The 109,462-nt window shown below is 40.5% G+C and overlaps 1 protein-coding gene across 3 annotated transcripts; it reads right to left on the reverse strand.

The window, feature by feature from the left end:
* Positions 1-2,874: 2,874 nt before the first annotated feature.
* Positions 2,875-107,029, reverse strand: apbb1ip (amyloid beta (A4) precursor protein-binding, family B, member 1 interacting protein). Of its 3 annotated transcripts, none has more exons than XM_052016203.1 (14): positions 106,906-107,029; positions 65,055-65,138; positions 61,813-61,903; positions 52,889-53,202; positions 47,392-47,469; positions 45,137-45,296; positions 30,818-30,939; positions 26,715-26,786; positions 17,539-17,682; positions 17,077-17,187; positions 14,245-14,343; positions 13,038-13,152; positions 9,546-9,622; positions 2,875-4,751 (listed from the first exon to the last, which is right to left on the reverse strand). In XM_052016203.1, exons 2-14 carry the CDS (start codon positions 65,136-65,138, stop codon positions 4,401-4,403), a joined length of 1,818 nt encoding a protein of 605 aa, XP_051872163.1. In that variant the 5' UTR covers positions 106,906-107,029; the 3' UTR covers positions 2,875-4,400. The 3 variants fall into 3 exon arrangements, with proteins under 3 accessions (XP_051872163.1, XP_051872162.1, XP_051872164.1); XM_052016202.1 differs by lacking the exon at positions 106,906-107,029 and adding an exon at positions 79,566-79,850; XM_052016204.1 differs by lacking the exon at positions 106,906-107,029 and adding an exon at positions 68,338-68,480.
* Positions 107,030-109,462: the final 2,433 nt, after the last annotated feature.

Genomic DNA, 109,462 nt, shown 5'->3' on the forward strand with positions numbered 1-109,462 from the left:
GAGTGTTCACAAGCAATCTCTAGCCTTTCATTTTCTGTTAAGACACAGTATAAAGGGAAATTCATCTATAGTCACCAGTTCTATGTGCATAGGAGAGTATTGACTATTGGACATTTTACCTTACCTTCAATGGAACTAAATCTGCAGAAGTACAGCCAATAGCAACTCTTGCATGTAATTATTGTTGGCAACCAAAGTTGAATTATATCCATTCTATGTATTAAACTGCTTGTGCTCACTTTAGAGTCCTACATAAAGAAGCATGATCAAGTATGTTAATTGTTCTCTCTCTAATTACTTATCATTTTTTCCATACTTACATACAAACATTTAATATAATTTCTCACACCCACATACACCATGCAGGTAAAGGGCAGACTTTTCAGTTTTAAGGTGAAGCCTATATGTTGGCTCTCTCTTTGCCCCAGTTGCAACATGGTTCTATTCCCATATTAGGATGCCTTTAAAATATTAGTATTATAATTTAGTAATACTGTAGTATTTAGCTCCAAATAAATTTACATTGGCCTTCTTCTGAATTCCCGACATAAGCCCTGATGGGAGTCCACTGCAGGACCCTGACAATTCTCAGACTATCATTTGGCTTTGTGTGTGGTCCAAGCTCTGTCCAACCCTCATAACTTAATGACCTCAGTCATAACCTTAGTGCTCAGTGGGATCTTTCTCTGCTGACTAGTTCTGCTGAGACCCTTACTGGAGGTCAGTAAGCTGGGCAAGATGATCAGTGGTGGCATCCAAACAGGTGCAATTGGAGAAAATGGAAAAGCCCCATTTATGGGTAAGTGGCTTGAACTAGCTAAAGATGCATACAGTATATAAAGAGATGGATCTGTGACCTTACTCAGGGGACCTTGGGTAGGAAGGATGAATGAAGAGAGCATTACAGTGCTTTCAATGGCAGGCATGGGAGATGCTCCCATATTGATTTGGTGGCTTATGGGCTTCATGTGAAGGTGTCCATCACTAATCATACATACTCTTGTTAGGAGTCAGAGCTGCAGGAGCTGTGGATTTTCAGGAATGTCTTTTCCTTGCAAAATAAAATTGGCTGTACAAGGCACAGATATCATGAGAAACAAAGGATTGCAGATACTGGAATCTAGATGAAAAATACTATGATGCTGGAGGAACTCAGCAGGCCAGGCAGCATCCGCGGAGAAAAGCAGGCGGTCAATGTTTTGGGTAAGGACCCTGTTGGATTCGACTGTTTTAATTAGTTTTTTAACATGTATAGTGTTTAATACACCTCAAGTTGCTGCACAAGGAATGGCCGCTTACTAGCTTATTGGTTCGTACATCAGGTGAATATGTGTTGTTTCATTGGTTGGTTTTGGCCACAAGTATCTAATGGGTTTCCTGATTGGACTATTGTTAGCTAAGGAGTACCTCTTATCTCAGGTATAAAAGGTGTCGCTTTTTGTTAATCACTCTCTTGCTCTCCTCCCCCCTGGCCTGAGCTCATCTTTTGTTCCTTTGTCTTGGCTCATCACAGCTAGTGTCATGTGCTCTGTGACTGTTTCTTTGTTTTAAACTTTCCAATAAAAATTTGTGAAGCACCAAGTTGTTTTCAACTCATTCCTGGAGTCCTGAAAGAACCTTCGGATTTGAAAATAACCGGATCCGGCAATCCTTCTTCAGGACTGAAGATAGGAAAAGGGGAAGCAGGACATCTGTGATGTCCAACTTCTTTTCTAACCAGGGCTTCCCCCTGACTGTGGTCGAGAGAGCTCGCACCCATATCTCTGCCATTTTCCGCACCTCCGTTCTCACCCCCACCCCTCCCAGACCCAACAGGGATAGGGTCCCCTTTGTCCTCACATTTCATCCCACTGGCCTACATATCCAACACATCATTCTCCGCCAATTCCGCCATCTCTAACGGGACCCCGCTACCAAGCATATCTTCCCCTTCCCACCCCTTTCTGCCTTTTGCAGGGACCGCTCTCTCTGCGACTCCCTAGTTCACTCCTCCCCTCCCCACCCCATCCCGCTCCCTCCCCAGGAACTTTCTACTGCCCCCACCATATGTGCAACATCTGCCTCTACACCACCTTCATCACCTCCATCCAGTGACCCAAACAGTCCTTTCAGGTGAGACAGAGATTCACCTGCACCTCCCTTAATATCATCTACTGCATTCGGTGCTGCAAGTGGGGCCTCCTCTACATTGGTGAGACCAAAAGCAGACTAGGTGACCATTTCGCTGAAGACCTGCACTCTGTCCATACCGCGATCCACATCTCCCCATTGCCAGTCACTTCAACTCCCCCTCTTGCACTATCACTGTATGTCAGCCCTCAGCCTCCTCCACTGCTGGGAGAATTCCAAGCGCAAACTGGAGGAACAGCACCTCATTTTCCATCTTGCAACCTTGCAGCCTAACGGCATTAACATTGAATTCTCCCACTTTAAGTAATCCCCACATCCCTTCCACACAACCTCCTCTTCCCCCCCCATGCTTCTTCTCTTCTTCCCTCTCTAGACTATCTCTATTTTTTCTAACCCTCCATCCCCTTTTTTTCCCTTTCTCTCCTTACCTTTGACCCATCCCCAGTGGATCTGCTCTCCCCTCCTCCCCCACACCTGCCTATCACTATCTCTTACCTGCATCTGCCTATCACCACCTTGTGTCCACCCCACCTCCCCTCTTTTGTCCACCTATCACTGCTCTGCTTTTCCTTCCTATATATTGGGCTTCCCCCTTTTCCTACCTTTAGTCCTGAAGAAGGGCCCTGACCCGAAACGTTGACCGCCCTGCTTTTCTCCACGGATGCTGCCTGGCCTGCTGAGTTCCTCCAGCATCATGGTGTTTTTCGTGCAGATTTCATCCAGCATCCCTGATTACACTGAGATGCTAATTTTGATAGGGTATTGTGGAATCCCCAATAGAATATAACATAGCACCATTTTGATTCCAGTCATAAAGGCCCTGTTCATAAAAATACCCATGTCCCAAGGCCATGTATTCTGACATTGGAATGAAGAGTGTGCTAGAAGTATTGCAGCATCAACTTGTCAGGAAAACATGCAAGATTTACCATTAAGAAACTTTTCATACATAAACATATTGTAATGTCATAAATATTATCCTTGGTTAGGCATATCCCTCATTTCAATAGCAACTGCAACATGTGAAGAAATCAGACTCTGGGAGTTGGGAAATCATTCTTAAAAATAGAAGAAAGGAGAATTCAGGATCATCTCTGAGGTGTGCAGCACATTAGACAGCCATATTATAATTTTTTATATGATTTTAATAACAATACATAAAAAGGTATTCATTATATAGCACTTTGTTTTTTTTTTAAAAAGAGCTGCATCATGTCACGTTTATAGCCAACACTGTTGTAAATAGAAATTCACAATGAAGAAGACTGTATGCACAATAATCACAAAAAAATTATGGGACTAATTGTGCTTCTCATAAGTAGGATGTTAGTTAAATTCAAAACTGCAGTCTATGGTTTAACATTCACAATAATATGTTGGGCAATGGTGAAACAGTGAAGCCCTAAACTCAGCACATGGGTGTCAACCAGTTCTGAATGTCGCTTGATATCTCTGTGCCTCAAGTATCATAGTTCAGTGTTACAAACACAAACTTCTGACTTTCAATGGACCTTTATGTTAACTAGAAAGGAGTGAAATCGAGGAAGTTTGAAATCCATGGTCTGTAGCCATTTTCACCAAGTTAATCAACTTCTTTATTCTTCTATATTGAAAATGAAGAAAAATGTATTTGATGGGTTTGAGGTCCATTTAATAACTGTTGCAATTCTTCATGTATGGGCCGAGATGTGGTTTGTGAGCAGTTTGGCCACAAATAGTAGCATAAGTAAGCAGTGACCATTTGATCTCTATGCAGACCCAAATTATATCCCTTAGAAGTGCAAGTCTTTCCTGTGTCACATCCTTCTGAACTGGAGATCATATAGCAACAGCAACTTCAATCATACAACACGCTTCGACATTGGAATTCAGCTAAATCAACAAGAGGAAGTGAAAAGGGAACCTTACCATACCACATTTACCATCTGATAGAATTTCAGTTCCCTTTCTTAAAGTAACATGTAAAACATTTTAGTAAATAGTTTAGTATGGACACAAAACTTTGATTTGAAACTGATTGTACTTATTCATTCTGTGCAGCTCTTTTTTTCTGTAGGACTTTCATGAGATCTGACATAAGGTCTGGCTTGTCCGATGCAGGAGGAGGTCTAGGATTGGAGCTCAGTGTGCTATTCCTCGCTCCTCTTTGGCACGACTATTTTTGGGGCATTGTTGGTTGGAGCTGGTGGAGGTGGAGGAGGAGGAGGAGGAGGGGGTGGTACCTCCACCTGAAGTGCTGTTGAAGCAAGGAGGGAGGCGGTGGCAGAAAATCAGGAGGCGGCTCTGGAAAATTCTCTGGATCCGGTGGAGGTGGGGGTAAATCCGCAAAGAGAACATTTGGTTCGGTTGATTTCTCGTACCTGAATTTTTTCCGCTTCAGTAAGGTTGGAGGCGGTGCGCTGATGGTGGAAGATGTCGGACAGGTGTTGAGGAGGTCCTGACAAGACCTTTGGCTTAGCTGGCTCTGCTGCAGGGGGAGGAGCTTGGAAAGGTGGAGGAGGTGGTTCAAAGGATGGAGGAGGAGGTGGGAGCTCCTCATCTTCGAAATTGGTTGGCCCTTGATACATCATTTGAGCAGGTGGTGGAGGGAGGAAGGAATCAATATCTTTGGTTGTCTTCTCCTTAAAATTGAAAATAAATGTTATTTTCTGAGCCACTCACAGAGCAAACATTGAACCGTAGTTGTTTTCCTAATGGAGTAAACTGCTCTGCCCGAGGCCACAAGAAACTGCAGATAGTTGTGGACACAGTTCAGCACATCACAAAAACCAGCCTCCCCTCCACGGACTCTGTCTATACTTCATTGTCGACACTGCTTAAAGCAGCCAACATAATCAAAGACCCCTCCACCCTGGATATTTTCTCTTCTCCTCCCTCCCATCAGGCAGAAGATTACAAAAGCCTGAGAGCATGTACCACCAGGCACAAGGATAGTGTCTATCCTGCTGTTATAAGACTATTGAATGGACTCTTGAGCTCACAATCTACCTCATCATGGCTTTGCACTTTATTGTCTGCCTGCACTGCACTTTCTCTGTAACTGTAACACTTTTATTCTGCATTATCTTTTAATTTTCCCTTGTACTACCTCAATGTACTGATTTGATGAAATGATCTGCATGGATGGCATGCAAAACAAAGTTTTTCACTACACCCCTGGACCATGTGACAATAATAAACCAATTTACCAATGTCATTATTTAGCATTCCATCAGTTAGCTCCATTTCCTGATTTAGATAAGATTTTAGTTTGTCTTTACTTCCTATAACGCAGTGCATTTCATCCTGGGACTTGGTTTGTTATCTGGATTATCTACATCTTTGTCTCGGTAGGTGATGGAAGCTGGATCATTAGAAGTATTTAAAGTGGAAGTGGATAAATATTTGATAGATTGAGGAATAGAAGGAAATGGAGAAATGACACAGAAGAGGGGTTGAGGTCAGCTTAGATCAGCCATGATCATATTGAATGGTGGGGCAGGTCTACTCCTGCTCCTATTTTCTTGTGTTCTTGTTTCCTTGTGTACAGGTAAGTAACCAGAGCACACAGAGTTGAGATAATGTACAGAAGGAGTAGGGGAAGATGAGAAGTAACCTTTTTTTCTCTCTAGTGAGTTTCTCTGATCAGGAACATGCTGCAAGGAAGCAGATTCAACAGTACCTATCAGAAAGAAACTAGGTGCTTGCTTGATAAGGAAACATTTTCAGGGCAAAGGGGAAGTAATAGAATAGGATTCTAATTGAGTAGCTGTTTTGAGGAGCTGGCATAGAACTACTGGGCAAAATGTTGTCTTTTGTGCTGGAAAATTCTGTGGTTCTTAGAGGTACTTGTGCTCTCAATTTTATCTGCACACGATCTGTAATACAAGTGTGAAGCAGAGGCGTAAAATACAGATCTCTGATACTTGCAAACATGCACTAACCAGGTAACAAAGATTCTCATCTTCTTCTGGTCCTTTTGTGGGTTATCTTAACTCTGTATCTTCTGGTTACTGACCTACCTGCCAATGGGGTTGCCAAATCTGCTTGAGAGGTTTTATCACATGACACTTTGCCTCAGATATAATTAAATCTGACCTAATACTTCATTTGATGAAACTGTGTTAATGATTTGTCTTCAATCAATAGTCAAACGTGTCTGCAGATCTTAATCATGCAGCACATTGAGAAATCCTAATATTCAAAAGAAGTTTAATGAAAGTCTAATTAGGGACAGTCAGCATGGCTTTGTGTGGGGCAGGTCACGTCTGGCTAATCTGACTGAGTTTTTTGAGGAGGTGATGAAGGTGATTGATGAAGGTAGAGCAGTGGATGTTGTATACATGGACTCTAGTAAGGCATTCGACAAGGTCCCACATGTAGCTCATTCAGAAATTTAGGATGCATGGGTTCCACAGTCACTTGGCTGATTGGATTCAAAATTGGCTTGCCATAGAGGGATGGGTCCTATTCTGAATGGAGATCTGTGACTAGTGGTGTTCCACAGGGATCTGTACTGAGGCCTCTGTTTGACATACGCATAAATGATTTGGATGAACATATGGTAGGGTGGGTGAGTAAGTTTTCAGTTGACACAAAGATTGGTGGCATTGTGGATTGCATAGCAGATTACCAAAGGATACAGCAGGATATAGATCAGTTGCTGATGTGGGCAGAGAAGTGGCAGATGGAGTTTAATCTGGTCAAATGTGAGGTGCTGCACTTTGGAAGATCCAAAAAGGGAGAGTACACATTCTTAACAGCGTTGATGAACAGTAGGATCTTGGGGTCCAGGTACATGACTCCCTAAAAGTGGCCGCACAGGTTGATAGGGTGGTTAAGAAGGCATATGGCATGCTTGCCTTTATTAGTGGAGGCATTGAGTTAAAGAGCCAGGAAGTTATGTTACAGCTTTACAGAATTTGGCAAGGCCACATGTAGAGTATTGCGTTCATTTCTGGTCACCTCATTATAAGAGGGATCCGGAGGCTTTGGAGAGGGTGCAGAGGAGGTTTACCACGATGCTGCTTGGTTTGGAGGACATGTGTGCTACGAGGAGAGGTTGGACAAGCTGGGGCTGTTTTCTCTAGAGTGGTGGAGGCTGAGGGGAGATTTGATAGAAGTTTATAAAATTATGTGAGGCATAGATAGATTAGACAACCGGTATCTTTCTCTCAGGATTGAAGTGTCTAGTACAAGAGGGCATGTATTAAGGTGAGAGGGGGAAAGTACAAAGGAGATGTGCGAGGTAAGTTTTTTTTTCACACAGAGAGTGGTGGGGGCCTGGAATGACTGCCGGGGTGGTGGTGGAGGCAGATAGCATGGAAGTGTTAAGATACTCTTAGACAGGCACATGAATATGCTGAGTAGGTAGGGATACTGTCATTGGGCAGGGAAGAGGGATTAGATTAATTAGGAATCATTGGTTTAATTCATTCGGCACAACATCATGGTCTGAAGGGCCTTTTTTGTGCTGTACTGTTCTATGTTCTATGAAAGGATGCAAACACCTTAGAAAGGCAATTTATTTCATGAAAGAAAACTAGAATTTGGAATAAAATCACCAGGACGTTAATCATTTACCAGCAGTTAAAATGGTAATAAACCTTTAAGAAGGCTTGATTAGGCTAAAACCAAGAATGCAATGTACTATATTATTTAAAAAAAGGGTTCAAACTGTGGATGCAGCCTCATTTTAAATTGTGAAATTTAGTGTAATAAATAATTTTAATAAATATACTGTTTTAAAGAGACTCAACCATGCTATATTGATCATGTTATAAAATATGACTTCATGTTCTTGATTTTATGCCTCGAGCCTACAATGAGGTGAGGGTCGAATCTTGCAAAATTTACCCATGTGCATTTGCTTGTAAGGTGCAACTGAATTTCAGATCAGTTACCAGTAAAAATTGGCATGTTTTATGTGAAAAATGATTGTGTTCAGAAATTAAACAGATTCAGTCTGTGTATTCCCAATGAGATAAAGCAAGGTAATTCTTTTATGGATGACATCCCTGTGCCATTGATATATTATGCTCAAATTAATTAGTTGTGAAGTCAGGTTTTGAGAAACCTTTAGACCCTTCACTGGACTTCATTGTGGTCAACACAGCCCATTAAAGGAAGATTTTAATAATTCAATTGTGGAGCTCAGTGGGCTAAAAAAAGATTAATATTTGCTGACAGTTTAGAGGAGAACTGTTGGCAAGGTCCTCTTCACAGATCGACGTGCGACATGCTCCTGACTTCTGTGCCTTTCTGTGGAGGTCACAAACTTGTTGGTGGTCAGATGCTAATGCATAATACCTGCCCAGGTGCTGGCAGGGGTTGGATGCATTTTGTATCTGACCCCTTAGCTTATATCAGCCATGGCTACATTTATTTGAACTTGTGTGGGGAAGGTAAGTGGTTTGCTTTCTTTTTTACTTTTGTTCTAATTACTATTAAAGATTAACTAACTTACATCAGCATGAGCTTTAATTCTTAGAATTATTTAAAAATATTTAAACTGTTCTTCAATGTCTTTCATTGGAGGCATTTAGAGACTGTTGAAAAAGCCTTTCTTCATCATAAGCTGGCAGGGTGGTCTAAGGCTGGGGATTCAGGTCTGAGGCTTGGTCACACTCATGGACCACCCTGTGGGATGGTTTTAAATGGGAATACCATGCTAGAGGACGAATGTCAGATGTGGGCTAGATTTTAACTTGTTGGTCAGTAGTTTAGAGAAAGAAAAAGCGATTGCTACAAGTAATCATCGCCTCTGGTAAATTACATCATGGTCCTCTCTGCATATGACACATTATATACACAGGTTTTGGGCCTGAAAGAGTGTGGTTAGTGAACTTGCAATGCACAATTGACCTCATGATGTTACATGTAATGCTATTAGTGACACTGCCAGTGAAGCAAGTTCTGGGATCCTCACAGATCTTCCCAATGACTTTCATCTCACTGGTATGGCTTTCTTTTTTTATGGAGGATGAAAGGTGGGGGAGGATTATGGTCAAACACTGCTCATTTTCAGGGTACCCACATTCAACAGCATGGTCTCATCTGTTGCCGGAAGCTTGTACTCCCACCACCCATTCGAAGCAAAAATTAACCCAAATTGGTTGCTTTAATTGAAGTAGCACTATGGTGGAAGATCAAGCTTTACTCTTTGTGCTTCTTGAACAACTTTGGAGCTAACCTGCAGGTTCTGTGCAATAGTTACATGCACCAAATCTCCACCCCCATCTCTACCCATGCAAACTCAAATGATACCTCTGCAAGTCCCCTGTGCAGCACCATCTTAGCCTTTGTTTTCCAAGCCAATGTTTGTACGATTGATAGCAATGCAATCAAAGTCTTAGGGAAAATCTACACACTCACTGTCACCAAAGAGTTCACAAGAATAATTCCCTCATCTCTCCCTAGATTTTGACTTTGCTTACCTCTTCGTTATACGGGGCTCCAGGTGTGTTCAGTGATTGCTGGGCTCGTCCTGCGTGTCCATTTGCTTGAAGAGGAGCTGAATGACAATATGGGAAAATTGCTTATTAGTCAAAGTCGAGTTTATTGTCATAAACAAGGACATTGTTGCTAAGAATAATTGCAACATAATTAGCTCAAACACCTTTCTTTTACATAAACATACAAAGCACAGTGAAACAGAAAGATTATGCTTTATTTATCTTAGTTTTAAAATGTCATTAAAATAGAGCACACACAGATCTAATATGCCTCTTTGCTAAATTCCCTATCTCAATCATTAAGGAGATAGAGGGATTGTAAAAGAGGTAAGAAAATTTGGATCAAGATTTCCAGTAGTGTCTTCATGGACATCTCCTGATGTCCGGCCTTTGAAAGGCATTGAGAACATCCTGACAGTAGCCCAGTTACCCTGATTTCTGAGAAAGAAAAGCCTTTGCCTAGATGGGATGAGGGAGGGGTAGAGAGAAAAAAATTAATGTAATGTCCTTAGAAAGAGGACATTACCTCATATGGTCTCTGAAATTATTAATTTTGTTGAATATTTGCTGCAATATCTGTTCACTGATAAATTCTTCCATGCTGAAAATGTTCCCCCTGACTTTTGCTACAACTAAGTTTAATTTTTCACTGCATTCCTTGCTATCCTAACCCTGTACCACTGTGAATAATTTCCTTGGTCAACTTTGTGACTTTTAATTCATAATGCACTCAGTTTTCATTCTCAACAAATCAGTTTTAATGATTGATGTGGTTGGGGACGTGTGTTTCTGCACCTGCCTGGACTACAATACGAAGCAGGGGGATGGAAAGCTCTTTTAACAACAACCTTTTTAATTGATGCCTCTAACAAGGAGCAGCAAGAAAGCTCTAGTTAGAAAGATTTATGTACTAATTTTTGAATATCATTAAATTTTAGTGTTTACCTCATTAGCTGCAATAGTATGACATTAACAATTCTTTAATCAATGGTACCTATACAAAGCTAGACACACACAAAATGTGGAAAGAAACATTGACCCATCATTGTGTTGTATCTGAAGTTTCTTTCAAGAAGATCAGACAATATTTTTTGCTTATGTTCTGCCTTTTATTCTCTCATTCTGGCCTTTTCCTAATAGCCAATAATCATTTCAGAAAATGCATTCTTTCAATTTTGACCTTGAAAGCCAAAAATCCAAATTGGGAATGTTACTGATTTGAGATCTGATCAATATTTTCTTCTTTGTTAAAGAGGTGAATAGGTCATAGTTTTCAAGATTATTAATTAGAAATGACAAAGTTGACCAGGGCAAATATCCACTCAGGCAAAGGGTTAGGATACCAATAGATGCAGAGAAAAATTAAACTAAGTTGTAACAAAAGTAAGTGGGAATATTTTCACCACAGAAGAATTTATCAGGAAATAGTGATTGCAGCAAGTATTAAAAATAGGTTCAAAAGATAATTAGTTGTCAATGCTAGCTAAACACTGATTTTATTTATTTAATTGCTTTTTAATTTCCAGAATTTGTGGGTTCATGTCTTACTCCAAGATTCTAAGCTGGCCCCTTACTGGGAGGTGCTTTGGTTGAGATGTAGGACTGAGACCAAAGTTGCTTATATATAATTTTAAATGTTAAAAATTCCATGATATCATATTCTCTTACACAGCACCACTATTCAAAAACACACCTTCTGATGGGCAGTTAAGAACAGCTGTTGGAAAGGATTCTTAGGGATAGGATCTATGGGCATTTAGAGAATCATGGTCTGATCAGGGACAGCCAGCATGGCTTTGTGAAGGGCAAAACATGTCTCACAAGCCTGATACGGTTCTTTGAGGAGGTGACCAGACAGATTAATGAGGGTAGTGCAGTAGATGTGGTCTATATGGATTTTAGTAAGGCATTTGACAAGGTTCCACGTGGTAGGCTTCTTCAGAAGGTCAGAGGGCATAGGATCCAGGGAAGCTTGGTTGTGTGGATTCAGAATTGGCTTGCCTGTAGAAAGCAGAGGGTTGTGGTGGAGGGAGTGCATTCAGATTGGAGGGCTGTGACTAGCGGTGTTCCACAGGGATCAGTTCTGGGACCTCTGATTTTCATGATTTTTATTAATGACTTGGATGAAGGGGTAGAAGGGTGGGTTGGCAAGTTTGCAGACGACACAAAGGTTGGTGGTGTTGTGGATAGTGTAGGGGATTGTCAAAGATTGCAGAGGGATACTGATAGGATGCAGAGCTGGGCTGAGAAGTGGCAGATGGAGTTCAATCTGGAGAAGTGCAAGGTGGTACACTTTGGAAGGACAAACTCCAAGGCAGAGTACAAAGATAATGGCAGGATTCTGGGTGGTGTGGAGGAGCAGAAGGATCTGGGGGTTCATATCCACAGATCCCTGAAAGTTGCCTCACGGGTGGATAGGGTAGTTAAGAAAGCTTATGGGACGTTAGCTTTCATAAGTCGTAGGATCGAGTTTAGGAGCCACGAGCTAATGATGCAGCTCTACAAAACTCTGGTTAGACCACACTTAGAGTACTGTGTCCAGTTCTGGTCGCCTCATTATAGGAAGCATGTGGAAGCGTTGGAAAGGGTGCAGGGGAGATTTACCAGGATGCTGCCTGGTTTAGAGAGTATGCATTATGAGGAGAGACTAAGGGAGCTAGGGCTTAACTCTTTGCAGGGAAGGAGGATGAGAGGAGACATGATAGAGGTGTACAAAATATTAAGAGGAATACATAGAGTAGACAGCCAGCGCCTCTTTCTCAGGGCACCAATGCTCAATACAAGAGGGCATGGCTTTAAAGTAATGGGTGGGAAGTTCAAGGGAGATATCAGAGGAAGGTTTTTTACACAGAGAGTGGTTGGGGCATGGAATGGGCTACCTGGGGTGGTGGTGGAGGCAGGTACATTGGTCAAGTTCAAGAGATTGCTAGATAAGTATATGGAGGAATTTGAAATAGAGGGATATGGGGGAGGTAGAGGTTAGATAGCCTTAGGCAAGGTTTAAAGGTCGGCACAACGTTGTGGGCTGAAGGGCCTGTATTGTGCTGTATTGTTCTATGATTCTATGAACAGGCAATAAATGCTGGGCTTGCTGGTTGTGATTAGATCCTGAGAATTTGCTTTTGTTGGAGTTTTTTTAGATATTTAACTGTCTAGTCATGATATGTGTAGTGCAATGCTTTACTTATTAAATACAGTTCTTGGATTGCAAAAGAAACCATTGACAGTGAGTTATTTAAGGACGTACAAAGGATGTAACAAGAAGCTATACATATGCAAGCTGCAGCTAGCAAGAACAGAGAAATGTTTCATGTATTTGATGGTTGTAAATCTGATGATGAAAAAGAGACAAGAAACCGTTCTGTGTCCCCTAAAATTAACCAAACTGCCAAATGAGACCATACGTTGCTGTTTTCTTCAATAATAATGCATGGATATTAGAAGTCTGGAAGCTAAATAAAAACACTTGTATACCTGGAATGGCGCTAGTGGTATTGACAGACTCCGCTGTTGATAAATTTGTCCATCGTGATGCCAGTCCAGCCCTTTGTAATGCCACCTTGTAATTGTCGTACAATGTCTTACTGTACTAAAAACAGAAAAGGGAACTCGTTATCCTCCATGACCTTGCTAGCAAAAGATGCATTCTGAAGCATTGCTATGTTTGATATTGTATCCACTTTTAAAACATTGTGTATCTCTATTTTAAGAACCGTGTATAGAGTGGAGTATGTGCAGTGGCCAGTTCAATGCCACAATGGAACAGAATGAAGTCTTCACTTACTGAGCAGCAATCTATGTTTAGTTACTAATATAGGAGCTAAGTTAGCAGAATTTACTCCTTCCCCCAGTAAGCTGTCAGTCTTAGTAAATCAACATTAATCTTTGATAGGAGGTGTGCCCATTTTCTTTTATAAGTAAAGTTAGTTAAGGCAGATGGATCTGAGCTGAGCCATTTCTATTAATTTTTTATTCTATGGTTAGATTTTACTGGTCTACAAGTAAGGCTGACAGATTCATATGGTTAAAATAGAAGACTATTAAAAAAGATTAAAAAAAGTACTAAATATAAAGTGCTCAGTTATCAAGTGCAGGGAAAAGGAACTCAGAAAGAAATGTTGAGGCCATGCATCAAATTAGCCAAAACCTTACTTAATGGTGGAGCAGCCTCAAGGCACAGTATGGCGTACTTGGAGTTTTATTTGTTATGTTCTAAGGTGGGATTGATTTTTCCAATGTTTGGTCTGATTCACCCAAAATTTGATGTCAGGAAAGACACCGACAACTTGGAACTGAGGGTATGGTTCAATAAATTAAATTAAACACATTCATACCTCTTGCGTATTTAAATAAAGTTTTATGTGTTATTTAAATATTAGGATATCTGCAGTGTAAATATTAGCTCAAGCAGGGTTTACAGCTGCTTGGCAGGTCTCAGCCATGTTTTTAGTGAGAGAATTGGGTGAAATGTAGAAACCAATAGAGAGGAAAACTAAATCTTCAAAGTAAGGTTACAAACAAAAAAGCAAGAAAAAAGTGTTTGGAAGATGTTTCATGGTGGTCGCTGACTGATTAACGATCTCATTATTGCAGCAAAATACAGACTGCTGGAGGGAATCTTGTGCCTCTGTTTCCATTACTACATTTTATTAACAGTTTCAACATTTTCATTTTCACTCACCTTTCCTATTCGTATCCCAGTTACCCACTGTTGTAGAGTCCAAGCATTATCACAGCACAGGTACTTGATGTATTGTGACTCCTTCTGAATCTGGGGGTGCTAGCAAATTATATTGATCATCAAAACCAGAGCTAATTTCAGATCTTTGAAAAATAAAATACAATAAACTGTAAGAACTTACATATAAATATTTGGGTTTCTGTTTGGGTGTGAGGGCAATCTGATATAAATGCAAGATATTGATGCTTCCTCTTGTGAAGAAATCCAGAACTAGGAGTCGTTGTTTAAAAATAAGTGGTCCCCTATTTAAGACCATGGAGGCGATATTTTTCCTCTGAGGGGTGTGAATCTTTGAACTTCCCTTCTACAAATGGTGTTGGAAGCAGGGGTGGGCAAAAGTGTGGAGGGGGACATGTGGGAGGAAGGGGTTAGATAGTCTTAGGTGTGGTTTAAAGGTCAGCACAACATGGTGGGCCGAAGGGCCTGTATTGTGCTGTACTGTTCTATGATTCTATGATTCTATATTTATTATCCCTTGTGCATATTTTACGTTAGCAAAGCCCCGCCAAATTTGGCAAAATTAAAGACAAAAGCAAGGTGGAAAATGAAACTTTTTCAGCTGGTAAAGGAAAGGTGTTGGATGAAGATGAGATTTGCTCAGTTGTAATTTAGAATTCAGCTACTCAGTTTTGCAGACTTTTATTTGGGGTAAGGGACACACATCTTTAAAATTAATTTACTGCATGGGACAACACTATCAAAGCCAGCGTTTATTTGCCATCACTAAATGTGCTTCAGAAGTTGATGGCGAACTAACTTCTTGAAGTGCTGCTGTCCTTCTGGTGAAAGTACTCCCACAGTGTTATTGGGTTTGGTATATATTTATTTCAATTGATTTTTCTATTAAGTGTGGTCAATGGTGTTTGTTTCATATTCCTTTAAACAGATCCATGGCATTAATCCAAATATTTGAGCTATCAGATTCCTACTTGGTCAACAATAATATCTCTCACACTGCCATTGGGGATATCAGAATTTAGATGCAGCAATGATGAAGAAATTTCATCAGGAATATTTCCAAATCAGGATAGTGTTCAATTGGGAGGGAGCCTGCAAGTGGTGCTCCCATGCACCTACTGCACTTTTCCTTCTATGTGCTAGTGGTTGCAGGTTTGGGAGGTAGTATTGATAACCTAGGCAAATAAATGCAGTGCGTTTTGAAGACAGTGCACACTACACTCACTGTATGCCAGTGGTTCAGGGAATGAAAGTTTAGGATGGTGGATAGAGTGCCAATCAAGTCAGCCTTGGATGGCAATGAGCATCTTGGGTATTGTTAGAACTGGACTCATCCAGGTGAGCTGAGAATTCCATCACCCTCCTGAATATAATGGGATTCAAGTAATAATCAGAGTACATTACTTTTTATAGTGTTCATAGAATTCATAGAGTTGTACAGCACGGAAGCAGGCCCTTCGGCTCAACTGGTCCATGCTGACCAAGATGCCCCATCCAAGTTAGTCCCATTTGCCAGCATTTGGCCCATAACCTTCTAAACCTTTCCAATCCATGTACCTGTCCAAGTGTCTTTTAAAAGTTGTTATTGTGCCTATCTCAACCCCTTCCTCTGGCAGCTCATTCCACATACATACTACCATACGTGTAAAAAAAAGTTGCCTCTCAAGTTCCTATTAAATATTTCCCCTCTCACCTTAAACCTATGCCCTCTAGTGCTTGGTTCCCCAACCCTGGGAAAAGGACTGAGTGCATTCACCCTAGCTATGCCCCTCATGATTTTATACACCTATATAAGATTACCTCTCAGTCTCCTATGCTCCAAGGAATGTCCTATCCTGCCCAACCTCTCCCTATATCTCAATCCCTCAGATAGATGCCCTTATATCTTTTAGCTTTGGAAATTGATTTGGGAATATTGATTTTACTCCTTCCTCATAATTTGGATACATTGATTCAGAACAAAATCCTTTCTGGATTACATAATGTTATGATATTTCTTCTGTAATGAACAAGGTAGCAGATTTAATATCTCTGTAGACTTTTGCAACAAAAAAGCCTTCACATCAAGCAAGTAAATAATTCACTCTCCTACATCCTGATGACATCATCACTGAATAACAAAGTCGCCTCACAGTGACTACTACGATAGCTGGTACAAAGATTTTTTCAGTTTGTTGTGAAAGTGAAGTAGGATGTGACACTTTAAGTGCCAGGATTGATGATATGGGTCTTTTTAAGGGATTGCAATTCAAATGTCTTGGCCTTAAAAGATAAAGGAATTGAAATAAATATGTAGTTGAGCCAACAACCAGAAGATCAATCACTGCTGTTGCTTTACTCACTGCATTCCAGATGATATAGCATAGGAACTTAAAATGCAATAATGAAACCTTGGAATATTCCAGTATGGGATTGCTGCTTGTGACTGGTAAGGGTACAGGATATCTGGAGCTTTCTGAATACACATGCAGCAATTTGGTTTAATTGAATAATAATAATATTATTATTCAATTAAACTAAATTGCTGCATTTTTATTTAGATTTTGAATCTGAAACAATGCCATTCATTATTTCTGAATTGTGTCATTTAGAGATGAAAAATGCTGGAGAACGGAACACTCTTCCAAATTCCAATCAAGGAATATTTAGTCAGAAATATTACAATAATGGTATGAATATGAGATGATTCTATATACTCTATCCTAAGTTAAAAGCACAGTTGAAAGCATATTGAGTTTGCAATTTCATACTTAATTCTTAACAAAATGAAAACTAAAAGCATCTAATATGTTAAATATTGTTGGAATGGTTTACCTTTAGGACAAAGCAATGGTCAGTCGGTGCTTTGTATTTTGCTTTGTAATTCATTCCGTAGTAAATGTTGACATTCTCAAATTGGATGAAACAAACCAGATCACAAGACGTCTGTTGGAAAATTCAAATCTTTTAGAATATATTTGCAAAGTCATGGAAATACTGAAGAGAGGAACTTATTATCAACACATTTTCCTTGAATTCCCTTGGTGGGTTAATAGATAAATTTGGCTGGCTACTTGATACGTTACTGCCACTAGAGGGGAGTGTAAACACCTCTAACACTCTATCAATAGGACTACTGGAGCCCTTTCATGCCACGGGAGTTCTCACTGGGAATCTTATCCTGTTTTACAATTTGCCTGAAGGAATTTGCTGAAGCATGGGTTCAGAGATTTGATTACCTGACTTTAATGCTCAAGAATTCTCATTTAGTAAAAGTAGATTTTTACATTTCCTGACCTTAGTTTTTCCTTTAGGAACATAATAAATCCCAGAAGCACGGAGGAGAAAGTACCGACGCTTCCACGACTTTTTTCCATCTTCTTTTACAAAGAGGGCTCCTTCCAGCTCTGGTATAATGACAGATGTTCCACAAAAACATTCCTGTGTGTTAATATATAAATTTAGTTAAAGTGATAGAAAAATTAAACATTTTAAGCAGTTTGTTTTGATTAAAAATGTTTTATAATAGAGCTAATAAACATGACTTGCAATCAGGTCAGATGCAGAAAGTGGGATTGTTTAAAGCAATATAAATCTCAAGGAAAATTGAAAAACTAAAGATGGTGGAAATCTGAAATGAAAACAGAAAATGCTGGAATCACACAGTAGGTCAGGCAGCTTCCATGGAAGGAGAAACATATATTGTTCCGGGTTCAGGATGCTTCATCACTTTTTCCACTGAATCACAGACATTCCCTCTCCCTTCTCTGAAAGTCTAAACACACCTGTTTTATAAAGTTGCCCAGTTCTGACCTGAAATATCAACTCTGTTTTCCTCTCTCTATAAATGGCGTCTGGCTTGTTGAATACTTTTGCCATTTTCTATTTTTATTTCAGATTTCCAGCATCCATAGTATTTTGCTTTCAGTGTTTCAAGACACATTTAATGAAAGAGCTGAAGGAGACAGAAGAGACTGCAGGTGCTGGAACCTGGAGCATAAAACAAACTGCTGGATGAACTCAGCAGGTCAGGCAGCATCTGTGGAGGCAAAGGGATAGTTGACGTTTCAGGTAGAGACCCTGCATCATGACAAATAAATTTTTAAAAATGATCATTTCATTGGTTAGCTTCTTCATAAATTAAATTTTTGACTTGAAAATACTGCAGTTGCTCATACACTTAAGAAAATGAACAATCTGAACCAGTGTGGTTAGTGGAATCTCCCGGTTTTGGTCTATGATGGGACTAATTTTGTTGTCAAATTAGAACATAGAACAATACAGCACAGAACAGGCCCTTTAGCCTACAATGTTGTGCCGACATAACTAATTCCTCCTACTTGCAGAATGCCCATATACCTCCATTTTCCTCTCATTCATGTGTCCATCCAAACCCCTTTTAAAAGCCCCCATTAATATAATTGAATTAGTATAAAAGACTGCAGAAAATACAAACATGAGTGACTTGTGCCTAACTCACATTTAAGTTGCGAAAGTGGTGAAAAAGGTGTATGACATGCTTGACTTCCTCAGTCAAGTCATTGAGTACATGAGTTGGGACATCGTGTTGCAATTGTACAAGTCGTTGGTGAGACCACACTTAGAGTATTGTGTGCAGTTCTGGTTGCCCAGCTATAGGGAGGATGTCATTCAGCTGAAAAGGGTGCAGAAAAGATTCACAAGGATGTTGCCAGGACTGGAGGGTTTGAGTCATAAGGAAAGGCTGGATAGGCTGGGACATTCTTCCCTGTAGCATAGTGGGCTAAAGGATGACCTACAGAGGTTAGTGAAATCATAAGGAGCATAGAAAAAGTGGATGGTCACAGTCTTTCCCAGGGTCAAAGAGTCCAAAACTAGAGGACATAGGTTTAAGATGAGAGGGGAAAGATTTAAAATGCACCTAAGGGGCAACTTTTTCACACCAAGGGTGGTGGGTATATGGAATGAGCTGCCAGAGGAATCTGTAAAGGTGGGTACAATTACAACAGCTAAAAGATATTAGGTCAACTACATGGGTAGGAAAGGTTGAGAGGGATATGGGCCAAACACAGGCAAATGGGACTAGCTTAGATAGATATATTGGTCGGCATGGACGAGTTGGGCCGAAGGGCTGTTTCCGTGCTGTATAATTCTCTGACTTTATGACTCTAAGTTCCCTAATATTTTGCGCTGATTCAGCCAATTCCTCCCATACTCTGTAAAAGGAAGCAGAAATTCTGTGCCAATATACGTGAATACTAATTGTGTGTATGTTGCGTGATATTTAATGGTAGTTTTAAAAATTATGGAAATGATAATTGTACTTTATTTTGAATGGATTAGAATAGAGCCCCATCCTGTACTCATTCACTAAGCATAAAAGAGATGGCCAGTAGTGATACAAAGCCTAAAATTTGATGGAATATTTGGAACTGTCTCACCCTAATATGCAGAAGCAACTGTATCAATCCTATAGTGGAGGCCAACTGATTCAGAACAAATTACAGATTGAATTTGGAACTTGGTCTGCATGGATCAGTCCTGCACCAGACATCATTTTTACTGTGATTCCTGGTACAATGCTGTACAGTACTAACATGGTTGTAGCCTTGGCTCACATCACTGTACTTATGGATCCAGCTAGCCTGAAACTCCTTGGCTTCATCTTCCTGCTTTCAAGTGGACAGCTATTTAACCAGAATTAATTACATTATATGTGAGCTGGAAATTTGACAATAAAATTGATTTTCCCCAAGAGTATCCTTACACAAACTGATTTTCCATACTGAAAATATAGGTTCTTGTCATGAGGAAATTGATCATATGGATTATTCTAATTGAAGTAATATTCTCTTCAAAATCTAATAATATGCTATGGAATGATATAACAAATTGAAAACTTTTATGCACTGTGGCATTGCAATGAACTATTAATCAAAATGAGCTAAGGCAGTGTAAAAGGAATATACTTATGAATAAAATGCCATTACGTCATGTGAATAATTATTTACTTACTAGGATTTATTTTCCTTGCGTTGCAAAATGAAATCTTTTAATAATGATAAGCTTTTCCTTGAGAATATTCATAGAAAACCTAGGTGTTTAATTTTCTAGTAGTTCAAAAAAAGCTTTTAGCCTTTTACACAATTTGTGTATTATACTTAATCCATATTACACAAATTAGACATTCTGAAAATGTAATGATACTAAATAATAACTATAAATAAATTGATTTCAATGTTTTGAGAATGGTGGCTTTTCATATCTCATATTTTAAAAATTGGACATTTGGGATATCTTAGAACTTTGTCAATTTAGTCTGTTCTTCCATAAATCAGCCTTACATTAGAACTTAAAAGATAAGAGTAGGAGTAAGTGTTGTAGTCTCACAAGCCAGCTATGCTACTCAATTGATTATAGCTGATTAGATCTTGATCTCAGCTTCCCTTTCCTATCTGTTCCTCCATAGTCCAAAATTCTATCTTTCTCAGCCTTGAGTATATTTAATACTCCTGCTGGACCTTGTGCTATTAATATCAGATCCACCTGTTAAGCAATATTCAGTACATCTATTTGTTGCATGCAAGGCGAGATCTGACATAATTAAATTGAGTCAGAATGTTCGGAAAATTGAACATTAAAAGTCTGCTGTTCATTCTGAATTGTGCAGTGTTGTCTGTTGCATTGAGTCTGGCTGAATAAACCTGTCATCTTCCCTTAAGAATGAGGGTTACTTGAACAGTGAGAATCGATGAGATCTCGGGAGGATTCTCAACTGTCTGAGTAGATTAAGGGAACAGTGAAATCCATTAACATATACTTTCTCAGTAAGGATAAACTTGGTACTTGTGGCAAGTTTCAGAATCTTCAACCAATACTGGGATTTAGAGAAAGGGGTTAATTGATCTAATAGAAACTGGGTTGTCAGAACTACCTATTGAATGTTCATTGACCTGAAATGTTAACTCTGCTTCTCCCTATACATATGCTGTCTGACCTTCTGAGTCTTTCCAGCATACTCTGTTTTTATTTCAGGTTTCCAGCAATTGTAGTACTTTGCTTTTATAGTGTGCGAAATACCTGTCACTTAATTTCCCAACTTTGTTACAGCTTAAAAACTAATCTTATTTCAACGATCACAGTAACGGATTTGTTATAAGCTGCCACTACAAGAAAAGTCCTCTTCAACCTTGTGACTGGCTAAGTTTTTATTGCACAAACCAACGATAGTAAGATTAGGGAATTGTGGTTAACAGAAGATGTTGAAGGTTTCATCAGTCAAAAGAAGGAAGTGCATGTCAGGTAAAGGTAATTGATATCAGATAAGATAAGATCTTTATTAGTCACATGTACATCGAAACACACAGTGAAATACATCTTTTGCGTAGTGATTTTTGGGGGGCAGCCTGCAAGTGTCGCCACGCTTCCGGCACCAACATAGCATGCCCATAACTTCCTAACCTGTACATCTTTTGGAATGTGGGAGGAAACCGGAGCACCCAGAGGAAGCCCACACAGACACAGGGAGAATGTACAAACTCCTTACAGACAGCGGCCGGATTTGAACCCGGGTCGCTGGCGCTGTAAAGCATCGTGCTAACGACTATGCTACCGTGCCGTCAACTGAGTCCTTCAGGGTTTATAGGGGATATAGGAGAGAATTTAACAAAGAAAAAAAAGGGCCCTGAAATAACCTTGGCAACTAAGATTATGGAGAATCCTAAGACCTTTTGTTAGTAGATTTGAAGCAAAAGGTAGCTAAGGAAAGAGCTGGTCCCCCTCAGGACCAGACAGGTAATCTATGTGTGGAGCCAGGGGATACGAGTGGTGTCCTAAATTAATACTTCTCATTGATATTCACCAGGGAGAGGGACGTAGAGGCTGGAGAGTTAGGGAGGGGTACACTGATATTCTGGAGCACATCTGTGTCAGGAGGGAGGAAGTATTAGAAATGTTGGAGCACAGTAGGGTGGATAAATCCTCAGGCCCTGACAGGATCTATCCCTGGATGTTATGGGAAACAAGGGAAGAGATTGCTGGGGCTCACAGAGATTTTTGCAAGTTTTGTAAGCCATGGGTGAGGTACCAGAAGACCTGGAGGATAGCCAATGATGTCCCCTTTTTCAAAAGGGGTAGTAGGCCTTACATCAGTGGTAGGGAAGTTGTTGGAGAAGATTCTGAAGGACAGGATTTGCATTCACTTGGAAAGGCAGGGATTGATAGGAGGAGCCAGCAAAATCTTGTGCAGGGGAGATCATGTCTCACAAATCTAATTAAGTTTTTTGTGGGGATATCTAAGAAAATTGATGAAGGTAGAGCACAGATGTAGTTTACATGGATCCGGATTTCAATAAGACCTTTGACAAGGTCCCCTTTAGGCTGGTACAGAAGGTTAAGCCACAAGGGATTCGAGGTACGTTGGCAAACTGGATACAAAATTGGCTTGGTGATAGGAGGCAGGAGGTAGCAGTGGAAGGATGCTTTTCTCACTGGATGTCTGGAACAAGTGGTGTACTGCAGGAATTGGTGCTGGGACCTTTGTTCTTTGTATTATATATATCTAAAGGTAGTATAGTGGTTAGCATAATGCTATTACAGCGCTAGCGACCCGGGTACAATTCTGGCTGCTGTCTGTAAGGAGTTTGTATGTTCCCCCCATGTCTGTGTGGGTTTCCTCTGGGTGCTCCGGTTTCCTCCCACGTTCCAAAGATGTACGGGTTAGGAAGTTGTGGCATGTTCTGCTGGCACTGGAAGCGTGGCAATACTTGCGGGCTGCCCCCAGAACACAGTTCGCAAAAGATGCAGTTCACTGCGTGTTTCGATGTACATGTGACTAATAAAAATATCCTATCTTGTCTTAAATGACTTGAATGAGATTGTAGGTGGTAGGAATAATAAGTTTGCAGACAGTACAAAAATTGGTAGAGTTGTAGAAAGTGAAGAAAGTTGTCTAAAGATACAGTGGTGCATAGATGAGCTGGAAAGTTGGGTGAAGCAGTGGCAAGTGGAATTTAATCTAGATAGTGTGAGGTAATGCACTTTGGGAAGTCACATTCTGGTAGGACATATAGAGGAGGGCAGGGACCTTAGGAGTATTGATCTACAATGGGGTGCAAGTCCATAGCTCGCTGAAAGTGGCAACACAGGTGGATAGACTAGCAAAGAAGGCATTTGGTTTGCTTGCCTTCATAAGTCAAGGCATTGAGCGTAAGAGTTGGGATGTCATATTTGCTGTGGTGCAAAACATTGGTTAGGTAACACTTGGAATATTGTGGACAGTTCTGGTTGGTGCACTATGGGAAGGATGTGATAGCAATAAAGAGAATGCAGAAGAGATCTTCCAAGATGTTGCCAGGAATGGAGGGCTGTAGTTATAAGGAGAGATTGGATAGGCTGGGTTAATTCTCACTGGAACATAGGAGGCTGAGGGGTGACTTTATAGAGGTTTATAAAATTATGAGGGGCATTGATAGTCTTTTCCCCAGGGTAGGGGAGTCTAAAACTAGAGGGCACAGGTTTAAGGTGAGAGGGGAATAATCTAAAGGAGATCTGAGGGGTGAGTTTTTCACATGAAGTGTCATGGTTATCTGGAACAAGATGCCTGAAGATCTGGTGGAGGCAGGTACAATAACAATGTTTAAAAGGCATTTAGACAGGTAGGAAAGGCATAGAGGGATATGGGCCTAATGCAGGCAAATGGAATTAGCCTAGATAGGCATCAAGATTGGCAGGGACGAAGTTGGACAAAAGGCCCAGTTTCTGTGCTGTATGATTCTATGATTCAAAGCAATTCACTTTTCATTCAGAATTCAGAACTGGCTTGCCTGTAGAAAGCAGAGCGTTGTGGTGGAGGGAGTGCATTCAGATTGGAGGGCTGTGACTAGCAGTGTCCCACAAGGATCGGTCCTGGGACCTCTGCTTTTTGTGATTTTTATTAATGACTTGGATGAGGGGGTAGAAGGGTGGGTTGGCAAATTTGCAGATGACACAAAGGTTGGTAGTGTTGTGGATAGCGTGGAGGATTGTCGAAGATTGCAGAGGGATATTGATAGGATGCAGAGCTGGGCTGAGAAGTGGTAGATGGAGTTGAATCCAGAGAAGTGTGAGGTGGTACACTTTGGAAGGACAAACTCCAAGGCAGAGTATAAAGTTAATGGCAGGATTCTGGGTGGTGTGGAGGAGCAGAGGGATCTGGGGGTCCATATCCACATTTCCCTGAAAGTTGCCTCACAGGTGGATAGGATAGTTAAGAAAGCTTATGGGATGTTCACTTTCATAAGTTGAGGGATCGAGTTTAAGAGCCACGAGGTAATGATGCAGCTCTATAAAACTCGGGTTAGACCACACTTAGAGTACTGTGTCCATTTCTGGTTGCCTCATTATAGGAAAGATGTGGAAGTGTTGGAAAGGGTGCAGAGGAGATTTACCAGGATGCTGCCTGGTTTAGAGAGTATGCATTATGAGGAGAGACTAAGGGAGCTAGGGCTTTACTCTCGAGAGAAGGAGGATGAGAGGAGACATGATAGAGGTGTACAAAATATTAAGAGGAATAGATAGAGTGGACAGCCAGTGCCTCTTTCCCAGGGCACCAATGCTCAATACAAGAGGGCATGGCTTTAAAGTAATGGGTGGGAAGTTCAAGGGAGATATCAGAGGAAGGTTTTTTACCCAGAGAGTGGTTGGGGCATGGAATGCGCTGTCTGGGGTGGTGGTGGAGGCAGGTACATCGGTCAAATTCAAGAGATTACTAGATAAGCATATGGAGGAATTTAAAATAGAGGGATATGTGGGAGGAAGGGGTTAGATAGTCTTAGGCGAGGTTTAAATGTTGGCACAATATTGTGGGCTGAAGGGCCTGTATTGTGCTGTACTGTTCTATGTTCTAAATATATTAAAATGTCTACAGAATTCAGAAAGTTGTGGCAAGGAGACAAAGGCTTGTTGGCTGATATTACAAATACCAGAACCTAATTGCAATTATGGTAAAAGTGAAGATAAGTGACTGTAAGTATGTAGAAAAAACAGTTGTTTTCTTGGAAGGTATAAATGGCATTTAGCAAGGTTGAAGAGGACTGTAAGTGGTGTGTCTCCATTATAAGTGTATTTTTATTGCTTAGATCACCACTACTTGTACATTATTACAATCCATCACACATCACTTACATTGCGTACGTTATTTGGAAGTATGAAAACAATAAATTATTTGGAAGGTAATTGATGAAAGCAGTGCAATCTTCTCATGACAATCACTCAAAAGAGATCTCTTCACTTGAGGACTGCCTGTGGTTTGACTGCCAATTAATCTACATTCTGTTTAATGGTTCAAATTATACAGTATCTTATACAGAGTTCAACAGTATGTCAATATTTCCATACAAGCCTGTGCTTCTGCTGGTTACTTTTCTGACTGTTATCCATCTTCCTATTCCTCAACCATTATGAGTCTATGAACAGGTGGTATTGAAGCTAGGTTTACCAGGGTTGACAAAGACAAGAGTGACAATTTTAAAAAGCCCAAATCTGAAAGTGCTAGAAACACGTAATAGATTTGTCAACATCTAAAAAGGTGAATGATAGGTTGATGCTTTGTTTCTATGCCTGAAATATTGCTCTATTCATTACTGACAGCATCTGAATCCCCAAACAGTGTCATCTCTACTAATATTCAACCTGTTTGTGAGGAAATTCTAGGGTATTTTGAACATCAACACACTGGAAGCTTGAGCTCTATATCTCGTGACTGCTGTGAAGCAACATGTTTGTACTCCTCTGTGTTATGCTGCTCCTTTTTTTCATTTTAGTGTGGTCATGTTGATTTCTCAACAGGGTAATAAAAATAGTGAGGAGAGAAAATATTTATTCTAATTGCATTTCTGAATATTTTTCTCACTGTGAAAACATCCCTTTGGTCTAATATGAAATGGACCCAGCAGCATTTGAATCAAACAGATAGCAGAGGTTTTTCCTTGCTCGGTCTTTGCTTATCACTGATATGGTGTTCAGGGCTTTATCGTTGTTGAGGGCTTCTGTGTTCTATTATTACTTGACTGCAGTCATATCTTTAAACTAATCTTTAAATTGCAAACAGTTGTTTTTGTCCCAATGCTAAAAATTGTGATAGATATTGCAGCTTGAAAAAACTGATCCCTCTGCATTGTTATCAAAATTATATCATAAAATCAAACAGCATAGAAAGAGCCATCCAATCATCCTGTTCCTCTTGTTTTTCCTTATAGTCCTTTTTTTTAAAATTCCTTTTCAATATTTAATCAATTCCTTCTTCAAAGTTACTTCTGAATGTGCATCCAAAGCTCTTGCAGGCAGTGCATTCTAGATTAAACAAATACATTTTCAATTGTGCTTGGGCTTCATAGCTATTAACAATTAATCTTTGTTTCTCTCACTGATGCAAATACTTGGTTTGATGCCCTGTAGTATCAATCGAAATGCACAACCAAATTAATGGTTGCTACAGAGGTTAGATATTTACTCACCTCCAGTAAAGCCTCCTTATTTTTCTCCTTCATATTCTTCCCTTCTGTTTTTTTCTTTGCAATGTAGAAATCCTGGACACAAAATACAAAGAAAACATTGTTTTTGAAATGTAAAGGGAAACAATTTATTTTTGAAGGATAAGACTATTATGACCTATGTTTTGAATGTTGACTGCAAAGCTGACTATCAAAGTTATGTTAGGTGACAATTCGTGTCAATATTTTGCTCGGTCATTGCCAGGACCCAATGGCCTGCACCCAAGGGGTTTAGAGTCATAGAGTTATACAGCATAGAAACAGGTCCTTTGGCACAACCTATCCATGCTGACCAAGTAGCCAACCTGAGCTGATCCCATTTGCCTGCATTTGGCCCACATCCCTCTAAACCTTTCCTGTCCATGTAACTGTCTAAATGTTTTGTAAATGTTGTAATTGTACCGGCCTCTACCACTTCCTTTGTCACTCGTTCCACATACCCACCATCCTCTATGTAGGTCTGAAGGAAGTGGTTGCAGGGATAGTGGACTTATTGGTTCAAAGCTTGCTCATTCCTTGGAGAGTATCAGAAGATTGGAAGACAGCCAATGTGACTCCCTTGTCCAAAAAGAGAGGAAGGCAGAAGGTGAGGAACCACAAGTCAAGATACTAGAGGCAATAATTAAAGCAGAAACAACTAATCATTTCAGAAAGCTGAATATAATCAAACCTATTAAACATGATTTTATGAAAGGTAAATCATGTTTGACAAATTTACTTGAATTCTTTGAGGATGTGCCAGGGAGAGTTGATAGAGGGGAACCTGTAAATGTAATATATTTAGATTTCCAAAAGACATTTGACAAGGTGCCACAGAAGAGAGCCCGTGGTATTGGAAGAATATGTTAGCATGGATTGAAAACTGGCTGTAACATAGAAAACAAAGAGTTGGAATAAATGGGTACCTTTCAGGTTGGAGGGATATAACCAGTGGAGTAGCCCAGAGATCAGATCTCGGCCCTCAATGTTTTACTATTTACATTAGTGACCTGGAGGAGGGAACAAAATGTAAAGTTTCCAAGTTTGCCAATAATATGAAAATAAGTGGAAGGGATGGTTGTGATGAGGAATTGTGAGTGTGCAACGCGATATATATAGATTGAGTGATTGGGCAAAAACCTGGCAAATGGAATTTAATGTGAACCCAGAGCTGCCCTCACATTCCAGCTCACAATCTCATACAATGCCACCCAGAACAGTAGAGTCTTAATTCCATTAGTCCAACTGGCGCTACATGTTCCAAACCAGTCTAACACTCTCATATAGTGTCAGGAGGAAAGTTACATTATGTATCAATAGTACAATATTTGCTTAAAAGGTCATGTTCTAATGTATATTAGAACAGAGACAGAGTAGTAGGACATTCTTCCCTTTTACAGAGGTGTCAAAAACTGGAAGATGTGGATTTAGAAGAAGGAGTAAGAGGTTTGAGGCATACCGAGGGAGCATTTTTCCACACAGAAGGTGCTTGGAACCTGAACCACACTGCCTGAGTGGATGGTGGAAGCAGGCAGTCTCACAACACTTAAGAATTATCCAGATGAACAGCAGAATTGCCAAGGCATAGAAAGCTATGAATCAAGTGTTGGTCAATGGAATTGGTGTAGAATGACAAGTGATGGTCTGCACTTACACGGTTGGCTGAAACACCTGTTACTATGCTGCATGACTCTATAACAATGTGATAATGACCAGGTACTCCATTACATTGGTATTTAATGTGGGTTAAATATTGGCCAGGACACCAGGCATAATCTGCTTTTGAGGAGTAAAGCTTTGGCATGTTTCACATCCATGTGAGAGAACAGGCAATCATCAGTTCAATGTTTCATTTGAAAAATGAGCTGTGGTCTGACTGTGCAACACTCCCTTGGTCCTATACTAGACCATCAGCCTAGGTATTGTGCTTAAATCTCTGGAGTGGTTTTTGGACCTGGAACCATCTAACCCAGAAGGCTGTCAAATGAGATGGAAAATAAGGCTCTGCATAAATGAACTTCTCCAAATTGTGATCAAAATTTTAAAGACACTATATGTGTGTGTGTGTGTGTGTGTGTGTGTGTGTGTGTGTGTGTGTGTGTGTGTGTGAATTCTATCCATCTGGGGTTGATGCAAACTTCAACCAAATGGAAGGAGAGTCTATAAAGCAAGCAAGTAAGTCAGTACATCAAGATGGGAGTGCCGTGTAGATTTCAAATCCTACAAAGTTTACATTGGCCACGATAGACACTTCAGAATTTTGACAGACAACAAAATCCTTTCTCCAGGAGTTACATGTTCCTTCAAGCTCTAAGATTATTAGGCCAATTATACCATAGCATTTTATCTGTCAGTGCTTTAGGCACAGTGCTTTAGCCCTCTAATATATCACTGCCTCTGTGCCTAAGTTCAATGACTTCTATGACGGCACCATTACTGTTGTGCCATTGAATTTAACTCAATGCAACAGTGATGCATTGTTCTGCTGCAGAGACATGGCAATTAGATGCATCCAATTAGAGGATCACTCATTCCCATTTCATTTTATTCCACCTCAAAAAGTGGATCTGAAACACTAAACATATTTTCATTGAAACTTTTCAATGCCATTTTCTCCTGGAGAGTAACTGAGGTTTAATTGCATAAATTACTATCAGCTCTTATGGCAGAGATTCAGTTTCAGTGAGAATCAGTGTGTTCCATATCACCATCTAATCACATAATTTTAATAATGTAAGTGCTGAAAATGTGCAGAAGAGACATTGTAGAAGATCCTAAACAATATACTCATTTCGATATACCATGAGAATTGTTGGAAAGGGAGAAGTTTTAGTTTCAGAATCAGCACGGTAGCGTAGCGGTTAGTATGACGCTATTACAGCGCCAGCAATCAGGGTTCGATTCCCGTCGCTGTCTGTAAGGAGTTTGTACGTTCTCCCGTGTCTGCGTGGGTTTCCTCTGGGTGCTCCGGTTTCCTCCCACATTACAAAGATGTATGGGTAGGTTAATTTGGGTTTAAAATGGGCGGCCCGGACTCATTGGGCCGGAAGGGCCTGTTACCACGCTGTAAATAAAATTTAAAAAAAAATTTAGATAAAAGCCTATGCCCATATAAATAGTAACAAGAAAGCTTCCACTGTGAATTCTGAGATAGAATTCAGACTATATGTATTTTAAGAACCTAAAATTTTTCTTCAAATACATTATAAAACAAGATATAAATAGTTTAAACAATGATAACCTGCATGGATCCATGCTGTGTCTGAATCATTCTGGGATACAAGGAACAGTCCTTGTTTCAATCCAACTCTGGCTCCCTCCACCATTTCTTTTCTCAGTACATGTATATGTGGTGGTCCCTGAACTCGAAACTTTCATCACCCTTCCTGCCAACTTCTGCTCTGCTCTCTCTGTTACATGATCCATCTCTGACTCATCCTGTTCCTTTCTTGATCTCTTTATGAGATATAAATTATTAATTTATATTATTATTGCTTATTAATTAATTATTAATTTATATTATTAGGCCCATTTTGAACATCTCATGTTTCATCAAATAAACCAAGTTAAATTACAGTTAATTTTCATTTTGGATTCCTTGTTAGTCACACGTAAGTTTCAGGTGATGTTCTCCAGTATAAGGGAGCGGGTGAATTGTTTTTAAAATATTAGCCTGTAGCGACTCACCGTCCGAGCAAGTGAACCGGCTCGGCGGTCGGGTCATGCGTCGTCGGAGCGGTGAGGCTCAAGATGGCGTTGAGCCTTCGTCTTCCCCAAGCGACGGGGAGAACCCGCGCGCGGGAAAAGTTTGATGACGTAGCGCATACGTCACTTCCGTTTTCGGTGGGTGGGAACCGTTCCTCTTAAAAGGCCCATGCAAGGCAGGAAAATAAATCAGTTTTTGTTCTGCAGCCCACCGACTAGTGTCTTGCTTTCACATCACGGTTGCAGCCGCTACAAGCCTTGAATTCTCACGTAGCTGATTTAATGCATGGGGTAAAGCTGGTTAATCTTGGCAGTTAAAATGGCTTTTGGAAAATTTTGGCATTCAGCCTTTTAATTGTTTTCTTTTTATGACTTTTGCTCACCTGTGGATTTTTAAAGACAGCATATTTGTCTTTTCGTTCAACAAACATCAGTTTGTTTTCACTGTCACGCATCCAGTGGGACAAGGTTTCCACCAGATTCTCGTGGTCTTCAAGAAATCTCTCTGAATAGAAGGAACAAGGTCAAAGATTAACAAAAAAATCACAGAAAACAATGGGATAAGATACAGTAATTTTCCTCCATCAGAAACTGACCATGTATCTCATTGATATTTGCAGGATATACCATACACCAAGTAGCTAGCAAGATTGTCTATGTAACTGTTGTTGTACTGTGCTTTCTAAAGCGATTTGAAGTGTTTTTAATAAATCTAATCAACAAGTATTTCATTACATCTTTGGTCTTTAATATTTCTTCCATGTCATATATTATTGGGCCAGATCTAGCAGGGTTCCCCATCTGATATTGTTCTTTGTAAAGTCCCCTGGCTTGTATCAGATGTGGAGATTCAATGGGTGGAAGCACCCAAGACCCCAGTGTGTGCTCTAAGCTGTGGCTAGCCCTTAGTTGAAGCAGGGAGGAGGCACTGCATTGAAAGCTTTGAAACCTGCCCTCAGCTTTGCCAGCTGTAAAAACTCTGAAGAGCTTTAAATATCTCTGCCATTCAAAGATTTAAAAACTCTTAAATTGCAGTAAATAATTTCATTCTTTTAAAGTTTTAAGGGTTAATTAATAATACCTAAAAGTATATCAATAATTAAAAGCATTAAATAAAGTAAACTAGTTAGAAAAAGTAACTTATCTCCTTAACTAAGGCCCTGTAATCCTTAATGAAATTAAGCATATTTTAAATCCTGCGAGATTGCCAAGGAACTTTTTCAGCATTTAGCAGCACCTCCATTGAAATCCAGGACATACTGGCATTTAAATGATTTGATGATAACAGTTTGGAACCACCACTATTAGCTTGTGAGATCCATCACGTTGCAATATTTTTCACAGTAATGGCCTAAATATTGTAGTGCACCAATAGGAATGGCTTACAACAGAATAACTGGAGTGTTGCTCATCTGTTCCTCCCCAAGTGCATTGCTACAGGTTTATGTCATCAATGGAGTTTTAGGGTCACACAATTAAGAAGAACCTCAGGGAAATTTGGACGACATTCTAATTAATTTACTCTAAATTAATGATTGCAAAATACAGCACATTTATTTAATGCAGTGATGTAGTTAATCTGCGATGTTTGACAGTGCTCTATAAGCAAGATGATAGAGGCTGATTAACGTAATGCCAGTTGACATTAAATCAATTTTATTGATGTTAAGGTGACAGGAATGTCCTCTGCCTAGCTACAAGTTAGCTGATTCTTCCAGAAGTATTTTGGCAAATTGAATAAAAAGCTTAATTTTTTTTACCCATTATTTTCTAGAATAGTTTTCTCTCTCATGAACCACATTACTCTAGGTAAACAATTCAGTGTTGTAAAATAAAGGGATGAGATTTACTTAACTAATGGGAATGATTGCCAGCAAGATATTAAACATTTCAAGTGGCAATGAGGTAAACATGCCTGAGCTGCAGAAGGTTCATTCCCTCACAATGTAAGTATTAAAACCGTACAATATGTGCACACAACTAATGAATTCCACTATTCGAAACTCCATTTAGAATCAAAAATGTTAATCGTAGGGAAATAAATGGCTCTGGTTGCTTTATGCAACAAGACCAATTGTCTTTTGATTGTCTCTAAGATGATGCTATACAACACCTACAGCAATTCTTACTCCTGGTTCACTTTGTAAAAAGAAAACAGTTTGGAAAAATACAGAGACAGTGTGATCAAGCTCATGGTCAACTTTAATATTAACTTTAAATTTACTTCAAAAGACATTTCAGACACAAAGCAGATCCAATAATTGCAATGCAACTATCACGTCTCAGATTAAGTCTATAAGGTCAAATCTATTTAAGATCAAACATCCTTTGTAAAGGAGAATAATTGTAAATGGGAATCATTTTAAGATTAGATTTCTTACCCTTGTCCCTTTATTCCAATGACTCATTCAGCAGACCTTTGTGTGATTAGGGTCTTTGCAATCTTACATGAAGTCTTTGCCACAATGATCTACTTAAATGCTGGGTGCAATATACCTCAAGTAATACCGGATGGTTTTATTACATTTGAGTATTTGCCACGGTTAGCATAAACTCAGCCTTGCTTGAACAGTACCATAACTACTAGACTTATATTCCCCATGTTAAAAATATATATTTCTGACAAGACTGTTTAGGAAAGTACTATGAAACTTGCCTAATTTGATTATTTTACCTTTTTTGCAAAAAAAAAGGTGATATCCATCTTAATTTACTAAATTGTGCTGCTTCTTCTAATTTCCTTTAACCAGTATTGATCCCTTGGTTACCTTGGTCAGTACTTACCCCAATCCCTATAGAACATGAACCAATTGCTATCAACACATTAGTCAATCTTATCTCCTAACAGTTTTGACTTTAACTAATAACTTTCTGCAAGAAATTTTGGCATGTGCCTTCTGGAAGTCTAGAAATTAACTTTTGTGTATTTACCACTGTCTCCCTATGATGTCACCTCCTCAAGGAAATCAACAAATCATCTTCCCCTTCTGAATTTATATTAACTTTTGTTTTCATACAGATCATCTCTGCGAGTCCATTGAATAATCAATCCCACCATTTTACATGAAATTGAAGTGTCTATTGGTGCTGTAGATGCCTGAGTTTGATTTGTTGCCATTTTAGAATATGTGCACTATATTGGCCTGTTTGGTATCTACTGACACCTCCCCAGGTGTCCAGTAACACTCTCATAATGATTGTTGTTATTCCATAAATCTCTTGAAGCCCACTAGGTCAAAGACTATCTATCTGCAGAGATGTATAGAACAAACCAATTTTTCCACATTCGCTTCTGATACAGCAGTCTTTTGCTTTATGAAGCATTCATGTGTTCCGTCTTTAATACTTCAATTGGAAGCCTTTGCATTGATATTGACATGGTTACATTTCAGACTCAAAGAGTTAAGGCAAGGCTTGTTTGTTTTATTCTAAGGAGCTCTTCAATTTCAAGGAACCGCAAGAAGAGTTAAACAAGTTTCCAAGACAAAATATTTTTCTTGATCCCTCATATCTGTTTGTTTTACTATATACTATTTGTGCAATATTTTTCTTTCTTTAAATGATGCTGTAAGTTATTATTAAGAAAGCAATAAAAGGACAATTAAAAATAATAAATGGATTGGGCAGAATTAACATGGATTTATGAGAGGGAAATCATGTTTGAGTTTCTTGAGGCTATAATGAACAGAAAAGAGAATAGTAGATGGAGTGTTTTTGGAGTATCAGAAGGTCTTGACAGAAGGAGAAGGAGAGAATATATCTGTTTTCCCTGGAGCGGAAGAGGTTAAGAGGTGATATGATTGAAGTATCTAAAATTATGAGGGGTATAGATAGGGTATACTGCAGGAAACTTTGCCTTATATCAGAGGTAGATAAAACTAGAGGATGTAGAGTTAGGATAAGGGGCATGAAATTTAGGGAGAGGCTTTGAGATGGACCTTTTTTACGTGGAGAGTGGTGTGTACTTGGAGTACTCTGCTTGACAGAGTGGTGGTAGCAGAGTTGCTGACAGCATTTAAGAAGTGTCTAGATGAGCACTTGAATCACATCGACATAGAGGGCAATGGGCCAAGTGCTGGAAGATGGAATTAATGCAGATGGGTGCCCAGTGATTGGCATGGATGTGGTGGGCCAAATGCTCTGTTTCCATGCTTGTATGGATCTATGACTGAATCTGTCATAAGGTGGCACAAAAGAAGAGTGCACAATATTGGGAGGTAATATACTTCAATCTGTAATGTTAGCTCAGTTGTTCCTCTCCTTGTTGATGTCGCCCTGACCTGCTGAGTATTTCCAACATTCTCTCTTATTTCAGGTTTCCATCATTTGCAATGTTCTTATACAGTTCCAGCAGTTTTCTTTTTCTCCCTGACCCTCATTCATCTCCTTCTATTTTCCAGTCAGTTCAACTACTGTGAACAAGTTTTCACCACTCACTCACACCCATTTCCACCACCACCACTGCAGTATGGTGCAGTATCTCTTGGTCCCCACCCTGTCACTGACACTCTCTTTGTTCTCCCCATCCTCCTCCTCTGCAATTTAAAATGCGCTTGTTTTCTAACTCTTCCTAGTTCTAATGTAAGGTCATCGACTTGAAACATTAACACTTCACAATGAAGCCTGACCTTCTGAGTATTTCCAGCATTTTCTGTTTTTATTTCAGATTTTCAGCACTTGTAGCTTTTTGATTTTCAATTGTGATTCTAAGAACAAACATAAGGACATAAAATTAGGAGCAGAATTAGGCCACTCAACCCCTCAATCCTGCTCTGTCATTTAACCTCAATTTTGCATTTACATCTGCCTGTGGTAAGTTTTCACTCCCTTGCCTATCAAATACATATCTGCATCTTAAAACTAACTTGTTTTCTTTCTTTCTCAGTTCTGACGAAGGGTCTTTGACAAACTTTAACTCAGTTTCTCTTTCCATGTTGTTGCCTGACCTGCTTCCGCTATACTTTGAGAAAGAGGTTCCAAAGATTTAAAGACTAAGAGAAAAAAAATTCACCTCATCTCTGTATGAAATGGACCTCCCCTTAGTTTAATACAGTTCTAGATTCTCCCATGAAGAAAATTCCTTTCCACACCTTTTTCAAGACCGTTCAAGATTTTTACATTCCACTGAACCTCTCACTTCTCTAAACTCCAGTGGACGCAAGCCTGTACAACCTACCCATTCCAGGTATTAGTCCAGTAAACCTTCTCATGAGCTTCCATCTCATTACCATTATTCAGTAAGGAGACCAATACTGTGCACAGTACTCCACATATATTCATACCAGTGCTCCATATAACTGAACTTCAGGGTGAGGCTGCCTTTAACTGGCATTTGTAAATGTAAGTAACAGGGGAAATACTCATTAGCAACCATCAGACTGCTGATACGCTCAAACTTCTTTTTCCAACAAAGCATCTATGTTGTGCTAATGATCGGACATTGAACATTTCTATATCAAACAGGATGGAGATACTACAATCAAAATGGAAGCTTGTGTCAATCAAATTTCATGGGTGTGATTTTTCATTTATAGGTATAGAGGCCTCTGAGAGAGATGGGCAGCTTGCAAGGAGCTATGGACAGAATAGTGATCACCATGGTGAGTTCTATCTAAAATAGTATAGAGTTAAAGAATACAGTGTAGCCCTGCGTTACGAAGGGGCTGCGTTCCCAGAAAACAGTTCATGTCATGGTTTTCCATAATGCAAACCCTCCTTTCCCATTGAATCCCATGTTATAAGTGAACATGTGTTCCTACGGGAAGTTTTTCTCTCAATAATGCCCCCGAGGGTGCCCTGTCTACAGGCAAGGGAATTCTGATTGTATCGTAGGCAGAAGAGAAAGGGTTGTTGTTTTAACTGGAAATGGACATTACATTGTTTGATAAAGTATTGTTGTACAAGTATCAATAGAAGAGATTGCCTTGTGAATTTCCAAAGTAAATCCCTTAAGTGTCCTCCCACTGTGAACCAGCAGCCTGTGATCATAGTCCTTGGAAAACTAGTTTAGTTTTCTGTATACAGTTTGTGTTTATTTTTTTCATATAAATTCCATAAGAGTGAATTGTTATTCATCTCAATATTTTTGGTAGTGATTTTTGAATTCAGTAAGTTTAGAGTTAATAGATAGCTTGCAAGGGAACTACATACCTATAGAGAGAGTGAGGGATGTCAGAGGTTACAATTAAGGTCTAAAGCCAATATTTTGGACAAAGGTCTGCTGGTGGTCAGTTGATCCAATGCGTCAGATTATCACAAAGGAGCACACAGTCTATGCATATTTACATGATTTAGAATACACAGGAATTTCAGGTCAAAAGTGTCTGTAGCTAATGGTTAATTAGTCTTTATTAAAGGTCTTAAGACTCCTCTGTTTGACTTACTTCTTACTCACATGGATTAATCAGCAGAGGAAGAAATACTACAATCACATTTAAGAAGTACCTAGACAAAGCATAGAAGGCTACAGGATTAGTTTAGATGGGTACTTGCTAGCCAACATGGACATAGTGGGCTAAAAGGCCTGTTTCTGTGCAGTATGGCTCTAGGACTCTAAATATCTGTGGAAACAAAATCATTTTTCTATTGGTCTGATATTAAATAAAATTGTCAATTAGTTCAATGAATTAATCCAAAACAAAAATACTCTTGCATTTATTCATATGTCCTACTGCTGTTGTTAAATGTAACTGAAGTGAGCAGTGTGATATAAGTACTTTGTTTCCTAAAGTTAACTTGATAACACAATTTCTCTTACCATTTTGTGAGACAATTGGCCAGTCTCACTATGGTTGACAGTGTACCCTAATCAAACATTTGGTCATGTTTACATGCTTATGGCCAGCACAAGAGGAACAGTCTCCACGTGATCTCCATCTGTGCGGATAATGGCGCCCACTCCTGACCTCTGCTATTTTCAAGCTATTCATTTGGGTTTATCGGGGGAAGGATTAAGTCTGTAATTTGCATGCATTTATCATCATGCATGCAAAGTGGTGTTTTAAAAGCCAAGCTGAAAAATAACCACATACAAGTTCCCTCTGTTGTTTGTGACTGTTTCTGCTATCCGTCTGTCGGAACATTACAACACCTATTTTGAAAGTTCCACCGTTGTTCAACAGCTTCGGTGATGCAAGCTTCCTGCTTTAATATCACTAATGCACTAATGTAGATTGGTAAATGGTTACAAAACATATCCAAGGTCTTTTCATAAACTTTGCACCGCTGAATAAATTTGACAAAATTGAGAGGATAGAGCAGGGAAACATCTGTACAATTATTTCTAGGTTTCTGCAATTTGTTTGCTTTGTTAATGAGACATGCATTATAGTTTTATCAATGAGATATGCATCATGAATTTCTGTTGTTTTTCAAGTGCTCTAACTCTTATTGTATGTTCAGAATGATTGAGCAGCCAGTATGGACTAATTGGTGGGCAAGCCTTAGTTTGTCATTGATGGAGAAGGAGGAGTGCACAGAGTGGATTTAAGTCTTTCTGTGTCCACATCCTTCCATTCAGCCAGAGGGGAGCTATGAAACATCACTCAAGGAGCTTGCATTGATTTGAGAAGCTCTTTTCTGCAAGGCATCGATCTTCATCAAACATACTGTGAGCTACACAAAGTGGAGAAAAAAATCATTCAATTCCACAAGCTTGCAGGCTTCGCTTAGTTGCAGGTAACTATCCACTGCATCCGTGTGGCTCTGAAAACCTCAGTATATGAAAATGTAATATAAAAATAGGAGCAAGAGTACACCATCAAGCTCTTTGAGCCAACACTAGCGTTCACCAGGATCATAATTAGAAGCAGGAGTAGGTCATCTGGCCTGTCGAGCCTGCTCGGCCATTCAATAAGATCATAGTTGATCTGGCCGTGGACTCAGATCCACCTACCTGCCTTTTCCCCCATAACCCTTAATTCCCCTACTATGTAAAAATCTATATAATGGTGTCTTAAATATATTTAATGAGGTAGCCTCTACTGCTAACCTGGGCAGAGAATTCCACAGATTCACGACTCTTTGGGAAAAGCAGTTCCTCCTCATCTCCATCCTAAATCTATTCCCCCAAATCTTGAGGCTATGTCCCCTAGTTCTAGTCTCACCTACCAGTGGAAACAACCTTCCTGCCTCTATATTTTCTATCCCTTTCATAATTTTATATGTTTCTATAAGATCCCATCTCATTCTTCTGAATTCCAGCAAGTGTAGTCCCAGGTGACTCAATCTCTCCCCATAGGCTAACACCCCTCATCTCTGGACTAAACCTGGTGAACTTCCTCTGCACCGCCTCCAAAGCCAGTAGATTTTTCCCCAGGTGAGAAGACCTGAACTACAGGCAGTGCTCCAAGTGCGGCCTCACGAGTACCCTGTACAGCTGCAGCATAACCTCCCTGCTCTTAAATTCAATCCCTCTAGCAATGAAGGCTAACAATCCATTTGCAATCTTGATAAACTGTTGCACCTGCAAACCAACCTTTTGCAATTCATGCACAAGCACTCCCAAATCCCTCTGCACAAAACCATACTGCAATCTTTCAGCATTTAAATAATAATCTGATTTCTAATTTTCCTTCCAAAGTGGATGACCTCACATTTACCAACATTGTACTCCGTCTGCCAGACCCTTGCCACTCACTTAACCTACCTATATCTCTCTGCAGACTCTCTGCATCCTCTGCACAATTTGATTTTTCACTCAATTTAGTGTCATCAGCAAACTTAGATACGCTACACTTGGTCCCCTCTTCCAAACCGTTAACATATACAGTGAACAGTTGTGGGCCCAGCACTGACCCCTGCGGCATCCCACTCACCACTGATTACCAACCAGAGAAACACCCATTTATCCCAACTCTCTGCCTTCTATTGGTTAACCAATCCTCTATCCATGCTAATACATTACCCCCAACTCCATGCATTCCTTATCTTATGGATAAGTCTTTTATGTGGCATTTTATCGAACACCTTCTGGAAATCCAAGTATACAACATCCACCTGTTCCCCTCTATCCACTGCGCTGATTATATCCTCAAAGAACTCCAGTAAGTTTGTCAGACAGGACCTGCCCTTCCTGAATCCATGCTGAATCTGCCTGATGGAAACACTTCTATCCAGATGTCTCACTATTTCTTCCTTAATGATAGCTTCAAGCATTTTCCCAACTACAGATGTTAAGCTAACTGACCTATAGTTACCTGCCTTTTGCCTACATCCTTTCTTAAGAAGGATCACAGCTGATATTTTATCTTCATACACTTTTAATGCACTATCTGCACTATCACTAATACCCCTTGATTCCTTTAACATCCAGAAACCTATTGGTTTCTGTTTTGAATGAACTCAACAACACAGCCATCTGGAATAGAGAATCACCATCCTCTGTTCAGTTCTAAACATCCTACCCTTGGGCTCAAACTGTGACCCTTAGTCAGGGCACACATATTCCCTGCATCTTGCCTGTTGAGCCATGTAGGTATTTTGTAGATTTCAATAACTTTAAGCTGTAGAGCATACAGGCCTGGTCCACTCAATCTCTCCTCATTTGTCAAACCCACCTTCCCAGGAACCAGTCTAGTCAATCTTTGCTGTCCGTCTTCTGTGACATGTACATCCTTACTCCAGGTGCAGTCACACCAAGGCCCTGCACAGATGGAGTAAGACTTCCTTGCTTCTCTATTCAAATCATCCCACAGCAAAGGCTAACTTACCATCTGTCTTCCTTATTACCTGTTGTACCTGAAATGTTAGTTTCAGTGACTTGTGTATAAGTACACCTAGTTCCCTTTGAATGTCAACAACACCTAATTACTTATCATTTAACAAATACTCTGCTTTTCTGCTCTGTGCACCAAAGGAAACGACCTCACAAATTTACACATTATATTCCATCTGCCTTGTTCTTGCCCATTTACTCATCGTGTCCACCCCCCCCCCCCCCCTGAAGCCTCTTTATATCTTCCTCTGTATTTACTTTCCCATCTAGCTTTGAATCACCCACAAGCTATGACATTTGGTCATATTGTTGATATGGATTGTGAATAGTTGGGCTGCTGTCACCAGTCCTTGAAGTACGCCACTAGTCACAGCCTGACATCCTGATAAGGATGCGTTTATTCCAAAACCTTGCTTTCTGTCCAATAACCATTTTCAATTCATTTCAATGTGTTACCCCAATTCCATGTGCTCTAACCTTGTTAACCAACCTCCTGTGTGTGTGACCATACTCAGTAGCTATTGTCATACAACAACAGGAATGTGAAGTTTATCTGTGATACGCAGCAAGGGACAGTGAAGTTTGCATCAGTGTGGGCAACGAGAACTATGGCCTCCTGTGAACTTTAAATTTTGCCTAAAAAGAAAGCCTCAGTTTGGAAACAATGTTATTGGAAACACTGCAAGAGTCTGCAGATGCTGGAATCTGGAGCAAGGACAGTCTACTGGAGGAACTCAGTGGGTCAAACAGCACCTGTGGGAGGAAAGGAATTGTCAATGTTCTGGGTCGAAACCCTGCATCAGGAAAGTTATTGCACCAGCATCTCCTGAATTAGAGGCAATGCTGATGTCTGTTCAAATATGTCACTTGAAAGTGTTCAGCATATGATGCAGGTCATAAGTTTGCTTCCATTTAAATCACATATCCGGTCCACCTTCTCCCCCATTTGCCAATAAAGTTTGTACAAACACAATGCCCACCCAAGCATGTGACAACTCATCAACCTTTTAGCCCTGATGTGATTATGGCATCATCTGTGTTAATGCACCAGCACTAAATGAATGTGACTTTTCCTCTGTGACTAACAAACCCAGGAATGTGCATTTGCTACGACAATACAAAAAAAATCAACGAACGTAACAACTTCCATGAATAGCCACGCAAAAATAACAGCACATTCAACCTGAATACAAAAGGGGGAAAGTAAATGGAAGCTTTCATATTGCAGAATATATTGAGGCTTATTACAGAAATAGGGGCAAACAGCTCTTCGTCAATAACTAAAATGGTGTATGTGCAGTTAACCGTTAACCATTGGTATACAGTTATGGTAAAGTAACAGGCAACCACCCTGAGTAATCAATCACAAGCAGCATGGATAGAAAATAAGTAACAAGAAACAGAGGATGGCATTTTTTTGCCATTTGAATGGTTGTTTTCAGGACTGGAGCTGTACAGTTGAGTTCCCCCTGTGGTCCATAGTAGGGACCATTGCATTTCTTCATATATATTCATGACTTGGACTTGGTTATACAGAGCATGATTTACAAATATGCATATGACACAAAATTTGATGGTGTAGTGAACCAAGAGGAGATGGCTAAAGATTTCAAAGAGATATAGACAGTGTGATAGTAGGAGGATAGGAGGTGGTTGAAATTTGATGCTGAATGTGAAGTATTACTTTTGGTAGGAAGAACGAGAAAAGGCAATCTAAACCAGGGAGGACTATTCTAAAAGGGATAAAGAATAGAGGGATCTAAGGTGTATTGTTCATTGACTGTGGCAAGGCAGGTTGGGAAAACGATTAAAAAAATCATATCAGATCCAGGGCTTTCTAATTTGAGTTGAAGAATACAAGAGCAAGGAATACAGAATGAATCTAAATAAAACTCTGGTTCAGCCACAACTAGACCGTTGTGTTCAGTCTGGAGTGCCCGCTTTAGGACATAAGTAAAGGCTTTAGAAAGAGTGCAGGAGAGATTTACTAAAATGATTCCAGGGATGTGGAACTAGTTAAATGGTGGACAGGAAAAGCTGGAGTTGTTCTCCTTTGGATAGCTGAGGTTGTGAGGTGGCTTCATGAGGTGTTTAAAATCATGAAAGCTACAGAGAGAACAGATAGAGTGAAACTGTTCCCAGTAGCAGACGTCAAGAGCCCAAGGGGATGAAATGAAGGTGTTGGCAAAAGAACCAAATGTACTATGAGGAAGATTTATTTTGTACAAGCGGTTAGGATCTGGAATGAACTGCCAGGGGTCATAGTGGTGGCAAATTCAATTATAGCATTCAGAAGGGAGCTGGATAAGTATACGAAAGGAAAGAGGTTGCAGGGTGATGTGGAGAGGCAGGGAATGTGACCAGCTAAATTGCTCTTATTTAGAGCTGGTATGGACCCTAACCATTGGAATGGTAATCACTCAACGATTCTGTCATCCTGTGATAAGCAAATTAAATGCCATATAGTCTCTCAACCCTACCCAGCCCACTGCTACCTCCTGTCCAAGATTTATAAACAGGACTGTCTGGTTCAGCTGCTCTTACCCCACCAAACTGATTTCTTCTGATCTTGACTCCTTCCTTCTCCCTGATCCACTCCCTTCCCACTTACATCCAGAACACATCTGATGCCCTCTGCCAGTTTGATGTTTTCCAACTCCCTGGTAGAGCTCCTTGCTGCCTGCCACTTTAATTCTCCAACTCACTCCCACTCTGACCTATCTGTCCATGGCAGATAGCCCAATGAAAAGTTGAGGAACAACACCTCATCTTCCAACTGGGCACATTGCAGGCTTCTGGACTCAATATCGAATTCTATAACTTCAGCTAACTCACTTTGTCAGAGATATTCCCTTGGTTCTATCCATTACTCACCTACTCTACTGTTTGTTTTCTTTCTGTCTCAGTTCCCAGTACCTAAAATACTAATTCTGTTCTCTTTCCACAGATGCCACCTGACCTACTGAGTGTTTACAATGCAGTTTGAACTGGACACAATAAATGTTCAAGCACAACCAAACAAGTATTCCTACTCTGTCATAACACTGCATCCAGCTGGTAAACCTTGACTCGACCTCACAATGCCCTGAAGGTTAAGAAGCTGGGAAATGACCACTTGAAGCCACGAAGGGTCATGGGACTGAGTTGGCTCCTGATTATGACAGTTGGCTCCTGATATAGAGCAGCAGCACATTGTGTTTCTGGACCCCTCTCCTGGGCAGCCTGGTCTCACCTGCACATTCCACTGGCTTCCTGCACTAAGGTATTCATTGTTGCCGCAGGATGCAGCATCATTAGGTACTCAGTGCTGGTGTTTGATTGGATGAAGCCTATAAAAAACTGCGCTTTAAGAACAAATTTGGTCTCTTCAGTAAAGAGGAAGCAATAAGCAATGATGAAACCTCAATGTATAGAAACAGCTACAATTCAGGCCAATATTGTAATCAAGCAGTAAGAATCAATTCATAGCTATGCAGTCAATCAGTTCAAATAGAAATGCTACATTTACTTCAGAAGTGAACAAAGGAATTAGCTTTAAAGTAGTGGCACATAATCTGCAAGGTTTAAATGCTATAGAGCCAATGTTTGCAGTCGGTGATAAAGTAACAGTATTCCTGCTGACCACTATGAAAACTCCCCACAAGATCTAACAATTTCTGTTGCAAGAACTTCCCCTTTTCCAACTGTTGCTGTTCGGCATCAGTTCAAGGAGCTCCCCAGCACCTGTCAGCTGTGATGCAATCATCTGGCTGAGCAAGCAATCAGAGAAAAAAATTGTCATAAATAGAAAAAAATTGATTTACTTTTCAAACATTATGCAGAGAGCTAAAGAAGAAATAAAATATATGCATATGATTAAAGTAGAAGCTGAAATATAAACTTATCAACATTTTAAAAATCTGTTATATTTTTGAAATATTCCTGCAAATCCATGTGGCTTTGTGCATGAGAAATCGTGTCTGACAAATCTTTTAGTGATTTTTGAAGAGGTAACCAAGAGAATAGATGAAGGTAGAGCAGTAGACGTTGTCAATATGGACTTTAGCAAGGCCTTTGACAAGGTCCCGCATGGCAGGCTAGTCTAGAAGGTTAGATCCAGGGAGAGATAACTCATTGGATTCATAATTGGCTCAATGGTAGGAAGCAGAGAGTGATGGTCAAAGGTGTTTCTTGGACAGGAGGTCTGTGACTAGTTTTATGCCACATGGGTCAGTGCTGGGACCTTTGTTGTTTGTTATTTAAATAAACGATATGGATGTGAATGTACAAGGCATAGTTAGTAAGTTTGCAGATGGTACTAAGATAGGTGGTGTTGTGAAGGAGGTTATCTAAAATTACAGGGGGACCTTGATCAGCTGGGTAAGTGAGCCGAGGACTGGCAAGTGGCTTTCAATTCAGATAAGTGTAAAGTGCTGCGTTTTTGTAAGTACCAGGGTAGGACTTATGCAGTGAATGGCTGGGCCCTGGGGAGTGTTGTGGAACAGAGGGACCTAGGAGTACAAGTAAATAGTTCCCCAAAAACAGCATCACAGGCAGACAGGGTGATGAAGAAGGTGTTTGGCTAACTACCTTCTCATGGCCTTGAACCTTATTGTCTACCTGCACTGTATTTTCTCTGTAACTGGAACACAATATTCTGCATTCTGTTATTGCTTTTCCCTTATACAACTTCAATGTACTGATGTTGTGAAATGATCTGTCTGGATGGCATGCAAAACAAAGATTATCATTGTACATGTGACAATAATAAACCAATTACCAATTACCTTGACAGTGATGCTTTCATCTTGAAGAAGGAAAAAAAATAACATATTAAAAAAACTGTTTTCTTTGCTAAAGTACACATTGTGGAAAAACCAGAAGCTGTCGTCTGTTTCACAGAATATTAAAGGTGAATACCACTAGTTTCACTGTCTTTACAAAATCTAGACCTTGGCTTTGAACTGATTCTGTCCGGTGAACATCGTTTTAAAATCCCATATCTTACCAATCTGTAGCTCGGGATTATTTTCATACAGACACCAGTCCACGCTGCAGTCACAGTGAGACTTCTCAAATAAATTGTCCAAAATTTCTCGCACGGTCTGCCTTTCATCAACCATCAGCGTTTTACTACTGTTGTCATTCATAAGGACCTTGACAACAAGCTGGAAGGTAAATGTTGAACATGCATGAATGAACTGACACTTTCCAACAAGCACTTAGATACTAACATATCAATGTATTCCCTAAAATTTGGAAAGTTAAGGAAAGACTTCATCAATGTTTTCAAGAAAGTAAGGGCAATATATAGGGCAAATAGGGAGAAACAGCTGTCATAAGAACATAAGTATAATGTTAGTATGCTTTCCTGTACCAACCTCAAATCCTTTAATTTCCTTAATATGCAAGTTTTAAGGATTGAATACTGAGAGGATATCCTAAATATTAGAGCCAGGTCTTTCAGAAATAGTTATAAAAGTCTTCTTAATACAAAGGATGGTGGAAGTTTGGAATTCTTCTTCCACTAATGGCAGTTGATACTGGTTTAATGGCTAGCTTTACATCTGGAATTTATAGATCTGTTGACAAAGGTATTCAGGATATAGAAAATGGTGGGCATATGGAGTTAGGCTACGATCAGTCATGGTCTCATTGAATGGTGGGACAGGCATTAGGGACTAAATGAAGTCCGCATGTTCCTACATTCCCAGAATTTCCATTATTTCATCCATCAAGTTGTATTTTATTGTAATAACAAAGGAAACGGATGTCTCAGTGCCCTAAAGTAAAATAGTAACTGAATTTCTTAACATCTCTTTCACTGAAAACATGAGTCCCTTTTTTTTGGTGTAGCAAAGTACAATCTTTGGAAGTCACCACATAGCATGTAAAACAAATCTCTCCCTATATCAGAAATGGTTCGAGTTTGTGGCAGGGTCTGAAGACAATGGCTTTGATCGACCTAATATTTAACTGGAGGAAATTTCTGCTGTCTCCCTGTATGAAAAGGAAGGTAGATAGACCTTTCTCATTGCTGCATTAGTGGCAAGTCATCAGGAAGTGTACAAGAACATTTGGTGTAAGCTAATTTAACCCTTGGTTTTTGTTCTTTCCTGTTTCTTGGGGAAGTGTCTGATTCCCTGCACATGGTCAGTAGCCAAGGAGGAACAAGTGACTTGTGTACCACACAGTGCTGAAGCTTGTGGGCACCAAGATATTGGCTGCAATACCAGCTATCTGACAACTGTGGTCTAGACAAGATTAAATTGTTTTTTTCTGTTACAGGTGAACTTAATAGACAAGTAGTTCCAAGTAACCAGTGAATAAATGCATTGGTAATAACAGAAAGAGAGGAAATAGAATTTGTCAAAGGTTATTTATGATTAGAATTCTCCAAGTTTATCTACTTACAACATATTTCTGATTCACTTATACCAGTTATAGAAACAATGTTTGCACTGACAGAACGCAGTGGCATTTTTAAGAAGATGCTGTGATCTAGTGACTTTCCAAATATTACCATTTTACGCTTACCCTTATCTGCTCTCTGAATTAATCCAAAAAAAATCCCAACTCCTGGTAACATCAGATTGATTGAGTTGGAAAAGTTAAAGCTAATAGGCCATGACAAAGAAATAGCCATTGAAAGAGTGCAAATTTATAATACTCCTGTAGTGGCATTAACTATACTATCTTAATAAAAACAAACTGTCAAATCATTCAATTGTTTTGTACATTTACAGTTAAAAAATTGCCAGATTATGCAAAATAAAAGCACACGAAAGGATATCATAAATTCATCAGGCAATCTTATCTGTAATTTATACAAGGGACTGCTTATTCTATTTACTGTCAATCGTTTTTCTTAGTTGTTGGTGATTCCAGAACAATCATAATTAGAGCCCTTACTTCTTCAGCAGTCTGGGGTTAGAGAGAATGTTGATTTGACAATATTCATTTTGATTAGCAGAGTTCACCAAGGGCTGGCCTATCAGTGATGCAACCCTCATCTACTTTCAACTGAATACACAATAAACATGGGAGGAAAGCTGCCTTTTTTGCTGGGTGGAGTATATGGGTGAAACTTGCAAGGTAGTTGTGGGGCTCAACAGAGGGTTTTAAGAGTCAATAATGTGTTGTTGATGAATCACTCGATGTTTAAGATTTTACACTTTGGCAGGGTGTGATTTAGCCTGATGACCTTCAGGTTTCTGTCCGAGTACCATAACCATTTGCCTACCATTTTGGTATTCCACTGACCTTTTTAACCTTTGCTTCTTTCAGCTTTTCCAAAGCAAGTTTAATCTTGTCAGTTTTTTCTTTGGCCTTTTGTTCCTCCTGCGAAAAAAAAAGATGACTAATAGAAAAGGCCACTTGAAAGGTGCCCATCAGAAATATTTCTTTCTCAGGTATGTGATTGTTTTAATTTAGCATATTTCTGTACTCTGGCATTAAGGCACCCAGTAACTTTGTTTCCAAGCCAGACGATGAAATCTCCACAGCTTCACTTCCCTCTCCTCACTTTTAATATCTTCCCCTGACGAGGAAATGGGCAAATCAGGAAGAACAGTCACTGTATGGCTTTTGGATGTTTCGTAATAGACCTGAAGGTCCTTCAGCATGGTATGAGGTAGAGGAGCGACTTGCACACACTTCACCCACCATCACTACATTAAAAGGGGCAGTTTTTAGGATCATATGCACAAAATGCTACATTACCTTCATTGTACCAGCATAAGAACAATTTTAGGACTTTAAAACAATTGATTACATATAAAGTGCTCTGAGATGATATAATAGACTATATAATACATAAAGTTTGGAAGCAATTTGCTTGGTAGCGGTTAGGTTTATGATGTGTGTAAATGAAATTCAGACTAAGGGAGTTCACTAATTGTATTTTAATTTCCACATCCTCTCGAATCTTGTATGAATAATTCACAAAGTATAACTATCATAAAGCATGGACTTACAGCCCTTTTCAATAGCTTTTCTGCCTTCAATCATTAGTGTTATGCCAGTACACTTGCTGGCTGGTCTTCTGTTGCTCTACCTGCTATACCCTACAACATACCTACACTGTTGTAGTCCACAACCTGACTCACACTAAGTTCTACTTACCCTGCTTACTTTGCTCTACACTGCCACTGATCTCCCTTTCACCTCCCAGGTTCTGAGATGTTTATCCTCCTTCTATTTTTTCTTTAAGGCCTTTCCCAAGATGAGCAAACTTTCAGCATTATTTCCTAATATCCTTTTCTTTGTCCCTACTTTTGCCTGGAAGCTTCTGCACAGCACCTTGTTGAAGGTTTCTCCTCTAAAGATGTATCAGGAATGAAACATTGCATCACTCCTCAAGAATCACATAAGGCCACCAGAAATTCAATCAAAATATGGCTTATAACTGCTGGATTTTTTTTACTTATTCATTTTGTAGGATGTAGACATTACTAGTGATGCTAGTGTTTATTGTCCATCTAATTGTTCCTGAACTGAGATGGCAGTTAATAGTCAACCACATTGAAGATACTGGAATCACATATCTCATGTTTCATATTTTCTCATTTTCCCTTATGACATAGAACAAGATCATCTGGTGGCCTCATTGTTACCACTGCTGAAGCTGTTTGTTTTAAATTCCTGATTTATTTATTTACTGAATTTATTTTACAGTCTTCATGGAAGAGCTGGCCTTTCCATTTTGATATGCGTTTTAGTCAGGACCCTACAATTTCTTTGCGTGTTAACTCATTATAAACATAGAATACCACTTTGACCCTGGAGCAATCTGATGCTTTAGAAACTAGTGAAGCTGACCACACTGAACAATCTTGCAATATAACTCTGACACGTGCGGTCAAGTGTGTTTGCAAACTTGCTGATTCTGATTCTAGCATAAACCTTAAGGATCAGAAATTCTGTTGGCTAGCCCATAATCTTAAGCACTATGCAATAGCTTTAAAGTGCAAAATAAACTGTGGGATACGATCAGCATTTGTGTGGGCATGTGTTGTGAAATTTTATTGGTCTTACAAATGAAGGGTGTGTAGCAATTGGCATGTAACACATATTTGACATTTTGGCTGCACTATCTCTGAAGGAACTTTGTGGGCCTGCAATGGAAAAGTAGCCCTTATTGGGAGGAAGAAGGTCTGCTCAGTTGCAAGTTAAAAGGACGGTAGTTGACTGAGGGAATTTCCCACAGATGGTGACCACCGAAGTTTCTTCAATGCGCCACGTGCCTCTGACTTTGCTCCTGCTTTCTTCAGGGTTGGTAGAGGATTGATTGGTCTGATAAGGCTCCTAAGGGTGCAATTTTTGATTGACATTGCAGAAGCAGGGTGCTTGTTCTAATATCTGGTGCACCACACATGTCAAAAAGTAGTTTCCATTCCGTGATATGAGATCACACACGTGAGTTTTGAAATTGCGCATTGTTGTCATGCGTTTCTGAGCCAGAGGCCCAAGACTCATGGCATTTGCACACATGATTCCTTGTGTATATTCTGTGCAGGAAATTGCCTTTCCCATGACTCCAGAAGAAATTAATGTGGGCTTCTGTGCAGTGCATTTTACCATGTGTGATAAAACTTCTAGACCTAAATGTCTAGAATTCTCTCTTCTCCCCTCTCTCATCAGGCAGAAGATGCAAAGGCCCGAAAGCACATACCACCAGGCTCAAGGACAGCTTCTATCCTACTGTTATAAGATTAGTGAATGGTCCCCTTATACGATAAAATGGAGTCTTGACCTCACAATCTATCTCATTATGGCCTTGCACCTTATTGTCTACCTGCACTGCACTCTCTCTGTAACTGTAACACCTTATTCTGCATTCTGTTATTGTTTTCCTTGTACTACCTCAATGCACTGATGTGATTAAATGATCTGTATGGATGGCATATAAGAACAAAGTTTATCACTGTACCTCGGTACATTTGACAATAATAAACCAATTTACCAATTTACCAAAACAGCTGTGTTGAAGTTATCAGTTTGAATTTGCTGGAATTAAAAAAAGTCTTTTGAAGTTTATGCGTGAATCATGATTGTTGGTAGTACCCTGGACTAATCTATACATTACAGTGTTAGAAACAGTGCTGCATGGATTATGGTCTTCAGCCCATTTATAGTTGTTCGAGCAGGTATATCAAAGATTATCCATCTACACAGATTCTGTCCATGCTTCCCCATCCTGACATTGTAGATTGACTGCTCAATTCTTCTAACTTCATCACAGTGCTTGTTGGAAAGCAGGGGCTGGTCACTGCATGAAGACTAATACCTTTCGTTGCTGGTTTACAGAAGATGCAGCTCCTCATTGTGTTGGTGTGTGGCCTCCCCTCAACAACTAGCTACCACTGGAATGCATCCAACTCTGGAGGATGTTCATCTATTGACTGAGATAGCATTGGGATACTTGTCATTGGAGGTTCATTTGGGAGAACTCTCCTCCACTCAAGTTGCCTAAAGGAGCAACAGTGGCCACTCATTTATAGGCAAGGATAGTGACCTCCAACTATAGTGATCACAGTTCTATAATGCAACTGAAGAGTCCAAAAGCAATGAAATTATCATATTCCTTAATACCTAATTTACACCATCCAACCCTATGTAGTGTGCCACTCATCATATCACCATGGTGGCAGAACTTTCATTCTTGTCTTTGAAACTTCCACTCTTGACAAGGAGCTCTTCATGTTTTATCTACAACAAAATAATTACATAACTTCCACTAAATTTCCATTTCCTAACTCTTTCACTGTGACTCAATACCTTCTCCTTTATTCATTTATTTTTAATTTTATGTGATGAAGTACCTTGAAGCATTTTTACATCAAACATACCATATAAATAAACATAACGTGGCATCATATTGAAAGTATAGTCATGGCCAAAAGGCATAAAACGTCAAAGCAGCTTTCCCTTGATACAACTGAATATAGGCACTGGATAATTGCAAAATGCACTGTTAGTTTCCTCAATTTGTAGCAGTGAATGTAATGCACCAGCATTCTGCTGTGTTTGCAGAGGCTGCATTTCCATTGCTGTGATCATTGTGGTTTGACTTCATTTCATAGAATCACAGAGAAGGAGGCCACTTGACCCATTATGCCTGGCTACTCTTTGAAAGAGCTACCAGTTCATCCCAATCCCCTGCTGTTTCCTCATAGTTCTTACTGAATTTGCTTCATGACCCCTTGTGCAGTGCAGATCATAAAACCATTTTGTTTCCTATTACAGGCACTCCCTGAGGGCTCTGTTCCTGAGAACTATCTACAAACCGATTTCTCCCTAAGTCGAAGATGTCTATTTTCTATAGTAACCCATATATCGCTCTACGTACACTTTAATTCTCGTGAACATTCATCCTAACGCTACCCATAATTAAACAAATGCCATATATACTGTCTGCAGTTATTAATGAATATCATGAAACATTTTATTATTATTATCACTATCTTGAAAAATTCTTTAAAAATGTATGGGAGAATTTGTGTAAAGTCAGACATCCATAAGTCAGGTTATCTGTAACATGGGGAGCCTATGTATTTACTTTTTTCTTTTGCATATTACCTTAAATATGTATCCTCTGGTTACCAACCCACCAGCCAGTAGATTACTTTATCTGTTTTTTATGCTTTTGGATAACTCTATCAAATTACACCTTCTCTGCAATAGTGGAACAAATTTAGTTATTTCTAGACACTGCATGTTGCTATAATCCTTGTTCCCTTGTATCATTTGAGTAAATGTTCTCTTCATCTTCTGAAAGGTCTTGCTATCTTTTGATAAGGGCATACAAGATTATAATGTGCTTAAGTAGGGTATACAGAGAAAAGCTGTTCCCTTTAGCAATGGTTCAAGGACCAAGGTATACAAAGGGTGAAATATAATTAAAATATGAGAAAAAACTCCTTTGCACCACAAGTGGCGATGATTTGGAACTCATCGCTTGTAAGGATGATGGGAATAGAATAAATTAGGACTGTCAATAGGGAATTGGAAAGACAAGTTACAGGGCTAAGGGGAACGAAAAGGATAATGGGACTGAAAAGATTGCTCTCCATGGAACCGGCAGCGACTCGATGGACAAAATGACCTTCTCCTGTGCCCGATCATCAGCAAGCCTTTTTCTGCTTTACAACATAGTGAAAGTCTTGCAGAGATGTTTACTGTGATTATATATTGTCTTTGTGCTTTCTTTTATAATTACTAACATGAATTACATTATTAACTGCCAGCATTATTAGTGTAAAGCTTTGATTTAAGTAATCAAGCACTTGTGAGACTTGTTCTGGAGGGTTTCCAGCAGCAATAATACAGGAACTTTGATATCAGCAAATACAGATACAGCATGATCACTAAAGCTGTCTGCACTCAGTCTGTGGCAAAATAATTCACACAGATTTTCCTCACTTCTAATTTTAAATTCCCAAACCAGTTTCTTCCTCTATTCTTATCTCAAGTTGTTGCCTTATGCACGACTCTAATTGCATAGGTACAGACACCCTCCTGTGCTATGTCTTCAAATAGTGTCATAGAGCCATACAGTCTACAGAAACAGGCCCTTCAGCCCACCATGTCCATACTGGCTTTTGCACCCATCTAAACCAATCCCATTTCCTCACATTGGGTCTACAGCCTTCTACGCCTTGGCTACTCAAATGCAAATGTGTGTCTGGACAGTACATTTTAATTTTATGAGATTTTCCATATTTTTCCACAGAAAAGCAAACTCTTACTGAATTCTTACCTCAGTTAACGGCTCTGGAGGTTCTGGAGGAGGTGGCGATGGTTGAGGCAGAGAAACTGGCGGGATTGGGGGAAATAAGTCCACAGGAGGTGGTGGTAAATTATGACTTGATGGCTCGGTGTGTCTGATTGGTGGCTTTGGAGGCCCCTTTGAATGAACATTTGGAATATTTGGTGTCGTGGTAGTATTCCCAATGGCTGAAGCTGGTGAAGCTTGAGGTATAACACTACAGGTTTTCTCTGTCTCACTGATCCCTTGCATCAAGTCTGCCATTAAAGCATCAAAATCGGTTTCTTCCAGTGCTTTGAGAGACTCTAGCAGAACAAAGGAGTAAAAGGAGCAATATTAAAATGGGGTGGTAAGTCTAAAAGAACAAATTCTGGAGAGAGGAATAAATAGTGCATTGGGTTACTCTCCAGTCACTGCAGACCTTTGAACACAGCCCTCAGGAATGATCTGAAAGTGTGCTCTGCCTGTCAGGTATGAAAAGAGCCTGGGTGGGATTAATAAAGCAAACTTTAAAGTGCATGTGTGAAGGGCCAAGAAGCCTTCCTTTATACTAGGGCTGTTGATTCAATGATTCTCTGCTCAGTGCAATTCTGGATGAGCCACAACACAAAGCTACTTCAAACGACTCTGGCTGGAAATATTTTATGAGGTATAAATCAAAACTGATGTACAGAACCAAATCTGGAGATTCAGTGCATAGCAGAAATTGGTTTTGGACCCATTCAAATATTTGAGGTGAACGGCCTGAGTCTGTAAGAACTCCAGAGGCAACTTTCTGCTTTGTTCAATCCAATATGGGCCATCGACTTGCCTATGTTGACGACCCAACAGATAAATGAAGGGCCTACCAATACTTTTAGATCTCCTCGTGAATGGCTCTGCATTCTTCAGCAGTCCTCAACTAAAGGTCATGCAGTCATAAAATCATATAATCATATAGCATGGAAATAGGCCCTTCTACCCACGCAGTCCGTGCTGACCTTCAAGCACCCATTTACCCCAGTCCCATTTTATTTTCCCCACATTCCCATTAACTCCCCTCAGATTCTATCACTCACCTACACAGAGGAGGGTCAATGTACAATGGCCAATTAACCTACCAATCCATCTTTGGTATGTGGGAGGAAGCTGGAGGATCTGGAAGAAACTCATGCTAAGGTATGGTAAGTGCTTTCAAAAGAACACATCCAGAGGAGCAGATGGACCAGGAAAGCTCCTTCTAATTCCATTGCAGTGGTAAGAGCTTCTGTCAGCTGCAGTAATGACCAACACTGCTGGATCTAAAACCTTTCCCCTCAATAACAGGTATACTGCTTTGGATACTGTCGGTGGGGGGGGGGGGGGGAATGACTTACCAGAGGTCTCTGGCACTGAGCCTGGCTGTGTGGTGCAGAAGGGAAGGGGGGAGAAGAGGAGAACAGTAGTGATAGGGAATTCAATAGCAAGGGGCAGACAGGAGATTCTATGGACGTGAAAGAGACTCCCGGATGGTATATTGCCTCCCAGGTGCCAGGGTCAGGGACATCTCGGATTGGGTCCACAGCATTCTTGAAGGGGGAGGGCGAACAGCCAGAGGTCATGATACATATTGGTACCAATGACATAGGTAGGAAAAGAGATGAGGTCCTGAAGAGGGAATATAAGGAGCTAGGTAGGAAGCTGAAAAGCAGGACCTCAAGGGTAGTAATCTCTGGATTGCTGCCTGTGCCACGTGCCAGTGAGGGTAAGAATAGGTTGATTTAGCAGATGAACGTGTGACTGAGGAGTTGGTGCAGGGGGTGGGCTTTCAGCTTTGTTGATCATTGGGATCTCTTCTGGGGAAGTTACAACCTGTACAAAAGGAAAAGGGTACACCTGAACTGGAGGGGGACCAATATTCTTGCGGGCATGTTTGCTAGAACTATTGGGGAGGGTTTAAACTAGTTTGGCAGGGGGATGGGAACCCGAGTGATAGGTCAGAGGTTGGTGCATTTAGTGTACAAGTAGATGTAGAGTGTAGAAAGACTGTGAGGAAGGATAGGCAGCTGAAAGGGCAAAATTTCAGTCAGTTGGATGGGCTGAAGTGAGTGTACTTTAATGCAGGAAGTATCAGGAATAAGGGTGATGAACTTAGAGCATGGGTAAGTGCATGGAACTATGACGTGGTGGCCATTACAGAGACTTGGCTGTCACAAGGGCAGGAATGGCTGCTGGATATTCCAGGGTTTAGATGTTTCAAAAGGGACAGGGGCGGAGGTAAAAGAGGTGGTGGAGTGGTTTTACTGATCAGGGACAGTGTCACAGCTGTAGAAAGGGAAGACGTCCTGGAAGGATCATCTACTGAGTCAGTGTGTGTAGAAGTCAGAAACAGAAAGGGAGTGATCACTCTATTGGGGGTATCTACAGACCCCCTAGTAGCAGCAGAGATGCTGAGGAGTAGATCGGGAGACAGATTTTGGAGAGGTGCAAAAATAACAGGGTTGTTGTCATGGGTGATTTCAACTTGTGTAATATTGATTGGCATCTCCTTATTGTAAAGGGGATAGATGGGGCAGAGTTTGTTAGGTGTGTCCAGGAAGGATTCCTGACACAGTATGTGGACAGGCCGACTAGAGGAGAGGCCATACTAGACCTGGTACTAAGCAATGAGCCTGATCAGGTTTCAGAACTCTCGGAGGGAGAGCATTTTGGAGATAGTGACCATGACTCCTTGACCTTTACCATAGGCCTTGGAGAGGGATAGGAACAGACGATATGGGAAAGTATTTAATTGGGAGAGAGGGAATTATGATTATGGAGAGCAGGAGTTTTGGACTGTAAATTGGGCACAGTTGTTCTTGGGGAAGTGCACAGCAGAAATGTGGAGGTTGTTTAGGGAGTACTTGCATGGGGTTCTGAATAGATTTGTCCCATTGAGGCAGGGTAAGGATGGTAGAGTGAAGGAACCGTGGTTGACAAGAGAAATAGAATACCTTGTCAAGAGGAAGAAAGAAGTTTACTTAAGGTTTAGAAAAGATGGATCAGAGAGGGTTCTGGAGAGTTACAACGTAGCCAGGAGGGAGCTTAAGAATGGACTGAGGAGAGCTAAAATGGGCATGAGAAGTCCTTGGCGAGTTGGATTAAGGAAAACCCCAAGGTGTTCTACACGTATGTGAAGAATAGGAGGATGACTAGAGTGACGGTAGGACTGATCAGCGATAAAATTGGAAATATGTGCCTGGAGTTGGAAGAGGTAGGGGACGTCCTTGATGAATACATTGCTTCAGTATTCACCAGTGAGAGAGACCTTGATGTTTGTGAGGATGGCGTACAACAGGCTGATACACTAGAGCATGTCAATGTGACGAAAGAGGATGTGCTGGAACTTTTGAAAAACATTACGATAGATAAGTCACTGGGGCCAGACAGGATATATCCAAAGTTTTATGGAAAGCGAGGGAAGAGATTGCTGCGTCTTTGGTGACGATCTTTGCGTCTTCACTGGCCACAGGAGTAGTGCCAGATGATTGGAAGGTGGAAAATGTTGTTCCTTTATTTAAGGTGGAGTAGGGATAACCCTGGGAATTACAGACCAGTGAGTCTTACTTCAGTGGTGGGCAAATTACTGCAGAAGGTTCTTAGAGACAGGATTTATGGGCATTTGGAGAAGCATAGGCTGATTAGGGAGAGTCAGCATGGCTTTGTGAGGGGCAGGTTGTGCCTCGTGGTCCTGACTGAATTCTTTGAGGATGTGACAAAGCACACTGATGAAGGCAGAGCAATGGATGTGGTGTACATGGATTTTAGTAAGGCATTTGATAAGGTTCCTCATGGAAGGCTCATTCAGAAAGTCAGGAGGTATGGGATCCAAGGAAACTTGGCTGTGTGGATTCAGAATTTGCTCGCCCATAGAAGACAGAGGGTGGTGGTAGATGGAGCGTATTGTGCCTGAAGGTCAGTGACCAGTGGTGTTCCACAGGGATCTGTTCTGGGGCCCCTGCTCTTTGTGATTTTTATGAATGACTTGGATGAGGATGAGGAAGGGTGGGTTAGTAAGTTTGCTGATGACATGAAGGTTGGTGGTGTTGTGGTTAGTGTAGAAGGTTGCTGTAGATTACAACAGGATATTGATAGGATACAGAGCTGGGCTGAGAAGTGGCAGATGGAGTTTAAACTGGAAAAGTGTGAAGTGATACACTTTGGAAGGGTGAATCTGAAGGCAGAATGCAAGGTTAATGGAAGGACTCTTAGAAGTGTGGAGGAACAGAAGGATCTTGGGGTCCGCGTCCATAGATCCCTCAAGTTTGCCGCACAGGTCATTAGGGTTGTTGTTAAGAAGGTGTATGGGGTGTTGGCCTTCATTAGTCGGGGTATTGAGTTTAAGAGCTGTCAGGTAATGTTGCAGCTCTATAGAACTCTGGTTAAAACACATTTAGGATATTGTGTACAGTACTGGTTGCCTCATTATTGGAAGGATGTGGAACCTTTAGAGAGGGTGCAGAGGAGATGTACCAGGATGCTGCCTGAATTGGAGAGCATGTCTTATGAGGATAGGTTGAATGAGTTAGGGCTTTTATCTTTGGAGAGAAGGAGGATGAGAGGCAACTTGATAGAGGTGTACAAGATGATAAGCGGCATAGATCGAGTGGACAGTCAGAGACTATTTTCCCAGGGCGACAATGGCTAACACGAGGGGACATAATTTTAAGGTGATTGGAGGAAGGTATAAGGGGATGTCAGAGGTAATTTTTTTACACAGAGAGTGGTGGATGCATGGAATGCACTGCCGGCAGAAGTTGTGAGGGCAGATACATTAGGGACATTTAAGAGACTCTTAGATAGGCACATGAATGATAGAAAAATGGAGGGCTATGTGGGAGGGAAGGATTAGATAGATATTAGAGTAGGATAAAATGTTGGCACACCATCGTGGCTGAAGGGCCCGTACTGTGCTGTAATGTTCTATATTCTATATTATATGTTCTATGAATGAACAGTGCATAAACTACACTGAAAAATAATGCCTTCTGTGCAGTTATATTGTCTGAAATTTCTGACAATATATTTAATCACTTAGGTTGTGTATTCACTGCTAACATAATCTCAGAGTAAATGCTTACATCAGGAATTTAATTGTCTGGCACATTTGCAATCGCAGGCACACTGAGATCTATTAATAGCTGGACTGATGTTAGAGAGGAAAGCAATTTCCATTAGTAAGATGAGATCACTGGAATTGGTTTGTGATTGTAGCTGTGATCATTTTCATAAATATAATAATGGAGTTTATTTAGCTTCCAGTGAAGGCTGTATGCCCAAGTTTACTGACAGCATCAAGATGGGTGGCACATTAAGTAGCATGGATGAGGACAATGATTTGCAATGGGGATTTGATTTGGTTTTAGTAACTGATGGAGTTCAATGTGGAAAAGCAAGAAGTTATTTTCCTCAGACTAAGAAAAATTAAGCAGTCTGCTTTCTAAATAATGAGGAACTAAGATCTGAGACGGAAGACAGCTTCAGGGAAATCTTGACCACCATCGTATCGGAATTAAGATGCTGTTAAAATGAATGGTTTCAGTAACTGACCAGCCTCTTGCAATTTCCTTGATTATCTGTGCCCTCATTCCAGCTCTGTTAAAATTAGAAGTGGGTGAGTTCGAGGCAGATTGTGTTCCTGTTTGAGCTTTTTAACCTTTTAAACTCTCACTTAACTCAAACGCTTAGGGGATTAAATTTTCCCCCTCTCTTTCTGCTTTATTCCCGCCCTGAACTCCCTGAATCTTTCTGTTTGTCTTTTTTTTTCTCTCTCAATACATTTCTTACAGGCTTCCTTTATAAACTACTTTTATTTTCTGCTCCCAGCTCTACATTTCAGAGGACGTAGAACATACAACAGTATAGCACAGGACAGGCCCTTTGGCCCACGATGTGCTGAACTAAGTAAACCAATGACTCCTAATTAATCAAATCCCTCTTCCCCGCGCATTGACGATATCCTTCCCTTCTTTGCATATTAAAACGCTCTTAAATGTTCAGATGCTATCTGCCTCTACCATTGCCCCTGGCAGTGCATTTCAGGCCCCCACCACTCTCGGCGTAAAAAAACTTGCCTCGCACATCTCCTTTAAACTTTCCCCCTCTCACCCTAAATAAATGTCATCTTTTTGTAAGTTGGATGTTCGATCTCCCTTTTCTCCATACTTCATCGATGTACTAGAAAAGTCATATTTGTTCCTTTAAGGATTGATTGCATTTGTATGTTTGTAACATTTTAACTGAGAGAATTGAATGACAAAATATACCTGTCTTGAAGACATTGTGACTAAGTGAAAAAAAGACTATTAGGAGGTGCATCAAAACTCATGTGGTGGTGAAGAATTGGAAGGGAAATAATAGCATTGGGAAAGAAATGCTTTCATAACCAAGTACTCCCTCACACAGGTAATCTGAAGATGTTTGTTGTTAGAAGAAACTCGAACTGAAAAGGGAATTGATATTTCTACCATTACTAAGGAGATATGTTATTTTTGTTGTGCAGAAGCATAGATCTCTCTTTATTAATAGAGATCTCTTGCCCTTGAGAAAGCATAGAGGAGAATTTTGATTCTGGTCATTGAAAAGATAAGATATGAGGAAAAGTTAAAGCATTCTAGCTGTTTTCTTTGCAACTGTATGTCATGAACAGAGCATACAAATGTATAGTTGTATGTCCACAGTATCAGAATAAGTAAAAATGGTAGAAAGACTAAACTGAAGTCTCTTTATCTGAGTGCATGCAGCATTTGTAACAAGCTAGATAAATTGATGGCACAAATAGAAATAAACAGATTCAATCCAATAGCTGTTTAGAAAACATGGTTGCAAAGTGACCAGGTTTGGGAAATAAATGCTTCAGGATGCTTAACTTTGAGAAGGGATAAGAAAAATGGAAAATGAGGACGAGTAGCACATATGATCAGGCGATAGAGAGAATTGATCTTAGCTCAGAACATCAAGAGATAGCAGTGGTCTGGATGGATCCAAGCAACAGGAAGAAATAGCAAACATTACCTTTTATAGCAACATCAAAACCCTTTTCTTTGACCTAACTCTATCTTAACTTCTCTTGTTCAAAAAATGTATTGATCTCTGTTATGAATATATATTCAGTGACTGAGACTCTGCATTCCTCTTGGCTACTGCATTTCCAAGATTCATTACCATCTGGACAGGTATTTTTCATCTTGGTCCTAATGCCCAACCTCTTATTTTGTGACTGTGACCCCTGGTTCAACACTCCCTGGCTGGGGATGTATCATCTCAGCATCTACCCTGTCAAGCCTTGCATTGAGATTATTCTCTAATTCTCATTCTTCTACTTCTCATTCCTCTAAACACTAGAAGAACAGAAAACCACTAGAACATAGTGAGGAACAACACACCTAGAGAGGACAGGAAACTAAATAAAAAATGTATTTGCAAAAAACAGATACTGTAGAAATTAATGAGACCAAAAGACAATAAATCTCCAGGACCTGATGACATGCAACCCAAAGTTGCGAAAGAGACAGCTGTGGATGCATTGGTTCTTATCTTCCAAAATTCCATCGATTTGAATGGTTCCTAATGATTAGAACATGGCAAATGTAGTCCACTATTTAAGAAAGGCGGGAGAGAGAAAGCAAGGAACAGTTAGCCTTACGTCAGTGATAGGTAAAATAATGGAATAAATTATTAAGTAAGAGGCAACAGGGGACTTAGAATCAACAAGGGTTTATGAAGGGGAAATCATGTTTGACAAACCTTCTAGTAATTTTCTAGGTTGAAACTAACAGAATAGATAAAGGAAAACAGAGGATATGACGTCTTTTGAATTTCAATTGGGTACCAAGCAAGACGTTATTAAACAAATGTAGAACACATCAAATTAGGGGTAGTATACTTGTATGGATTGAAGGTTGACTAATGGACAGGAAACAGAGTCATTTTCAGGTTAGAAAGCTGGGATGCTGCAGAGATCCATGCTAGGACCCTGGCTTTTCACAATCTATGTGAATGATTTAGAGGAGGAGACCAAATATAATATTTCCATGTTTGTTAATGATACGAAGCTGGATGACAATGTGAGCTAAGAGATGGATTGCAGAAAGGATTTATTCAGGCTAGGTGAATGGTTGAGGAAATGTCAAGTAGAATATATCATGGAAAATGTGATCTCATTTAGCTTGATGAAAAATGTGGAAGCTGGAGTATTTTTAAATGGAGAGAGACTGAAAGGTGTTGCTGATTTGAGGAACCTGGGAGTCCTTGTACATGAGTAACTGAAAGTTAACATGCAGGTACAGCAAACAGTTAGGAAGACATTATGTTGGCCATTATTGCAAGAGGATTTGAACATGAGAGTAAAGACATCTTACATGACAGGGTAGATGAAGGGATGATGCTTCCCTAGGCTGGGGAATCTAGAATCAGGAGACAATATCTCAAAATAAGCAGGTGGCCATTCAGGACAGAGGTGAGAAGAAATTTCTTCACTCAGAGAACAGTGAGTTTTTGGAATTCCCTCCCTAAGAGAACTGTGCAGTCTGAGTATAATCAAGGCAGATTGATAGGTATTCTGAGATAGCAAGGGAATTGCGGGATGTGGGGTTAGTATAAGAAAGTGGTGCTGAGGTAAAAGATCAGCCATAATTTTACTGAAGGGGGGGAACAGATGCAAGGGTCTGAATGACCTACTCCTGCATTTATTCCTTATGTTCTAATGTCCTTAAGATCTAATTGATACTTCCAATGTAGAGAAATATGTGCAAAAATGATGCACATAAAAATGAACAGTAGAAAAAGCAGAAGTCAAAAGTTGCTAGAAATGAGAAGTCACACTAAAACACTTCATTCAAAGGTTAACCAACTTGTATTTTAATATAAACCATTGGTGTTAAATGCACTTCTGATCACACGGTTTAAGGTGCTCTTACCATTTTCATCTGTAAAGCCAATGGAGAAGTTGAACTCTGTGTTCAGACTGGGTTTAATGGGTTCAGGTGGATTATCATCCACCCCCAAACTCTGTAAGAAGATTTGAAATGTAAACAGTTTAATTTTTTTAATCATCACAACATCAACAAAATGCTAAATTGATTGCAATATTTTTCAGATGTTAGATTGATTGACATCTGGGCCTATAAAGGATATAATGCTCTCCAAGTATGAGTTTTTTTTGATGACTTGAGAATTAATCTTACCACCTCATCAAGAGGAACAAACAGAAATGTGAACAACTTTATGTTTGTGCTACTCTACAAACAGTATAAATAAAAGTCCAGACTGATTGCAATAATTCTCATTTTGTTCTTAATAACTACCTTCCTTGGGACTGATATTGCTTTGCCATCGTTATTAGCTGTTGTAACTGCCAGATGTGCAAATCACCTTGGAGAATGGACTCTATTAGTACTTAGTATTTAGGCTGGCAAGTTAGCAATGCCAAGTTGACTGACAGTGCAGGACTGGGGAGCTGGTGTAGGAGTTTGTTGTGTGAGAGAGGGAAACCCAGGGGTATGGTTACTTGGAAACAGGAGGTGGGGAAGACTAATTTTGTAGGATGAAGGGCAGCACTCCAGTTCACTCTGAACCCTCTCCCCTTCTGCCCTCCCCACCCCTTCCAAAGCATTAGTTAAAAATTCATCCCTTTTTTTTAAATTTTAGGGTGGTTAGCCTGCTCTATTGAAGCGACCATTAGACAAAGATTAGACTGCGTGTACCTTGCCCAAAGGTCTATTAAAACCATGCTAGTGACTGTAATTGACACTGAACCCTGACGTGCATATCTAAACATGACCTCTCTATTATGATGTCTATTTCAGGATTTTCTTGTGAGAATCATATTGGGTGGGTCTCTTCTGGTTTTCAGTAGGGTGTGGACATCACCACTGCCGCTCTGTCTTTGCCCAGTGATAGGGTGCGGGTAAGAGGCTGGGGAGAGTAGGGTAGGTGGTAATGGTACTGAGCAAGTGTTGGAGTGTGTGGTGAGAACAAGAGATAATGTCACAGCCCAGAATGCTAATACAGTCCTGGAGCAAATGACTATTCAAGTTTATACTGCCTAACTCAGCGATATTTTGAAAGCCTGATCAGATAGTACTTAGAATTAAATCAGTTACTCTTATCAGCCACTTACTTTTGGAATCAGAAGTGAAAGACTCACTTTATTGCAATTTCTGGATGAGATAACCTTGCACAGTTTGCATTGAAAATCAAATTTCAATTAATTTGTTGGTTACTTCAGGCTGCCTTCTACACGTTCTAATTTATTTAAGCATCCGACCCTTGGGATCTAGAAAGAATGAGGCTGATGGCGAAGCACCATGTTACAGGTTTTATTTTTCATCACCTAATATGCTACTGAACCCAGCCAAACTTCACACAAGAACACCAGAAACAGATGTGTAATAAAACTGTTGAAAAACTCTGATGCACTCGGCCGATGGAAGCAATGGGGGAGCGCAGTGCAGTAGAGTGTTTAAATGCCGACTGCTGATTGGTCAGGTGGGTGCTTAGTTACTGATAGGGCCTGCAGCTTCCACTCCCTCATTTCCACCCACAGTGTCATTCAACCATTAGTCCCACTGCGGCATCAGGCTTCACGGAGGACCAGGTTTACAGCTTCTCAGTCATTCAATTAACTTTAAATAAGTGAGTGAGCTCACCCTTAGAGCTTCACTTCACTTTTTCAATGGAGAACTGCTATTACTTTCTCTGAAGTCACATCACTAAAAATTTAGCCATTTTTTCTGAGAAATAGCTAGTTGATCTTGCACTAAAATAGACTTTGTTTTTTTTCTAGTTACGTTATTTCTTGTAAAAATTGTGTACAATTTATGTTTTTTTCTTGTGAATGCTGCTTATATGATGCCATGTACCTGTGATGTTGCTGCAAGTAAGTTTTTCATTGCACCTGTGCATACATGTACTTGTGCATATGACAATTAACATAACTTCGACTTTGACATTGTGCATAATGTCTGATTTTTCAGCACCTCCCAAACCTGTGGCTACCGTCCCTTTGCAGGGCCAGTAGATGTGTGCATTCATTATACCAAGTTCCCTGTCCATTCATTCATCGCCTCAAGTCGGTGAGTTTGCTTACATAATTAGCACTGACAGCTGATTCCGTCTCCAAAATTCATTCTATTACCTTCAGTGGAACTGAATTTCAGAGGCAGAGAACAACGTACTGTCACTCCATATGGTGCATTTAATGCTATGAATTTCTAAGCAATGTTTACCTTTCTATCATGATCACCAGGTCAAAATCCTTAAACCCCCTTCCGATTCCTGTGGGAATACCTTCACTACAAACACTGCAGGAGTTCGATAAGGGTCACTACCAATTGCTCAAGCCTTCTTAGCAAAAGCCCTATCTCAGGAATGATTTTTGCTAGGTTGCAAGGAGAGACATCTGCAACTGAATTTGTAAGCATTTCTACAAATTGCATTGAACCATCGGACAATAGAGGTGACCTGAGTACTTCCTGAGCATCTAATCACTGTTACTGACCTCATGGATAGAAATCATATCTGGAGACCTGCTTATTTTAAGAATCTGTCCAAGAGCAGTTTTTTTTCTGTCTGACAGTGGACCAATTAGGGAGGGGTGGAAGAAACTTAATCTGAGTCAGACATACAGAAATCTCAGTAATTGACTGAAATGCTCAGTAATTATTTTTTATGAAGTGATTCTATTGGGCAAAACGTCATTTTGGATATTAATAAACTGGACATAAACACTCTGAAGCAATTGCGGGTGAACAATCTTACATTGAGATCTGTATTGAAGATGGTACATTGCCATCTTTTTGTAAGGGTATCTGAGATAATTTTATTTTATTTAAGTTCTTGGTAAAAATTCCAACAAAAGTACTTTAATGCATTAAGCTAAGATGATATATAACTCATCTGTTTCTTTCTTCTGCTTGCTGCAAAAATCAAATCATTTTCTAATTAAAAAGACATTTCTTTATTAATATCAGCCTGACAGGAGGCTGACATGTAATCAGGGCATGTGGCTTACCATGCTTTCACTTTTAAACAAAAACAAAACTATTTCAATTAAATATTTCTCTCTTCAATGTCACACTCCTACTGTTGCCCTCTGATTAGTTTTATTTTGTTTGGTCCTTTGGTGATGTAAAGCAGTACATTTTAAAATACAACTAACCTGTGTCAGCAAGTCCATCTCTCCTAGGAGATCACTGAACATGGCGTCTATGTCATCGCAGGGTTTACCTCCTCCAGACTCCATCTGTAAAGGAATGAAGTAGTCAATGATACATGGAGCTAAATATATTGCATAAAATAGTAAATTCACACACTGGGCCACTATGGTGGCAGCTCCATGGCTGTGAGTAACAATTTGAAATCATTTGATTTGAGAGACTGATTCAGGAAAGGAAAACTGATGAAGAAGTCTGAGAAAAGTGCACTTGAATTGCCCAGGCACTGAAGACGAGGTCAAGTGATGGAAGATGGGATTATTGGTATTGGTATTGGTTTATTATTGTCACTTGTACCGAAGTACACTGAAAAACTTGTCTTGCATACCATTTGTACAGGTCAATTCATTACACACTGCAGCAGATGGGCGTCCACTTGTCAGCCTGGATGTAATGGATCACATGCTGTCTGAGAAGTCAGAGTTGCTATTACTGACCCTTGAATGATGCCTGGCTATAGGAGGAGGAGCGACCTGCAGTCAGGAAGCCTGGGTTGATGTTCATGATCCTGACGCTGGGTGGTGGTTGGCTTTCAGGGCTGTGGAGAAGGTGATTGATTTGGGTTGGGAAGGTTGAAAGTGTCCTTCAGAGTATAAGAAGCTATTACCCTGGGGAGCTGGCAGCTCCAGTTTTGGTTTCAAGTTTTCCAGCCCTTGCCAAACTCCAGCAGCTGCAGGAAGATCCGGATCCTCTTCCCCATTCTGCTGTAGGAGCCCAATTTAAAATTCTTATATTCTATCTGTCCATAATGGGAAACCGGGAGACCCCGGCTTTTGTGTGAGCAGCATATTAGGATCACATTCCATGGATTAGACTTTTTGGATCACATTCCATGGATTAGACATATTCAGAGTCTTGCTTCTGCGGCCTGAGGTTCCCACCTGGTTCAAAAAGGCATCTATTGTACCGGTGCCCAAGAAGAGCATGGTGACCTGCCTCAAAGACTACTGCCCAGTAGTGCTTATGTCAACACCATAATGAAGTGCTTTGAGAGGTTGGTTATGGTACGGATCAACTCCTGCATCAGAGATGACCTGGATCTGCTTCAATTTGCCTACCACCACAACAGGTCAACAGCAGATACGATTTCTCTGGCTCTTTATTCTGCTCTGGACCATCTGGACAACAGAAACTCCTACATCAGGCTGCTGTTCACTGACTGTTCACCTGGGATATGGGCATTCTGTAGGCAGGAGGGAATAGCTATGTCAGCACAGCATTGTGGGCCAAAGGGCCTGTTCTGTGCTGTACTGTTCTACTGTTCTATGTTCTATGTTCTATGACTACAGCTTGGAGCTCAGCACAATCATCCCATCCAAACTCATCCTCAAGCTTCAAGGCCTGGGCCTTTGTACCTCCCTCTGCAACTGGATACTCAACTTCCTCATTGGCAGAGCTCAGTCAGTGAGGATTGGTAACAACAACTTCTCCTCACTGATCATCAACACAGGTGCACCTCAAGGATGCATATTTAGCCCCCTGCTCTACTCTCTATACACACATGGCTAAGCACAGCTCCAATGCTATATACAAGTTTGCCAACAACACTACTGTTGTTGAACCAACCACAGGTGGCGATGAGTCAGCCTACCAGAGCGAGATAGGACACCTGGTTTGCTGGTGCCACAACAACAACCTCTCGCTCAACGTCAGCAAAACTAAAGAGCTAATTGTTGACTTCAGGAAGGGGAAGGAGGGTGAACACGTGTCGGTCTACATTGGGGGATTGGCAGTGGAGAGAATCAGCAGCTTTAAATTCCTGGGCATTAACATATTGGATGACCTGTCCTGGGCCCAGCACATGGATTCAACTATAAGGAAAACGTGCCAGCATCTTTACTTTCTTAGGAGGTTAAGGAGACTTGGCTCGTCACCGAACACTCTAACAAACTTCTACAGATGTACTGTTGAAAGTATCCTAACTGGTTGTATCATGGCCTGGTATGGCAATTTGAATGTGCAGGAATGTAAGAAGTTGCAGAGAGTAGTGGACTCTGTCCAATACATCATGGGCACATCCCTCCCCACCATCAGCAGTATCTACAGGAGGCACTGCCTCAAGAAGGCAGCATTCATCATCAAAGATCCCCACCATCTGGACCATGCCATCTTCTCGCAGCTACCATCGGGCAGGAGGTATAGAAGCCTGAAGTCCCACACCACCAGGTTCAGGAACAGCTGCTTCCCTTCAACCATTCGGTTCTTGAACCAACCGGCACAACCCTAATCACCACTACAGTTTTGCAACACCATGACAACTCTGATCACTTTTCACTAAAATGGACTTTATTCTTTTTTGTTCTAATTGTATTTTTTTTCTTGTAAAAATTGTGTATAATTTATGTTTAATTTATGTTTTTCTTGTGAATGCTGCTTATATTATGCTATGTGCCTGTGATGCTGCTGCAAGTAAGCTTTATATTGCACGTGTGCACACATGTACTTGTGCATATGATAATAAACTCGACTTTGACTTTGACCTCACCCACCTGCAGCAGGGATGGAGATTGCACGGAGCTGCAGTAATATTGAGGGTGTTGGCAATACCTCTCACCACAGACACATCCTGTGCTTGAGTATTTCAGGTATTTTCTGGTTTTCTTTTAGATTTCCAGCGACTCCAGAATTTAGCTTTGTTCACTTAAAGTTTGCTGATGGTCGGAACGTCACAGTGAAGCAATATAATCAAAAATAACCATGAATTAGAGAATTAACTGTGGCTCGGTGCAATAAAACTGTGCATAGCAGTGGGGATGAGAAATGATGGATTGGTTCATCCCTTCTATCAATGGTAAGTGGTCTTGAGAATTGCAGTGAAAGCAGTATGTGATCCTGTTCATCGTCTAGGTAATAATTCAGGTCATCTATGAAATCTACAGATAGCTGAATTGCACAGAAAAGCTGAAAGCCTTCAAAAGTTTTGTACTTCTACAGTTTTGAGCGAATGCTTTGTGCCCCACCCTTGCCTTTATCCTGTCGTTACCTGTATCAACATGGTTCTGTTAAGGATTTTGTACTTGCATAAGAAAGGTGAAAAAAATGAAAAGTGGAAGGAATAAGTAATCCAGCTTCTTTATGAAAATAATCTTCTGGACATTTGACACCAGAGGGAAAATGGAGACAAGCAGTGTACCAATCTCTGACAGTGACTCCTGAATGCAACCAGAAATCTCTATTTCATTGGCAAATAAAAGCAGAAAGCAACTATAAGAGAAAAATAAATCTCACCTTCAGATGCAGTTCAGTAATTATGAACGGTCACGTCACAGAATTGATAATGAGATGCCAGCCTCATTGATAAAGTTTCGAGACAGTTTGAGATACAGCAACTTAATGTGTGTTTGTCCCACAGATTGCACAGTCTAATTAAGGTAAACACACTCTGCTGAAGCTACTGCATTTCTTCCAGTGAACTGACAAGCTAGGACATGGATAAAGAATGTAACATCAAAATTCAGGCAGGCTTGAACTACTGCTGTGTTCCAACAAGCAAACGTGAAGAATACCGTGTTCACTGAGGATGCATACTAAATGTTTCAGTTCAGTGTGGTTTTGATTGGATTATGGTCATCATTTAAACATGTTACAGCAGGCAAGTCTTTGCCTTTGTTCTCTTAACTAAGAGAATTAAATAAAATAATGTAAATGAGGAAATGGAACAACTAAAAAAATGTTATGTAGGAAGTCAGGTGTATTATAGCTTGAATTAAATTTATATCATTTGTGAAATTAAGAGTTCCTCAGTGGCAGTGTAAAATAATTATTCACTTATGTTTTGGACGTATCACAGGCCTCAATTTCAATCACAGTTCCTTCCTTCTCCCAGCCTGACAGATTTCCTTTCTGAATTGCAGGTGGTAATGTATCCTTTCCAAAACTAGAAGTCAATTACATAATTATCGTCCAGCCTAGGCTGGACATAGGAGGCTGAGAGGAGTTTTAACCAAGGTGTATAAAATCATGATGGTCCTAAATAAAGTATGAAGGCAGAAACTATTTCCTTTAGCTGAAGAATCAAAAACTGGTAGAAAGAGCATTGGAAGCTAAGGCTCGACCTGATCAATGTACATAAAATTATGAGAGGTAGAAAGTCAGAGTCTTTTTTCCAGGATGACATCAGCACAGGATTTGGGGAGATGAAATGAACTCAGATGAACACCAGTGAATCAATGACCATGGATTGGAACATGGGATTGTGATGTTATAGCCATTACAGTAACATAGTTGAGGGATGGGCAGGACTGGCAGCTCCATGTTCCAGGGCAATGTACCGTCCTGAAGAAGGGTCCTGACTGAAAATGTTGACCACCTGCTTTTCTCCACAGATGCTGCCTGGCCTGCTGACTTCCTCCAGCATCATAGTGTTTTTCATCTGGATTTCAGCATCTGCAGTCCTTTTGTTTCTCAATATTCCAGGGTATAGATGCTTCCGTCGTGAAGAGGTGGAGGTAAGAGAGGAGGAGGAGTAGAACATCCTGGGGGGGGGGGAGCGGGAATGTCCAGTGAGGCCATAGAACTTAGTAATAAAAAAGGGAGGGGGGTGGAATCACTTTGATAGGATAATACTCTCGGCTCCCCAATAGTCAGTGGTAATTACCGGTGTATATATGCAGGGAGATCACAGATAGGTGTAGGAATAGTATGGTTGTAATAGGTGATTGTACCTTCCCTAATATTGACTGGGACTGCCATAGTGCCAAGGGATTAAATTGCACAGATTTTGTTAAGTGTTTCCAGCGAAGATTTTTCAAGCAATATGTAGATGGCCCTAGAGAAACAAAGGACTGTAGATGCTGGAATGTAGATGAAAAACACGATGATGCTGGAGGAACTCAGCAGGCCAGGCAGCATCCGTGGAGAAAAGCAGGTGGTCAACATTTTGGGTCAGGACCCTTCTTCAGGACTGAAGATAGGAAAAGGGGAAGCCCAATATATAGGAGGGAAAAGTAGAGCAGTGAGAGGTGGACAAAGGAGGGGAGACAGGGTGGGCACAAGGTGGTGATAGGCAGATGCAGGTAAGAGATAGTGATAGGCAGGTGCGGGGGAGGAGGGGAGGCCAGATCCACCGGGGGATGGGTCAAAGGTAAGGAGAGAGAGGAAAAAAAAGGAGGAAGGAAAGGGAAGAAGGAAAGAAGCATTGTGGGGGGGTGGGTGTGGATTGTGGGGAAGGGGAGTGGGGATTACATAAAGTGGGAGAATTCAATATTCATGCCCGACTAGAGAGGGGGCAAAACTTAACCTCTTCTTGGGAAATGAGGCTGGGTAAGTGATTGATGTGTCAGTGGGGGAGTACTTCGGGATCAGTGCCCATAAATTCTATTAGTTTCAAGATTGTCACAGTAAAATATTGGTCTGAAGTTAAGGTCTTATGTTGGGGGAAGGCTAATTTCGCTGGTATAAGACTGGAACTCTCAAAAGTTGCTTGGGAGAGGCTATTTGCAGATACAGCAATGTCTGGCAAGGGGAATGTTTTATAAGTGAGATAAGTGGAGCTCAGGGCCAGCATGTACCTGTTAGAGTGAAGGGTGGTTAGATTAAGGAAACTTGGTCAACGACGAATATTGAGTGTCTGGCATCCAGTGCCCACGTATGTAGCCCAAACTCTTATAAAAACGTATGTAACAAGGATGCTATTAGGCTCTTGGGCTTTGAAATTAATCTCCATTGCGCTGGTTGTTCAGATGTTCTGGCTGCTGGATTAGCTGGAATTTTATGTGTGACGTACATGCAACTTGGTCATATTTGGAGAGGAGGTCCTACTAGACATTTGCATGTACTGGAAATATGCAGAGAAGGCAGGTTTCAGCAGCAATCCCTTGCAATGCTGATCAGACAAGACTCCTGTCAAATTGGACTGCCATGACCAACTAATGTCGTATGCTAAATATATTTGGAAAACCTAATGTTTAGCAGCAGGAGTTATCACCACCTTTGCTACTGAAGTGTATCATCTGTTGTTGGCAGGTTTGCTGGTGATTGATTGGAAGGAAGGTTGTTTGCAGGGTGGTAATGCCTTTCACTATGTGGCTAATACTGGAGTTGAAGCAGGTACAATAACAACATCTAAAACCCATTTGGACAGGCACATGGATAGGAAAGGTTGAGAGGGATATGGGCCAAATGAGAGCAAATGGGACTAGCTTAAGTGGGTATCTTGATTGGTGTGGCAGAGCTGGGCCAAAGGACCTGTTTTTATGTTGCATAAGTCTATGAATTCTAATCTTGACGTTACTTCTAAATTTAGGCAAAACCTAGAACTACTCAATAAGGAGGTTACTGGTGACCATTCATTTATGTCCACAACATGATGGGGGAATGGGGAGAAGGTTGCTGAGCAAGGCTATCTGCTCTGGTTGAGATGGAGGTGAGGCTGGAAAGTGATCATCATCATGTATGATTTGGAGCAATTCTCCTATACCCACCTCAACAGGGAATAATGTATAAAGTATGCTCACCAAGACCTGTAGCCACAGGTCAAGGCCAGACCCCTGCTCTCAATGCCAATGAACATGACGGTGACCATGGATGTTTTCACCCAGGTATCTTTCCAGGCTGGTACTGGATACACAAGCAAATCAAGGACAACTGTATTAGGGAGGAAATGGAGGTTATATTCACCAGAACCAAATTCATCTGTTTCTCACTGAGTGGAGAATAGTAAGTGGTGCAAGAATGTGGAATCCCAAGGATTGTGAGTTTTCTCAGTAGTGTCGAGTGTTGTCTATTGCATCCACATCACCTTGATGTGTCACACAAGAATCTGGAATATTTGGGAGCCACAAAGCATTTTACCCTCTGAATGTCCAACTGTTCAATGATGGCTAATGCCCACTATTCAGAGAGCAGTCGTGACTCATTCATCCTATGATGGGCTGCCTTAAGAACATTCAAGCACAAGTACTAGGCACAGGAGGAGGCCACTCAGTCCCTCGAACCTGCTCCATCATTCAATAAGATCTCGGCTGATCTGACTGTAATGTAAACTCTGCATTCTCATCTACCCCCAACTGTGGAATCACTACATGTGCATGATTTGCGATCAGTTAACTCAGCATAGTTTGGAGGATAAACCCAAGGCCTATGTGCTCTATGTGATTCAGTTATCCATTAACCCATCTTGTAATGATTAAACAAAAAATTCTGGTTCCCCTGAAGTTCTTCTTCCTCAGGTAAAATGTCTTAGCTGATAATCATTGCTACCATCACTAGATAACCCACATGGTGACACCATTAGTTTTTACTCCTTAGTGCCTGAGAGGTCCTTCTCGGTTAGAACAGTTGGAACAGCTGCCATAATTGTACCATTATAGCACTAGTCGCATTTTCTGTTCTGCATTTATGATTCACATATTCTATTTGCCAGACTGAAAGGTGGCTACTTGGGAACAATAACTATCCTTAGACCACCTGGCACAAGATAGCACATTATAGTTCACACACAAGAAGGGAAAACCAAGACAGAGAACCCCACTAACACCAGTAATGTGACTGAGCAAATCATTAGTCTCCTCAAACAATGCTTCTGCTGCCTTGACTATATGGGGTCCCCGTCTGAGTCATACATTAAGAGTCATAGGGCATCCTTGGGCCCATTGAGTTTGAGTCAACCATCAAGCGCCCATTTACACTCACCTTGTTTTGTTCTCTCCACATTCCCATCAACTCTTTCCTGATTCTGTCACTCACTGACACACTAAGGGCAATTTATATTGGTCAACTAACATACCAGCCCATATGTCTTTGGGATGTGGGAGCTTAGAGGAAACCTATTGGTCACAGGAAAAACATGTAAACTCCACACAGACAGCACTGAAGGTCAGGACTGAAGCCAGATTGCTGGAGCTGTGAGGCAGCATTTCTACTAGATACACAACAGTGCCGTTAGTTCAGTCACAATACGTGTGACAGCTGCTTCAACAATGATCATAAGAACATAAGAAATAGAAGTAGGAGTGGGCCCTTTTTCCCTTTGTGTCTGCTCCATTGTTTGGCAAGGTTATAATTAATCTTCTACCTCAGGAACCCCATCTTCTATCTCATATTCCTTAAATCCATTAATATTCAAAAATATCTCCTATCATTGCAGTCCTAATTGATAGAATTTGTTGTTTGTTAGTGATGGGATTATATTGCAAGGAATAATGTATGAGGTGCAGGTGTTGGAATATTTATGCAAGAACATAAGAACATATAAAATAGAAGCAGGTATAGGCCATTTAACCCATTACCATCACTTTCTGGATTAACTCCTTACCCCTTGATTTCCTTAATATCCAGGAATCCTTTGATCTTTGTTTTGAACAAACTTTGGCAACTGAGTATCACAGCCCTCTTGAGTTGAGAATTCCAAACATGCTCCACCTCTAGGTGAAGAAACATCTTCTCCTCTCAGTCATTGATGGCCAAACCTTTATTTTCAGACAATGAAACCCTGCTTCTAAGCACTGCAGTGGGAGGAAACATCTCCCTGACCCTGTCAAGGCCCCTGAGAGCTCAGCTACCTTTAATGAGTTCATCTCCCATTCTTCTAAACTCTAGAGTCTGCTTAATGTGTTCCCAGTACATTCTCCATTGGTTCAAATGGGTAGACCAACTCAACCCCAGCACCTATTTTACAGTGCTTTACCTTATACCTCATCTTTAGAATTTTCATCCCTTTTATCCCTGTAACCTCTGAGGTATCAGCACTACTTTAACCCTGAATTGAATTCCTCAGGCCATGACAGTCATGCTTTTTGTTGCAGAGGCTCTTGGTCTTGAACTTCCTCTCCTAAGCATCTTCGTTTCCCGACCCACTTTTAGTCCCTCTTCAAAGAGCATCTACTTGACCAGGTTTTCAGTCATCTGCCTTAAAATCCCCTTAGTAACATTCCTGCAAAGAACCTTGGGAAGTAAAACGTGATATTGAAGGAGCTTGTCTATTTGTTTAGAGTGATCATTACTGGTAGGTTTAGGCATTAGTTTTTAACAGCATGAGATTGATCATTTGAAGATAATTCAGAATGCACTACATAATCGTTAAATTATTTTGCAGAACTTTGCATAATACATATTTTCAAACAGAAATTACCACTATTTCTTAACATTAAATTGATGTGGGTTACCTAGAGTTCAATTTTTCTTGAACTCTTCCCTATCAGTAATTGTAACGAAGTAATTCCAGCAAAGCTCAGCCTGAGAAAACAGCCGATAACGGTGCAACATGCACTGGAATTTGCAATAGGTAAGACAAGCTTCAAAATCCTCCCTTAAAAGAATCGAACATTTACATACAAAGTTCCGAGATACTATGTGTGTGCCACTGGGACAAATAGCCTTCTGAAAAGCAGTGGTTAAAAATGCCATCTCTGTATCTAAAAGTTTTTTGCCATCTTCACAAGATTCAACTTTTATTTTGAGGTCAGCTAGTTCTCTGTGCTTGACTCACCCTGACTACCCCTGTGTGTAGATGCATGCATTTTAAAGCTGCTAAATGGACATTTGGAGATATAGAGTTATAGATACATAGAACAAAGAAATGGGCCCTTCAGCTCACCACATCTATGCCAACCATCCACACTAATCCCATTTGCCTGCATTAGGACCGTAACCTTCTTTGCCTCGTCCATTTAAGTGTCTAAATACCTCATAAATGTAGTACATAGAACATAGAACAGTACAGCACAGAACAGGCCCTTCGGCCCACAATGTTGTGCCGACATAGCTATTCCCTCCTACCTACAGAATGCTCACATCCTTCTATTTTCCTCTCATTCATGTGCCCATCCAAGCCCCTCTTAAAAGCCCCCAGTGAGTTTGCCTCCACCACCCTATCAGATAACGCATTCCAGGCATCCACCACTCTCTCAGTAAAAAACATACCCCTCACGTCTGTTCTGAACCTACCCCCTCTCACCTTAAATATATGCCCTCTGGTATTGGATCGCTCAATAATAGGAAAAAAATTGTATATGATTCCACCCCTTTCTCTGGCAGTACAGTTCTGGATATCAACCACTGTGCTTGGCAATTGTGCTTAGGAAATACCCATCTCTCTGCAATTCACATCAGTTCTGTGTAAAATACTCACTCCTCAGATCTCTTTTAAAACTCCTTCCTCTCAGCTTTAACTTATTTCTTTTGATACTTTTTAAAAAAAATATAGTTCCTTACTTCTAGATATCGTAACCTGTCTTTATCCAGAGCAATTATCCTTATCAAAACAGAAAATGCTGGAAATACACAGCAGGTCAGGCTGCATCTATGGAAAGAGAAACAGAGTCAATGTTTCAGGTCGGAGACCCTTCGTCATAACTGAAGAGGAGACAAAAGAAGCTCATAAAGCTATAGGGAGGGTGTGGAGGGGTGGGGGGGGGGGTGGGATGTCTCTGATAGAATGGGGGATGACCAGGAGGATAAGCTGTAAACAAGGTTATCCGGTCAATGAGTGAATGGGGGCAGTTAGAGGGTGACAACAGAGACAAGACTAAAGAATGAGGGAGTTGTGAAATGCAGAGCAGGGAAACAGGGTCACCTGGTTATATTATGGATTTATTTCGTGTCTATCTTGCGTGTGTTCTTTTGTCTGTATTGTCACCCTCTAACTGCTCACATTCACTTATTGACCAGATAAACTTCTTTACAGCTTATCTCCATGGTCACTCTGGTTTCACCTTATCAGAGATATTCCTTCCCTCACCCACCCCCCCTGCAGATTTACAAGTATTTTTTGTCTTCTTTTCAGCTCTGATAAAGAGTCTTCGACTTGAAACATTGACTTTGTTTCTCTTCCCACAGGTATGGTCTGACCTGCTGAATATTTCCAGCATTTTCGGTTTTGTTTTAGATTTTCAGCATCTGGAGTTCTTTTGATATTCACTTTTTAAAATTATCTTGATCAATTTTGCTTGTGTAGTATGTTTTGATATGAGATTTAATTGAAACGATTTAGAGTGTACAAATTCAGAAAACCAGAAAAAAAGAACTTTGAGCTCAAACATTACACTGTCTGCCTTCTCAAGAGGCATTGATTCACTTCTTTTAATGGAGTTAAGAAATTAAATAAAATAGTGGATAATAGATTAAGCAACTGTCCAGTAATATTGCTCAGTGCAATTTCTAGATTTTATTTATCAACTTCTATCCTGCTGTTATTAGACTCTTGAATGGACATCTTGTACATTAAAGGTGAACTCTTTATCTCACAATCTTCCTTGCCTTGGCCCTTGCACTTCATTTTCTACCCTGCACTGCCCTTTCTCTGTAACTGTAACTGTTATACTATATTCTGCTTTCTGTTATTGTTTTTCCATTGTACTGTCTCGATGTACTTATGTTTTAAAATGATCTGTATGGATGGCATGCAAAACTAAGTATTTCACTGTATCTTGGTACATGTGACAATAGTAAACCAATTCCAATTCCAATTGAAGTGTGACAGGACTCACACTGCAAGAATAACATAAGTAAAAAATGAGTTCTACATTGCACAAAGCAATTTTAACATTGAGGATTCAAGGCCTGGGCTGAAGGACTAATTTGGACTCCACAGACAACTGAGGCCTCACTGAGATTTAAATGTTGGAATTCAATAAAATCGATCAGGACACAGGTACATTGAAACCCAGTGTCTAAGTTGGGGACTTCGACACTGGGTTTCAATGTACCTGTGTCCTGATCGATTTTATTGTACCTGTGTCCTAAGTCAGAAGAGGACCGTGAAAAGTCCTGAAATAATGCAGCACAGAAGGACATTATTCAACCCAGCATGTCTATGCTGGCTCATTGAAGAGCTATTCAACAAACTCCACTCCCTTTCTTTTTCCCCAAAGCCTCACATTCCTTATTTTACTGTCCCAGTTAGATCTGCTTCCACTGCACTCTTGGGAATGTTTTGCTCTGTAAATGTATTCCAATTTTTTGGTTACATCTTTTGCCAATTATCTTAAACCCATGTCCTTTGGCGTAGTAACCCACAAGGCAGTGGTAGCAGCTTCTGTCTTTTCAATCTATTAAGATTACTCATCATTTTTAACAATTTAGTTGACTGTATTTTTCTCTAGGTGAAACAATCTCAGCTTCTCTAGTGGATCCAAACTTAGGCTTAGTACTCAAGCCAAGGCCTGACCAGGAAGTTATATAAATTATTTATTTAGGTGTTTTGTCACAGAGCATGGATGTTATTAGAAATGCCAGCATTTATTATCCATCCCAATTGTCCCAGAGGCAGCTCAGAGTCGACCATGTTGGTTGGTCTGAAGTCACATAAATACCATTTTGGGTAAAGAACAACATATTTCCTTCACTGAAGGACATTAGTGTATCAGATGGGTTTTTAACAACAATGCGGTGGTTTCATGATTACCATCACTGAGACTAGTTTCTTTTCTAAATTCCACATATACTTAATCACTTGAATTTAAATTCCCCAACTGCCATGATGGAATTTGAACTCATGTCTCTGGATCAATTGTACAGAATTCTGAATGTCAGTCCAATAACTTAATCAAAACCTTCATTCAACATAACTCTACTGATTTTGTACATTCAGCTTCCATTTATAAGGGCAAAAAAATACACTTACTTTTTTTTATCACTACCTAACACTTTGGGCTTGCCAGCAGTTCCTTACTGAACAGGGAACAAAAAACAAATAGAAACTTACCTGGTGATGCAGTAATCCAGGAAGGATTTCCCGGAACAACTGGGAGAAATCATTTCCCAGTAGGCAAAACGAACTCTGTTGAACTAAGCCTTGCTCATAACCCATCTCTTAATTTGAAAATACAGTGGCCTAGAATTCTAGTGTAACTTTAACTACATCAAACTTCAGTAGCACATTGTGAGCTGGGGGAGGTAGAGAAGGGCAAACTGCTTGGGAATTATGTAGTTGGGAAGGATTCAGAAGGGGGGTTAGTATCAGGGGGCTTGTTGATGATTGTTGATGGTTAGGGTTTGGTGCAGTGTAGGGGGTGAGAGGCCTAAGGATGTAGGTAAATCGTAAGGATCCTGGTACCGAAGAAAAGCAAGGTAACGTGCCTTAATGACTACCGACTAGTGGCTCAGGCATCCACCATCATGAAGTGCTTTGAGAGGCTGGTCATGGCACGCATCAACTCCAGCCTCCCAGACAATCTCGACCCACTGCAATTCGCCTATCACCGAAGCAGGTCTACAATGGATGCCATCTCCCTGGCCCTACACTCAGCTCTGGAGCATCTGGACAGTAAAGACACCTACGTTAGACTATTGTTTATTGACTACAGCTCTGCCTTCAATATTATAATTCCAAGCAAACTCATCACCAAACTCCGAGACCTGGTACTCAACACCTCCCTCTGTAACTGGATCCTTGACTTTCTGACCAACAGACCGCAATCAGTGAGGATAGGCAGCAATACCTCCAACACAATTATTCTCAACACTGCTGCCCCACAAAGCTGCATCCTCAGCCCTCTACTCTACTACCTATACACTCATGACTGCGTGGCCAGATTCTGCTCTAACTCCATCTACAAGTTTGTAGATGATACCACCATTGCAGGCCATATCTCAAACAACGTTGAGTCGGAATACAGGAAGGAGATGGAGAGCTTAGTGGAATGGTGTCATGACAGCAACCTTTCCCTCAACGTCAACAAAACAAAAGAGCTGGTCATTGACTTCAGGAAAGGGGGCGGTGTACATGCACCTGTCTACATCAATGGTGCTGAGGTTGAGAAGGCTGAGAGCTTCAGGTTCATGGGAGTGAACATCACCAATAGCCTGTCCTGGTCAAATCACGTAGATGCCATGGACAAGAAAGCTCACCAGCGCCTCTACTTCCTCAGGAGGCTAAACAAATTTGATATGTCCCCTTTGACACTCACCAACTTTTATTGATGCACTATAGAAAGCATCCTATCTGGATGCATCAGGGCTTGGTACGGCAACTGCTCTGCCCAGGACCGCAAGAAACTGCAGAGAGTTGTGGACTTAGCCCAGGTCGTCACAGAAACCAGCCTCACCTCCTTGGGCTCTGTCTTTACTTCTCACTGCCTTGGCGAAGCGGCCAGCATAATCAAAGACCCCACCCACCCGGGTCATTCTTTCTTCTCTCCTCTTCCATCAGGCAGAAGATACAGGAGCCTGAGGGCACGTACCACCAGGCTTAAGGACAGCTTCTATCCCACTGTGATAAGACTATTGAATGGTTCCCTTATACAATGAGATGGACTATGACCTCACGATCTACCTTGTTGTGACCTTGCACCTTATTGCACTGCACTTTCTCTGTAGCTGTGACACTTTAATCTGTACTGTTATTGTTTTTACCTGTACTACATCAACGCACTTTGTACTAACTCAATGTAACTGCACTGTGTAGTGAATTGACCTGTACGATCGCCATGCAAGACAAGTTTTTCACTGTACCTCGGTACAAGTGACAATAATAAACCAGTACCAATACCAATACCAATACCAAATATTTTACTTACCTTCCCAGCATCCCAGTTTAACATGGTGGGAGGAAGACCTGGTTTTTCTGGCAGTCTCAAAATGAGATGTTCCCAGAACAATGCAGTCCAAGTTCTCCACAATGAGCCAAAAGGAAGAATGAATGGGGAATGGCATCATCAGTATGCTTTGAGGTGGAACTTGTGTCAGGTTGCAAGAGAGGCTCAAACAGGAAATTCCCAGCTGAATTTTCCAAGTGACGTGAAATGACCAGAAGATGCTTCATTCTTGGAAAGCATGATTTTCAATTGCATAACACTGAAAGATACCCCGTCCCGCAATCTTAGCTTTGTCAGGAAGTATTATTTCTGCAACTCAGGTCGTGACTCCTGTTTGCTTGTCTGCTTCTGTCTGTTCATATCATATCATTGATACCAGGTTTGGACTTGACTGTGCCTTATCTTACTTAAGTTCAAAATGGCCCGGAGTCATTCTGGCAAGCCAGGGTAACTCTGACAATCACTTCACCAGCCCCATCCTGTGAGGTAACTTTTCACTGAGGTAACATTTGATCTTTTTCCTCTAATGTGGCAGTGCAATTAGTACACGTAAAGAGGATGGTCTCCTGTTGCTGTGGCTCATTCTTTGTATTTCCTGGGTACATTCTCTCATCACCCCTCCTTAGCTGCATGAGAAATTACAACTTTCAAGTCAGATTAAAGAGAACATTACATCGGGAGTACAGTCAGGATTATTGTTTGTGGGAATGGTAATAGTTAGTAGGTGTGGAGAAAAGCTGCTCAGAAATGATGTAATATTATGTATGTTTTGGCAATTTCAACAGGGGGAGATGATTTTATACTCAGGTGGTGATATTAACATGGCTCAAACCTATTTGTCTCAAACCCAAAACCTTTTGTTAGACTAGCAAAGATAGAGCCCTGTCAAGTCTCAATCAATTTGAGTAAAATTCACTTCAAAATTGTTAAAAAATGAGTGTAAGTGAACTTGTGGCCGTAAATTCCACTCTGGCAATTCCGCCATTTTAATTTTGCTGATAGATTTAGGTTGAAGACTAAGGCCAGCGTTGCACAGTATAACACGATTAATCAGATTAGAAACCAAGCAGTACTGGTTTAGTGATACGAGGCTCAGCTTTGCAAAACTGTGTACTGTGGAAGGAAGTGATTCGCATTGGTTAGGGAGTTCAGTTTTTGTTGTTGACAGCTATATGCACATTTGATTCACACATATAAACATAACGATCACTTACAGCCCCCTGTGGAGAGTGCAGAGTTCTCTTGATTTGTAACTTGTTGATATGCTATAGGCTGTGCTGAAATGCACCATAGTACATTAGCCTTGTTTTTCTTTGCAAAGGAACTTCTCCCTATGTTGGATAAAATGCAAACTGAAAGAGGGGAATCAAGGGTGTGGAAGTTCTTGGGGATGAGCTTTGCTGATATATTGTAGTTGAGCAGTATTTATACCCTCCATAACCGGATGACCTTGTCAACTTCTGGTGGAACATGTCGATTTCCCACCAGAAGTGGGGTGGGCGGGGGGGGGGGCAGAGGCGGGAGGGTGAAACGGGAGGGGCAGAGCTTCCAAGAAGATTCAGGAAGATTCAAGAAGAAGGGATGAACATAAAAGCACTTTCCATTTTTGAAAGAGACACAGTTGTTCAAAAATAAAGCAGGGTTTTAAAAGGGAAATCAAAATGACTGGAACAAAGGGGGCAATAATTCAAGAGTCTTGTTTTTCTGACACTCCTGAAGTGCTGTTGGCACAAGTTAGAATAAAGAGTGATGCTGGTGTTGGAAAACCAGGAAAGAGCAATCACATGCAACCCCTGAGCAACGTTGAATGAGGTGGCTGAGACTGGGACAGGGACTGGGTCCTCTATTATCTCAAGAGTTCCTTGCAATGCCATAAAAAGTTAATAACCTCACTAGGCCAACAAAGGTAAACGGTGTTTCCAATGTGGGTCCGTAACTGAATTGCAGAGAGATGGGCATTTCCTACGCAAACTGCCAAACATATTTAGGTTATCTCACCCATCCCACAACCTCATTCCAAAAGCAAAGTCACTTGATAAAATTTACTTTAAACATATCACTTCTTACAACAGCTGCCAACACAATGAAATCTCGTACTTGAAGCCCTTGATTCATTCTATCCAACATTAATTCTGTTTGTTTATGGATTCATACTGCTTTCATATGATCTACAACAGCCAATTAGCACACTTCTTTGTCCCTACAAGGGAAAACAATGCACAAAGCCAGGGAATATGGGCTACTGGGGAAGAATGTCCCAATGATTGGTATTTAACAGCACATGAAAAGAAAGCAATAGTTTTAACTGACATCCACTTAAACCTGTTGAATGGGGATGAAGGCTTGAGAATTTTTGTGCCTTCACAGGGTCAATGAGAGCATGTCCCATTATTTTGACATATTCTACAATCTCTTTACTGGCTACCATTTTCCAGATTAGAAACGACCTGAGGAAGAAAGTATAATCCTCAAGGCATGCTCACGTCAACAACATCTGGAATCCAGAGCCAAAAGAGAACATTATAGAAGACAAAGGTCTGAAAAAAAACAAACTGCAGATGCTGGAAATCTGGAAGAGAAAATGCTGGGAATACTCAGCAACTTAAACAACATCTCTGCAGAAAGAAACAGAGTTACTATTTGAGATTGGTAATTTTTCTCCGCATGAGTATTTCCAGCATTTTTTTTTATTTAAGGAGACCTTGTGATCATACCTATGACCACTCACCCAACCAGCTGCTATTCACAGAGACACAATTCGAAAGAATGCTGACAGTGTGTGAAGAATTGATTATGGGCAATGAGTGAAAATCAAGGGGATGTGGATGTGCAAAGAGACCTTGATGATGAGAGGAGCAAAAGACATGTCAGGTCCTGACTGCAGAACACATAGGTGATGAACTTATATGACCTGCTGTGAAGAGCTAGACACCTCCAGATACATACAGGGACCTCCTCAGATGACATCATTGCTCCTTCATTCCCCCTGCCCTCACCCTAACACACACACACACACACACACACACACACACACACACACACACACACACACACACACACACACACAGAAATTAATTTGAAGAAGGAAAGTAGAAGATTGAGAAACTTATTAACTCCTGTAATAATCTGAGTAGAGAGTGCTGCCTTCAGCCTGGTGTTTATATTCATGATAGTACACATGGTGAAGAAAGTTCTATGAAAAATACCTGCTGCCAAACCATCCCGAAGCAACGTAGAACAATTCAGCACAGGAACAGGCCTTTCAGTCCACCATGTCTGCATCAACCATGATGCCAGTGTAAACCAATCCCATTTGCCTACACATGGTCAGTATCCGGCTATTTCCTGCCTGTTCAGATATCAGTCTAAGTGCTCTTTAATATTGCTATCATACTTTCTTCCACCACCTCCCTTAGCAGCAGGTTCCAGGCACCTACCATCTCTGTGTAAAAAAAGAATTCCTGCCTTGCAAATCTACTTTAAACTTTTCCCCTCTCACTTTAAACCTATGCCCTCTAGTATTTGACATTTCCACCCCGGGTAAGAAAACTCTGACTATCTACCCTACTTATACCTCTCATAATTTTATGTACTTCTGTCAGGTCACCCTTTAGTCTCCAGTGCTCCAGGGGAAGCAATTCAAGTTTTTCCAACTTCTTCTTACAACTAATACACTCCAATCCGGGCAATATCCTGGTGAACCTCTTCTGCACCTCCTGCAAACCCTCAACATCCTTCCTATAGTGTGGTGACCAGAACTGCACACATTACTCCAAATGTGACCTAACCAATGTTTAATACAGCTGCAGCATGACTTCCCAACTTTTATATTTATTGCCAGACTGATGAAGGTAACAGTAGTTAGAGATAAAACACTGGAACAAGAGGCAAGCAGATTCTTGGAACACCCTACTGCAGGCTATTATGAATGATATGGAATAGTTGTTAGCCAAATCATTAGGACATCTATGTTAATGATAGCAATAGAAGAAATATATGTAGCTAAGTAAGAACTTGGCTTCCATTGGGAATACATTAAAATATGAAATGGAATTTGGAAGAGCAATTTCAGCAGCAGACATGAAGGGCGAGTTACAGAATATCATTAGTTGGTGGTAGTTGATAGAACAATTGAGTGTGATTATTGAGGGACCAGTGCATTTGTCGTGTATTGACTCACTTTTACTCATCATTCAAAGCAGTTGCAAATGTAAGATTTTGTCAATTTGAATTACCTTTCACAGCTAGAGTATGAATAAACCTCATACATTACTTTCTATAAAAAGAACTTACTCAAAATTAATTTGTATTTTGTTTTGTTTCAAAGACATATAGTAATATGGACCAAGGGAAATCTATTGCAGCACAGCCAGTTGTAAGGGTGACAAAATGGTTGCAGTTCAGAGAGTGCTCAGAACATCAGATGATGGAGGCAAGCAGGTAGCTTTCCAAATTCATGCTTATGATGGGCAATGGTCCCTAACGGACTGCTTGCTTGTAAAATGACCCCCTCAATGTAAGAATGCTCCAAAATGGTTGTGTGTAATGCAAGTAACATTTGCAAAGTGGATCTAAGACTGAACTGGGAACATTTTTGAAAAAAGCCAGCATGTTACCGGTTTTGACATATTTATCTTATAAGCCTGCGGTTGTTGAGGGAGTGCCTGTGTTAGATTGCCAATTGACAGTTCAAATTTTATGACCGGGACTAAATGGAACTTGACACCCTATTCTCTGACATTCTTAAACAAGCTTCACCATTTGACTCACTGGAAGTAGAAAAGAAAATGCAACACCAAATATGTTTTTTAAACATTTTATTTTTGACCAATGAACTTAGAATAAAAATACTATCCAGCTGCTGATGGGTTCAAATGTTGCCACACACATGCTTTGCTTCACTGCACCCCTTTTGCAAGCAGCTAAACAAGGAAATGGCAAACCACAAGAAGAGTCATGTAATAATAATGCACATTAAAGCAATGGAAACACTGACAGATGACACAGAGAACAACATACAAGATGCTGGAAGAACTCAGTGGGTCAGTCACCATCTGTGGAGGGAAATTGTCAGTCGATGTTTCGGGTCGAGACCCTTCATCTGGATTGAGTGGATCCAGATGAAGGGTCTCGACCCAAAATGTTGACTGTCCGTTTCCCTCCACAGATGGACAGTCAACATTTTGAGTCAAGACCCGCTGAGTTCCTCCAACATCTTGTATGTTGCTCCTGGTCCTAGCATCTGTAGTCTCTTGTGTCTCCAATGACACTAAGAACCCAGTTTAACAACTGCAGCTCCATCCCTTCCTATGTTTATGGAGTTAAAACAATAATCATGTTTAACTTAAAGTCCTGTAGTTTTTTTGTCAAATTCTGTCTGAATCATTTTTGTGTAATTTCCCTTGCCTTGCAGTGATTCCCGTCTTTTCACCCATTTCCCATTGTCTTCTGTGCCAACACCTTGGCAAGGGGCTTGTTTTGCAGTGACTATCATGCACCCTGGATTATTAAAGTTGAGTTGTTGTTCTTCCTATGACAGTCAACATGATGTTGTAACAAGAACACCTCTGTGTTGCTTTGTAATCCCATAGTGTTTCTGATGGGTGGAAGTTTGCAATTTAAAAGGCATCTGGGGATATCTGAATGAATTACGCACAGTCTTCAATCTTTAATTTTAGCAATAAAGGATATAAAAATCCTCATTTACACTTCCTGAGCAGATGTAGTAGATTTCAGAATGGCAAAATTAACCAGATAGCCCATTTCATCAGATTTGATAAGAGTGTGATGAGAAAACATTGCTACAAGTAGGTAGAATAAACTCTAATGTCGAATGATAATTTTTGGTTGATATATGCTCACTCTGAACTTAAGCTTTGGTATTCAGTTATTTTGAAATATTTGAAAAATAAGTTGTCAGAATAAAGTGAAGGCTTGGACAATTTAGAAGGCTGCTCTGAATTTGATAAATGACAAATATAATGTACGGGAAAATAGAATTGCAAAAGCAGCAACAACTTGAGAAAGCAGAACTAGATGCAGCAAAAGTCACAATATCCCCACTCTAGTTCAGAAAACTCTGCTCCAGAACTAGCTGAGCATCCAGTTAAGCTGTTTCAGATGAACCACAGCACTGGCATTTACCTGACAATGTAGAAAACTACACAGGTAGATCCTGTCAATCAAAATCTGTGTAATCTGCCTGACTGTTGCCCTCACGATAAATATAACATTTTGTTAATGATCAGAAAATGATGGAAGGCTGTTGTGGCCACCACTGTTAAGTGGCATTCACTCATTGAAATGTTGCTCACATGCTCAGTTTCATTCTACCAAGATCACTTGGATTCAGAGGTCCTCATTAGTACCTTGGTACAAAATGTGAATAAGAGCTGAATTCCAGAAATGAGATGAAAGTAACTAGCTTGACATTGAGGTGGCAGTTGACCAAATAGGAGTCCTGGTAAAACTAAAGTCTCAGTGTGTAATGGGAGAAAAATGTTCACTAACTAGTGCAGCAGTTAGAAAGGTGGTTGTGATTGTTGGAAGTTAATCATCTCAGTCCTGGGGCATCTTTGTAGGAATTCATCAGGGCAGTTTCCAAGGCCCAATCATCTATACTGTCCTTCTATCATAGAGTCAGAAGTCAGAATGTTCACCGATGATTGCACAAAGTTCTATTTTATTTGCAATGAAATTATTCCATGTTCACATGTAGTAAGGCCTGGCCTACAATCAGGCATGGGCTAATAAGTGACAAAATAAAATTTGTGCCACACAAGGACCAAGCAATAACCATATAAAAAGAGAGAAGACCTCCCCTTGAAATTTATGACATTCCAATTGCCAAAGCCTCCACTATCATAGAGTCATACAACATGGAAACAGGCTACTCGGCCCACCACATCCATGCCAATCAGTGGGCGCTCATTCTCATTAATCCCAATTTCCAGTGCTTTGCCTGTAGCCTTCAATACTGATACAATTCAAGTGCTCATCGAGACACCTTTTAAATGCTGTTAGTGATTCAGCTTCTCTTATGCAGTGCATTTCAGGTATTTAGCACTCTCTGGGTGAAAAATATCCCCCTCAAATCTCCTCTAAATCTCTTACCCTTCACCCTAAATCTATGTCCTCCAGTCTTATTCACCAGTGACAAGGGGAAAAGTTTCCTATGGTCTACCCTATCTATGCCCCTCAGAATTTTACATACCACAATCATGTTCCCTCTTAACCTCCTCTGCTCCAGGGAAAGCAGACCTGGCCTCTCCATCCTCTCCGCATAACTAAAGGGCTCCATCACAGGCAACATCCTGGTGAATTGCCTCTGCACCTTCTCTAGCACAATCACATCCTTCCTATACTGTGATGACGAGAATTGTATGTAGTACTCCAGCTAAGGTCTGACCAATGTTTTATAAAGTTGGAGCATATGCTTTCTGCCTCGACCAGTGAAGGCCAGGATCCCATATGACTTCTTAACCGCTTTATCTATCTGTACTGCCATCTTCAAGGATCGCTGTTTTTGCACATGAACATCCCCCTATTCCTCTATACTTACCATTCATGGTGTATGTCCTAGCCTCATTAGTATTCCCAAAATGCATCACCTCACATTTAGCTGGGTTAAACTCCATCTGGCATTTCTCAGCCCATTTCACCAACACGTCAATATCACCCTGTACCTAGAAATACCCTCCACCCTATCAACGGATCCACCAATCTTAGTCTCATCAGCAAACTTACTGATTACATCACCTACATCCACATCCAAATCATTCACTGGTCACAGGCATCCAATCACAAAAACTACTCTCCACCATCACTCTCTGCTTCCTATTGCCAAACCAATTTTGAATCCAATTTGCCAACCTGTTCTGGATCTGACGGGCCGTAACCTTTTGGATCAGTCTCCAATGTTAAACCTTGTTGAAAGCCTTAATGAAGTCCAGGTGGAGGGTTGGTGGGAGGTGGGTTGTGTCACCTTTGACCAGAAGATTAACTGGACCAGCTATATAAATATTGTACCTAGGTCAGAGTCTGGGTGTCTTGTGATGAGTTGATTATCACAAGGTCATTTTACCACTTACAAATCCGGGCATATTGGGAGCTTGATGGTGTACTCTACTATTCCCTGGTTGAGTGCAGTCCCAACCGTACCCAAGAAACTCTGCTTTGCTCAGAGCAAAACAATCACTTGGTTGGCATTTCATCCACCAGCAGGTGCATGATGACGACAGTGTGTGCCAAATGTAAGAGGCACAGCAGCCACTCACTAGGGCTTTTTGATATCATTTCCCAAATCTGCAATGTACACTTCTTAGAAAGAGCTGGCAGCAGGGTCACAGAAATGCCATGACCTCCAAGTTGTGCACCATCCCAACTTCAAACTATATCACTATTCCTTCACAATTTATGGGTCAACGAGGAACTGCTTATCTAAGAACATTGCACCTTCAACATTACATCCATGAAGGTTCAAGAAGGCAGTTCATTACACTAAATATTGAACTTACTAAGCAAAGCCTGCATCACATGAAAGAACGAAATAAAATTCTCTTGTGCTTTGGGTACAAAAAAAATTCCAAAAAAATCCTAGGTATAGTTAAAGAGAATAGGTTTCAGGTTTTGTTCCATCTATTCAAAGAGGACATTTTTTTATAGTCTAAAAGGTACAAAGATGACTCGAAACAAACCTCTTACTTTTTCATCCATTGACTTTGCTATATTTTCAACAGTGAAAAGGAACACAGTCCAGGTGCTTTTTTTTAATATTGTGACTGTACAGATAAAAAAAAAGTAAGCATTGAGATTACTGAATTATGCTGCCCATCATCCTCCATGTTCAATTCTGCTTATCACATTTTTTCTCCTGAAACATTCTGAAACTGAACGGGTCACTGATTTCAAGTATTCAGGTGATGAGGTGCATTGTGCAATATACATTCAACAATAATGTGTATTGTTTTTAAGTGATGAAACAAATATGTACAAACTGTTTTACAAAAGTTAAAGTACATGTAAGTCCACACGTTAACCTGCTGTGGCTTGGCTGCATAAAATTGGCATGAACGTAAAATCTCTGTCAGCTCAAAAGGTTAATTTTATGTTGATATTGTTCTGACTTTACTCAATACCTATGGAAAATTTCCCAAGTGTTAGAAAAATGAATGCAACATAGGGAAATAAAAGTGACACAAAAAACCTGTTAACTGAATTACTGCCTGGACACTTCAGATGTCTGTATTGATTTTTTCTCTCTCTAATCACTGAGTGGTATAATAGAGTACTAAGGAAGGTCATTTGATCCCCACTTTCTCACACATTCTCACGTTCCTGCTCTTTTATTCCCTTCAACTATTTATTCACTTCTCATTTGACAGCTATTATTGAAATTGTATCCACTGCATTCTCAGACTTTACATTATAAATCCTAACTTTAGAGCCTGCAACACAATTATTTCATCAAGTCTTTGGCTCACCTGCCAATCACTCCATTGCCTTCTGCCCAGCAATGTCCCAGCCATGGAAAATAGCCTCTCCCTACCGACTCCATCTAAATCCTTGCTGACTTTGAAAATCTTCAGCAAAATCCCCCTCAGCCTGTTCTGCTCCAAATGGAGCAAGCCAAGCCATTCCAGTCCAGCCAAACTGCTGTAACAACTTGCTCCTGAAAATTTTCCAGTAAATTTCCTCACATCTTCTGGAGTGAATTCAACAGGGCAGCCAGCACATTGGCTTGGTACAAATCCCCCTGCAATCCTTACTTCAATCAACAAAGCTTACCAACAACCCCACTGACCTGTTCTGTTGCGCTGCTGCCGTCAAAATTTGGTCCACAAGCACTCCCGGGTCTTCACCGATGGGAACCTCTAGCCAGGCATCTGCTACTCCAATAAAGTGATTTACTCATCATGCTCTCCCTCTCCTCATTACTCCTACCCAACATATCACATGTATAATTGCGTTGAATTTCATCTGATATCTTTCTGTCCATTCCACCTGTGTCCTCTTGATCTGTTGCTATCTTCATCACTGTTTGCTATGTTTTCAAAATCAGCATCGCAAAGTCAGCAGTTGCACTGAAACTTGCAAAACAACATATGAACATCATAACCAGCAGCAGAAAGGAGCCATTCAGCCTGACCTGCTTGTTCTGTCATTCAATAAGATCACGATTAATCTTTAACCTCAGTATCACTTTACTGCTCTGACCCCATTTCCCACGATTCCTTTAATATATGAAACTGATCGACCTCTGCCTTGAATATACTCAAGTGACCGAGCCTCCAGAACTTCCTTTGGTAGTGAAATCAAAAGTTTGAGCTGGGTGAAAAATTTTGCTTTTAATGATCTTCTGAATGGCCAGCCTCTTAATTTTCAGGCTGTGACTCCGACAGAGGAAACATCAGTTCCGCAACCACCTTGCCCATTCCCTTAATAATTTTATACATTTCAATGAAATCACCTCATTCTTCACCACAGTTAGTTAACAAAGCCTTTAACCAAACTATTTAAAAATACTTTTCATTGTCAAGGGTGTGGGCAGCTTGTGGCTGCTTTGAGAAACTGATGTAGTGCTTACTCCAGAAGATAGGATGCATTTTTTGGCGACTGACTTGAGTCTGAGATGGGTAACGTTACAAGTAGAAATGTCCTACTCTCCCATCACTGAACATTTGTACAATCCAGTACTGAGTGTTTTTAACAATCCAGCACAATAACCTCCTCAAAGAAATAAAAATAACAATTTTCAGCAGCAATTCCAATTACCATGCCCACTGAGGTAATTGGACACTAATTTTAGTCTTCCAATTTTACTCTCAAACTGTAGTTACATTGGGCTTCAGCTAAAACTGGAGCTCCACATGATCCTATTAATTTCCTAATAATCATAGCGTGGTACAGCACAGAAACAGGTCCTTTGTCCCAACACATCTGCACTAACCATCTACATTAATCCTATTTTTCCTTTTGCATCTTCAATAACTCCCCCTACTACCTTATTCTCCTGTCACTCACCTGCACTAGGCCCAGTTTAAGCAGGCAATTATCCTACGGACAGGCATTTCTTTGGGATGTGGGAGGAGACCAGAGCACCTGGAGGAAACCCTCACATGCAAGCTCCACACAGATAGCATGCAAGGTCAGATCAAACCCAGGTCTCTGGAGCTGTAAGGTAATAGCACTAACCACTGCACCACCATGTCGGTAGAATCACTTCACTCCATGTAACCCTTTAAAGCTGCTATGGTTGCAAAGTTTGTTTTGCATTTTGGGGTCAAACCATTGGTTGAACATGTTGCTTATCTGGCATTTTGTCATAGATACACAGCATGGAAGCAGGCCCTTCAGCCCACCAAGTCTACACCGACTATCAACCATCCATTTACACTATTCCTACAATAATCCTCCTTTTGTGGTTCCCCTAACACTCTTGAGCAATCATGTTCGAAAGCTGGAGGTTGCTGAGTGAAAAATGGTCTTTAGTCTTTAGCTAGTAAAACTTGACAACGGAGTCCTCACTGGCCTGTAATTATTAATCATGGGATGACAAGTGATTGGTGAGTTCATTACAGGAAGTCACTGGAAAAACTGTTATGCCATAATCACCCAACTGTTTAAGCCTTTGAGGCATAACTAAATCCATTTTTGAATGAGAACTGGCACAACTGCATGTAACTCTTTACAAAAGCCGGTGAAGTGTGTTATCGTTGTAAACATGCCCTGGTATAAGTGGGCCTATTCAAAGGAAAGCAGAATGTTTAATTTTTCTCCTATTATTTATCTTTCTAAATAGAATGGGGTGCAGCTTGTGACTGGCCTTTGTCATGAGTGAAATAAAATAAAAACTCCTGTGAAAGAATAATTTCCTTTTTACAACCACTTCATTTATTAGAAGGATGCTGCAATATTTGGGAACAATTCTATTTTGGGATTGTAAAGCTTGTAGTTATTTCTGTCACTGACACTTCTCTTTCCATGAGGCACATAGGCAGAAAGCACTTCCTTGCAGCTCTCTTTCTCTTCCATGAGCATATCAAGTTACTGAAGTGGAAGCCCACACTCTGCCCAGTGACAGAACCTTTGTAGCACCTGGTTAAGGCTGATGTAAATGCAATTTCCCTCAATGATTTCCAGTAACAGTGTGAATTAGCGGTCAGCTGTCCTTTAAGAGTTGGGGTCCAGAATTATTGATGGTTCAGCTTGGCAGGTTCATAATCTGGTGAAATGATTATTACTTCACCTGCCTTGATGAGGAAATCAGATGCTACATGTATTGAACATACAAATGCTCTTGGATGCGGTATGCAGTAGAAAACTGATGACACTGTTCAAAAAACATGGGCTCCCCACGCAGCAACGTACTTATGCTTGTTCTTACGGAGTGCTAAGCTACTGATCTATCGTACCCATAACAGGAAATATTTTCTATAGTTGTGGCATTATTTTCTAAATCGGCAATATTTTCTGTAGTTGGTATTGTGCTTTAGAAACCAGAATTCAATGTGACAGGGACTAGGGGGAAGGTCAAGCTTTAAGAATGGAGAACAAGATGTCAATTACAGCTTAATAATAAAATCACATAAATTGTACGGGCTGACGGGATAGTATGTCTTAAAATTATTTGCCCCATGACCAATTTTAGTACAATCTGCATGAGTTAGGAATTGTTGTTTCCACTTATTATGGCGTCTCTAGTATTTTGGATAATTCTAAGGCAGAGAGAATTTAATTAAATCCATAATGCACCTTAAAAATAACTGTTGAGAACTGTGTGTTTGCTCATTTATACATGTGTACTTCCATAAATTAACTGATTGGGTGTGGTGTGGCCTAACCACACAATTACAAGAAAACATTCTGTGTAATCTTTTCTGAGACAATGCCAGCTTTTGATACACTGGGTGGATCTTCTGTTGACAACTGGATAAATTAGAACAACAACCAGCCCATGAAGCATAGTAGTGATCAGACTATTTCTCCTACCAACTCTAACATCAGATCAATCAAAGTTATGAAATGAAGTCTGAACCTACAAAGCAGCAGCAAATAAGAGGGTTATTTCAAGCCAATAAGATGCTTGGATTCCAGTAGACAGGAGTGTTAATAATATGAAGGAAGTACATATATAATTTCTACTCTGGTTCATCACACATTTCATCATATTACCATATACATTTCCTCTTTGTCAGTCTCACAAAGCTGCGCAGGCAAAAGAGTCCCATGTTAATTCTTATGCATTTCGCAGCTTTTTTTAGTATGTTGTTTAAGTGAGACAGAAATGCATATAAAATCATGAGGGGCATAGATAGGGTGAATGCACACAGTCTTTTTCCCAGGGTTGGGGAATCAAGAACTAAAGGGCGTAGATTTAAGGTGAGAGGGGAGAGATTTAATAGGAACCTGAGTGGCAATTTTTCCATCCAGAGGGTGGTCCGTATATGGAATGAGCTGCCAGAGGAAGTGGTTGAAGCAGGTACAATAACAACATTTAAAAGGCACTTGGACAGGTACGTGGATAGGAAAGGGTTAGAGGGATATGGGCCAAATGAGGGCATAGCTTAAACAGGCATCTTGATTGGCATGGACTGGTTTGGCATGACTCTATAAATAAAAGAATAAAATGCTGGGATCACAGAAAATACGTCAGCATTTTATAAAAAAAGGAACAAACAATGAAACTGATCTTTGATGACGGTGCAGGGGAGATTTACCAGAATTAAAGTATTAACATGCCTCCCTCATTTACATGGCGAGGCAAGAGAAGCTTGGATTAGATTTCTCAGAACAGAGGCTAAGAGAGAATTTTGCATTTAAGTTATGAAGAGTTTTGATAGTGTAGATGGGGAGACATTGACTACACTATAGATTTAAGTTATTTGGCAAGATAACAAGAGGGGAAATGAGGAGAATTTTCTTTCGATTTATTATGGTTTGAAATGTCTAGTCTGAGAGCATGGCACAACCAATAATTTTTAAAGGGATAATGGTTAGGTGTTTAGTGGGAGGTGTATGCTCTCATGTACTGCTGTGAAGGAATCCACAATGGTTTGGAGCTCAGCCTCTGAGTGTGCACATTGTCTGTACACAGAGAAGAACTGTCCAGAAGCATGTTCGAGAGAGTGGGCTACTTATACTATGCACTTCAAAGCACTGGAGTAACCCTTACATTGCTTCCATGAAATCCTCCAGATCCACTGGGAGAATAGGAAAACCAATGTCAGTGTCCTGCCCCGGCACTGAGGATCTGATTGTGCTCAACCAGCTTCCATGGGCAGGGCACATTGTCCGCATACCTGACACCTGACTCTTGAAGCAAGCCTTCTTTTCTAAGCCCTGTGGCTAGAGATTTCAAGGAAATATTCTGGGACTTTAAAAAATGTGATATTGTTACTGAGGCGGGTGATTCCCAGACTGAGTTGAGTCAAAAAGGCAGAGAAGCAACAGGGCAAGGAGATCCAAGCACAGTCAATGGAAGGAATGTACAATGATCCAAGCTACCCACCATCCACCCTAACAAACCCCACATGTCCCTCCTTTTGCAGAGCCTGAGGATCTCACATTGGGCTTATCTGTCACCTTAGAACCCACAGAACTGTAGTGAAGCAAGTCAACCCAACCATAAGGGACCACCTAAAATGAGGATGAGATAAGGAAAATAAAAATGAAAGGAAAAAAATGAGGCAGTAGCCAGAGAATAGAATGACTTCAAAGCTCTTTTTCTGAGATGGTAGAGGCATGATGGGCAAAATAGCTTCAGTCATACTGTGAACACAGTTCAAAATTACTTAGTCAAAGAACTAATTGAGGTAAATTCTTATTTGTCCTGTAGCTTAATCATAGATGACCACATTCCTTGAGGAACACCACTCACGCACTGCCCTTTACTCCTCCAACTGCTCCTACTATTGAACAATGGATACCTAAAGTGCAGAAACTGTCAATGAAAATTAAAGTAAACTGCAAAGGTTGGAAGTCTGAAATAAAAAACAGAAAATGCTGAAAACACTCAGCAGGTCAGACTTCCAGCGTCTGTAATTTCTTTGATTTTCATTTCTAAATTTGACATAGTTGCTTATAAATTTCAAAGAAAGAGGGATTAATTATCTCTACTGACATCATCTCCTATGAACCCGCTCCCCGTAGATATATCAGAGTCCTCTTGATTTTCCTTTCTCCTGTCAATTATTAAATTACTTCACAAAATGTTGTCTCTATTCAGCAAGAAGATCAAAGAACCATAGAACCATGGAACAGTACAGCACAATACAGGACCTTTGGCCCATAATGTTGTGCCGACCTTTAAACCACACCTAAGACTATCTAACCCCTTCCTCCCACATATCCCCCTCTTTTAAATTCCTCCATATGCTTATCTAACAATCTCTTGAATTTGACCAACCTACCTGCCTCCACCACTACCCCAGGCAGCGCATTCCATGCCCCAACCACTCTCTGGGTAAAAAACCTCCCTCTGATATCTCCCTTGAACTTCCCACCCGTTACTTTAAAGCCATACCCTTGCAACAAAATGCAAAATTCATTGTAGATATCGGCTGCTGGTAATGATTTTTCTTTTTCTATTTATGCTTTCTCTGGACCCATCTTTTATTTCTTTACTTGTCCTGATGGTACCAGTCTTTTGCCATGCACCATAATCGCATTTGTCAATTAATTTCCCTGGTTTTCCCCCTTAACCTTCTTCTGATCTTTCCTGCGCTTCCCTCATTCCCTGCCTCTCATGGATTCATGCAGTTATACAGCACAGAAACAGGCCCTTCAGCCGTTGAGTCCATGCCATCAAACACCAATTTTTGTCTCACATCCCCGTCAATTCCCACTTCCACCTTCCCCCGATTCACTTGCTGCCCACCTACACTGGGAGCAATTTACAGCAGCCAATCGACCTACCAACCTTCACTTGTTGGATTTTTTTTTTCAGTTCTGATAAAAAGTTGTCAGCCTGAAATGTTAAATCTATTTCTCTCCCCACAGATGTTACCTGACCCGCTGAGGATATTTCCAGCATTTTCTAATTTTACAAACCATCTGTTATTATGTTTCTCTAAAATACTGTAAGGTAAACAGACTTTTAACTTTTTCACTTTCATATGGTTGAACTGCCTGAATCCAATGAATATTTTTCATTCTTGACCATTGGAAAATGGTTACATTTCAATGTACAGAAATTTCAGAAGCGGTAACTGCCGTTATATAATACATTTAATTATAGACTCATAGAATCAGAGAGAATCATAGGAATAGGAATCAATTTCTAAGCAATGATCTTTTCTTTTCTGCATGTCCTTTAGGAAGGTCTAAATCAATGTGGGCTTCAATCTCAGCTGATTTTCATCATGGCTTGGATCATGACAGAAGGGTCAAAACAAGCTGTTTATTACTGAAATGTGATAGAAAACATAGAAACATAAAACATAGAACGTAGAAAAACTACAGCACAATTCAGGACCTTCGGCCCACAAAGCTGTGCCGAACATGTCCCTACCCTAGAAATTACTAGGCTTACCCATAGCCCTCTATTTTACTCAGCTCCATGTACCTATCTAACAGTCTCTTGAAAGACCCTATCGTATCCGCCTCCACCACTGTTTCCGGCAGCCCATTCCACACACTCACCACTCTCTGAGTAAAAAACTTACCCCTGACATGTCCTCTATATCTACTCCCCAGTACCTTAAACATATGTCCTCTTGTGGCCACCAATTCAGCCCTGGGGAAAAGCCTCTGACTATCTACCCGATCAATACCTCTCATCATCTTATACACCTCTATCAGGTTCCCCCCTCATCCTCCGTCTCTCCAAGGAGAAAAGGCCAAGTTCCCTCAATCTGCTTTCATAAGGCACGCTCCGCATTCCAGGCAGCATCCTGTAAGTCTCTGCTGCACCCTCTCTATAGTTTCCACATCTTTCCTGTAGTGAGGTGACCAGAACTGAGCACAATACTCCAAGTGGGGTCTGACCAGGGACCTATATAGCTGCAACAATACCTCACGGCTCCTAAATTCAATTCCCCGATTGATGAAGGACAATACATCATATGCCTTCTTAACCACAGAGTCAACCAGCACAGCCGCTTTGGGCGCCCTATGGACTCGGACCCCAAGATCCCTCTGATCTTCCACACTGCCAGGAGTCCTACCATTAATACTATATTCCACCAACATATTTGACCTACCAAAATGAACCACTTCACACTTATCTGGGCTTGAACTGCATCTGCCACTTCTCAGTCCAACTCTGCATCCTATCTATGTCCCTCTGTAACCTGTGACAGCCCTCCAAACTATCCACAACACCCCCAACTTTCGTGTCATCCGCAAACTTACTAACCCACCCCTCCAGTTTCTCATCCAGGTCGTTTATAAAAATCACAAAGAGTAAGGGTCCCAGTACAGATCCCTGAGGTACACCACTGGTCACCGACCTCCACTCAGAATACGACCCTTCAACATCCACTCTTTGCCTTCTGTGGGCCAGCCAGTTCTGGATCCACACTGCAATGTCCCCTTGGATCCCATGTCTCCTCACCTTCTCCATAAGCCTCGCATGGGGTACCTTATCAAACACCTTGCTGAAATCCATATACACTACATTTACTACTCTCCCTTCATCGATGTGCTTAGTCACATCCTCAAAAAATTTAATCAGGCTCGTAAGACAGGACATGCCCTTGACAAAGCCATGCTGACTATTCCTAATCATATTATACTTCTCCAAATGTTCATAAATCCTACCTCTCAGGATCTTCTCCATCAGCTTACCAACCACTGAGGTAAGACTCACCGGTCTATAATTCCCTGGGCTATCTCTACTCCCTTTCTTGAATGTGATGAGAGTGAAGTCGAGGAGATTCAAATCCCTCAGCTTATTTATCATCAAATCCAGCCTTTATTTATAAAGTATTGTTTCAGAAAGCTGCAGGTGCTCTTGAATTTGTAGGCACCCAGGCAATTCCTCACAAACTCCACAGGAATGGGGGCAAGTGCAAGATCAGGGGAGAGGTGAGGATGAAGGTGATGTGTGGCAAGCTGCAGGGGCATGAGCGCCAGTGAGGATACCTGTGAATGCCCGTGAGTGTATATGTATATGGATGTTTAACATGCCCCTCGAAGTTAGTTAAGTATCACCGCAGACATATGAGGACTGCTGGGAGAAGCTTTTCTTCACTCTTCCCTTGCTCATGCTGTTCTTTAGTCCTCACTCGAACACTTCAATCCCTTAACTTTGAAAAATAAACTTGAAAGTTGACCTACAATATGGAACTCCTCTTTCTTCCTTTTTTGGAGTGATTTTAGTTCCTCAAAGTGAGAGATAACAATGCCAGTGAATGCTTCTGTTCTGGTGTCAAGGGCACCAACAGGAACTTCTTAGTTACTTAGGGCATAAACCAAGCATCTTAAGCACTTCCTGAAATATGCTTGGACTTGACTGAACTAAATGCTAAATGCCTTATGAAAAGTATAAATCACTACATTGTCATTGCCCATCCTAAACTGTCTGTCAGAACTCAATAGATATCTTTATTAGTCACATGTACATCAAAACACACAGTGAACTGCATCTTTTGCGTAGTGTTCTGGGGGCAGCCCGCAAGTGTCGCCACGCTTCTGGCGCCAACATAGCACGTCCACAACTTCCTAACCCGTACGTCTTTGGAATGTGGGAGGAAACTGGAGCACCCGGAGGAAACCCACGCAGACACGGGGAGAATGTACAAACTCCTTGCAGACAGCGGCCGGAATTGAACCCAGGTCGCTGGTGCTGTAATAGCATTACGCTAACTGCTACGCTACCATGCCTGCTGATAAAGAGAATGTTTAGGAGCATCTAATATTTGTAGATCTCATAGCCTCAGTATGATAACTGGGCCTTCTTTGTAATCATTATTCTGACATAATCAATTTCAGAAATCTCCTTTGGCAAAGCTTAATGAAGATGTAATGATTTATTCATAATGTAGGTACAAGGCATTCCCTCTCTTACTCCAAATATTCAGCTACACAGAATTAGATATTTTACCATATCGATAAAGAATTTATATTGATCAAATATAACAGGAACAAGATTCTTCGCAGATGCAGGGCACATTACATTCCTGAGGCTAAAACAAATAGACATCAGCTCCCTGTGGCTGCGTTGGCACAATCAAAATGAATTCTTGAGGTTCAGGAATAGAAGGATAAGGATATGGCCGGGCAGTATTTACAATGTATGACAAATAACGTGGTCGTGTAAAATATTGATGAAAACCTGAATTGGAAGAGAGAAAAGAACAAGGGGAGATACAGAAGATCAAGATGTACCCACACAATTATGTTCAATACAGTCTCAGTTTAATGTGCCTTGTTACATCATGGTATCGTGTCCCTAACGATGGACACATTTTATTTCAATGCAATATCATGGAAAAAAGTTTGTACTCTGCTATGTATGGCTACATTATACTGTTGTGTTCTCTAGCTTTATTAACATTATAATGTTATATTTGAATATGGAGGAAGATTTAAAGAAGCTTCAAGGGGATATAGACAAGCTGAGTGAGTAGGCAAGAGCATGGCAAGTGCATCAATTAGTGCCTCTGCTTCACAGCTCCAGGGACCTGAGTTTGATCCTGACCTTGGGTGCAGTCTGCATGAAGTTTGTATGTGACCATGTGGATTACATTTCCCCACCTGCTGTACTACTGCTCTGTGACATAATTCCCTGGCCAAGTTAGTATAAAGCCTCCTCAACAGCTCGAGCAAACCTCCCTGTAAGGATATTGGAACTCTTCCAGTTCAGGTGCAATCCACCCTACTTGTACAGGTCCCACTTGCCCCAGAAGTGGTCCCCATGATCTAAGTATCTAAAGCTTACCCTCTTGCACCAACCCCTTTGTCACACATTCATCTGACCTATCTTCCTACTTCTATACTCACTAGCACATGACACTGGAAGTAATCCAGAGATTACAACCTTGGAGGTCCTGTTCTTTAACCTTCTACCTAATTCCCTAAATTCATGTTGTGGGACCTCATCCCTCTGTCTACCTATGTCATTAGTATCGACATGTACCGCGACTTCCCCTTTCAGAATGCCCAACATACCACCTGCGGCCACAGAAACATCAAGTTTACTCTGAGGGAAGGGATAGAGTAGTCCAGGCCTCTATTTGCTAGAGTTTAGAAAAATAGGAGGAGATCTCATGACAAAATTCTCGCAAGGCTCCACAGGCTGGACATGATAAGGATGTTTCCTCCAGCTGAGAAATCTATAACCAGTGGTCACAGTTTCAGATAAAGAGTTAGGCTGTTTTGGACTGAGATGAGGAGAAATTTTTTCTTGCAGAGAATGGTGGATCTTTCGAATTCTCTACCCGAGAGGACAGGGGAGGCTGTATCATTCAGTTAATTCAAACCAATGATTGGTAGATTTCTGGACATGAAGAGAATATGAGGATGATGCAGGAAAATGCATTAAGGAGAAGATCAGCAAGTTCTTGATGAATGGTGGATCAGGCTTGAAGGGCAGGATGGCCTACTCTTGTTTCTATTCCTTATGTTCTTATGTACAATGATGGGGAGGTCTAGGTCACAGTAAGATTTGTAGAACAAGGATGAATATTTTGAAATCGAGATGTTGCTTAACTGGATGCCAGTGTAAGTCAGTGAGCAGAGACGTGAAGGTTGCATAGGAACGGTTGAACTATAATTCTATGACTCTACGGTTTTATGACTCTATAATCCCATGACTCTGTGACTCTGTGACTTTGTGACTCCGTGACTCTGTGACTCTACAACTCCACAACTCTATGACTCTGTGGCTCCATGACTCTAAAATCTTAGGGCAATTTAGGGCAGGAAACAAAGTTTTGGACGGTCTCAGAACATATGAGGCTAACCAGAGGTGTTTTGAAATAGCTTAGTCTCGCTGTAACCAAGGTATAGAAGACGGTATTAACAATATATGACTTAAGGAAGGTACAACTGGGTGGAGTTGCTGTGTTTGAAATAAGTGCTCTTAGAGATGATGTGGTTGTAAGTTCTGAACCTCATCATGGTGTCAGAAATAACCTAGCAATTTCTGTGTCAACATCAGATACTCAAGAAAGTCAGTGGTTAAAGTGCACTTGAGCTTATAGCAGTGTCTCTCCAGCATTAATTAGGGAGCAAATAAACTGAATAAAATCAACCTTCAGATTGTTAGTGTAAAATTGGTTCCCCACATCAATATAATTGTAGTAATCAATACACTGCAGTAATTGTGCCACAGGATATCCTCACAAACGCTGGGGCAGATCTTGGCATTGGCACAGAGGGCTGTGGAGGTCAAGTCATTGGGTGTATTTAAGGCAAAGATTGATAAGTTCTTAATTGATAAGGGGGTTAAGGTTATGGGGAGGAAGCAGGAGAACGGGGTTGAAAAATAAATCAGCCATGTGGAGCAGACTCAATGGGCTGAATGGCCTAATTCTGCTCCTGTATCTTATAGTCTTATGGTAAAATGGGCGAGAGCAGGTCACTAGCCAGTTTTACAGCACTCCTGATTTCCATCATCATTATATCGGGCTGTCTATTCACTCTCACTTCATGCTCTAGCACAAAGTCAAGATCTGACCCTGTGTTTGTGAGGATGCTGTGGTAGTTTTGCAACAAGAGAGGCACAATCATGAATTAACTTATTTTCTCTCCTCCCTAGATCTGAAATACCAACTGTTTCTCTTTTCATAGATGCTGCTTGACCTGCTGAGTGTTTGCAACATTTTCTGTTTTTATTTCAGATTTCCAGCATCTGCAGTTTTTTTTTGACTTTCATTCACGGTGTTCGTTGGGACTTTAAAACTCAAAACAGCTTTGCATCAAAAACACAGATGGGTAACTGCACTTCTGAAACAGCTTGTGAACATCCACTGTTGCCCTGAGCACTTGACACATCTGTATGAAATTCATCTGTTTGTTATGTGGCCATTAGTTTATTTATGTCAAAGGACCTCATGCCTCTCTCAAGATATTGTATGTTTACATGGCAATATTGTAAATGTTAAGCGAAGGCCTCTGGGGCCTGTTAAATTGCCTGTGCTATTTTACCAGCCTTAAGTATAATGTTAGCAACCTCCCTCATGCTATTTCAAAAAACTTTAAAGAAATTATAAAATTCAGTAGCCCAGTTCCAAAATAGTACTATGGAGACACAAGAGACTACAGATGCTAGAATCTGGAGCAACACACAAAAAGCCGGAGGAACTTAGCAGGCCAGGCAGCATCCATGGAGAAAAGCAGGCGGTCAATGTTTCCAATGGGTTTCCTCTGGGTGCTCTGGTTTCCTTCCACATTCCAAAGATGTACCGGTAGGTTAACATGGGTTTAAATGGGCGGCGTGGACTCATTGTGCCAGAAGGACCTGTTACCGTGCTGTAAATAAAGGCTAAAATATATAGGAGGGAAAAGCAGAGCAGTGATGGGTGGACAAAAAAGGAGTGGCGGGGTGGGCACAAGATGATGAAAGGTAGATGCAGGTAAGAGATAGTGATAGGAAGGTATGGGGGAGGAGATCCACCAGGGGAATGGGTCAAAGGTAAGGAGAGAAAGGCAAAAAAGGGTAGAAAGAAAGAGGCTAGGAAAGGGAAGAAGCATAGCGGGGGTGGTTGTGGGGAAGGGGGGTGGGGATTACCTAAAGTGGGAGAATTCAATGTCCATGCCATTAGGCTGCAAGGTTCCAAGAGAGAAAATGAGGTGCTGTTCCTCCAGTTTGTGCTTGGAATTCTCCTGGCAGTGGAGGAGGCCGAGGACTGAGTTCCTCCAGCATCATAGTGTTTTTCATCTGGATATTCCAGCATCTGCAGTCCTTTGTTTCTCTAGGTCAGGCAGTATCTAAGAAGGACAGTCGATCCAAACGCCACCTGTCCCTTTCCCTCCATAGATACTGCCTGACTAGCTGAGTTCCTCCAGCTTTTAGTGTATTGTTAAAAAATTGTGCTAGTTGCCTGTCTCGTTTAACATTGCTTTTGCTTTGGGAACTGTGGGCTTGACACATCAGATTTGCCAGGTTAGTTGAACCTTTCCTCACAGTTCAGTCCCCAGAAAGAAATCCTCACATACCACTTGCACTCTTCCAGTTAGAGGGGCTGTTGGGGCATGTTTGCAGGTGACTACAGTCTACAGTGATGAGAAGGAAATGGCAAAGTCCTTCTGGTGATGGGATGGGGGACCGTTTGGGGTCAAGAGCAGAGAAACTTGCAGAAGTTGCTGAAGAACAGTGTTTACAGAAGTCAGCATTGTAGTCCAAAGTGCAAATATAGCAGGAAGTTCCCAGAGGGGTGTTCGTAAGGGCATGAGCAGCAGAGACAGAACCCCATGCAAAACTGGCATTATCTACAAATCAAAGGCTGCTCACATTGCTGGTATGGCTTTTTTTGACATCTTCAAAGTAAGAGTGAACAGCAAATTGCATGTACTAGCTGGGAGAGACATACAAGGATCCCATGGCAAAATTTCTGTAAGTGAGGGTGACGGTGACTTTGACTTTGACTTTGAGATCAGCACATGTACTTGTTAGCTACCTGAGGTTTCTCCTCAACCTCTGAAAGTCACAAGTTCACACTAGTGTGCCTTTGTATTGTGGTGTGATCACTTAAGGACTTCTTCCTGAAGTCAGAGCTTCAAGGGAGGGTGGAGAATGGTTTTAGTGCTACTTATTTTGTTAAATATATTTCTCTTATTTTTTTCACTCATTAAGAACATAAGAACATAAGAAACTAGAAGCAATTAGATCGCTGATACTGCTCTGCCATTCAGTGAGATGATGGCTGATCCATTCCTGGTTTCAACACTATTTGTCTGAGCTCTCCTCACAATCCCTTGCAGTTGAAATATCCATCAATATCTGCCTTGAATCTGCCTTCATAGCTCTCTGGGGTAGAGTTCAAATGTATCCTTCTGCGAAAAGAAATTCTTTCTCATCTCCAACTGAAATGGGTGATCCTTATTCTGAAACAATGCTTCCCAATTTAAGATATACCTCACTGAGGAAACATTTTCCCATCATCTACCTTGTCAACTTCCATCAAATTTGAGGTATTTCAATAAGGTCACCTCTCTTTAAAGTCATGGAGTTGCACATTATAGAAACAGGCCCTTCAGCCCACAACATCCATGCTGACCTTTTTAGCCATCTGCACTAATCCAATTTGCCTGCATTAGGACCACATTCTTCTATGCATTTCCCATTTAAGTGTCTATCTAAATGCCCCTTAAACATAGTAATTGTATCTAATTGCACCACCTCCTCTGGCACTGTGTTCCAGATATCAACCACTCTCTGTGTAAAATACTTACCCTCAGATCCCCTTTAAAACTCTTACCTCTCACCTTAAAACTATGATGTTCTTCTGTACTCCAATGAGTATAGATTCAACCTGCTCAAACTCTCTTCATACTTCAACCCATTCATCCCAGGAAGTAAGCCAGTGAACCTTCCTAGCAGTACATCCTTCCTTAAATAGGGAGACAAAAACTCTATGCAAAACACCAGTTATGGGCTCACCAGCACCCTGTAAAGTTACATCAAAACTTCTTTATGTTTATACTCCATACCTCTTGCAATAAAGACCAACCTTCCATTAGTCTTTCTAATTGGCATGCCAGCCCTTTGAGTTTTATGGGCAAACATTCCAGATCCCTTTGTAACACAACATTTTATAGTCTCACTTGGCTTAATAATAACTTGTATCCAAAGTGAATAACCTGGACATTTTCCCCTATTATAATTCACCTGTCAACTTCTTGGCCACTTAGTCAACCTATTCATATCCCTTTGCAGGCTTGTTGTGTCCTCCTCAACATTGTTATGGAGTGTAAACATAAGGAAGTTCTGATGTAACTTTACTGGGTGCTGGTGAGCACATGACTGGTGTATTGCACAGAGTTTTCATTTCCCTATTTAATGTAGGATGTAGGTTTACAAGGTTAATTCCTCATGATTGTAACCCACCTATTTTTGTGTCATCAGTAATCTTGGCTGCTTCTTATCTGATGAACATGAAAATGCTTTTCTTTTTGCAGGATTTCTGTGGTTTCTTGTCACCTAATTTTCCCAGCTAAAACCATCTGGGACTATGATAACTGGGATCCCAGTTTGGGTCAGCACACATAAGATTTGTTTGGCAGGGAGCTTTACAGCAATTTGTGTACAACTGCAGGAGACGTGTACTTCACACAGGAAGGCCTCAATATTATTAAAAGCTGACTGCCCTGTGAGTGAATGGTGTTGATTGTGACTCAGTCCAATGTAGCTAAATAGCTCAACAAAAAGCAGTTTTGAACATTGCACAGCAGTTGACCCATTTAGGTGTCAGAAAAACAATATAAGTTTCATGTGCCTGTTTTAAAATCAACATGATTTTCTTGAGAAAAGGGAAAACAAAAATGCTGTCAGTTTTAAGTCTGACCACATCCTCAGACAGTATAAATGAACAATTGCCAGGACATTTTTCCCCTCAGAACTCAACCTTCTCTCAATTTAATCTGCGAGTTGCCATGGGATATTTTACTATGTTAAAGGGACCATGTACATAAAGTGAGTTGTCATCAAGACCACAGTCCTGCAAGCAGATGAGATACTGGCCTAAAGTCGGTGATAGCCTTTGTTTTTTGCTAATTGACACCAATAAGATTCATTATGCTTTGTAACCAGGATATAAGTGTAGCAATTGCACCCTTGGTTTTATGCCTAGCTCATGCAAGAAGGAAAGACAAGAAACTACCCCACATCACCAGCCCTCTCCATTCCATGCCCACAAAGCGTGTGTTAGAGTTTCCTCTGTGACTGTAAAATGAATGGAGTTACTCCTCTGAGAACAAGGAGGAGAATTCTGAGTCCTCCATCTCACGGCACCCTTTGCAAGCCACTGAGTGGAGAATGCAAGCCAGTCTTTCACTGTCAACAGTTGCTCCATTACCCACTTCAGATAATTCTAGACAGGTGGTAGAAGAGTGGCAACCAAATTCATCTGGACCATCACAGACCCTGACACAAAGGAGAAAGAGTGCCTTTGGCCTCCCGTTGAAGATTGCTCCAGGTTAATGTTTTAATGTTTAAGCCCTATGAAAGAATTGCTCATTATTAATACCATCATATCAATCCTCTTTGCCTGTACAGCATTTTTAGATTTTCTTGTGTGGGTTGATAAATGATGTGCCCACACACTAAGTAACCTTACTGGGTTCACATTTCAAATTCTTATATAATGCTATCCTAAAAATTGGATATAGGTTATTTTCCACATTGAATTAGTCTGTTCCACTACCTTCTACTGACAGTGGCATTCCAAAGATTTAAAGGAGAGGCCAGAGATTTGAAGCAAGTGAGTTAATAATTACAGCCTTATTTCAAAGCCTGGCTCTGCACAATCATTACTCCATCTCTACAGAACTTCTGGTGTATTCCCGGGCTGAAGCTCAGGAACTGCTGCCAAATTACTCTGGTGCTCAAAGACCAGACTGTGTATAGTGTATATGGGTGTTGTAGAAAAAGGCTGTACTGTAGCTTCACAAATGCAACTTATATATTATTTCTATCCTAAAGTAGGATTTAACAGAGGTTTAGGTGAGTGCACATACATGTTCACAGATTATGCTCAGAAATTCTCCTTCTGGGCTTAAAAGTTTCAGTCATCTTATTCTTCTGCTTGAAAGAAACATCACGGTTCTGTAGGATATCAAATTCCAGTTTTTCTTCTGCCCTATTCAATAATTACTCTTGCCTTTTCCTTCACAAAGCACCTGTATTGTGCTATATTGCTCTATGACTCTATATAATGTCACTTCAACATCCAAAACATTGTTTGTTTCTAATGTGGTCAGGATGATATCTTTAGTGGTTAGTTCATGATTATTATGAACTTCTATTTTGTCAACTCATTTGGTTGGGAACTTCAGGCAATATTATAGTTATGAGAAAATTCAATGCAACTGAAAGAAAGCCAACACAGGATACTGGAGTTGTTTCATACCATTATATTCAGCTCCTTATGATGTAGAGCGCAAACAGGATTTAAATTCTTGACAATATGAGTGGAGCATGGTTTACAACATCAAAACAAATAAGTTTTCCGAGACGTTACTTTGTCACTTTTTTTTCCAGCTGTGAATTTTCATTACTTGAGTTATGGCTTTAAAAGTTTGACAAATCTCTTAGTAAGCAATGCCAACAATGGAATCTGAGTTATCGCAGTTCACTCTCACTCCATGTGCTACTCTGGGTTCCAATGTTATCTTTTCAAAAGTATTTGTAAGTATGATGAAATGGAACAAAACTCACCTTTAAGTATCTTCAGAACTTCAAAACAGTTTCAGATTTGTTCAGTGACCATGAATTTTGTAATATTCAACGTCTTCTAGCTTGAGTCTGAGGGTTAACAATCAATTCTGGGTCTGACTGTTTCCTGTCTCAACGGAAATTGGTTGAATGTTCGTTAAAAATAATTTAAAGTAGTAAAGGTCTCTTGGAGCCAAATGCCACCTACTGGATAAGGTGCATTGCTCACTCACTGTATCCATTTCCATCTAATCGAGTCAGCTTTGTTTCTCAGTTACATTTACTTTCTCTCATTTCTTGTTCATTAATTTCTCCTCATAGGACAACATTGAATCCATCTGGTAAACCTTTGTTGCACTCCCTCTGTCAGAAGTATAAGCTTTCTTAAGGAGGGAGATGAGACCTGTCCACAATATTCCAGGCATTTTCTCACCTGGGCCCTATACCATTTCAGTCTTTATGCCGTACTCAATTACTCTTGCAATAAAGATCAAAATACCACTTACCTTCCAAATTGTTTGCTATGCCTATGTGTGAAGTTTCAGTCATTCATGTACAAGGACACCCATGTCCCTTGAAACACCAATATTTTTTATTCTCTTATGATTTAAAATATACTTTTTAAAATTATTCTACCAAAGATGATAACTTCACATCTTTCCACATTGTATTCCACTTTCCCTGTCCTTGCCAGCCACTGATCCTAATTATATATCCCTTGAAGCCTCTTTGAAAACTCTTCACAACTTGCACTGGAACCCGCTTTATAACATCAGCAAACTTCAATATATTGCACTTGGTTCCATCATCTAAATCGTTGACAGAGATTGTGATCAAATGGGATCACAGCTCTAATCCTTGAGGCTTCCCACTGGTTACAATCTCACAATCCAAAAAAAGATCTGAAATAAAACTGGCAGTGCTGGAAATATTCAGCAGATCAGGTGGATGTGGAGAGAAAAACAGATTTAATGCTTCATGTCAATGACTATTTATCAGAACCTTCATCTGGTGAAGGTCATTGACCTGAAGTGTTAACTCCTTTTCTCTCCACATGCACTGCTTAATCCATTATTTCCAGCACTTTCTGTTTTTATTTCAGATTTCCAAAATCTGCTGTTTGTTCATTTCCAAAAAAATATCTATTTCTATTTTCTGTGTCTGATCCTTAACCAATCCTCACTTCATGACATTATATTGTCTGATGTGCTATAATTTTGTTTCATAACATCATGTTTGGTGCTATATTGAAGACCTTTGGAAGTCCAAATACAACTCATCCAGAGCTTCAACCATATCTATTTTGTTGATTACATCGTCAAAAAATTCTGACAGATTCATCAAACATTTTTCCCTTTCATGTAGATTCCGTCCAATCCCATTGTAATTTTCTAAGTTCCCTATTACCATTTCCTTAATAATGGATTTCAGCATTTTCCCTACAACTGACATTAGGCTAACTAGTCTGCAGTCCCCTGTTATCCCTCCCTCTCTTTTCTTAAATAGTAGGGATACATTTGCTACCTTCCAATCTGCAGGAATCGCTAAAGAATCTACAGAATTTTGAAGGACAACCAGAGTCCATCCACTATTTCCATCATCACCTTTGACAAAACCTTGGCCTTCAGGTAATTATGTTCTAGGGCATTACTGGTTTTTGGTCCCATTAATCTCTAAAATACTAGAGGGCCACATGTGGACAGGTGGGACTAGTTTCTTGGGCAACAGAGTTGGCATGGACAAGTTGGGCTGAAGGGCCTGTTTCCATGCTGTATAACTCTACGACTTTTTTTTGTACTAATACTACCCTTTTACAGTTCCTCATTTGCTGTTGTTCCCTACTATTTCTGGGAGAACTTCCGTACCCTCCACAAAAACAAGCACAAAATATCTGCTTAATTTCACTGACATTTCCTTGTTCCTCAATTTGTCCTGCCAGAGTCTATAAAGGACTCATATTAATGTTTACTAATCCATTTTACACATTTATAGAAACTTTTACTGTCTGATTATGCTTCTTTCACAATTACTCTCATATTTTACTTTCTCATGCTTTATCATCATTTTGATCTTCTTTTGCTAAATTCCAAATTTTCACAATTCTTAGGCTTACTGTTCTTCTTAGGCAATATTGTAAGTTTCCTTCATATAAAATATTATCTTAACTTCTCTTTTATAGCTACAATTTGACGATTTTTCTCATTAGGTTTTAGTGTCTTAAATATGTGGGAAAATATTGATGCAAATTATATATGTTAATTCTTTAAATATTAGCCATTATTTGTCTACAGTCATACTTGTTAATATAATTTCACAATCTACCAAAACCAACCACAACAATAATTTGCTTTGTTTAGATTAAGATCCTGGTTTTGGGTTGAACTATGTCACTTCCAACCTTAAAACAAAATCCTGTCATATTATGATCACTCTTCTCTTTAAGGCCCCTTAAGTACAAGATTATTAATTAACACTATTATTGCACAATACTAGATCTGAAATTGCTTATGTCCTGTTTGGTTCCTCAGCATACAGATCTAGAGAAACATTATGTATATGC

The sequence above is a fragment of the Pristis pectinata genome, chromosome 5, assembly GCF_009764475.1.
Source record: "Pristis pectinata isolate sPriPec2 chromosome 5, sPriPec2.1.pri, whole genome shotgun sequence".
Classification (NCBI taxonomy): Eukaryota; Metazoa; Chordata; class Chondrichthyes; order Rhinopristiformes; family Pristidae; genus Pristis; species Pristis pectinata.

Excerpts from the sequence above, each read along its gene's own strand:
- apbb1ip (XM_052016202.1), bottom strand. The coding sequence starts at position 79,589 with ATGTTAAACTGGGATGCTGGGAAG. Across the intron at positions 53,203-61,812 it reads TGGCTTTACAGATGAAAATG|AGTCTCTCAAAGCACTGGAA; the intron begins GTAAGAGCACCT and ends TTGTTCTGCTAG. Across the intron at positions 9,623-13,037 it reads TACCACTAGCGCCATTCCAG|CTCCTCTTCAAGCAAATGGA; the intron begins GTATACAAGTGT and ends ATTGTCATTCAG.